We start from the raw sequence: 144179 nt of genomic DNA on the forward strand, positions 1-144179 counted from the left end.
GATGGAAGCTTTTCATCGTATATTCCGATCGTGTGTAGGCCTCATCGGACTTTTTTTTTTTTGGAAAATTCTGAGGGACCTAGAAATGGAACATGTTCTAAATATTTCTGATGGAACCAACTCCTAACGGGAAAACCGATCGTCTGTATGCTGTTCCAACGGACCAAAAATGACGCATGCTCTGAAGTACGAGACGGAAGCTATTGGCTACTGGCTATTGAACTTCCTTTTTCTAGTCCCGTTGTAAGTGTTCTATGTCACTGTGTTGTTGACGGTCGGACTTTGGTCGGACTTTGGTTTGACCGTGTGTAGGCAAGACCGTTTGAATGGAATTTCGTCAGAATTTCGTCGGAGAAACCTTCGGAGTTTATTCCGACGGCAAAACCGCTCGTGTGTACGTGGCATAATAAGCTGTATAGAGATATATATTGTCAGAATGGTATGTGAAAACTAGGGCGGTGATGTATGAAGGATCCAGGTAAGAGGAAGACTTGTATATTAAAGTTGGAATTTTGAACAATATTTTCCTCCCTGGAATTTTGTGGATTTTCATAAGACAACCCTGAAACCTGAAGGACTTTCTTATCTGGAATATTCAGAGTTAACAAGGTGAGAGAAATACTGACACAGTTAACAGAGGATGTCATATGATCGCTAGTGACAGGAGAGCTGACACACCTTCTAGGCTCTAAAGTCACTATCATCTCTACAGGGAAGTCACTCCTTCGGGATCCCAACCTGCTACTCTATTACCATTGTCTTATATCCTATAATGGCGAGACACTGGAAGGTCCTCCTCATCCTGAGCACCGGGATGGCATGTTACCTCTTGTACCAGAATCTTCAGACCCAGCATGGAGCTGGACACCACCGGTTAGTCTCTGCAGTTACAATGCTGAGGATGGGAGGAAATAAGAGGGGAACGAATGAAGAATTGAAGGAAGGAAGAATAGAAGGAAGGGTGGAAAGGTGAGAAGAGAAGTGGATAGAAGCGATACAATAAGACAAGAGAAGAGAAAAAAGGTGAGGGAAGGATTGGGGAGATAAGAGAAGAGGACAAAAGGGAAGAAGGCAGAAGAGGCAAGGAGAGTAGAAAGGAAAAGGAAGAACAAAGGAGACAAGAGAAGAAAGAAAGTATGGAAGAGTGGAAAGAGGAGGAGAAGTGTGGAAAAGACATGAGAGAAGAAAGAGGGAGGAGAGGGGAGAGAAGAGGAGAGAAGTAAGAATACAAAGGATAAGAGTCAAAGGGAGGACGGGGGGGAACAGTGGAGAGAGGAAAGAAGAGTAGAGGAGAAAGGAAAGTGAGAAGTGCAAAAGCAGAGTGTTAATTAACAGGAGAGGTGAGAGGAGAGGAGAGGAGAGAAGAATGGAAAGGTGGAGGGTGAGAGGATGGTTGAGGACAAAATAAAAGGAAGGAGAGAGAGAGAGAAGGAGAGGAGAAAGAGCGGAGAGGAGATGTGCAAAGAGGAGAGAAAGGAATGGAGAACTTCATTTTATTAACACGTTTTTAATACTCCTTATTAAAGGTCAAACAAACCAAAACCTATTCTGCCACCAGAAGAATGTTCCCATCTAAAGTCTCTAATATTGAATTCTGTAATGAAAATGTAAGTAATATATGTATTATACTTGTCATATACTGTAGTAAAGTGTAAATTAGAAATTGATAAGGTTGTACAGAGCTGAAAACATGGTCAGGGGATACTCTTACTATACAGTAATGTGTGATTATTTTTAGCAGGATTTGAACTTTACTGAACCATGATCACACCATCTCCAATGTATGTTTCTGAGCAATGCTTTTTTTGTGAAATGGTAAGGGTACAATGTACCCATTACCATTTCACATGGGGGGAGGCCAGGATCTGGGGGTCCCCTTGTTAAAGGGGGCTTCCAGATTCCGATAAGCCCCCCACCCGCAGACCCCCACAACCACCGGGCAAGGGTTGTGAGGTGAGGCCCTTGTCCTAATCAACATGGGGACAAGGTGCTTTGGGGGGACACAGGAAAACTGCGCCACTTTACATGCATACTATAGACACCCCACAGGCACGATATTTAAAGGAATATATTTCATTTTTATTGTTTCACTTTAAGCATTAAAAAAATCACTGCTCCCGAAAAAACTGCAGTTTTTAAAAAAAAAATTTGCATTGATACATGTCCCCTGGGGCAGGACCCAGGTCCTCAAACATTTTTTATGACAATAACTTGCATATAAGCCTTTAAAATGAGCACTTTCTTTATTGTACATCACGGGACACAGAGCACCATAATAATGACTATGTGGGTTATACGCTTACCTTTAGGTGATTGGACACTGGCAAGTAAGACGGTTCCTCCCATATAACCCCTCCTATACTGGAAGTACCTCCGTTTTTTCGCCAGTGTCTTGAAGGTGATGGTCATGGCTGCTGAAGCTCTTCAAATTTCTTCAAAAAATGTCCCACTGAGGACGTTATAATCGGATCCATTCGGATGGCATAACAAAGCTAAAGTGGATGGTACACGAACCTTGGTTCAAGAACGAGGTATTGCTTGTAATGTGTCCTATATAGGCGCTGGACCCTTGTTAAGTTGGTATTCCTGGTCAATCTTGCCCAAGGTAAACCAGAAAGGGTGCTTTACAGGTCCAATATATGGGGGACCCGGTCCCTGAAGGTCCTTAGAGACGCTAGCCGCCGTGATAGGGAAAATTGGGCCTGGTAAGACAGGCCCTGCTGCTTGAGATGGTGAGTACTCCCTTTGGGATTTATAATATATATATATATATATATATATATATATATATATATATATATATATATATATATGTATTTCCCTTTGAAACTGCTGGTAAGCCTTAAGCCTGTGTCTGAGGTTACAGATGACCGTTTTTGGCGTGCATTTTTGAATACTGGCGTGCGTGAGTGTGCGTATGCGCGCACGCCGCGTGCCCGCCGCATGCGCGTCGTCGGCATGTGTGTGCGCCCCTGGTGTGTGCCGTGTGCAGAACTTTTTGCCTGTTCGGTATGTTCTGGTGCGAACCGAACCGGGGGGGGGTGTTCGGCCCATCCCTAATTGTCAGTGCAAATACAAGCTAGAGGAACTGAGACATTATATAGGGAGTAGGAATGCACTGAACAGGTTTGGTTTGAGGAAGGTTCAGAGAACTTTACCGAAAGTCTGGGTGCTGAGTCCAAATCCCACTGAAGTCAACGGGCTGAGTTAAAAATATTTTTTTTTCTAGGCCATTTTCTAATATAACAGGCAAGGGATTTTCAAGCAAATGGCAAAAAAAGTTTTTAAAAATAAAATTTGGTGGAGAGTAGGGATGACCTCATGCTTATGTCTGGACTGAACTTTGCTTGTTCCGGTGTTTGTCTGAAAGCCAGACATCTAGCCCCTTCAGCGGAAGGCGAACATCATATACAGTAACTATATTTCTACCGTTATTATCTTTGAGGGCCGGGTCACACAAGAACATGGTGCCAGAAAGGTACACTCCATGAACTCTTCCTGCACCACATTCAAAACGCACTGCCTTTGTGATCTGTGCCAATACATTGTTAACGGCACCCCAAATGCAGAGATTCCTTTGCCTTCATTCTCTATCCTTGTCCTAGATGGGCATCTGGTATTGACTGGGATGTGTTATGAAATCAGTGGGCCTGTGTGCAAGATCATATGTTGGGCAACATTGTTTAAAAAAAAAAATTGGTGTGCTTAGCATACCATGGTGAAGAGTGGGCTTGGTTTTCATTTTGCCAGGGGTGTTGCTAGGATTGTAAAAGACCTGGGGCACACAAAATAGAAGAGTAATGCAGCCTGCTATGCACACCAGGACAAACAGTGGGTGTGGCCAATTGCGTTACACATTGGGAGGGGCTTAAGGGGCGTAGTAAAATAAAACAATCCCTCAGGTCAGTCCTTCCCTCAGGATAATCCTTTCCCCCTCCAGATCAATCTGTCCTCCAGTATAATTTTACCCCCTCTCCCCAGGTCAATCTGTCCCCAATATAATTTCCCCAAGGTCAGTCTGTCCCCCAATACAATTATCCCAGGTAAGTCAGACTGACCTAGGGGGGATTGTACAGGACTGACAGTCTTCCCCCCCCAAGGTCAATATGGCAGTACAATCCCACCCCAAGGTCAATCTGTATCCCAGTATAATCCACCCCCAGGTCAATCTGTCTATTAGTAGTCTGTCTGTCCCCAGAATAATTCTTCCCCCCTAGGTCAACTTGTCCTCCAATATAACCGACCCCCCCCCCCCGGTTCAGTCTGTACCCCACTATAATCTCCCTCCAGGTCAGTCTGTCCCCCAGTATAATCCAGTATAATCCCCCCAGGTCAATGTATCCCCCAGTATAATCCCCCCAGGTCAATCTGTCTCCCAGTATACAGTGGGGACGGAAAGTATTCAGACCCCCTTAAATTTTTCACTCTTTGTTATATTGCAGCCATTTGTTAAAATCATTTCAGTTCATTTTTTTCCTCATTAATGTACACACAGCACCCCATATTGACAGAAAAACACAGAATTGTTGACATTTTTGCAGATTTATTAAAAAAGAAAAACTGAAATATCACATGGTCCTAAGTATTTAGACCCTTTGCTCAGTATTTAGTAGAAGCACCCTTTTGATCTAACACAGCCATGAGTCTTTTTGGGAAAGATGCAACAAGTTTTTCAAACCTGGATTTGGGGATCCTCTGCCATTCCTCCTTGCAGATCCTCTCCAGTTCTGTCAGGTTGGATGGTAAACGTTGGTGGACAGCCATTTTTAGGTCTCTCCAGAGATGCTCAATTGGGTTTAAGTCAGGGCTCTGGCTGGGCCATTCAAGAATAGTCACGGAGTTGTTGTGAAGCCACTCCTTCGTTATTTTAGCTGTGTGCTTAGGGTCATTGTCTTGTTGGAAGGTAAACCTTCTGCCCAGTCTGAGGTCCTCAGCACTCTGGAGAAGGTTTTCATCAAGGATATCCCTGTACTTGGCCGCATTCATCTTTCCCTCGATTGCAACCAGTCATCCTGTCCCTGCAGCTGAAAAACACCCCCACAGCATGATGCTGCCACCACCATGCTTCACTGTTGGGACTGTATTGGACAGGTGATGAGCAGTGCCTGGTTTTCTCCACACATACTGCTTAGAATTAAGGCCAAAAAGTTCTATCTTGGTCTCATCAGACCAGAGAATCTTATTTCTCACCATCTTGGAGTCCTTCAGGTGTTTTTTAGCAAACTCCATGCAGGCTTTCATGTGTCTTGCACTGAGGAGAGGCTTCCGTCGGGCCATTCTGCCATAAAACCCCGACTGGTGGAGGGCTGCAGTGATGGTTGACTTTCTACAACATTCTCCCATCTCCCGACTGCATCTCTGGAGCTCAGCCACAGTGATCTTTGGGCTTTTCTTTACCTCTCTCACCAAGACTCTTCTCCCCCGATATCTCAGTTTTGCCGGACTGCCAGCTCTAGGAAGGGTTCTGGTGGTCCCAAACAGCTTCCATTTAAGGATTATGGAGGCCACTGTGCTCTTAAGAACCTTAAGTGCAGCGGAAATTTTTTAGTAACCTTGGCCAGATCTGTGCCTTGCCACAATTCTGTCTCTGAGCTCTTCAGGCAGTTCCTTTGACCTCATGATTCTCATTTGCTCTGACATGCACTGTGAGCTGTAAGGTCTTATATAGACAGGTTTGTGGCTTTTCTAATCAAGTCCAATCAGTATAATCAAACACAGCTGGACTCAAATGAAGGTGTAGAACCATCTCAAGGATGAACAGAAGAAATGGACAGCACCTGAGTTAAATATATGAGTGTCACTGCAAAGGGTCTGAATAGTTAGGACCATGTGATATTTCAGTTTTTCTTTTTTAATAAATCTGCAAAAATGTCAACAATTCTGTGTTTTTCTGTCAATATGGGGTGCTTTGTGTACATTAATGAGGAAAAAAATGAACTTAAATGAATTTAGCAAATGGCTGCAATATAACAAAGAGTGAAAAATTTTAGGGGGTCTGAATACTTTCCATCCCAACTGTATTCTCCCCCAGGTTAAATTTTCCCCTAGTATGATTCCCCCAAAGTACATATGTCCTACAGTATAATCCCCCCTAAGGTCAGTCTGCCCCCAGTATAATCCTCCCCTCCAGGTCATTCTCCTCCCCAGTATAATCTTACCCCCCTCCCCCAGATCAATCTGTCCCCCAGTATAATTCCCCCAAGGTCATTCTGATCCTCAATAAAATTCTCCTGGATAAGTCAGACTGACCTAGGGGGGCTTGTAAGGGGGGGACAAACTGACAGTCTCCTCCCCAAGGTCAATATGACAGTACAATCCCACCCCAAGGTCCATCTGTACCCCAGTATAATCCACCCCCAGGTCAATCTGTCTACTGGTATAATAAGTCTGTCCCCCAGTATAATTCTTCCCTCCAGGTCAGCTTGTCCCCCAATATACCCCCCCCCCCGCCGGGTCAGTCTGTCCCCCAGTATAATCCTCCCAGGTCAATGTGTCCCCCAGTATAATCCCCCCCCCCAGGTCAATCTGTCTCCCAGTATATTCTCCCCCAGGTCAATTTTTCCCTCAGTATAATTCCCCAAAGGTCAGTCTGTCCCCCAGTACAATTCTTCCAGGTAAGTTAGACTAACCTTGGGGAGATTGTACTGGGGGACAGACTGACAGCCCCCCCCCAAATCAATATGACAGAACAATCCCCCCCCCAGATCAATCTGTCTCCCAGTATAATCCACCCAGGTCAGTCTGTCCCCCAGTATAATCCCCCCAGGTCAATCTGTCTCCCAGTATAATCTCCCCCTAGTTCAGTATGTCCTCCAGTATAATTTCCCCCAGGTAAAACTGACCTCTAGTGCAATTCCCGCAATAGTTTGTTTCTTAGACCCTGCAAAAGTTGTGCCAATGTTTATGAAATCACAGTTTTCACAAAAAATACACTAAAATCTTTATTAGCACACTGTGGCAGTAGGACCCTGTGCTACCTGGAAGATTGCTGGTTTACGCCAGATTTTGGAGAGAAAGGCACGCTGATTGCACAGCTGTGTGCTGGGCTATTTAATTGTGACCTGGCTATGGCTCAGGGTTCCACCCAACAGACAGGAAGTCTGTGCATGGGAGTCAGGTGGACTCCCATTCCTCAGAGAAGTCAGAGGCTGCAGGAGGCAGCCAGGGTATGCATGTCTGCAGGAGGCAGACGTACTTGGTGACAGAGCAGCAAGTAGAAAGCAGCAGGAGTAAGCTAGGAGAGAGCTTCACTCTAGGAAACTCTTTTGGGTCTGAGGAGCAGACCTAAGGCCTAGGCTAAAGGTCGGAATCAGCCATATGGCAAGAATGTACGCTAGAAGGCTAAAGTATTGAGTGTGCAAGATACAGTAATGGTGGAACCCCCTGCGAGGGCTACTGATGTCTCTGTGAACTTTTCTGTGCTTTTAAATAAAAGTGGGCTACCAGGCCCTTAAAAATACAGTTTTGTACTGGAGTACTCACTGATAATGCACCTACCATTTGAGTCTGATACCCCAATCTTACACGTGGTGGAGATATTGCTCTGGGCAGATTTGGAAGAGTTCCAGATCCTTGCATACCAAAAACAGTGAGTAGCAAGAAACTGTGTTTTGCAGCAATGCTGTGAGGAGCAGCTCATGTGAACCAGTGGAGTCTGCATGTGAAAGTATGCTGTTTGCAAGTCTTAAAGAGACAGTACGCAAAATTTTCCTGTGTTAAAAGGAACTGTGTTAAAAAGCGCTGTGTGCCTGACTGCAGAGATGGGGCGGTCAAAGCGCAAAAAGGAAACAATGTTTGCTGAGATGAGAGAAAGAACCTTGTGGCTGGAGGGTTTGTTACCGACAGAACAAGCCCCAGACTGGTGCAAGATGCATTTGGCCGCATTGGAGCAAAGGAAAAAGGAAAGCAAGCCGTCCTTTAGTGCAAAGAGTGAGCAGATAGGTGTGGTTGTCCATGGCAACAAAGCAGAAATCCATACAGCTGACTTCATACGGCCTATGCTGCCTTCTGAACATGTTATAGACTTTTTGGATGATTTTGCAATGATTGCTTCGTACAGAGGATGGCCTAAAAGTCGCTGGGTTGAGTTGGTGCAACCTTTTTTGATGGAGGAGAGAGAAGAGGTGTACCGCGGGATGTATCATAACCGAGATGACTACGACAATTTCCTAGGAGCAATCCAATCTAGAGAGCGCTGGAAAAGATCAACAGGGAGAAAGTGGTCTCCCATGGCAACCGGAGAAAGTCTGTTTGCAGAAAGGAGGAGCTACAGCAGAGATGTGGCTCAAATTCTAAATGAAGAGGTTTGTGCAAAAGTGTTTGTTGTCACCCCTGGCAACTGTGAAGGAAATTTTGTTCAGCCTGCAGGGGGTGATGGAGAACACAAGAAATCAGTGGTTTCAAGTTATGGCTGCTTGTGTGAAGTGGTCAGCCCAGAGAAGAGGGCACAGTATCCAGCATTGTGCAAGGGGTATGACCATGTGTGTAAGTCTGCTGTTACCCCTGGCAACAGGAAACCTGTTTAGCCTGCAGGGGATGTTGGAAAATCCAAGAAGGATGCAATGTTGCCCTGTGTCCATGTGGAGGCATTAGCTTGTGAGAGCACAGCAAAGAAGGGACAACGCCCTCAATTGAAGCTTTCCACACCTGTCAACTGGAATGGTAAGACTGTTACAAATGTGGGAGAGACTGGTTATGGGACTATTCCCTGTGAAGTGGGGATAAGTCCAGTGAGAAAAATTGCTTTCAGAGACTTGCAAGTGAATACCCTGTGTAGTAACAAAGCCCAGTTTGAAGCTGAACCTGCAGCAAGCTTGAGGACTGGTAAGGACTTGTCTTCAGGCAGTGTATTGTTTAGCAGGAAGACACGTGGTAAAAATGAAGATATGTTGCTTGCTAATGCGATTAAAAATGTGATATTGCATCCAGAAATGTCAGGGGTGACCACTGAGAAATGTGCCGTTGCCCCTAGCAACCATGGCAGGTGTAGCAGAGGTGTCCCTGGAGACCGCCCAGGAGCTCATGGTGTCTGAGCTCAGAGTTTCCCAGGACAACTGTGTCGCCGCACCGACTGACAAGTGTGTTTCACATGAGGTGAAAAGCAATGTACTAAATATCCTACAATCTCAAACTGCTAATGTGCTAACGCAGCCTATACAAGGCAGGAAGGTGGATAATGATGTTGAAAAGTGTAGTATTGACAATTTTGATGATTTGGTGTCTCCCATGGTAACCACAGGTAGTCCAGCAGAGTTGTCCCTGGAAATCTCACGAGGACTCCCTGTGTCGGAGTCGGCGGGGCTCCAGGACAGCTCTGATACTGCTCAGGTGGAAAACAATGGGAAAACAGCTGAAAAGAAAGGACCGGAACACAGCATGTAATGCATAGGTGGAGGGAGTACATGACTGTGGCAGCAGTGGAGTTAACACAGAGGGGGAGTGTATATTAGTTAACCGAGGGGGAGGCACTAGGAGGGTCTTTATAAGTTCATCCCGCCCTGGGGGGAGTAACAGTTTTCCTGAAGAAAGTTCCCTGAAGAGCAGCATGGCTGACCTGGAGCGCCTGATGGAGCAGATGAGAGTAGAAGCAATGGTGAGAGGGGCAGCCTGGCTCCAGGACACCTTAGAGGAAGCAGTGAGGGGAACAGAGCCTGCATCTAGCAGGGGGGTAACGAGCGACACTAGGACTCGGCGGTCGCGGCCCCCAGAGGAGTTTTTTTTCCCATGAACAGCGGCAGCCTGGGACTAACTCCGGTCCCTCAGCGGGCCCGCCGCCAAATAGAGTGGCAAGCGAACGGTAGGGACGGGGGAGAACCGAAGGTGGACCGAATGGCGGTCAGCGGGATGTAGCGGGAGCGGCGCAGCGGCCTAGTACAGCCAGAGTGGAGAGAAGCGTTAGCCCCGCCCCCAGAGTCAGGGAGTCGGATGTGCGCAGCGGTGCACAAGGAGAGATCCCTGGGCCTTCTGGTTCCACGGCAGGGGGTCGCAGTAGAAGCGAGAGAGGACGGCCGGGTAGAGCAGCGATAGTACCTGACGGCAGGACTGTGGTTCCCAACACCGGTCCGGGCAAGGTACAGCAAAAAACGACAGGCAGATGGGATACGGGGAGGCGGGGGTGTACGGCCGCGGTTTCCACGGCAACCTTGGTGTCCAGGCCGGGTGGGCATTCATCGGCTGAGGAGGAAGAAGGAGAGTGCATTGGGGAGGATGAGCGGTCCGGGTCAGAGGAAGAGGCGGCCCCCCCCCCCTCCAGGAGGACAACAGCGGTGGAGAACAGAAGTCCGGCTGATGAGGCTACGCCTGTGCAGCCTGGTGAGTCTAATGTCATGATTTCTGTTGCAGGTCTGCCGAGTAGTGGGGGGCTGGGGGTTGCAGGTGTGAGTGAAGCTGGCAGAGTGAATGACACAAACGGGGGGCCTCTGGCTTAGGGGGTTTTCTTGGCAGGCATAAATGAGCTCTTACAGCGTTTTGAAGCGGCAGAAAAGGGTCGCACGGGCCCGGCGGCGGCATGGGTTCCGACGGGGGTTGCAGGTGGAGCAGAAAAAAGTGGAGGGCCGGTGGTGCAGGCCGCAGTCGCATTGCCCAGCCCAGCGGTGACAGGGAGTGGGGGCCGCGGAAGGGACGGAAAAATCAGCGGAGGCAGCTGGCAGGCAGGACATAACAAGGTTGGCTGACGCGGCAAAAGGCGAGGTCTATGTTTGCTATGAGGGACCGTTAGGGTCGCACTTAAAACAAGTAGTGCATGAAAAACTGTGGAAAGGTGAGTATGTGGAAATTTTTTCACTGCTACCATTGAAAAAATTTAATCTTGATAGAGTTAAGCCACATGGCTCTAAGAAGGAGGATGAGGAGAAGAGGAGATATCGTTTGATCCCTAGAACGTTTGCTAACTGGTTGCAAGCGTTTGCGATTATGGCAAGTGTGATAGGGGAAAAACAACCCGAGCATTGTTCGGCACTGTTTTGTTATCAAGATGCTATTTGGTGAGGCGTACAGAGTTTGTGGGGGAACAGCATGGTTGAGGTATGACGAACAATTCTGACAACGGAGGGTGGTCAGGCCGGCTCTGCGTTGGGATCACAAGGACATCAGCCTCTGGATGAAATTGATGACGACGGTGAGGGCCCCCAATCAGTTTTTTCAGGGGGGGGGCGGTGGACCTTCGTCCCAGGGACATTCGGTCGGAAATAGAAAAGGGGTTTGTTGGCTATACAACACCGGGACATGCAGGTTGGAGTCGCATGTAAGGAAAAACACGAGTGTTCAGGGCGGGGGGATCTCACCCCGGGTCCAGAGGTTCCAAGCAGGGAAAATGCACGTACAGGAGAGACTGCAAACAAAAGGGAGGACCCCAGTGAAGGTGGAAAGGATGCGACCGTTTCTAGGTAGGTATCCGGACAGGGCAGCAGCTCAATTGTTGGAGGTAGGTTTTTTCGGTTGGCTTTAAGATCCCATGCGAGTTGACGGTAATTCCACCGGTTCCACGCAATTTGCGGTCAGCAATGCAATATCCGGATGTGTTTTGGAGAAGCTAAGGAAGGAAGTTGCATTGGGGCGGATGGGTGGCCCATTTCCAGCGGCGCCGTTTGACGATCTGGTGGTCTCGCCGCTGGGAGTGGTACCAAAAAAAAAAAAAAAAAAGGAACCAGGTAAATTTAGGCTAATTCATCACCTATCTTTCCCAAAAAGGGGGGTCAGTGAACGATGCTATAGATCAGGGGGCGTGCTCCGTGACCTATACTTCATTCGACGCGGCAGTGGGATGGGGCCGTCGTTACGGTTAGGGGGCCCTGATGGCGAAAGCGGATGTGGAATCTGCTTTCAGACTACTGCCGGTGCACCAGGATAGTTTTAGGCTACTAGGTTGTCATTGGAACAATGAATTCTACGTGGACAATTGCTTACCCATGGGCTGCTCAATATCGTGCGCAATATTTGAACACTTTAGCTTCTTCGTGGAATGGGTTGTGCGGGATGTGTCGGGGGTGAATTCTGTTATTCAACACCCAGAAGATTTTTCTTTGTATAGGTCCGGCGGCCTCCAGGATTTGTGTGGTGCTGTTAGCCACGCTGGAGCACATCGCAGATAGATTTGGCATTCCATTGGCTGCTGATAAGACGGAGGGACCGTGAACGGTCATCCAGTTTTTTGGGCATTGTCATAGATTCGGACGCAATGGAATGGAGGCTGCCGGACGATAAGCGGGAAGATCTGAAGAGAGAAATTGCAGGGCTTTTGGGTTTAAAGAAAGTGCAGTTAAGGACACTACAGTCAGTATTGGGCAAGCTGAAGTTTGCACGCCGCATATTACCGATGGGGAGGGTGTTTAGTCGCAGGCTTGCGTCTAGCACGAGTGGAATAGAATCACCGTGACATTTCGTGCGATTAAGAGAAACGCACAGGGCAGATTTGAGAGTGTGGTATATGTTTTGGAAGCTTTTAACGGTAGGGCACTGTGGATATCTGGTCCAGTCAGCAAATTTGACCTGGAACTATTCACGGATGCCGCAGGTTCCACAGGTTTTGGGGCATTTTTTTTTTTCAGGGACAATGGAGTGCAGGACCATGGCTCCAAGCATGGGTGGAGGCAGGATTCACGAAGAATCTGGTGCTGCTGGAGTTGTTTCCGGTAGTGCTGGCAGTGGAGCTGTGGGGAACATCATTCAGGGATCTGAAGGTGCGTTTCCATGGGGACAATTTGGGGGTGGTGCAAGTTATCAATGGGATTACGGCATCATCCATGCCAGTGATCAGGTTATTGCAACACTTAGTATTGCGCTGTCTGCAGTTGAATGTTTTCATTCATGCGGTACACTTACCAGGGGTGGAAAATGTGATAGCTGATGCGTTGTATCACTTTCAGTGGGACAGGTTTCGGGAGTTGGCGCCGGAGGCGGAGCAGCAAGGAGTACCTTGTTCCGAATGGCTGTGGGGGATAACATTGGCCTCATCGCGGGATGGATAAGGAAGTCGGTGAGTGGGTCTACATGGGCAGCGTACTCTAAAGACTGGTGCAAGTTTACCCAGTGAAGGGATCACAATTATGCCCGGTAGAAGCAGTTCGGGAATTTTTTAAAAGTTCGTTCAGAACGACCGGGCCCCTTTTTTGGTACATTTAAGTGGTGAATTTTTTATCTAGATTTCAATTTGCGGCAGTCTTTACAAAATGCATACGGGGTTTGGGCCTGGATGAGAATGATTTCTCGTCCTATTCGTTTAGGATAGGAGCAGCTACGGAAGCAGTCAGAAACGGTATGCATGCACCGTTATGGGATCTCTGTTATGGGATCACTGTTATGGTATCTCTGTTATTGTATCTCTGTTATTGTATCTCTGTTATGGGATCACTGTTCTGGGATCTCTGTTCTGGGATCTCTGTTCTGGGATCTCTGTTATGGGATCTCTGTTATGGGATCTCTGTTATGGGATCTCTGTTATGGGATCTCTGTTATGGGATCTCTGTTATGGGATCTCTGTTATGGGATCTCTGTTATGGGATCTCTGTTATGGGATCTCTGTTATGGGATCTCTGTTATGGGATCTCTGTTATGGGATCTCTGTTATGGGATCTCTGTTATGGGATCTCGGTTATGGGATCTCGGTTATGGGATCACTGTGATGGGGATGTGGTAAAGAAGGGGGAATATAGGAGTTTTTTATTGTTCGGTTGTTTTTCTTTTCTTCTGTTTCAGATTCGTTGCTGAGGATGGTCTGGATCATGGGCCATTCTTACGTGTCCTGGGGGGCACGGAGAGGTGATGCACGTTTTTGAGGGTAGGCAATTGGGTTTCAGCAAACGGGAGGCATGTATCAAGTGGTTGGGGTTCCCCGGCATGTTGTGGGGAAGGTTGGTTGCTGAGGTTCATCGGTATGCACAACGAGATAGGCCGCCGGACGTATTAGTTATTCATTTAGGCGGCAATGACTTGTGCGTTAGGGCCATGGTAGACATTAAACGGGACATAAAGTAGGACGTTTGGCAGTTGAAGGAAGCTTTTCCTCAGATGGTGATTGTCTGGTCCGACATGGTGGCGCAGACATCATGGAGGATGGCTAGGTCGGTAGAAGGTGTGAACAGGGCACGGAGAAAAATAAACAGAGAAGTGAGCAAGTTTGTGATTAATAATGGTGGTTTAACGGTGAGACACCTTGAACTTGAGTTTGAAACCTGGAGGTATTTAAGGTCTGATGGGGTTCACTTGAACGAAGTGGGTATAGACTTGTGGGCCTTAGGTTTACAAGAGGGCATACAGCGAGCACTTCGGGTGTGGAGGGGCACACAAGAATAAGGTTTTATTCTCGTGTGCTGTGGCGGGCGTTGGTCTGGGCAAGAGAAAAAAGATGGCAAAAAGTAAGAGTTTTTTTGGGAGCCAGCGTTGATATGGCTCATGATGGTGGTTCCCGGTTAATGGAGGTTAACCGGGAAGTGATAAAGGGGCTCTGCGGTCATTGGTAGTCTCTGAGCCAGCTTGTCGGCTTGAGGCCTATGTGACAAATTTGATGGGACCGCAGGGTAAGTTTTTGTTATTGGACACTGATGATTATGAAGATATTGCTCAGACCAACGCTTGAGAAATTAGACAGGTTGTTTAACAGATGTTGTTGTTTTGCTGTTTTATGTTGGATATGTTTTATATCCATAGTGTTGATATTCTAAGGTATATTTGTTTAAATAAAATAGGCTGCTACGGCCTTTTATACTCCAATATCGGTGTGGTCTGAATTATTGGGGTAAGGGTTTTTAGTGGTGGCAGAAGGGCATGTTAATTACATCTGTTATCCTACAGTCATGATGGAGCATGTATTATCACAATCTGATGTGGTTGACAATGACTGGTGCAGGATGCCTGCTGCTAAACCACTCTGTTCACCTGTGTCTCCATGGGCAGAGGGAGCAGTACTACTGAGTGCTGATGACTGGAGCACAGACAGGTTAGACTGGGATAGTCTCGCCATAAAGATGTTAGCCTGGTGGAAAGAAATTTCTGAAGGTAATAGTAAGGTGGACACTATTGCTGCTGTGACAAATGGAGAGGCTGCAGGGCCAGCAGACACAGGTGCGTTGGCTTTTGCGGAAGTTAACCCTCTCCAGTTGGAAGGATCTGAAAAGGGCGCATGCATAGCAGAGGTTTTGTCCACAGCAAAAGAGATGAGTAATGTTGAGTGTCAGGATGGTGGGATAATGGATAAAGACTTGGAAGGGCTCCGTGTTGCTGAAAATGAGAGGATGAGTGTGACACATGCGATTTGCAGTGCTCATGGGGAGCCACAAGTTTTGTCAGTTGCCTCTGAGGTGGAGGTCTCTTTGAGTGTCTCGGCCTCTTAAGCCTTAGCAAATGAGCCCCTCCACGTCGTTAGTAAGGGAAAAGTCCCTAGAGTTCTGTGTCTAGATGTGACATGTCTAGAAATAACTGAGATGTTGTTGGAAATGGTGAAAATCTTTCCGCTGTACACCTGCATGTATCCACCGCAGATGGGTGACCTGGTACTGCGTAGTACCAATCAGTGGAGACACGTGGTACAGGCAATGTTGATAAAAATTGGTTACTGCAATGTTGGTTACTTTTGCGGAAAGTGGTCTCGCAGTTCTCTGCGAGAGTACTTCCAGCGGCAATTGTGTGTGGAAGGTGCTCAGGGGAACTGCTAGAGGAATCAGAAATGATAGACATAGTGGAAGTCTCTCCGTATGCTGGTGTGATGAGGTGCATTCCTGCTGGTGCAGTCCGAGGTGCGGCTGAGCAGTGGTTGGTACATGGCGCGTGTACTGTCTCACCCGCTGGACCTCATGTAAAGGAAGGGCCCGGAAAAGACGCGGCAGTAGTGGGAATTTAATCCATCACTCGCAGGGAGGTGCAGTTTGAGGTACCCGGAGACACTTTGACAGGAAATGACAGTGTTGGTAACTGTAATGAAAAAGGGTATGAGAAGCACTGTTGGACAGCTCAGAGGTATTGGTTGAGGTACCAATGGACACAGAAATGGTTAAAGAGATTGGTGTGGAAAAATGTGGCGAAAAATGTGCATTGGTAGGACAGTCGCTATTGGAGTGTTGGACAACAGAGAGCGATGTGAAACTGTGGGAATGTCCCATAGGGAGTAACTGCTTGCCTGTAGATGGTCCCTCCCTAGACACTGTCCTAGCAAACAAGGTGACAAGAGGTCTTGATGATAATAATATTGAGTTGAATAACCCCTTGTGGAACATTGCTATTGAGGTTAAACAGAAGTATGTGGTGTTGATCTCAGATTTGGTTGCCAAGGGTAACCACACAGGGGTTAGTGAACCTGATAAACGGATGTTGTTGGTTAGTGTTGCATCAGGTAGTGAGAGGGGTCAGTCCCTGACAGATTTCATGGAAGTGGGTCCCCAACAGTCCTAGGAGAGTAGGTCTGTGGGAGGAAAAAGGAGGATCCCGTGGCCAGAAGGTGGAGGGGATAGAGAGATTAGTGGGAGCCCACGGTTCAGGAAGAAGTGCTGGTGGAAGCACACCCGGAAGATGTGGGTGGAGTGCCCCTTTAGAGAAAAGGTTGGGCAGAATAGGACTCCTGCTGCTAATAGTTGGCACAGAGGTGCCAAGGTGAAGTGCTGGTAGAAACATAACCGGAAAAAGAAATGGGCCTACGCAGCTAATGGCTGGCACAGAGGTGTCCCATTCTTAGTGACGGGTTTATGTGTTCCTCCCTCCGGTTCGAAACAAGGGGGGAGGATATGTGGCAGTAGGACCCTGTGCTACCTGGAAGATTGCTGGTTTACGCCAGATTTTGGAGAGAAAGGCACGCTGATTGCACAGCTGTGTGCTGGGCTATTTAATTGTGACCTGGCTATGACTCAGGGTTCCACCCAACAGACAGGAAGTCTGTGCATGGGAGTCAGGTGGACTCCCATTCCTCTGAGAGGAGTCAGAGGCTGCAGGAGGCAGCCAGGGTATGCATGTCTGCAGGAGGCAGATGTACTTGGTGACAGAGCAGCAAGTAGTAAGCAGGAGTAAGCTAGGAGAGAGCTTCACTCTAGGAAACTCTTTTGGGTCTGAGGAGCAGACCTAAGGCCTAAGCTAAAGGCCTGAATCAGCCATATGGCAAGAATGTACGCCTGGAGGCTAAAGTATTGAGTGTGCAAGATACAGTAATGGTGGAACCCCCTGCGAGGGCTACTGATGTCTCTGTGAACTTTTCTGTGCTTTTAAATAAAAGTGGGCTACCAGGCCCTTAAAAATACAGTTTTGTACTGGAGTACTCACTGATAATGCACCTACCATTTGAGTCTGATACCCCAATCTTACAGCACTTAAACCCAACATAACTTATAAAGTTCCTGTAAAATTCCTAACAAGGCCTCTTAATATGGGGTCTACTATAGTGTATGCCCGTGGAGAGCCATGTTTACCCACCTAGGGATCCACAGGTGTTCTGTGCAGGCAGTCCCATTGATGTGAGAAAATATAGGAACAGGAGGTTCAAAACCTGCTCAAACCAGTAACCAAAAAACAAACAAACCACAATAAAGAGCTGCATGTTGTAAAGTGTAAAAAAATACCTATAGCGTGAAAAATAAACAAAATGAATCACTCTTATACCATAAATTACATATCATAAATCACCATAGTGAATAAACAACTAAATCTTCATTTAAATTATACAAATTGTGAAGTCCATGTATAGATCCCACACATGAATAACATCAGTGAGCATAGGAAATGTTCCTCTCCACCCATCTGCAGACACACAATGCACTCACCAGACTTAATTGACCCGTATTACAGGGAGTCAAATTACGCATATGGGAAAATCCAAGATGTCATACATGAGGTCACAAGAATGAATCCAAACTACTGCGGTCATCCATTCAATATATATATGTAGATAGTGTATTCAAAGCTCCAGTTTTGCCATATAGGGAGGGAAAGGAAAGAACACTCTCATGGTGCAGTATTTCGAATCATTTATTAACCACTTCCCGCCCGGCCCATAGCAGATGACGGCCGGGCGGTGGTTTAGTTATCCTGACTGGGCGTCATATGACGTCCAGCAGGATAACATGCCGCCGCACGCCCGCAGGGGCACGCATTGCGGCGATCGGTGGAGCGGTGTGTCAGTCTGACACACCGTTCCACCGATCTCGGTAAAGAGCCTTCGGCGGAGGCTCTTTACCACGTGATCAGCCGTGTCCAATCACGGCTGATCACGATGTCAATAGGAAGAGCCGTTGATCGGCTTTTCCTTACTCGCGTCTGACAGACGCGAGTAGAGGAGAGCCGATCAGCGGCTCTCCTGACAGGGGGTATCTGCGCTGATTGTTTGTTTATCAGAGCAGCCCGCCTTCAGATGACCACACTGGACCACCAGGGATCGCCTCTAGGACCACCAGAGAAGGGGGCAACATGTGGATGGCCAGGTATGTACCCCATGGCCATCCACATGTGCGCAATGTGCCCAGTCAGTGCCCAATCTGTGCCATTCAGTGCCCACAAATGAGCACTGATTGGCACCATTATATTGCAGTGATGCCCAGCAATGCCACGCTTAGGGGCATCAGTGCCACCCATCAGTGTCCATCGGTGCCACCTGTCAGTGCCCATCCATGCCATCTATCAGTGCCACCTATGAGTGTCCGTCAGTGCCGCATACCAGTGCCAACTATCAGTGCCCATCAGTGCCACCTTTCAGTGCCACCTCATCAGCGCCACCTCATTCGTGCCCATCAGTGCCGCCGTATCAGTGCCCGTCATTGAAGAAGAAAACATACTTATTTACAAAAAATTTTAACAGAAACAAAGAAATTTGTTTTTTTTCAAAATTTTCGGTCTTTTTTTATTTGTTGCACAAAAAAAAAATACTGCAGAGGTGATCAAATACCACCAAAAGAAAGCTCTATTTGTGGGAACAAAATGATAAAAAAATAGTTTGAGTACAGTGTAGCATGACCGCAATTGTCATTCAAATTGCGACAACGCTGAAAGCTGAAAATTGGCCTGGGCGGGAAGGTGTCTAAGTGCCTGGTATTGAAGTGGTTAAAAAAGAAGGTTGTATTGCGGTTACATCAAAGAAGACAGGGATCAGCATGTATTGTATAGGAATTGCTGGTTAGCGCTCCATCTGTGTTCCAGCTGACCGGGAATGACGTGTTTGAGATATGTCATTTCCGGTCAGCTGGAACGCAGGTGGAGTGCTAACCGGCGATTCCTATACAATACATGCTGATCCTTGTCTTCTTTGATGTAAGTGCAATACAACCTTCTTTTTAAATAGGTGGAGGTTTGAATACGCTATCTATATAAATATTGAATGGATGACCGCAGTAGTTTGGATTCATTCTTGTGACCTCATGTATGACATCTTTGATTTTCCCATATGCGCAATTTGACTCCCTGTAATAGGGGTCAATTAAGTCTGGTGAGTGCGTTGTGTGTCTGCAGACGGGTGGAGAGGAACATTTTTCTATGCTTACTGATGATGTTATTCACGTGTGGAATTTATACATGGACTTCACAATTTGTATGTATTTTTATCATTTAAATGAAGATTTTTTTGTTCACTATGGTGATTTATGATGTAGTTACATAGTAGGTGAGGTTGAAAAAAGACACAAGTCCATCAAGTCCAACCTATGTGTGTGTTTATATGTCAGTATTACATTGTATATCCCTGTATGTTGCGGTCATTCAGGTGCTTATCTAATAGTTTCTTAAAGCTATCAATGCTCCCCGCTGAGACCACCGCTTGTGCAAGGGAATTACACATCCTTGCCGCTCTTACAGTAAAGAACCCTCTACGTAGTTTAAGGTTAAACCTCTTTTCTTCTAATTTTAATGAGTGGCCACGAGTCTTGTTAAACTCTCTTCTGCGAAAAAGTTTTATTCCTATTGTGGGGTCACTAGTACGGTATTTGTATATTGAAATCATATCCCCTCTCAAGCGTCTCTTCTCCAGAGAGAATAAGTTCAGTGCTCGCAACCTTTCCTCATAACTAAGATCCTCCAGACCCTTTATTAGCTTTGTTGCCCTTCTTTGTACTCCATTTCCAGTACATCCTTCCTGAGGACTGGTGCCCAGAACTGGACAGCATACTCTAGGTGCGGCCGGACCAGAGTCTTGTAGAGTGGGATAATTATCGTTTTATCTCTGGAGTTGATCCCCTTTTTTAATGCATGCCAATATTCTGTTTGCTTTGTTAGCAGCAGCTTGGCATTGCATGCCATTGCTGAGCCTATCATCTACTAGGACCCCCAGGTCCTTTTCCATCCTAGATTCCCCCAGAGGTTCTTCCCCCAGTGTATAGATTGCATTCATATTTTTGCCACCCAAATGCATTATATTACATTTTTCTACATTGAACCTCATTTGCCATGTAGTTGCCCATCCCATTAATTTGTTCAGATCTTTTTGCAAGGTTTCCACATCCTGCGGAGAAGTTATTGCCCTGCTTAGCTTAGTATCGTCTGCAAATACAGAGATTGAACTGTTTACCCCATCCTCCAGGTCATTTATGAACAAATTATACAGGATTAGTTCCAGCACAGAACCCTGGGGAACCCACTACCCACCCCTGACCATTCCGCGTCCTCCCCATTTATCACCACCCTCTGAACTCGCCCTTGTATCCAGTGTAATTTATGTTAGAGCGTGGTTGATTTTGTTTCTTTTTCAAGTCCCATTGATGTCAATTGGGACACAGTGGCTGTACAGACACAGTCGCTGCTCCCAATCTGATGTCCTTGTGGATGCCGGTGCACAGTCCGAATGCAGACAGTGTGAGTTCAGGAACATGCACCTTCACCCACACGCATGTCAAATTGTGATCAGCGGCTGTGTCCGTGCAGCTTCTTCCCAATTGGCATCAATGGGACTACCTGAATGGGGATGCATGGAACACCTTTACATCCTTGTGTGGGTAAACACAGCCTTGCACGGGGGTACACTGTAGTATGCCCCGTGTGAACAAAGCCTACTATGTTTGTTTTTTGTTTAATTTTTTTTTTCTTTTTTTACAGTGTTAAAAAAAGCGGGGGGAGGGGCTTTGGTGAAACCTTAGGGATCTAAACATACCCCTGATGTCTCTTTTTTGAGAAAGGAAAAAGGAACAAAGGACATAGAGCCATCACTACCTTTCTCTGCAGCCTGAGCTGCATTGCATATGAATGAATAGAAGTCTCAGTACAGAGATTCCTATTCATTCGCAAACTAGTAACACAGTGATGAATTAACACAGTGAGCGAGCAGTACTGCTCGCTCACTGTGTTCACTCAGGCAGGGGCTGATAAACATGACATGTTTACCAGCCCTCCCCACTCTCCATCTTGACATCAATTTCCATCTCCTGCAGCAGCTGGAGCCAGCAGGAGGAGGGGAGGGGGAGCCGGCCAGCAGAGCTGCAAGGCGGGGCCCAGAGGATCAGTGCTGCAGTAAGGGGGCAGTACAGGAGGGAGGTTGGAGCTGAAGGGGGAATATATTTTGACAGTTTGATTCCCCCTAAGGCTCCCCTGTAGTAGCTGAAACCGGTGGGAGGGGTGGAGGGATGCTGGCCAGCAATGCTGGGGATTGGAGAGGGAAGACCCAGTACTGGGGGAGTTGATGCAGTGGGGGGATCATTTTGTGAAGTTAAATGCCCCTGTGGCTCCCCTGCAGCACCCAAAGCTGGGATATTAGGTGAGGAGGGGAAGCCAGCAGCTACAGGGGAGCCACAGGGGATTGGTAATATGGGGGGTGGGGGGCATGTAAGAAAAGAGGGAAGGTGGAACAGTAGCAGCTCCTCTATGGGTGCAGTGCATGGGGACACAGAGGGCCCCATCCCCCTTAGGGCCCCATGTGCACCATACACATTGCACACATGGATGATACACCACTGGGTATAGATGTTAATGGGAGGACAAAAAAAGAGGTTTCCCTTAAAAATACATTATTTCTCCTTGATGAGGGCCTGGTATGGATGTCAAAGGGGACCCCTTGTAAAAAAAAACAATTGGTGTGTGGACCCCCCCCTAATTCTTTAACAAATCCTTTGTGTCTGGTATGTTTTAAGGGGAAACCCAACACAAAAAAGTTTATGGTTTTGACATAAACTATAATCTCAGCTTGATAAACTATGGGCTGTCCAAATGATCTATAACTATCTATAGGCTGTAAAAAAAAATGACCCATAATTATGAGCTGTAAAAAAATGACCCATAACTATGAGCTGTAAAAGAGATTTTTTTATGACTATGGCCTGTAAAGAGGAACAAAAAAAGGTTTCAAACTGTGGGTAAAAGACAAGTCAAGGCCTTAAATGTATAATAGAATGTAAATTGTTTTACTTACAACAAATTAGACTTTTATAAGAGATTAGAAATGTACGATGGAACTTTAGATTAGTAGGAACACTTCGGGGCTCCATTTCCAGAAAATACCATGTTATGGCCACTTGATGGGGGTGATGATCCTAGAAAATCTGTAAAACATTACAGGAATTATTTACACAACAAAATATTTATATACATAAACCCATTTATTATATTATTGTCAGAAAACATTAAATCAGACCAAGACAGAAATACAGTTAAATCACACTTGTTTAATAAAAAAGTAAAAAGAACAAACATAGTCAGAACCTGGCCAAAGTTCAGTAACCGTAACAGATAGTCAGCCAAGCCAGAAGTCAGGGATCAATGTAGTGGAACAGCAAGCAGGATATGGAGCCAGAAGGGATGTCAGCAAAGCCAGTCTTTAAACAGTAACACAGGAGATAGTCTCTTGTGATGTTGACCAAGGCGAAGGCAGAGCTCCTCTGGACTGGACGGCTTAAGTAGGCTGGACTGACGAGCAGGATATCATCAACAGCTGAGTAACTGTGGAGAGAGATGGGAGCTGGCAATATATGCTGTGTCTGGTGGACAGTTACATTGTTCAATTGCATGCACTCCTACCCAAGATGAAGTTATGGTGGTAGGGTGGTTGTTTGAATGTGGCAAGAGGGGTCCTATGGAAACCCCCATTAACAGGGGTCTAATCACAGCTGGGACAACTGTTCCTATACCATTACCTGCGCTACCCAAAGTTTGCTTCTATTAGTAAGATCTATGTGCTCTGTTCCCTGGCCTATACACCTGCTGTGCCAATTATGAGTGGCTCCCATCATCCCTGTGCTGAGTTCCTGGGTCTGTACACCTGCTGGGCCCATTATGAGGTGTTCCCACCATCCCTGTGCTGAGTTCCCGGGTCTGTACACCTGCTGTGCCCATTATGAGGGGTTCCCACATCCCTGTGCTGAGCTCCTGGGTTTGTAGACCTGTGCCCATTATGAGGAGTTCCCACCATCCCTGTGCTGAGTTCCCGGGTCTGTACTGTTGTAATATGTTGGCCGATTTATGTATAATGTTGTATTGGAGTGCCATGTTGACCAGAAATTCAGTTGAATTGTCCAAGTCAACTGAATTTTAACATAGCAAGGGGACAGCTGAAGACCCTTTGATGTGTTAAACCTAATTTAACATTTCAAAGGGTGTTCAGGTGGTATCTGTTAATATAATCTAATTACACATATCTAAGGGGACTTGTTGATGTTGATATGCGGGAGTGCAAATTGGGGCGGTTTATGACTGCAGCTGTTCACGGGTGGGGGTTGTTGTCTGTCTGAAAGACTAAAGCATATCAAAGGCCTGAATGGAGACGGCCAATCAAATTGCTCAGCCATTCAGTGTCTAGTGAATATAACATGGCGTTCAGTCTATAGTATAGTCTTGTCTGTGTATGACTATGAAGGCGCAAATCTAGAGAAAATGGGACTCTGAATTATATACTCTGTCTGAGTTTTTTAATTTATGCAAGACAATTTCACCAAAAGCAAGCCTTGTATTCCATTAAAAAAATGTTATATGTATTTCTTTGTTGTCTTAAGTAATGAAAAAATTGACAATTAAATTGGCCCTATACCGGAAATGTAAAGTTACATCCCAGCTAAAACTTGTTTTTCTTCTGCGTAAAAAAGGAGAAATGTTCTGTTGGATTTTATTGCTATCATGTGCTCATTGCCAAGTTTTTCCCATCATGAGATTATTCATTTTTAACTTGTTTTAGGGTGATATTCAATTTGCTTTCTTCCCTTTTTGCTTTAGATTTCAAAGGAAACATTTTTTTGAGACGGTGAAGGCACTTCAAGGTTGTCTATGGAGAGAGGACCTGACAGAACGCAACCTGCTAAAGTGAGTAAAAAAAAATAGAATAAAAAATAAATGAATATAGGTGTGTTGTAAGTGAATGTTCTCCAATCACATTCACCCTATTTACAAAAGGCAAGCGAATGTGACAGCTGGTGAATGGTTGGCAAATATCACATTGCAGTAAACTTTTAAAACTGCCTTTAAAGTAAATGTAATCTCAATCCCCAAATTCTTTGCTCAGCTTGGAAATGTTAATGTCATTGCAAAGATGTTTTTAACTTAAAAGCCTGTTTTCTTTTAAGACTGTTTGTTTTTTATTTAATTTTGAAATATTATAAAAGGCACAAGGTAGTTAAATTTGTACAATAGCAGAAAGAACCAAAAAAAATATAACAGAGGAAACGATAAAATATTAAAAAAATAAAAAAATAAAAATAAAATAAAGGCAGACTGAACAAAGTCCAGAATCAGGTTGAATCGTACAGACATTGCACACTACTAACCTTGAAAGTTCTGAATAGGGAGTCATACAATGTCATAAACGGAAGGGAAACTGGATCCATACAAATACCCACCTCAGATCCGGAATGTTTTACCCCCTTCATGACCAGGCCATTTTTTGCTATTTAGCACTTTAACTGGCAATTACACAATCACGCAAAGCTGTACCAAAATGAAATGTATACCATTTTTTTCACACAGATAGAGCTTTCTGTTGGTGGTATTTAATCACCACTGAAATTTTTTTTTTTTTTTTTTTTTTTTTTTATACAAATGAAAAAAGACTGAACATTAAAAATATATATATATATTTATTACTTTCTTCTATAAAACATATCCAATAAAAAAAAATGTAAGAAAAACCTAATTTCTTTATAAATGTAGGACAAAATGTATTCTGCTACATGTCTTTGGTAAAAAAAAAAAATCACAATAAGTGTATTAAGTGCAATATTCCTCCCAATAATACCAATGATGGGGCATTATTCCTCCCAATAAAACCAATGATGGGGCACTATTCCTCCAAATAATACCAATAATGGGGCACTATTTCTCCAAATAATACCAATAATGGGGCACTATTCCTCCCAATAATACCAATATTTTTGCCAACTGTGTCCCATTGCGGAGATTTCCCTTCACTTCCTGTCCCATAGCCAAACAGGAAATGAGAGGAAATCCCTGTCAATTAAGGGAATTTCTTGGGGGACCCCCCAGGTCACCAGAACTAGTGTTCCCATTGGATGATTTCCCCTCTATTACTTTTTTGGGGACAACCCAAAATTTGGGACTTTCTTTTACTTTCAATGATAATGGTAAACAGGAAATATAGAGAGGAGAAGAGAGAGCGGATGAATCTCCCTAACAAGGGCACAGACAGCAATAAAAACTGACAGGTGTAATCCATCTCAACTCTGTCTAAAACAAAAAAGTTTTGATTTTAGTTATACTTTAGAGTACAACAATAAAAATGAAAAATCCCTTTATATATAGTGCCTGGGGGGGGGGGGGGGGTGGGTCCCCTTAGTCTGCCTGCAAAGTGGCACACCTGTAGCACACATAAAACATGCTATAGCAAAAAATTAAATTTCTAAAGAAAAAAATATCCCATTTAAAGTGACTCGTGGTTACAATTTCCGGGACCCAGGAAGTGAAAAAAAAAATTAATAAAAAACGGCAAGGGGAGTGGTGCCACTGGGTGACGTAGCCAGGTGGCCCCGCCCCTTGCCTATATAAGAAATGTCAAAGCGCAGAGTGGGCATATGGCAGAAGGCCTCCCAGGAGACTGGATAGTTTTTCATTTTTTTTTTTTTCATTTTTCGGGTCGGGCGGGCGGCGACGATGGATTTACATCGAGGGACACTATTTTTTTTTTATTTTTTAATAAAGGAATTGTCTAAAACTGTCTCTTGTCTTTATTACATTTTTACATATTTTTTGGTGAATGGGTAGGGGTACTATGTCCCCGATACCCATCCACATGGGGGGGCAGGATCTGATGGCCCCCTTGTTAAAGGGGACTTTCAGATTATAATAAGCCCCCCACCTGCAGACCCTTGACAACCACTGCCCAGGGTTGTTGGGAAGAGGCCCTTGTCCCCATCAATATGGGGACAAGGTGCTTTGGGGTGGGGGGGATAGAGCCCCCCAACCCCGAAGCACCCATCCCCCCATGTTGAGGGCTTGGGGCCTGGTATGTTTCAGGAAGGCGGGTGCTTGCTCGCCCCCTTTTTCCTGACCTGCCAAGCTGCATGACTTTATAAAGGCCTGGTATGGATTTTGGGGGGAGACCCCATGTTGTTTTTTTTTTTTCTTATTTTGGCATGGGGTTCCCCTCCAAATCCATATCAGACCCCAAGGGCCTGGTATGGACTAGGGGGGGTCCCCACACCGTTTTTTTTCTTTCTTTTTTTTTTTTTTTTTTTTTTTTTTTTTTTTTTTTACTGCCATTTTTTTTTTATCGTTCAGCTGTCAGCGGGGAAACCCACTGACAGCTGATGACTCATCGGTTGTTAAGATCGCTACTTAACAACCAGCTCACACTGCACCCTGATTGGGCATAGATTTGCCCAATCAGGGCGCAGAATGCACTGTGCAGAGCTCAGTGCATTGCAGGGTGTTCGTCGGGGAAAACACCCTGCAAATTCAGGTGTTCGGCGAACAGCTGAACAGATGAATGTTTGGCCTGAACTCATGCTCGGGCCAAAACATTCACCCATCCTTAACAGTGAGATTGTTCCCTCTGTACAGAGCTCTGTGTTGATTGTCAGCACAGGGCGCTGGAATATTGATTGGACACATTGATTGCTGACAGACAGACTTCCTCTGTGTACAATCATGCTCGCGCCCTAAACCCGGACACAGGCAGCGACGTACCAGTGCAACTGAGATTTGTCCTGGGAGGCAGGGGAATTTTTTGTTTGGGGAGAATTTTGGCTTGCAAAGGGACTTTATACTTAAGGCTAAGCATGCCAATTGGTGCTCTATTTATTTTTTTTGGGGGGGGGGATTTTTGCTGACACACGATCCTCATACATCTGGGGGGGGGGGGGGGGGGCAGTTTGGCATCTTCGCCGTGGGTGCTAGATGACCTTGTCCAGGCACTGTCCCAAGTCATAAAACCATCATAAAGTTAGCCTTTCTCAAACAGTTGATGACGTCTGGAGATGCGTAAGTTCAGCACGGGATGTAAAACAAATTCATTCTCCCAGGAGTGGCTGAACCTACGTCTGCAGAGTTTTTCCTTTCCCATCTTGTTTGTCAATGATAAGAAACCTTCATAAACCCCCCCCTGTTATTGATCCTTTATGGTCCACCCTATAGCTGCCAGTGAACACAGACTCACACACTACCTGACAGTTCTGTGTAATATATTGCCTGTGTTTACAACTTAATCGTTCTCCCAGCACGATAGCCATCAGGGATCGGTAGGCTCCCAATGCACACTTGCAATCGGGAGCTTTTTTCGATCATGTGACCACTGTGACAGCCAATCACACCAGTGGCATGACAGGAATACCCGCCTTCCGCCTCCCTGCTTTTAGAACTCTTTAGGAGTCAGGAGGCGGTATGTGGGAAGGGGTTAAAATGCACATTTTAGGCCTGAAGATTAGTTAACCCCCCCCCAAACAGCAGACATCTTCTAAAAGCAGGGACCCTGGAGAAAACGATGGTGTCAGTTGTTAACCGGTTCCCACCCAGCCACTGGGAGAATGAAGCCGAGGTTGGCCTCTCCTCTAACCAGATTGATGTCATATGACGTCCTGCCAGATCACGGGGGCTGTGCAGCGGCGAGATCTGTCACCGGCTGCGTCCACCGGACACAGCTGGTGACTAACCATTGTACCGGCCTGCTGCCAGTACCATGTGACCACTTTAACCAATCACAGCAGGTCACATGACTGCACTCCAGGAAAGTTTTTGCCTTTTATTCAAAAAATTTCATCAAAAATACATGCCACAGCAGAACGGATAAAAGAGCTTACGCGTTTCACACTACAAACAGTGCTTAATCAATGAGCTATGATTAAGCACCGTTTGTAGTGTGAAATGCATAAGCTCTTTTGTCCATTCTGGCATGTATTTTTGATGACATTTTTTGAATAAAAGGCAAAAACCTTCCTGGAGTGCGGCTGTCCAGAACTTCTTCCGATTTCAATACGTAAGTACTTGACATGAACCGTAGAGTAGTGAAGTCACGGTCCTCTGAGTGTTCCCCAGACATCGACTAATGTCATGGACCGTAGTAGTTCTTTAAGTCATTTAAGTGTGTTATATTTGATACTTGAGTGTCCATTTGAGATGTCTGCAGAGGGGTTCAGGGGTACGTTAAAGTCACTTCTTAGGATGATACATCCTGTAGCGAACCATTTGAGATCTTCTATAATATGTTTACAGAAAGAAATCTGTGAAGTATTAGGGAAGTAAACATTGGCATATGTAAATGGTCTGCCTGCTAGTGTACCTTTGAGAAAAAGGTATCTGCCTTTTGGATCAGATAGGTCAATAAAGACTAGGATGAGCGAGTTTGGGGTGGAGGAACCTGACTGGCCTGCACAAAGTCCTGACCTCAACTTGATAGAAAACCTTTGGGATGAATTAGAGAGGAGACTGCGAGCCAGGCCTTCTCGTCCAACATCAGTGCCTGACCTCACAAATGTGCTTCTGGAAGAATGGTCAAACATTCCCATAGACACACTCCTAAACCTTGTGGACAGCCTTCCCAGAAGAGTTGAAGCTGTTATAGCTGCAAAGGGTAGGCCAACTCAATATTGAACCCTATGGACTAAAACTGGGATGCCTTAAAAGTTCATGTGTGGGGGGCAGAGCCAGCAGCCAGAGCTCATGGACGTGTGAGAGGAGAGCTCTGACACACCGGGTTATTTCAGCGGCTCACAGCGCACCAAAAACAGCAACAAAGCATATAACTTAAGAGAGGAGAGCGAGGGGCACACAGCGGGCACGATGTTTAAGCGTAAGGAGAGAGAGGCACCCCGAAAATTAACAGAATTCTTCCGCCCTGCTGAGGGCCGAAAAATCCAAGATGGCGCCGGGAGCCGTTCGTCCAGCTCCACAGCACAGTCACACAGCAATCCGACGCCATCCTCGGGTGAGTCACATTTAAATGACAATCCCTTGTCATCCTCCCCATTCTGCAGCCCTGTTAAACAAAAAAGGAGGCTTGGGAAAATGAGGATGAGGCAGGAGCAGCAGGGAATGAAATGGATGAATCATCCACACAGGCAGAGCAGCTAGATGCATTCCCTACCTCAGGTCAGCCTATTATTGACACTACAATGAAGGAGATGCTGCAGACACTGAGGGGAGCTCTTCAATCTGATATGGCAGTGTTTATGAACAACACAAAAAGGGAAATCTCAGCTGTCAGCAACAGAGTGGAATATGTAGAGAATAAAATGGAGGAGTTCACTCTAGCACACAATGAACTGGTAGATGGCCACTTTGAGGTAGAAGATGAAATCAGGGCTATGCGCCTCAAAATGGCAGATATGGAAGATCGGGCCAGACGGAACAATATCAAATTTAGGGGGATCCCTGAGACGGTCAAACCCGCAGAGATCACTACCTACCTGCAGAAGCTCATGATGACTGTCCTCCCTTCTCTAAGCCCAGCAGACATCACTATTGACAGGGCACACAGACTGCCAAAACCATCCTTCCTACCTGAACAAATACCTAGGGATGTGATAGCAAGAATTCATTTCTACCACATCAAGGACCAACTCATGCGATTTGCAAGACAGCATCCCTCTCTTCCTGACCCTTATGCTGGTATCGCACTCTATGCAGACCTGTCGCAAGCCACCCTGTCAGCCAGGCACAACTTAGTACCCATCACTAAGATTTTGCGCAAAAATAAGATCCTCTACAAATGGGGTTTCCCTGCTAAACTTCTGGTTGAAATGAACAATGAATCTCATGCGATAACATCGCTTGAAAAGGGCCTGGACCTCCTCCGAAAATGGCGCCTACTCCCAGCAGACGCAGTACCTGAGGACCCTAAATCACACTATCCCAGACGCAACAACCAACGTACAGCTAAAAAAAATTTAGCAGCAACCTGCCTAAAGCTATACTAATAGATGCTATTTCCTTTCAGTGAGTACTCTCCCCTCACAACTGTCATCTGGCTAGTTATGGTGCTTTGCAGCTTTCTAGGAAGTTGCTCTTTACAATCAACCACCCGATGTTCGGCTGATTAAGGGTTTACCTTACTGAACCCCCTACGTTAGTTACGAGATGATTCCCGTGACCTACTACCCGCAATACCTGCGGCCTACGTCTCATTATTTGTCAAAAGTTCAAGTTTGTTCAGTTAAACTGTTCACTTACAAGGCTATGAGGACATTGCTTTCTCAAATTCCATGCATTTTGACCATGCCGAACATCTCCACTCCAATCCCTGGAATTACCACTAGATGTCACTGCTGCGCAACTTTCCACAAGAATGAATCTTAAACTGATGTCATACAATGTGAGAGGTTTGAATAGCCCCTACAAGAGAAGAGCCCTCTGGAAGTCTGCATTGGAAGAGAAATGTGACATTCTATGCGTACAAGAAACTCATTTCACCAGTGATAACTCCCCGAAATGTACACATCCCAAATTTCCACACGTATATATGGCCAAGAATACGACAAAGAAGAACGGAGTGATGATTGCTTTCAAGGACACACTAACCTTCTCTCTCTTACAGGAACATGTTGATCCCCAAGGTCGATTTCTGATTGTAGTCGCAGAACTGACGTATACTATAGTCAACTTGTATGCACCTAATGTTAGAACTCTCAGGTTTGTTCGCAAAGTGGTAGGTAAGGCAAAAAAGGTGCAAAAAGGCAACTTAATAATATGTGGTGATTTTAATTTGATTATGAACACAGAATTAGATGTGTCCTCGATGGCCTCTAAGAAGCGGCCCTCTCTAGACTCGCTGTGCCACGAAGAGAGACTTTACGACCCTTGGCGCTGCCTTAGAACCACCGAGAGAGACTACACATTTTATTCAGCTGTACATAAGAGCTATTCTAGAATAGATTTCTTCCTCACCGACCTGTATACTCTGCAAAATGTAATGAAAGCTGACATCCACAATATCACATGGTCTGACCACGCTCCAGTGACTATTGAGATTGTGGATGCCAACAAACACTCCCACAAACCATTGTGGCGTAACAACACATTTCTTTTACCACACCCCAAACTTAGGGACGAAATTGCAACAAAACTTACAGAATTCTTTCATTTCAATAACAATGGAGATTGCTCGCCTATGACTATCTGGTGTGCGCACAAAGCATTCGCTAGAGGCGCCCTTATACGGGTAGCCTCTAGGGAAAAGAAAAAGAAACCGCAGCGCATGACAAAACTACTTGAGAAGATAGCAGATTTAGAAGCACAACACAAGAATCCTGCTACCTCCTCAAGTGAGATACTCAAAAATCTCAATGAATGTCGAGAAGAAGTAAGACAGGAAATTAGAGCGGACTATGATACTTTTTTTAAAAAACTCAAACTCTCCTACTACTCCTAAAACAACAGAGCAGGTAAAATCCTAGCCTCCCAGCTTAAAAAGAAACAGGCAAGGTCTAATCTCAAAAATATCAGACACCACAGTACCAAAATAACATACCAAAATCCCAAAGATATCGCCAACGCCTTTAAGGATTATTATGAATCCTTATACAATCTCAAGACTGACCCAAACACTTACCAACCCTCGGACACAGAGATTGAACAATTCTTACAGAATGTTCATCTCCCCTCGGTAGACAAAACTTCCCTACAAAAAATTAATGTGCCCATCACACTCACAGAGGTTGAATCTGTTATTCAATCTCTACCCATGCACAAATCACCAGGAGCAGACGGGTTCTCCGCTGAATATTACAAGGCTTTCTCTGCCATCCTTGCCCCTGAACTGGTAAAAATTTTCAATATAGCAGCCTCCGATGGTGCCTTCCCGAAAGAAATGCTCCAAGCTATCATTATCACTATCCCTAAACCTGGTAAAGATATTTCAGACCCACAAAACTTCAGGCCTATTTCCCTACTAAATTCCGACTTAAAGATATACGCAAAAATCTTGGCAAACAGACTTATGGAAATAACCCCCTCCCTTATAGGACTCGACCAGGTAGGCTTTGTGAAGGGCAGACAGGCACCAGATGGAACAAGAAGGATGCTTGACCTCCTGCGTATATCAGAACTAAGCAAGCAGCCCAGCATCTTTTTAGCACTAGACGCAGAAAAAGCCTTCGACAGGGTCCATTGGGGATACCTGTCCAGGACACTACTCAAATTTGGCCTATCAGGACTAATACATTCAGCAATTATGTCTTTGTACTCAGATCCATCTGCAAGAGTCTTCACCTCTAGCTTGCTATCTGATCCCTTTGCACTAACCAACGGTACCCGACAAGGGTGCCCATTGTCCCCAATTATCTTTTCTCTGGTCATAGAACCGCTAGCAGAGTCTATCAGAGCAAACGACAAATTAGAAGGCATTAAAGTCGGTTCTGTCAGCCATAAAATAGGTCTGTTTGCTGACGACATAATCCTTTCTCTATCAAACCCAGCAACTTCTTTACCCATTGTCAAAACACTGTTACATACATTTGGGAAAGTCTCCTTTTACAAAGTTAATACAACCAAAAGCTATGCACTTTCTTTCCATATACCAAATAATACCAAAACAAGTTTAAAAAGTATTTTTCCCTGCAATTGGGACCCCCCTTCCATCACTTATCTTGGTGTGCAGCTAACTTCCACTTCCTCCAAAATATATTCACAAAACTTCCCTCCATTACTAATCAAAATAGAAGAGGAATTACTTCAAATTAACAAACTACATCTTTCCTGGTTGGGGAGGATAGCTGCATACCAAATGCAAATATTACCAAAACTACTATACTATTTTAGATCATTACCCATACCAATCCCCCAGAAATTTTTTACACAATTGGAGAAATGCCTGAAAACGTACATATGGGGGGGGAAAAAACCCAGAATAGCACTGGCCCACCTATATAAACCTAAACATCTAGGGGGGGTAGGACTACCTAATGCACAGACATACTATAAAGCTGCAATACTGGATCAAATGAAATGCTGGTTCTCCTGCCAAACAGATAACCGCTGGTCAGATATTGAACGCACAGTAACACCAGGCCATGACCTCCCAGCGTTGGCTACAGCAGCATGTATACACTACAGACCAAAAACCCCACCTTACTTAACTATACAAGCAACAATAGATGCCTGGTCCTCCTTAGTGCATAATCACCTTACAGACACCCCAATTAAAAAAATAAATATACCACTAGCATCCTACGAACACCTAATCCCAAACTTCTCAGTCCAAACATGGAAATCCTCGGGATACAACTTCACCACACCTTCTCCACCACATCAAAATGCGATAGATAGATATAGAACATATCAAATACAGCACTACAAAGGCAAAAACACACCACGACAGATAACTATACCACAGATTCTGTGGGACTTCCTTTTAAGCAAAACCTCCAATACTAGGAAGGGAATATCGCTCTTTTACAAATTCACCACCCCCCTCTACTTGCAATCCAAAACCCCCAGTATGGTAAAATGGGAATTTGAGTTACAAAAAGAATTCTCTTTGTCCCAATGGCATGAAGCGATAAAATACAATCATAACTCTTCAGCATGTGTAGATCACTGGGACAATGCACAAAAACTCTTACATAGATGGTACATAACTCCGTATAGACTAAACAAAATGAATCCTAGTAACACACCTCTTTGTTGGAGAAACTGTCAAGCTATTGGCAATATCCTCCATATATTCTGGAACTGTGCAATTATAAAACCTTTCTGGCAAAAAATACAGAAACTACTTATAATTATCACCAGCTCTGACTGTGACATTAGCCCTGCTCTTGCTCTTCTGAGCCTAGGTATCGAAAACTATCCTCCCTTGATGAGAAGAGTTGTAACACATGTTTTATTTGCCGCACGTATAGCGATAGCCAAAGTATGACGTTCTTCAGCACCTCCCGAGCTTGCAGAAATCGTTTCTAGAGTGAACGCTCAATTCACTATGGAAAAAATGCTAGCATATACAGAAAGGAGAACCCCGAGTTTCCACAAACATTGGGAAGCTTGGAGTTCCTCTAAATATGCCTCCTCACATGGATGACAGTTATTCCAGCTTCTCCACTACTGAAACATAACCACCTAATGTCTAGTGGTACAATACAATGTTGAGTATGGTCAAATAGGAAATGGTATTATGGTTAGCACACACCATAGCAATAAAACACGGTTTACCTCATATTGAGAAACTGAGAAAGTCTAACAAATGTATATTAGTCAATCTAAGTCTATTAGTACTATTGGTTAACAACAAGCTTACAAGGAACTTATATGCTAATATGTTTGAGTGGACCCTCAGTAGGGTCCTCTCAGGGCTAACTTTGAAAATCTATGCAGAAAGTCTGTTTACAGTATGTACCCACAAGGGGTGACAGACTCGAGAATTGCACAATGATCCAATGAGAATATTTCTTAGTACCCTTACCAGTTAAGCTGTTTTACGCTTTTAAAGTAATAAGTTCCTGAATGTCGAACAAGTTGTACATGTGTGAAATGTGTAATCTACTTGCATTCTGAATTTTGTATATTTTGCAAATATACCAATAAAAATCTATTGTTTAAAAAAAAAAAAAAAAAAAAGTTCATGTGTGTGTAAAGCCAGGCGTCCCAATACTTTTGGTAATTATGTCTATGAAGGTAAGGGGTGGAGCTTTAAATTGATTTAACAGTTTTCAGGAAGGTCAGGAAAGGGGGTAAATCTTCCGGAGGGCAAGTAGTTAATGAATGAAGCTAATAAAGCAGAGATCGTGCTGCATTAGCCGCTTCCCCGACCACAGCAATGGGGTAAGGACAGCCCTGAGCCTGGAAGTGAAGTAATACACGTTGTTTCTGGGTTTGTTCCTTGGAGGCAGGATCAATGCATTTTCCTTGACCTTCCTCTGTTCCAACCAACAAAAGACACCCACCATGCATAGCAGAGATTTTCCCCAGAGTTGCACTTTCCATAAACCTGGTGATCCTGCCACAAAGGGACTTCCTGGTATGTATGGGGTGACAATGATTTGCCCTGGTCTCCTGCATTGTCACTCAGTAACATAGGCTTTTAGGACAAGAGGTGGCCAAGTCAATACCCATTAAGCGGGCAAGGCGGCAAAGCGGCAGCAGGGGATCAGCAGCACAGAAATGCAACAAAGGATGAAAAAAAAAGGTAAAAACAAATATTTCATTCTATTTTAAATAGTTAGAATTTTATATTTATTTTTTTTTTAAATTGCAAAAGTGAATGTCATCAATCAAGGGGTTAGATAATGACTTTTATGAATTCATGTTCATTGCTCAGGGAGAAGTTTCAGAAATGCTGCAATGCCTCCTATTCGATGATCGTGACGCAGGAGAACACTCCTATTGGACATACAATTCACTATGATGGAGATAAAGGAAGCAAAAACGTCACAGCGAGCCTTTACAGCTTGTTTCCAAAGGTGAGCTCCAGCCAAAAACCTACATTTTGTGCAGATGTGGCACCATTCCACCCACTGATACCAACAATGTGCCACCATTCCACCCACTGGTACCAACAATGTGCCACCATTCCACCCACTGGTACCAACAATGTGCCACCATTCCACCCACTGGTACCAACAATGTGACACCATTCCACCCACTGGTACCAACAATGTGCCACCATTCCACCCACTGGTACCAACAATGTGCCACCATTCCACCCACTGGTACCAACAATGTGCCACCATTCCACCCACTGGTACCAACAATGTGCCACCATTCCACCCACTGGTACCAACAATGTGCCACCATTCCACCCACTGGTACCAACAATGTGACATCATTACACCCACTGATGCCAACAATGTGACATCATTCCAACCACTGATACAAATAATGGGGAACTATTGCTTCCACTAATACCAATAATGGAGAACTATTTCTTCCAATGACACCAAAATTGGGCACTATTCTTCCCACTGGTACCAATGATGGGGCACTATTCCTTCCACTGATACCAATGATGTGGCACTATTCCTCCCACTGACACCAATAATGTGGCACCATTCCTTCCACTGACACCAATAATGGGGCACTATTCCTTCCACTGACACCAAAATTGGGCACTATTCCTCCCACTGACATCAACAATGGGGCCCTATTCTGATACCAATAACGGGGAACTATTCTTCCCACTGACACCAATGATGGGGTACTATTCCTTCCACTGATACCAATGATGGGGCACCATTCTTCCCACTGACCCCAACAATGGGGCACTATCCCTTCCACTAATACTAGTGAGGGGGCACTAATCCTTCCACTGATACAAACAATGAGGCACTATTCCTTAAATGACGCCAATTATGGGGTATTGCTTACTCCCATTGATGGCAGGGCATTTTCTAATCCCACCAGCCACAGTTTCCCCCTCCCTCTAAAGTGTGAAGGACGGTAAACTGGCCCTTTGTTTAGAAAGTTTGGAGACCCCTCTAATAGAGTAATGTAGAACACTGTACCATGTTGGTTATTGGCTGATGCAGAAAGTGTGGGGTTTAGGGGTCTATTTATATAAAAAAAAAAAAAAAATAGGCATAGCCATTCTCCCAGCGAATCATTACAAATGTTCCTTTTGTGGACATTATGCAAAAACAAACACTCTTTGGGCTTTTTTTTTTTCTCTCTTTTTAAACATTTTGTTTTTATTATAGGCAGAAGGATAATACTCTATTATGGCCACTAGATGGAGCTGCAAAACCTAGATATTATGTCTTTGTAACAAGAGATACAGTTTAGCAATTTCTAAACAATATTAGAGGAAATGAGTACATGTAAAAAATGTAACCAATAGTTACATTTATTTGCTAATTCCCTCTACAGAACTGTTAAAGCGGAGCTTCAGTCATTGTTTCATCTTTCCATCTATTAAATCTTCTGCTTTTGTTGTTTTAACTTTGGATAGTAAAACCTTTTCTTTTCTGCCAGTAAATACCTTTATACAGCCCACTTCCTGTTTCTTGTTTGGACATTAGCCTAGGATTATGACATCATGCACAGCTCTCTCTCTCACTCTCGTGAGAGTTTGCCAGGAAGGGAGAGGAATGAGTCATACGAGGGTCAATGAGAGCTGCAGAGCTGGAGGTGTGCATCTGTGTGTCTGTGTAAATCCAGGAAGTGAACAGGCAGCAGCTCCAGATGCCCACAGTTAAAATGAATGCAGCCAAACTCAGTGGAGGGAGATTTCTGCAGCATGTTTGGCAAGTACAGAATCACAGTATATATAAAATAATATGCAAAGTGGTTGGAGGGAAGCTTCAGAATGGCAAAGATGTTTTTATAACAAATTATGTGAGCAGACTGCAGTTCGTATTTAAATAGTAATATTACAAAGGCATATGTGTTCCTTATGTTCCTCAGCTCCATCTAATGACCAGTGATTCTCGGGCTTACCGTTCTTACCGGCGAGTCCTTCAAATGATCAGGCAGCTCACACAGCTGGTCGAAGAGGTGAAAATTTCAAAAAGAATTCGTATCACCACAAAGTGGCGCTGTGGATATGATGCCTAGTCAAGTGCCACGTCCCGATATCGGAATTTATTAGAAGGTGGTAGGAATGATGGACTTTATAGGCATAACACAAAAAAATGAAAAAAGAGAATTGGGATATTTATTACAAAAGTTGTTAAAAACATGTACATTGACTTACATAGATTCACATAAATTATATACCTGAGAGCAATTTACATACACTCTCTACATATTATATATATCTCTAGACAGGGTATTCGATCATTTTACTTGTTCAATTGTAACAGGTTTCAAAGAGGACAGTGTAAAAAAATTGCTCAAGTTGCTCTACATGTTACGCGTTTAGTAACACTTCCTCAGGAGCTTTGGCATATTCTATAAACGAAAGAATAAACATTAGACCCCTTTCACACTCGGGCGTTTTTCAGGCGTTTTTCAGGCGCTTTAGCGTAAAAAGCCTGTAAAGCGCCTGAAAGAAGCCTCATCTGCAATTCCAATGTGAAAGCCCGAGTGCTTTCACACTGGGGCGCTGTACTGGCAGGGCATCAAAAAAAGTCCTGCCAGCAGCTTCTTTGCAGCACTTTCGTGTTTTTGCCACTGGGCTGGGTGCGCCGATGGCCCGAGCCCTTTCACACTGCCAGCGCCCGAAAAACGCCTGAAAAACGCCCCAAAAACGCCCCAGTGTGAAAAGGGTCTTAAGCGGTGCTTTACCAGCGTTTTTCGGGCGTTGGCAGTGTGAAAGGGCTCGGGCTTTCACATTGGGATTGCAGATGAGGCTTCTTTCAAGCGCTTTTTTAAATGGTAAAGCGCCTGAAAAACACCCCAGTGTGAAAGGGGTCTAAGTACAATGCACTTTACATTAAAACATTTTTTTACATCTATATCTATATGAAAAATATGATATTACCACCCCTGTGAAGTGCCATAATTGAAAAACATGTCTCCATGCCATAGCTAAGGACCTCTAGTAGAAAGCAGAAGTATAGAGGGGAGAGTTGATGGAAAGAGAGAGTATGGAAGAAGGGAAAAGAAAAAGACAATAAGGAGGAAAGACAAGGGAAGAGGGTAAAGACAAGAAAAAGGGAAGAAAAAAAGGAAAAGAGAAAGGAGAAGAGGAAAAAAAAGAGAGCATTGGAAAGAGGAAAGGGTGAAGGAAAAAGGGGGGGGGGGGGGGGGAGTGGGAAAAAAAAAGGAGGGGGGGGGGGGAGAGAGAGAGACAGAAATGTGCAATATGGGGGCTGTGGGGGCAGATATATATTTGAATGGTTGAACCGATGAAAGTCGGTTTGTCAGTATATAGTTGTCAGAAATTAATAATAAACAAGATAGCCAAATCTTTACTTTTCCCACAAGGAAAAGACAAAAAAAGAAAAAAGATAAAGTAATAAAATAAATTAGGTGGGCTGTGCTGTTCTCAACTTCAATGTACGTCCATAAAAGAGGGTCCCCAGATTTGAATGGTACGAGATATAGAAATATATATATATATATATATATATATATATATATATATACATTCATAGCCATATGATTAAAGTGGAGTTCCACCCACTTTTACAACTCTTCAGCATCCCTCACTAAACTGTGCACTGTAAACAAATTGGATATTTTTAAATTTTTTTTCTCAGCACCTACTGTATATCTGCTGTATTCATTTTTCACTTCCTCCTCCCTGGCCATGGCCCATCGCATCATTTCCTGTTTGCAATGCCTTCTGGGAAGGGGCGGCAACTTCCTCTGACACTGCTGTTGCTATGGAAACCTGACCTGAAACCTATTACACTGCTTGTGCTGCACTGGGCATGTGCGAGATCTGCAAGGATGAGATCCAGGAAGAAATACAGTCTGGCTTCAGATGCCCAGACTTAAGATGGCCACGGCCTGCTGTAAGTTTATAAAATAACAAACTACTGCTATAAACTAACAAAACAGACCTTAGTTTACAGACTCACTTTACTAGAATACATTAAGCTTGTGTATATAAAAGTATCATTTCCGCCGGAACACCACTTTAAGTTCAAAAAAGGAAGGGAATGTGGAAAAGCAAATTAAATAAGTATAATGGTATTTATCTCACCCAACAAGCAGCCAAATCCGGCAAAAAAAAAAAACAGCAATAAGTTTGTGACAGGGGTAAAAATCTCATCGGATATGGCCAGGTGTAAGCTGGATCAGTCTAGGGCATCCCAGATAGAACGTTAATGCTGGTGTATTTCCTGACAGGTGCCTGTAGGAAGGATAATAATGAGCATGCTCCTGCATGTTATAGGCAGAATCAGAGGATATCTCTGATCAGTGTACATGCAGTAATAGGCTGTAGAATGTAGGCATACATGGATAGAATAGTTACCTTGAACGTGTTGGATCAAAGGATTTAGTGGCGGCACACGCCGAGTATAGCTAGCTATAAGAGAAGCCAGAACATAGCGTCTCTTAAATGTATAAGTTCCGGTAGTGATGTCAGTCCATATCTTGGGACTGACGTTCACATGGCGGGCAGACTTGGGTGCGCATGCGTTTAGCCTAGGGGACGCTAGCTCGTCTCCAGGGAAACGGGGAGCGAGCCCTATAATACACAGGCTTGTGACACATTAATAGGAAAAGTTATCCCGCCGCTGACTGTTAAAAGTTATATCACAGCGGCGCCCAGTGGCCAAATGGTGCACCAAAGCGCTAGACCAGCCAAGAGGGGGAAAGCAGAATAAATAATAAGGGACAAGCGATTAAAAAGTAGGATCAAAGGGAAAACAAGCTGGGCAGCAATGAAGGCGAGGCAGCTGTATAAAAAGCATGAGAGAAAAGTGGATCAATTCAAGGCCATTCACAAGGGACAAAATAGCGACATCATCAACAAAATTTGTATCTATAAACATCTATAAACATGTACCTATAATTACAGATATAATAACATGATTCAAGGTTAGCACTTCCCTACCAGGCCAATTCTGACATTTCTCTCCTACATGTAAAAATCATCATTTTTTTGCTAGAAAATTACATAGAACCCCCAAACATTATATATATATATTTTTTTTAGCAAAGACCCTAGAGAATGCAATGGCAGTTGTTGCAACTTTTCATCTCACACAGTATTTGCGCAGGAATTTTTTCGAACGCGTTTTTTTGGGGCAAAAAAATAGTTTTTTGTTTTAAAAAAAAAACAAAAAACAGTAAAGTTAGCCCAATGTTTTTACATATTGTGAAAGATGAAGTTACGCCGAGTACATAGATACCTAACATGTCACGCTTCAAAATTGCACACGCTCGTGGAATGGCGCCAATGTTCGGTACTTAAAAATCCCCATAGGCGACGCTTGAAATTTTTTTTACTGGTTACATGTTTTGAGTTACAGAGGAGGTCTAGGGACAGAATTATTGCTCTTGCTCCAACGTTTGCGGCGATACCTCAAATGTATGGTTTGAACAACGTTTTCATATGTGGGCGGGACTTACGTATGCGTTTGCTTCTGCGTGCGAGCACACGGGGACAGCGGCACTTTAATTTTTTTTTTTTTTTTTTTTTATTGTTAATTTTATTTCATTTTTTTTATTTTGACACTTTTTTGAAAAAAAAAAAAAAATGTGATCACTTTTATTCCTAATACAAGGAATCTAAACATCCCTTGTAATAGGAATATGACATGACAGGTCCTCTTAATAGTGAGATATGGGGTCAATAAGACCCCATATCTCACCACTAGGCTGGGAAGCCTAGCCGAGGCGGTGCCGTTTTTTTGAATGGGGAGGCCGGGAGTGACGTCATAACACCGCGCCCGGCCTCCGATGATCATAGAGACTCCGGCGACCATCTGGTCCTCCGGAAATCTCTATGATCTACATCCGTCGCCGGCCGCTATGATCGTTCCTATGGTGTAGAGATTCGCCGGCTGAAACTGGCAATATCTGAATGATGTCTGTAACTACAGGCATCATTCAGATATACTCGCTCAAAGCCCACAACATCATATGACGTGGGCGGGAAGTGGTTAAATCAAAGAGGTGAAGAGAAACCCGATCAGCTCTGATAACCTCTATGATCCACCGGAGCAACGTCATAACGTCATTTCCAGTCTAGGGCGGAAAAACATTTTTTTTTTTTATTTATCAAATTATCAAATCTTTTTTCTTTTTTTATCTTTTGCTTTCAAAGGTAGAGGACAGATATGGGGTCTTATAGACCCCAGATCTCTCTGTAAAGAGGACCGGTCATCCTTATTTCTAGTACAAGGGATGTTTACATTCCTTGTAATAGGAGCAAAAGTGATAAAAAAAAAAAAAAAAAATTAAAGGGACAGCATAAAAATAAATAAAATAAATAAGAAAAAGTTTAAAGCCCCCCCCCCATCCCTCCGTGCCCATGTGCAGAAGTTAACACATACGTAAGTTGCGCACGCATATGTAAACACATCGTGCATGTGAGGTATTGCAGTGAATGTTAAATCGAGAGCAATAATTCTAGTGCTAGACTTCTTTTGTAACTCTAAACATGTAACATGTACACATTTTTAAAGCATCGCCTATGGAGATTTTTAAGTATCGTAGTGTGTCGCCATTCCCATTTTAAAGCGTGACATGTTAGGTTTCTGTTTACTTGGCGTAATATCATCTTTTATATTTTACCCATAAATTGGGTTATGTATTGTGTTGTTTTTTTCGCATTAAAAGTGTATTTTTCCCCAAAAAATTGCATTTAAAAAAAATGCTGCGCAAATACCGTGTGGGTCTCTGCTAAAATATACAGTATCTCACAAAAATTAGTACACTCCTCACATTTTTGTAAATATTTTATTCTTTTCTTTAATCTTTTCATGTGACAACACTGAAGAAATGACACTTTGCTACAATGTAAAGTAGTGAGTGTACAGCTTGTATAACAGTGTAAATTTGCTGTCCCCTCAAAATAACTCAACACACAGCCATTAATGTCTAAACCGCTGGCAACAAAAGTGAGTACACCCCTAAGTGAAAATGTCCAAATTGGGCCCAATTAGCCATTTTCCCTCCCCGGTGTCATGTGACTTGTTAGTGTTACAGGGTCTCAGGTGTGAATGGGGAGCAGATGTGTTAAATTTGGTGTTATCGTTCTCACTCTCTCATACTGGTCACTAGAAGTTCAACATGGCACCTCATGGCAAAGAACTCTCTGAGGATCCAAAAAAAAGAATTGTTGCTCTACATGAAGATGGCCTAGGCTATAAGAAGATTGCCAAGACCCTGAAACTGAGCTGCAGCACGGTGGCCAAGACCATACAGCGGTTTAACAGGACAGGTTCCACTCAGAACAGGCGGCCTCACCATGGTTGACCAAAGAAGTTGAGTGCACATGCTCAGCGTCATATCCAGAAGTTGTCTTTGGGAAATAGACATATGAGTGCTGCCAGCATTGCTGCAGAGGTTGAAGGGGTGGGGGGTCAGCCAGTCAGTGCTCAGACCATACTCCGCACACTGCATCAAATTGGTCTGCATGGCTGTCATCCCAGAAGGAGGCCTCTTCTAAAGATCATGCACAGGAAAGCCCGCAGCCAGTTTGCTGAAAACTGGAATACTGGAACCATGTCCTGTGGTCTGATGAGACCAAGATAAACGTATTTGGTTCAGATGGTGTCAAGCGTGTGTGGTGGCAACTAGGTGAGGAGTACAAAGACAAGTGTGTCTTGCCTACAGTCAAGCATGGTGGTGGGAGTGTCATGGTCTGGGGCTGCATGAGTGCTTCTGGCACTGGGGAACTACAGTTCATTGAGGGAACCATGAATGCCAACATGTACTGTGACATACTGAAGCAGAGCATGATCCCCTCCCTTCGGAGACTGGGCCGCAGGGCAGTATTCCATAATGATAATGACCCCAAACACACCTCCAAGATGACCACTGCCTTGCTAAAGAAGTTGAGGGTAAAGGTGATGGACTGGCCAAGCATGTCTCCAGACCTAAACCCTATTGATCATCTGTGGAGCATCCTCAAAACGGAAGGTAGAGGAGCGCAAGGTCTCTAACATCCACCAGCTTTGTGATGTCATCATGGAGGAGTGGAAGAGGACTCCAGTGGCAACCTGTGAAGCTCTGGTGAACTCCATGCCCACAAGGGTTAAGGCAGTGCTGGAAAATAATGGTGGCCACACAAAATATTCACACTTTGGGCCCAATTTGGACATTTTCACTTAGGGGTGTACTCGCTTTTGTTGCCAGTGATTTAGACATTAATGGCTGTGTGTTGAGTTATTTTGAGGGGACAGCAAATTTACACTGTTATACAAGCTGTACACTCACTACTTTACATTGTAGCAAAGTGTCATTTCTTCAATGTTGTCACATGAAAAGATAGAATAATATATTTACAAAAATGTGAGGGGTGTACTCAGTTTTGTGAGATACTGTATATAATGTTTCGGGGTTCTAAGTAATTTGCTAGCAAAAAATACGGATTTTTACTTGTGAACGAAAAGTGTCAGAAAAGGCCTGGTCGTTAACATGTACCAATGCAAAAAAAAAATAAAAATAATAATAATAAAAAATACCCTATTAGCAAAGAGAAGGTCTTTTCATGAGGCAAACATTGAAAGTACACAACTACCCTAACCACTTAATAAAGAATCAAAGAGAATAGTATAAGAAATGGGCATTTAAGCTGTGGTTACCATGGATATGTCAAGACATATAACATAGATACATATATTACATGGAATAAAAAGTTTTTTATTAACACTTAGAGAATCAAAAAATAAGGGCAAATATAAGCCCACACATATAAAAAAAAACACATGCCTACATGTTTTGTGGCGTAAGCCGCTTCTTCAGGGCTTCATTATCTGTGTCTGATTCAGAACATCTGATATATATATATATCTCTATCTCTATAACAAGACATAATTGGCGACTGTTTAAAATGTTTACAAATTAATATATATCTTTGCATACACTACCCTATTGTCAGGGAGCTTACTTGATTGGGCGCGTTGGTGCGCGCATTCCTGCGGGTGCTCGGGCGCCTGCTTCTATGGGCACTGGTGTTGGCATGCCGGCTGGCTGTGGCGGATGCGGTGGTGCCCGGGCGCGTTAGCGCGCGTTCGCCTATGGGCGCTGCTATGCGTCTGCCTGGTGGCGCTGGTGTGCGCGCCTCTGTCCGGGGGCGCGTTCGTGCGGGTGCCAAACCCAGCCTGTGCATTAACCTGTCTCCAGCTTCTGTTGCCTGTACCGCTGACTATCATCTGCTGTTTGAAGACTGCTAGCCTCCGGATCACGGACTCCTGCACAGGCTCTCATACCACTCCGCACTCATGGGCCTCCTGTCTGCTCTACCAGGGGCCGCGAGTCGGATACGTAAGGGAGCCCTACCCTCTGCCCAAGTGGACTCTCCGGTCTGGTAAGTGAGAGACCTGACAGTATCAGGCAGCCATGACCGAGTCCGGGCAGGGGGCCTCCCCCATGGATGAACTTTGTAGGCACCTTGCGGGCCTTACCCAAGCAGTCAAGAGCCTACAAGAAGGCTACACCAGATTAGAGGGTCAGGTCCAAGCCCTCTCAGGAGCACCTCCCCCCCCAGGGGGCGCCATCTGCCGGACTCTCCTCGGCACCCTCCGTAGTAATGCTCCCTCCGGAACCCAGGGTACCCACGCCTGAAAAATTTACTGGAGATCGTCGCAAATACCGGGCCTTCCGTAACGCCTGCAAGCTCTATTTTGCGCTACAGCCTCGCACGTTCTCTCTGGACGCCACTAAAGTGGGATTTGTCATTTCACTGCTGTCCGGCGAGCCCCAGACTTGGGCTCATCATCTACTGGAGCAGAAGTCCAGATCCTTGGATACCCTGGATGCTTTTTTCCTGGCAATGTCCCAGTTGTACGAGGACCCTCAACTTACTACTATTGCTGAGGCAGCCCTGCATTTCCTGCAGCAAGGCCGCAGAGTGGCCGAGGACTACGCAGTTGAGTTTCATCGTTGGAGCTCTGATACAGAGTGGAACGACGCTGCCTTGCGTCATCAATTTCGGATGAGGTTATCTGATCCCCTTTAAGGATGAACTGGCACGTGTTGGGATACCCCAGACTCTGGATGAACTCCTTAACCACTTGCCGACCGCCGCACGACTATATACGTCGACAGAGCGGCACGGGCAGGCAAAAGGACGTATATGTACGTCCTTGCCTGCCCGCGGGTGGGGGGTCCGATCGGACCCCCCCCCGGTGCCTGCGGCGGTCGGCAAATCTCCCCCGGCGATCGGAGGTGAGGGGGAGGCCATCCATTCGTGGCCCCCCCCTCGCGATCGCTCTCAGCCAATGGGATCATTTCCCTGCCTCTGTATTGTACACAGAGGCAGAGGAAATGATGTCATCTCTCCTCGGCTCGGTATTTTCCGTTCCGGGCCGAGGAGAGAAGACTGCAATGTAAGTGCACCAACACTACACACACAGTAGAACATGCCAGGCACACTAAACACCCCGATTCCCCCCCCCCCGATCGCCCCCCGATCCCCCCCCCCCCCCCTGTCACAAACTGACACCAGCAGTTGTTTTTTTTTTTTTTTTTTTTTTTTTTTTCTGATTACTGTATTGGTGTCAGTTTGTGACAGTTACAGTGTCAGGGCAGTGAGTGTTAGGCCCCCTGTAGGTCTAGGGTACCCCCCTAACCCCCCCTAATAAAGTTTTAACCCCTTGATCACCCCCTGTCACCAGTGTCGCTAAGCGATCATTTTTCTGATCTTTGTATTAGTGTCGCTGGTGATGCTAGTTAGGGACGTAAATATTTAGGTTCGCCGTCAGAGTTTTATAGCGACAGGGACCCCCATATACTACCTAATAAATGTTTTAACCCCTTGATTGCCCCCTAGTTAACCCTTTCACCACTGATCACTGTATAACCGTTACGGGTGACGCTGGTTAGTTTGTTTATTTTTTATAGTGTCAGGGAACCCGCCGTTTATTACCGAATAAAGATTTAGCCCCCTGATCGCCCGGCGGTGATATGCGTCGCCCCAGGCAGCGTCAGATTAGCGCCAGTACCGCTAACACCCACGCACGCAGCATACGCCTCCCTTAGTGGTATAGTATCTGATCGCATCAATATCTGATCCGATCAGATCTATACTGGCGTCCCCAGCAGTTTAGGGTTCCCAAAAACACAGTGTTAGCGGGATCAGCCCAGATACCTGCTAGCACCTGCGTTTTGCCCCTCCGCCCAGCTCGGCCCAGCCCACCCAAGTGCAGTATCGATCGATCACTGTCACTTACAAAACACTAAACGCATAACTGCAGCGTTCGCAGAGTCAGGCCTGATCCCTGCGATCGCTAACAGTTTTTTTGGTAGCATTTTGGTGAAATGGCAAGCACCAGCCCCAGGCAGCGTCAGGTTAGTGCCAGTACCGCTAACACCCACGCACCGTACGCCTCCCTTAGTGGTATAGTATCTGAACGCATCAATATCTGATCCGATCAGATCTATACTAGCGTCCCCAGCAGTTTAGGGTTCCCAAAAACGCAGTGTTAGCGGGATCAACCCAGATACCTGCTAGCAACTGCGTTTTGCCCCTCCGCCCAGCCCAGCCCAGTCCACCCAAGTGCAGTATCGATCGATCACTGTCACTTACAAAACACTAAACGCATAACTGCAGCGTTCGCAGAGTCAGGCCTGATCCCTGCGATCGCTAACAGTTTTTTTTTGTAGCGTTTTGGTGAACTGGCAAGCACCAGCCCCAGGCAGCGTCAGGTTAGTGCCAGTAGCGCTAACACCCACGCACGCACTGTACACCTCCCTTAGTGGTATAGTATCTGAACTGATCAATATCTGATCCGATCAGATCTATACTGGCGTCCCCAGCAGTTTAGGGTTCCCAAAAACGCAGTGTTAGCGGGATCAGCCCAGATACCTGCTAGCACCTGCGTTTTGCCCCTCCGCCCGGCCCAGCCCAGCCCACCCAAGTGCAGTATCGATCGATCACTGTCACTTACAAAACACTAAATGCATAACTGCAGCGTTCGCAGAGTCAGGCCTGATCCCTGCGATCGTTAACAGTTTTTTTGGTAGCGTTTTGGTGAACTGGCAAGCGCCAGCGGCCTAATACACCCCGGTCGTAGTCAAACCAGCACTGCAGTAACACTTGGTGACGTGGCGAGTCCCATAAGTGCAGTTCAAGCTGGTGAGGTGGCAAGCACAAATAGTGTCCCGCTGCCACCAAGAAGACAAACACAGGCCCGTCATGCCCATAGTGCCCTTCCTGCTGCATTCCCCAATCCTAATTGGGAACCCACCACTTCTGCAGCGCCCGTACTTCCCCCATTCACATCCCCAACCAAATGCAGTCGGCTGCATGAGAGGCATTTTTATGTCCTCCCGAGTACCCCTACCCAACGAACCCCCCCCAAAAAGATGTTGTGTCTGCAGCAAGCGCGGATATAGGCGTGACACCCACTATTATTGTCCCTCCTGTCCTGACAATCCTGGTCTTTGCATTGGTGAATGTTTTGAACGCTACCATTCACTAGCTGAGTATTAGCGTAGGGTACAGCATTGCACAGACTAGGACACACTTTCACAGGGTCTCCCAAGATGCCATCGCATTTTGAGAGACCCGAACCTGGAACCGGTTACAGTTATAAAAGTTACAGTTACAAAAAAAGTGTAAAAAAAAAAAAAAAAAAAAAACACAAACAAAAATATAAAATAAAAAATAATAGTTGTCGTTTTATTGTTCTCTCTCTATTCTCTCTCTCTCTCTATTCTCTCTATTGTTCTGCTCTTTTTTACTGTATTCTATTCTGCAATGTTTTATTGTTATTATGTTTTATCATGTTTGCTTTTCAGGTCTGCAATTTTTTATACTTTACCGTTTACTGTGCTTTATTGTTAACCATATTTTTGTCTGAGTACAGCATTCACGACTTTGAGTGGTTATACCAGAATGATGCTTGCAGGTTTAGGTATCATCTTGGTATCATTCTTTTCAGCCAGCGGTCGGCTTTCATGTAGAAGCAATCCTAGTGGCTAATTAGCCTCTAGACTGCTTTTACAAGCAGTGGGAGAGAATGCCCCCCCCCACCGTCTTCCGTGTTTTTCTCTGGCTCTCCTGTCTCAACAGGGAACCTGAGAATGCAGCCGGTGATTCAGCCAGCTGACCATAGACCTGATCAGAGACCAGAGTGGCTCCAAACATCTCTATGGCCTAAGAAACCGGAAGCTACGAGCATTTTATGACTTAGATTTCGCCGGATGTAAATAGCGCCATTGGGAAATTGGGGAAGCATTTTATCACACCGATCTTGGTGTGGTCAGATGCTTTGAGGGCAGAGGAGAAATCTAGGGTCTAATAGACCCCAATTTTTTCAAAAAAGAGTACCTGTCACTACCTATTGCTATCATAGGGGATATTTACATTCCCTGAGATAACAATAAAAATGATTAAAAAAAAAAAAAATGAAAGGAACAGTTTTAAAATAAGATAAAAAAGCAAAAAAATAATAAAGAAAAAAAAAAAAAAAAAGCACCCCTGTCCCCCCTGCTCTCGCGCTAAGGCGAACGCAAGCGTCGGTCTGGCGTCAAATGTAAACAGCAATTGCACCATGCATGTGAGGTATCACCACGACGGTCAGATCGAGGGCAGTAATTTTAGCAGTAGACCTCCTCTGTAAATCTAAAGTGGTAACCTGTAAAGGCTTTTAAAGGCTTTTAAAAATGTATTTATTTTGTTGTCACTGCACGTTTGTGCGCAGTTGTAAAGCATGTCATGTTTGGTATCCATGTACTCGGCCTAAGATCATCTTTTTTATTTCATCAAACATTTGGGCAATATAGTGTGTTTTAGTGCATTAAAATGTAAAAAAGTGTGTTTTTTCCCCAAAAAATGCGTTTGAAAAATCTCTGCGCAAATACTGTGTGAAAAAAAAAAATTAAACACCCACCATTTTAATCTGTAGGGCATTTGCTTTAAAAAAATATATAATGTGTGGGGGTTCAAAGTAATTTTCTTGCAAAAAAAAATAATTTTTTCATGTAATCAAAAAGTGTCAGAAAGGGCTTTGTCTTCAAGTGGTTAGAAGAGTGGGTGATGTGTGACATAAGCTTCTAAACGTTGTGCATAAAATGCCAGGACAGTTCAAACCCCCCCAAATGACCCCATTTTGGAAAGTAGACACCCCAAGCTATTTGCTGAGAGGCATGTCGAGTCCATGGAATATTTTATATTGTGACACAAGTTGCGGGAAAGAGACAAATTATTATTATTTTTTTTTTTTTTTGCACAAAGTTGTCACTAAATGATATATTGCTCAAACATGCCATGGGAATATGTGAAATTACACCCCAAAATACATTCTGTTGCTTCTCCTGAGTACGGGGATACCACATGTGTGAGACTTTTTGGGAGCCTAGCCACGTATGGGACCCCGAAAACCAAGCACCGCCTTCAGGCTTTCTAAGGGCGTAAATTTTTGATTTCACTCTTCACTGCCTATCACAGTCTCGGAGGCCATGGAATGCCCAGGTGGCACAAACCCCCCCCCCAAATGACCCCATTTTGGAAAGTAGACACCCCAAGCTATTTGCTGAGAGGTATAGTGAGTATTTTGCAGACCTCACTTTTTGTCACAAAGTTTTGAAAATTAAAAAAAGAAAAAAAAAATTTTTTTTTTTGTCTTTCTTCATTTTCAAAAACAAATGAGAGCTGCAAAATACTCACCATGCCTCTCAGCAAATAGCTTGGGGTGTCTACTTTCCAAAATGGGGTCATTTGGGGGGGTTTTGTGCCACCTGGGCATTCCATGGCCTCCGAAACTGTGATAGGCAGTGAAGAGTGAAATCAAAAATGTACACCCTTAGAAATCCTGAAGGCGGTGATTGGTTTTCGGGGTCCCGTACGCGGCTAGGCTCCTAAAAAGTCCCACACATGTGGTATCCCCGTACTCAAGAGAAGCAGCAGAATGTATTTTGGGGTGCAATTCCACATATGCCCATGACCTGTGTGAGCAATATATCATTTAGTGACAACTTTGTGCAAAAAAAAAAAAAAAAATAAATTGTCACTTTCCCGCAACTTGTGTCAAAATATAAAATATTCCATGGACTCAACATGCCTCTCAGCAAATAGCTTGGGGTGTCTACTTTCCAAAATGGGGTCATTTGGGGGGGGTTTGTGCCATCTGGGCATTTTATGGCCTTCAAAACTGTGATAGGTAGTGAGGAGTAAAATCAAAAATGTACGCCCTTAGAAATCCTGAAGGCAGTGATTGGTTTTCGGGGCCCCGTATGCGGCTAGGCTCCCAAAAAGTCCCACACATGTGGTATCCCCATACTCAGGAGAAGCAGATAAATGTATTTTGGGGTGCAATTCCACATAGGCCCATGGCCTGTGTGAGCAATATATCATTTAGTGACAACTTTTTGTAATATTTTTTTTTTTTTTTTTTCATTATTCAATCACTTGGGACAAAAAAAATGAATATTCAATGGGCTCAACATGCCTCTCAGCAATTTCCTTGGGGTGTCTACTTTCCAAAATGGGGTCATTTGTGGGGGTTTTGTACTGCCCTGTCATTTTAGCACCTCAAGAAATGACATAGGCAGTCATAAATTAAAGACTGTGTAAATTCCAGAAAATGTACCCTAGTTTGTAGGCGCTATAACTTTTGCGCAAACCAATAAATATACACTTATTGACATTTTTTTTACCAAAGACATGTGGCCAAATACATTTTGGCCTAAATGTATGACTAAAATTGAGTTTATTGGATTTTTTTTTAGAACAAAAAGTAGAAAATATCATTTTTTTTCAAAATTTTCGGTCTTTTTCCGTGTATAGCGCAAAAAATAAAAACGGCAGAGGTGATCAAATACCATCAAAAGAAAGCTCTATTTGTGGGAAGAAAAGGACGCAAATTTCGTTTGGTTACAGCATTGCATGACCGCGCAATTAGCAGTTAAAGCGACGCAGTGCCAAATTGTAAAAAGTGCTCTGGTCAGGAAGGGGGTAAATCCTTCCGGGGCTGAAGTGGTTAATCTATCTATTCAAACCGTCGTATGAGAGAAAGATGCTCTGAGAGGTCCTCTGGTCACCCTCGTCCTATTTGGATGCTCCCTAGATTTCCTAGTCATCCCAACCAATTGCCTCTCTCCTCTACTTCAGCCACGGAAGCACCCGAACCCATGCAACTTGGTCTGCTCCGGCCATCCCTTACCCCGGAAGAGAATATGCACAGACATACTCACAACTTATGCCTGTACTGCGGGGAACAAGGACATTTTGTGAGGACCTGCCCTAACAAGATACGTAAGTGTCTGATGTCTTCTTCCACGTGTGCATCTGTTTAGCCTAAACCTGGTAACCATTTGACTATCTCTATTGTATTACAGCTTCCCGGAAAGAACATCCCGGTGTCGGTCATTATTGACTCTGGAGCATGCAGTGGCTTCATCGATCAAACCTTTGTCAATAATCATGGCATTCCTCTTCAACCTAAGACCCAGGGTCTTGCAGTATTCCTAGCTGATGGCTCTACCCTTAGTTCTGGTCCAGTCACCTGTGAGACTGTTCCACTACTGGCCACCATAGGCCCGAAACATCAGGAACTTTTACATTTGGATGTCATCTCCTCCCCTCTCTTCCCAATCATTCTCGGAATGCCCTGGCTATAGGCACATAACCCCAACATTGACTGGTCCACAGGAAAAATCCAATTCTTATCTGATTACTGCAGGCAACATTGCTTATGTGGGACCTCCGTGACACCGACTCAATGTCTTTGTTTGGAATCAGATACCAAGCCTTGCCAATCCCTTCCCAGGCCTATCGGGACTTTCAGGATGTCTTCAATAAAAAGGGGGCAGAGACTCTTCCAGTTCACAGGCCTTATGACTGCCCAATAGAACTTTTACCTGGAACCGAAGTTCCCTTTGGGAGGATTTTCCCACTAACTGAGCAGGAGCTGGGCACCTTAAAAAATTATATTGATGAGAACTTAAAAAAAGGGTTTATCCGCCCTTCCACGTCTCCAGCTGGTGCAGGCATCTTCTTCGTGGAGAAGAAGGACCACACCCTACGTCCCTGTATCGACTACGGGAATTAAACAAAATCACTGTAAAGAACAGATACCCGTTACCTTTAGTACCCGAGTTATTCCAAAGACTGGGAACTGCAAGAGTTTTCACCAGCTGGATCTCCGCGGGGCGTACAACTTAATCCGCATAGGAGAAGGGGATGAGTGGAAAACAGCTTTTCGTACTCCTTTTGGGCACTACGAGGTATCTTGTCATGCCCTTTGGCCTGTGTAACGCGCCAGCCACCTTCCAACACTTTGTCAACGACGTATTCCGTGACTGCCTAGACCTCTATGTCATAGTCTATCTAGATGATATTCTGATTTTCTCCGCTTCTCTGACCGACCACCGCAGGCATGTGCGACATGTTCTCACTCGACTCGGGCAACATGGGCTCTATGCAAAACTTGAGAAATGTGAATTTGAGCTCCAATGCATTCAGTTTCTGGGCCTGATCATCTCCCCTGAGGGCATCAAGATGGATCCCCAAAAGGTATCTGCTATCCTGGACTGGCCTGCACCTATTGATAAGAAAGGGGTACAACATTTTATTGGCTTTGCCAACTTCTATAGAAAATTCATAAAAGGGTTCTCCTTGATAATCACTCCCCTTACTGAACTTACCAGACAAGGAAGTCATTTTTGCTGGACTCCTAAGGCGCAGTCGGCCTTCAAGGAACTCCAAGGCTTTCTTTACCTCAGCCACCATTTTAAAACACCCCAACCCAGCTCTACCATTTGTGTTAAAAGTTGACGCTTCAGAAATTGCGGTAGGGGCTGTACTCTCACAGCGATAAGGCACCAAAGCTCTTCTGTACACTGTGGGGTTCTTTTCACGAAAACTCTCACCTTCCGAGAGGAACTACGATGTGGGTGACCGTGAACTCCTAGCTATTAAGGCGGCTTTAGAGGAATGGCATTACCTTCTGGAGGGTGCTGCTTATCCCATACTGGTCTACACGGACCATAAAAACCTGGAATACCTGAGAACGGCTAAGAGGCTAAGACCCCGGCAGGCCAGATGGGCACTTTTTTTTTTTTCTCGATTCCAGTTCCATGTCACCTTCAGACCCGGATCCAAAAATATTAAATCTGACGCACTCTCATGAATGTTCCATGATTCGGAAAAAAACGCACCTACCAGATACCATCCTTCCCCCTGGAAATTTCTTGCTTCTACAAGATCTAATCTCCCAAATCAGACAGGCGTCTATGGGGGCGAAGCCACCTGCTGGGGCCTGTATCAAGGATGGCCTATTTTGGCACGAAAACAGGATTGTGGTCCCCGAAGAACTAAGGGTACAGGTATTGGAACTGTGTCACGATCACAAATTAGCTGGACATTTCGGCTCACGAAAAACGAGTGATCTGGTACTACGCACCTTCTGGCGGCCTCATCTCATCAGGGATTGTAGGAGGTTCATTGATTCCTGCAATACTTGCGCTAGAAGCAAAACCAGCCGGGCCAGAGCTTGGGGACTGTTAAAACCTCTACCAGTCCCAGAGAGACCATGGAGCATGATCTCAATGGATTTTGTCGTTGAACTCCCCCCATCAAAAGGCTTTTCCTCCATCTTTGTCGTGGTAGACAGATTGTCTAAAATGGCTCATTTTCTCTCAATGAAGGGTACCCCATCGGCCACGGAGACAGCTGATATTTTTATTAAAGAAATTGTCAGGCTACATGGAGTTCCGAAGAATATCGTTTCTGACCGTGGTGTCCAATTCACCTCCAGATTCTGGAAGGCCCTCTGTGGCTCCTTGGAAATTGAATTGGCATTCTCCTCGGCCTACCATCCCCAGTCCAATGGACAAACTGAGGACGAATCAGATGTTGGAGCAGTATCTCCGCTGCTTTTCCGCATTCTCCCAGGATGATCTTGCCCCCCTACTCCCTATTGCGGAGTTCTCCTACAATAATTCCTTGCATTCAGCCACCAACCAGACTCCATTCTATGCCAACTATGGCTTTCATCCGACCTTTCTACCTGGATCGATACCTGAGTGTTCTGTTTCTGCAGTGTCTGAGACCCTGAATTTCTTCTTGGTGAACAATAAGCTATTACAGGATACCATGGCCAAGGCCCAAGAAGGATATAAGAAGGTGTTTGACAAAAAGAGGCGTGGAGAACTTGTGTTGGAACCTGGCAACCCAGTATGGTTATCTACCACCAATCTGAAACTGGCATGTCCATCCAAAAAACTAGGCCCTAAGTTCCTGGGTCCCTTCCTGGTAAGGAAGAAGATTAATGATGTCGCCTACGAGCTTGATCTGCCGAATTCCCTGAAGGTGCACCCGGTCTTCCATGTATCTCTCTTAAAGCCGGTTATCCCCAATTCTTTTGTTGGCCGTACTGTCGGTCCACCCAAACCCATCCTTGTAAACAACGAGGAGGAATTTGAATTAGAGGCAATATTAGACTGCAGAAAAAGACGAAATCAAACCCAATACCTCATAAAGTGGAAGGGATATGGCCCTGAGGACAATTCATGGGAACCTGAAGATAATTTGCATGCCGGGGAACTCCTGCAAGCTTTCAAAGGACTCACATGCCTCCAAGTTGGCCCAGTTGGGCATCCGGTGTCTGCCCTTGAGGAGGGGGCACTCTCAGAGAGCTTACTTGATTGGGCGTCATCGCGCGCCGGGGCGCGTTGGTGCACGCGTTCCTGTGGGTGCTCGGGCGCCTGCTTCTATGGGCACTAGTGTTGGCATGCCGGCTGGCCGTGGTGGACGCGGTGGTGCCCGGGCGTGTACGCGTTAGCGCGTGTTCGCCTATGGGCGCTGCTATGCATCTGCTGTCCGGGGGCGCGCTCTGGGACGTGCGGGTGCGCGGGCGCCTGTGCATAACGGCGCACGCACGAACGCGGCATTTGGCGCCAATCAGCCTATTTTAGGCTTGCTTCTCCCTCTGACCAGTGCTGCCTGATCAACAGCTCCGTGCCTAGTTCCTGTTTCCTGTTCCTAGTTCCTGTGATTCCTGTGTTCCTGATCTGTTGATGACCCGGCTTGCCTTCTGGATTCTCCTGACCTCCGCCTGTATTTGACCCCAGCCTGTTTTTGACCTCACTTCTGCCTGCTCCTTCTGTACCTCTGCTGCCCGCCTGTTGCCAAACCCAGCCTGTGCATTAACCTGTCTCCAGCTTCTGCTCAGCATCTGTTGCCTGTACCGCTGACTATCATCTGCTGTTTGAAGACTGCTAGTCTCCGGATCACGGACTCCTGCACAGGCTCTCATACCACTCCGCACTCGTGGGCCTCCTGTCTGCTCTACCAGGGTCCGCGAGTCGGATACGTAAGGGAGCCTACCCTCTGCCCAAGTGGACTCTCCGGTCAGGAAAGTGGGAGACCTGACACCTATACTTTAACCACTTCAGCTCCAGAAGGTTTTACCCCTTTCCTGACTAGGCCATTTTTTGTGATACCATGCGATGGTGTACATAAATTAAAATTAATGTCCTTGTTTTCCCCACATATTGAACTTTCTTTTGGTGGTATTTGTTCACCTCCTGCGGTTTTTATTTTTTGCACTATGAACAAAAAAAGACCGACAATTTTGAAAACAAAAATTATAGCATCTACAAACTATGGGATAGTTTTATGGACTTTTTAAAATTGTTTTTACTAGTAATGGCGGCGATCAGCGCTTTTTAGCGAGACTGCGGCATTGCGGCGGACAAATCAAACACCTAACATTTTTGACACTTTTTGGGGACCAGTGACACCAATATAGTGATCAGTGCTAAAAATAATGCACTGTCACTGTAATAATGACACTGGCAGGGAAGGGGTTAACATCTGGGGCAATCAAAGGATTAAGCGTGTCTCTAGGGAGTGTTTTCTAACTGTGTGTGTGTGGGGGGGGCGCTTTGACTGGGGGAAGACAGAGATCCCCGTTTCTTAGCAGACTCACAAGATCTTACATAATGGCAATCTGCCTTGTTTACATAGGCAGACCGCCATTCTGCCTCTCCTCAGAACAATCGGTGGGCCCCAGCGGACATCGCATCCACCAGACCCGCTGATTGGTTCCTGCTGTGTCCAACCACCCAGACCATGTGCACGAAATCATGTACAGGCATGTGATTTGCGCAGGAGGGCTGCCCTGCCGCAGTAAGTCTACATGGGGTGGTCCAGAACCGGTTAAATAACATGCTTGAGGAATGCTTAATAGCTGTATGTGAAGTTACAGAACAGTACTATCAGTGGCGGCCCATCCATACAGGGAACAGGGGTGCCTTCCCCCTAATCCATGCATACGGCCCTTAATCTACATGCAGGGCGCCGGACGCATGGATTCCAATGGGTTTTTTTTTTTTTTTTTTTTAAAGCACATGTTTAGAGCCTGAGGCTCTAATTGGCTTCAAAAAAGAGTGGGCTTGGGGCACAGAACACTGCGCCCTGAGCCCACCCAATTGTGTGACAATAGCTAATTAATATTCACTATTGTCTTCCTGATTCTCCTCCCGGCCAATCAGGAAGCGGGTCCTGAGACCCGATTGGCCAGGGAGTCTTAGGACTTAGCAATGGCCCCGGCTCTTCCCCTGGCATGCTGGAGCGAGGAGCAGCATCGGCCTCCTAAAGCAAGGCCACTGATCACCACCATCCGTCTCCCAAGGGGGGCCGTCCTCCCTAAAATATTGAGCACCAGCCGCCACTAAAATCCACCTTACCGAATAATGGAAGTGGAAGGAAGTGGGTCCTGAGACCCGTCACCCGACTGGCCGAGAGGAGAAGTGATCCTATTGGCCGCCGAGGAGGAGGAGGGAGGAGACGCAGGGGAAGCCGTCGTGAAGCACAGGGGGAGGAAATGCTGGGCAGCTAGGTAAGTGCGGGGTTAGTGACTGACCGAGCAACTGACTGACCGACTGGGAGGGTTTTCTGGCAAGTGGATTGTTTGCCACCCCCCCCAAACAAAAATATACCACCAGCCACCATTGAGTATGATGTAGCCCTTTAAAAGCGACATTTAAACAAACAGGGTTTCCCCTAACGTTCAAACCAGACCCTTATCCAGGTATGCAGCCTGGTTGAACAAGATAGGGAGGGTAGCAAGCGTGCCCCCCCCCCCCCCCCCCGAACCATACCAGGCCACGTGCCTTTCAATATTGGGAGGTACGTTGCAAGGGTGTGTGGCCATACTTGGGTGGGGTGGCACTGATGAGGAGGCACTAATATGCAGCACTGATGGGCACTGATAGGTGGCACTGATGGGCACTGCTGGGTGGCACTGATGAGCAGGTACTGATGGGCACTGAAAGGCAGCACTGATTGACATCACTGATGAGCACAGATTGGCATTACAGATAGGCACAGAATGGCATTACTACTACTGGTCACTGTTGGAGCTGCACTGTAATCAGGGCGCTGATGATCAGTGCCCTGATTGCCTATACAAGTCTCCCCTGTGAGGAGATGCCCCTGCGAGGAGAGACGATAAATGGCATCTCCTTGTTTACATGTGATTGGCTGTGATTGGACACAGCCGATCACATGGCCATGGCTCTTTACCGAGATCAGGGTTGCGCCATGTCCCAGGGACATGGCACACCTGCAATCGCCATGCTGCATGCTCCCTGGGGGGCACGCTGTCAAGACGAAACTGGGTGCCGTCATATGACTGGGCCCAAGAATGAGAGCCGTCGGAAAATCCGATCGTGTGTATGGGGCATTAAACAATAGTTTTTTTTTTTTTTTTTTTTGTTTTTTTTTTAATAGTTTGATATGGTTGCCTGTCTGTGTCAATGCTGGGGAAAATTCATCCTCTATGATTGTCCTGTTCACTACATTTATGGGAAATACACAATTTTGTAGTTTGTCACAGGAACAGAAGGGGAAATCTTTCACTGGGGACACCTCTTTTGGTGACAACTGCCTAAGAGGCAGTTTTGCTTATTTTTGATTTCCTTTCTCATTAACTTGGGGTAAGAAGGACTTTATTCTAAAGGGGAAGTGTCACCAATTGAAACAGAGCCAATAACAACACAAGAAAAAAATTCCACATATCCCATGGGTTCCACATATTTTTAGTTTAAGTCTGCATTTATTTTTATGTGCACAAAATGGCGCTGTCCATTGGGGCTGTTTATCCTTCATTGGATTTTTCTACTTTTTCTGTTGTTCTCATTGAGCAATCTGTATATAGGCAAGGCGTATCTATTGCTGTGTTGTTCTGAATTGTGGAACATGCGCACTCACTCCCTCTTTTAATCCCGGCCATTAAAAATAAGTTTGGTGGCGTGGCTTGGACGGGATCGGAGATGGCCGCTTGAGAGGAGAGCTCCGGCACACTGAGGACGATTTTAGCTTCTTCTAACATCACCGCCAGCCAGATTAAGCCATGGGTAAGCCGAATAGAAGCACCTCGGCACCCCGCTCCACCAAGGAGACAGAGAAACAATCCGGGACACAGCTAAGTAACAACATCCCGGACATATTTCGCACAAAGGCCGCAACCCTCCACGAGGAGACACAGGCATCCAAGGCCTCATCCCTGGCCTCGCTTAGCTGCTCCGCGATCGCGACGGCGGACATTCACAGCGCAACATCCGCAATCCCATCCCTACTGGATCTGCAAAGAGACCTGCAGAGGGTCGCTCTGGACATAAAACATACCCTAACAACTGCCATATCAGATCTGAAAATGGACATCCAGTCAATGCATAATCGCCTATCTGAAGTGGAGGAATCATCTCAAATACAGGCAGCTGCAATCAGGCAAGTACAAAAAGCACATGATATGCATCTCCCACATATCTTTGAACTCCACAGACAAGTGGAAGACCTCGACAACAGAGGACGCAGACATAATATCAGAGTAAGGGGGGTCCCTGAAGGCATAGATCCATCTGCACTGACGCAGACAGTTTGCACTATATTCAATGAACTCCTTGAATGGCCTGCAGATACCCTCATTGATATGGAGAGAATCCATCGTGCACTAAGACCACCTCCCCAGGACACAGAACCCCCTCGGGGCATAGTGTGCTGTCTAGTAAACTTTCCGCTTAAAGAGGAGATTCTTAGAAAGGCGAGAGATAGAGGCCGCATTTTATACAATGGTGCAGACATTAAATTGTTCCAAGACCTATCTCAGATAACATTACAAAACAGACGCACACTACGCCCCCTGCTGGAAACACTACGGGCACGCAACATACAATACAGGTGGCAGTTTCCATTTTGCCTCGCAGCCACCACCAGAAGTTGCACCGCACTCCTCAGAACACCAGAAGACCTCCCCATGTTCTGTGAACAACTCGACATCCCAGCAATTGAATTACCGGAATGGTACTCCTTCTACTTCCCATCGGAACCTTGGAAGGCAGTATCCTACAATACTTCACCAAAAGCACAACGCCACAGATCCAGACGCCGAAGACTGGACCCCACATCCCCGGGAGAACGCTTTTCACATCGAGATGTACCACCGCATGCCATGAACCGCGTTGACACCCCGCGCAGGAATTACAGAGATGACTAATTTAGTGCTCAACATACCCCAGTGTCATATACTGTGTATGCCTTTTCTATATGTAAGATGACGGAATCTCTTCAGAATCAAACTATCAACTGAGATACTGTGTTCTATCCAGAAAAGTACCCTATTGTGTTACGAATACAAACACATCTCTTCAACTCCATTGGACTGAATCTCCAAAGACATACAGAGGCTAAATACCACATAATTTTCCCAAAACCCTTTTGCCACAAGTTATTGGGAAAGGTAAAAGTTCTAATTTTTGATTGACTCAACAGTTAACCGACCCCCTACAGTGGTAAGAAATACATACCCCAAGTATAACAAGGAAGGGGATTTTTATTAACTGCCTCGATGGAAGTGGTCCTATATAATCTCTTGTTTTTGCCGTTTTTATCTTTTTGCAATTTCTTTTTTTTTTTGTTTTTCAAATGTTTTCTCTCATGTGTCTTGCTGTAACAGATAATATACAGTCCTAGGCTGCACAATAGTGGAGGGGGAACCAGTCCATTTGTTGCAGACTGATCCTCCCCCCACTATGCTATGCTAGCCGCTCGTGGATCCGTGGGACCCGCTTCCCTACTCTGGGGGGGCGGAGCCCGGGAACCGTATCGAGGGGTAAACAGACACAGGGAATTCCCAATAGACATGGGGAGTCTCCTTATGCTAATATTCAATACAATTTACTCACAGACACCCCTATGCAACTTACTCAGACTGAACCCTCATAGTAATGAAGAGACTACATCTTGCGCAATTACTCAAAAATTCTATCACCACAAATTAATGGGGATAGGTAAAAGGTTTAGTTTTTGAAAGCCTTAACAAATAACCTATTCCTTAAAGCGAAAATAGTTATATGATCAATTCATAGCAAAAATTTAAATCCACTCCTTGAGTAGATATGTTTTTTCTTGTATGTGTTTCTTTTTTTGTTTATTTAAAACTCTCGATGCAATGTAACAGAAAACGATTAGTACTAGGATGCAAAATAGTGGTGGAAGGGACGACCCCTTGATTTGGGCTGATCCCTCACCACTATGAAAGGACAGCCCTTCTTGGCTTCGAGGGACTTTCTCCCCTAATGTGGGGGGCGGGACCCGAGAGCTAAAAACAGGAAGTAATTAGACAAGGGGAACTCCCATCTAACATGGGGTATACCCTAAGGTTATAGTTAGCACTGTTGGCTATGTTTATTTGTTTTATTTGTTTTAGTAAGATTTGAATGAGTAGAAATACATACACTTAAAGAAGTCTTGATCATAGACTCAGAATCTTAAAATTCACCTAAGTAACATTTGATCTGGATAGATTAATCATTAATCAGTGGGCTTACCAATTCCATGACTAAAGAAAGAAGGGGGAAAAAAAGGGGGGTTTGTATACAAATATCCCCCTTACAACCACGGCTTACACCACATAGTTAACTCTTAACTTTATCTCTTTATCACCCCATCGCAACACACTTGAAGACACATTATTGTACCTTACTAGTCCTTATGTGTGCCGACACCTCTGATCACCTTCCAGGTTTATTGTCCCACCACAGTAGTCCTATTGGACCCTAACTGACACTCCGGAACCCCTTGTAACTAGGTGGTTAGGTTTTCCGGTAAAAATCATACACAGAGCGTGGATTATTCACGACTGTGCAAGCTAATACTTTCTCATACCCCAGGCTACAATTCGTGGCGAAGTAACGGATAAACGTACGATCTGAAACCCCTTTACCCCCTCCCCCTCTGGTCATCTACCTCCTCTATAGCTCTACCTATTATTCTTACTACCCTAGTGCCTTGTGAGGGCTGCTCTTCCAAACCACACATATACCCCTCCCCTCTCCCTCTAGACTCTTAAAATGCTTTCGAAGCAGAAAACCAGTAAGATGCAAATCTCACTAAAATGCTTATCCGTTAACGTTAAAGGCCTAAACCTACCAGAAAAGAGGTCACAAGTCCTTGCAGCTCTGACAAAACACAAAGCACACTTTATCCTACTTCAGGAGACACATTTCAGAACTAACGCCATACCCAAATTGACAAACCACAGCTATAAACAAGTCTTTCACTCCACCAACCAGGAATCCAAAACAAAAGGAGTCTCAATCCTCATTTCCAAACAAGCTGACTTCCAAGTGACACACATTAGTTGACCTGGACGCAGATTTATATTCATAAAAGGAACATACGCAGCCAAACCCATCACCATAGCCAACATTTACTGCCCAAACGAACACCAAGTGTCCTTTGTCAAAAAAATATGTGAATTTCTACAAAATTTCCAAACCGGTTTACTGCTATTAGGAGGCGACTTTAATGTACCATTAAATCCCAGCCTCGACACTTCCACAGGTACATCCACACTTACATACCGGGCCTTACGCCAAATGAAACTTCAATTACAAAACCTTACCCTTCATGATACCTGGCGCACCATGTACCTATCTGATAAGGACTATACATTCTATTCAGCCCCACACCAAAAATATTCTAGGATAGACTATCTATTCCTATCGCAAAATGATTTACCCTTACTCACGCAGGCGACTATTGAACCAATGTTTCTATCAGACCACCACCCTATCTCAGTAACACTCACCTTCCCCGAAAAAAGAGAAATTACCAAAATATGGTGACTGAACCCCGCACTACTTAAGGACCCTGACAATTTGACCCAGTTACACTCTCGCATACAAAACTACTTCAGAGAAAACACCCCAGACATCGCACCAATCACTATATGGGAAGCACATAAGTGTGTACTAAGGGGGGAAATCATTACACTCACATCCACAATCAAAAGGAGACGTCAGGAACAAATTAGATCTTTGATCCAGACCATAAACCGACTAGAGGCTACACACAAGCAAACAACATCACTAAACACACTACAGGAACTACTACAAGCCCGCTCTGCATTACTAGACATATTAGGAAAGCGTACCAGAAGGAGATATATCCTTCAACAGAAAGTGTTCTATGAACACAGCAACAAGAGCGGGAGACTGCTCGCTCGGGCAGTCCAAGCAACCAAAGCACCCTCTAGAATCCACATGATTCGAGATAAACATAACACTCTTCTCTCCAAAAATGCAGATATAGCCAAACACTTCGAAGAATATTACTCTAAACTGTATAACATAAACCAACATATCGACCCTAAACCAAAACAGGACGACCGAAAGTCCCAACTAAAAGAATTTTTAACACAGTTCTGCCCCAAACTGATCACCTCTCAACAAGCAGAATCCATGGAAAGCCCCCTGTCCTCAGAGGAACTCCAACTAGCAATCAAACAGATGAGCGTAGGCAAGAGCCCAGGCCCAGACAGTTTTCCATTAATATATTACAAAAGCTTCCAAGATATTTTGATTCCAGAAATGCTTAAATCCTTTAACTCCCTCGCAGACTCGCACACATCAACAAGCAGATTACTAGAAGCACACATAACCCTCATACCAAAGGAAGGCAAGGATCACACACAAGCCCCGAACTATAGACCGATTTCTCTACTGAATGTAGATATCAAACTATACGCCAAAATGCTGGCAAATAGGCTACTACCATTTATCCCTGGTCTCATATCCCCCGATCAAGTTGGGTTTATCCTGGGAAGAGAGGCAAGGGATAACACTATCCGTACCCTAAATATACAACATTGGCTAGCCACTTCTGGAACCAAGGGCTTTCCCCTATCCCTGGATGCTGAGAAGGTGTTTGACAGGGTGGCCTGGGACTACATGCAGGAGGTCCTCAAGGGCATAGGCCTCAAGTCCCGCATGTATACACATATCAACGCACTATATACTAACCCCTCAGCCAGGGTAAGAGTCAATGGCCTCCTGTCAAACGCCTTCTCGATAAGCAACGATACCCGCCAGGGATGCCCACTCTCCCCACCGATCTATGTCCTGACATTAGAACCCCTACTGAACAAAATGCGCAACAACTCAGATATTAAAGGAATACCCATTGCACATAAAGAGTTTAAAGTAGCCGCTTTCGCGGATGACATTTTACTTACCCTCCAAGAACCTCGAATCTCCCTACCCAACTTACTGAGAGATTTAAAACATTTCGGAGAATTATCTAACCTAAAAATTAACTATGCCAAATCCAATGCCTTGAATGTATCTCTTACCCCGCAAGAAGTAACCCATGCCCAATTACACTTCCCATTTCATTGGGAAAAAGAAGCCATTACGTATCTAGGAATACGGATTACTGAACGAACATCAGACCTGTATAATCATAATCGCGCAAAAGCACTAACTAAACTTCAAACAAACTTTAAAGAATGGGCCAACTTAAACATTTCCTGGTTCGGCCGCGCAGCCTTAAAAAAAAATGATTGCTCTCCCCCGCCTCTTATACCTCATGCAAGCAATCCCTATACACTTACCCCCCTCCTTTTTTGCCAAATACAAAAGCCTTTCTTTGGAACAAAAAATCTCCACGCATAAAATATACCCGATTAACCCTCCCGAAACTTAGAGGGGGAATCGGCCTTCCTGACTTATACAAATACCACATGGCATGCCATCTGGTCAGGATTGTGGACTGGAAGATACACAATATAGAAAAAGAATGGGTGACAATAGAACACCTTTATACTCGCACCCCCACTCATATTCTCCCCTGGCTTCATCCAAGACTATGGCCTCAGACTCTCAAGACACACCCCTTTTATATATCCCACTCTAATGGCCTTTAATAAGGCCATAACAGTGCATAAATTATCCACACATATAGGACCTCTTACCTCCATACGAGGAAACCCAGAATTTCCACCTGGTGAAACCTTGAAATTCCTACAAACTGAATGGCCACATAAAGAGATAAAGGCCCACAAATTTTTTGACAAGGGCACTATACGTTCATATCAAGACCTGAAATCTGAATTTCATCCAAATACGTTCCCTTTCTGGTCCTACAGACAAATAAGACATTATTTAACATCTAAAAGCTCAACTGCAATATGGACTAGAAAATTAACATTTGAACACCTCTGCTCAAGCGACTCCCCTTAGAGACATATCATCTCTCAAATCTACTCAATGCTCCATGACGACGACCCAACAAAACCTTCTGAAATCCCACGATACTCATGGGACACAAACCTACAACTCACACTGACAGAAGGAGACTGGGAAACCATATACTCTTACGCACACAAAGGGTCAATGAATGTAGCGATACAAGAAAATGGTTACAAAATCATAACTAAATGGTATAGGACCCCATCGCGATTGCACAAATTCTCTCCATCTATACCTGATGTATGTTGGAGATGTAAAAAAGCAGTAGGTTCCATGATACACATTTGGTGGGAGTGCGACTCCATCCAGATTTTCTGGAGGGAGGTCCACTCCATCATAGAACAAGTCTCCACATACACCTTAAACTTCACCCCTGCTCAATATCTATTGCATCATACTACACTTCCCAAATATGAGTACTTTAAATCCCTGGCCATGCATATGGTCAATGCTGCAAGACTATGCATTCCAACCCACTGGAGAACAACAGACATACCCACAATTAGGGAATGGTTACAGAAAATATCCAAGATAGCAGAAATGGAAGAACTGATCTCTATAGCTCAAGAGCGCATACAAAAATTCACAACCACTTGGGCCTGTTGGAACCACTTCAAAACGAAGGATTATTATAAATCTTTATTCCCAACATAAAGTGCAATAATTCAGATCCCTCCCCATTACTGGATTCCACAGTTTTCCCTCCTCCCATTGTGCGGGAGGGAAGATAAAGCATATAATAGAAGAGCAGCCCTCACCCCCCCTTCCTCCCCGCCTACCCCACTATCCCCTTTTCTAAAATTACACTTAATCATATTCTCCCGTTTCTTAATATTTAAGCCCCCTCTTTAAACACCACACACGGGAAGTTTTCTTTGATCAAAATGTCATAAGCTGACTAAAAGGGAAGATCATACAAACACCATAACTAACCATTCGGTACCAAATAAGCCTTTAGAGACACGCTATCTTGAACAAAGCTAAACTAAGTCAAATGCTCTAAATGATATTTAAAGGAGCATCTCTATCTCAAAATCCAACTATACCGAATATAAATACAAGACTCTAAGGGACAAAAATTTAAAACATATTGTTCGATTTTCCATGACTTAAGATGTAAAATTATGCTTGTTTTATTTACTTGTGTGAAACACGGAAGCCTCTTCTCTTGTACTTTATACATATGTAACACAGGTTGTAAAAGTTGTATGTATAATTGCTTGAATAAAAATCTTTTATGGAAAAAAAATAAAATAAGTTTGGTGCGTGATGCTGCCTCATGGCCACTCCCTCTGATGACGTCCACTGTGACAAAACTCATTGGGTGGGGCCAGGGATGGTGACGCCAGCCAGGACACGGAAGTGGATGGATGGGCAACATGTGGAACACGTTCCAATGCTTGTATTTAATTGCATGACCATGCTTGTTTTACTGTTGGCTTTGTGAGTATTTTAAATCTCGTCGTTTTACCTACCATACCAGACCTTTTTTGGAGGACAGTTTTGAGCATAATGAGGAAGGTCTGTTGGAGTTCCAGTGATTCCCTTGCCACAGTGATTATACACAGAGCATTTTCTGACCATACGTTATAGGTGGTCCCATTATTCAGTAAGGTGGATTTTAGTGGCGGCTGGTGCTCAATATTTTAGGGAGGGCGGCCCCCCTTGGGAGATGGACGGTGGCGATCAGTGGCCTTACCTTAGGAGGCCGATGATGTTCCTCACTCCAGCTTGCCAAGTCAAGAGCCGGGGCCATTGCGAAGTCCTAAGATTCCCTGGCCAATCGGGTCTTAGGACCCGCTTCCTGACTGGCCGGGAGGAGAAGCAGTAAGACATTAGCAAAAATTAAATTGCTAATGTCACACTAATGGGTGGGCTCAGGGCCTCTGCGCCCCAAGCCCACCCTTATTGGAAGCCAATTAGAGCCTCATATGCTTAAAAGTTCCCTATTGAAATCCATGCGTCCGGCACCCTGCATGTAGATCAGGGTCCGGGTACATGGATAAGGGGGGCGGCACCCCTGCACCCCTTATGGAGCGGTCGCCACTGGTGGATTTATATACACGAGTGCTGTTTTGGTGGAGGCTTTTTCTGCTACCACTTCTGTTAAGGGGGAACCCATCTTCTTCAGAAGATTCATCACCGATTTCATTTTGGTACATTTTATTTGAATCTTTACACATTAGTTGTGTTGGCCTTTTCTACACAGTATATGGACTTCTTTTTGATGGTCACTCTCTTTTGTTACATTATAGTATTTGTATATGTTGCATTTATATGTGTATGTATTTGCTTATGATTGCTTTCCCACGAGCGTTGCACTTATTCTAATGCCCCGTACACACAATCGAAAATTCCGCCAGCAAAAGTCCGATGCTTTTGGTCGGAAAATGCAATCGTGTGTATGCTCCATCGTACTTTTGAGCATGTTCTCAATTTTTCGGTCAGAAAAAGTTCCGATCGGAAATTCCGATCGTCTGTACAAATTCCAACGCGCAAAATTACTATGCATGCTCGGAAACAATTCGACACATGCTCGGAAGCATTGAACTTCATTTTCTCGGCTCGTTGTAGTGTTGTACGTCACTGTGTTCTTGACGGTCAAAAGTTCAGAGAACATTTGTGTGACTGTGTATATGCAAGGCAAGCTTGAGCGGAATTCCGTTGGAAAAACCATCCAAGTTTTTTCCGACGGAAATTCCGCTCTTAAGTACAGGGCATAAGTTTACAAAAAAATAAAAATTACAATAATATTATAACAGTGAGGAAGGACTAGAACAAAACTCGTTGTGTATTTTTTTTTATGATGCTTCTGGGGTCCTGGTGACCCCATTCTGTTCATTCCTTGCCCTGGTGTCACAAAGGGGCCTGTTTATATATTTAAATAAAAATTGTATTGTGTTTAATATGTTTATTTCCTGTGATCATCAGCTCCATTCAGTGGCCATAATGTGGCATTTTTCTGAAATACTGAAATCAGGAAAATATATTGTTATGGCCACTAGAAGGAGATGACAATCATAGTAAATACACATTGCAAGGATTCACACATTAATTGTTTTTATTTTATAAATAGACCCCTTTGAGAATCATCAAAAATCTGTCCAAAAGAGTGGCAGTTGCTCTACAAAGGGCCCCCCTTATACTCACCTTGCCAGCACTTCCTCTCCGCTCCTTTTTCAACAACAGCCTGCCCTAGAATAAGCAGTGTTGGTGAGCCAGGGGAGCTGTGATGTCACTGCCCCAGTCATGTGAAAGTATTCATGGCTACCGATTGGCAGTTAGACCCAAGCACTGTCATAGGGGATAAAAGAGGAAGGACTCCCTAGTGCCGCACATCCATGAAGTTTAGTAGTAGTGATAAGAGTGGCAACCTCAACCTGGGATCCCACCAGGCCATGCACCCAACGCATTTCAGTTCTCCCCTGGAGCTTAAGCTCTGGCGGCAGAGAGGGGGCATGGTCTGGCGGGAGCCCAGGCTGAGGTTGTCACTCTTATCACTATCACTAGACTTCATAGATGTGCGGCACTAAGGAGTCCTTCCTCTTTTACCTCCAGTGAATACATGAGCTGGGATGAGCTCCTTCTCTTTCTGGCACTCCTGATTTGAATGCAGAATCATCTAGATCGGGGATCTCCAAATTACAGCCCTCCAGCTGTTGCGGAACTACATGTCCTACGAGGCATTGTAAAACCTCACATTCACAGACATGACTAGGCATGATGGGAACTGTAGTTCCTGAACAACTGGAGGGCCATAGTTTGGAGACCCCTGATCTAGATTACTCCCCATACTGACGGAGCCTGAGCGGCACACTAATCTATTGTGGGTCACTGTCAGAGGGAAGGGGGTCACATAAGCCAAAGAAGCCATATCAGTCCAAGTTGAAGTAGACATCTGTTGCAATTGATTTGGCCACCTCTCTTTGATAGATGAGGTTGACCATGTTGATAGATTCATTGTTAATGATGAGGGCTGTGACTTCTGAAGGATTAGATGTGGGGACATTGATTTTTTTACTGCTTTGGTTGGCGTTTCAGACCAATGAAGAATAGAGGTCTCTGGGTAACACTTAATCCTGTCATCGATTGCCTTGGTATTCAAGTCATGAATAGAGCTCCAATAAGGTTGGAATATGAACAGATCTCTCTTTTATTCCAGAAGTCCCCATTCCATAAGCCAATCAAAAGATGTGCAGTGGTTGGCAATGGAGGAATTTTAAACAACAGCTTTTGTGGAACTGAAATTGACCGGGCTGACTTTGTGTTTAGGTAAGAGTAAAATAAGATAATACCCAATGAAGCAATCTAAATTGACTATGGGCCTCTCCCACCTTTAGCTATACCGTGTTCTAAATGAAATTAATTCAAATTGAAAACTGTCTGAATTTTAAAGGAATTATTCATTATTACTATGTACTGTACACTTTAGTGTTCAGCCTTGAAGTGATTGTAAAGACTATTTTTTCCCTATAAAAAATAACACACATGTTATGCTTACCTGCTCTGTGTAATGGTTTTGCACAGAGCAACCCGAATCCTCCTCTTCTTGGGTCCCTCTTCTGTGCTCCAAGCTCCTCCCATTGGTTGAGTGCCCCCACAGCAAGCAGCTTGCTATGGGGGCACCCGAGCCGAGTCACAGCTCCCTGTGTCCATTCAGAAACAGAGCCATGACCTGGCCCTACCCCTCTCTCCCCTGATTGGCTAGTTAACTTTGATTAAAATCAGTGGCAGCCAATGGCGTCACTGCTGTGTCTCAGCCAATCAGGAGGGAGAATCTCAGACAGCTGAGACACTCGTGGACATCGCTGGACAGAAAGGGACCTCAGGTAAGTGTTAGGGGGGCTACTGCACACAGAAGGCTTATTATCTTAATGCAAAGAATGCATTAAGATGAAAAAAAACCTTCTACCTTTACAACCACTTTAAGACTTTGGCATCTGCTGGTTATAACTCAACATTGCAGCTCAAGTCTCTGCAGTGCACACCTGACCTAATCAAAAGTGCTTAAGTTGACTGCTGGACATTTAGCCTGAGCCCGACTGACAGATTAATCTGTCTGCTCATGCATGGAAATGTATTGCAAAAGAGCTCTCACATTTCAACCTCACATTACATAATCGGGTTCTGCTAAGTAGTGCCACACAATGGATTTGCTTTGCTTCTGCTATAGGGCTAGGAGCCTATTCTGGCCAGTGGCAGCTTGTGGTCCCCCCCCCACACCCCCCCCTCGCTGTCTGCCGGTCAACCGGCACTTACCCCAACTAGGCGGCAGGCACATCGGGCAGCGGCAGGTGGGGATAGGACATCGGCGGGCACATCAGGCAGCGGCAGGGTTCGGGGCATCAATGGACGTCAGGCTGTGGCGGGCATCGAGCAGCGGCTCCTGTGTCTTCTCATCCTCGCTTGCACCGTGCGTCTCCTCCCCTCCTCCTAGGCATCCACCCCTGCTACTGGCTCATTAAAAACAATGCACTCCCTGTGTGGTTAATGTCATATCTCAGCAGAAATGGCATATCTTAGCAGAAACACAGGATCTCTGTCTTCTCTACTAACAGAACAGATGTCTGTTGGGCCCGCTGATTGGCTCCCGCTTTGTCCAATCACAGTGGGAGCTGGCCGCCGGCGTGCCACAAACCAAGAAGTAAAAATCATGTACAGGTATGTGATGTTTGCCTGTAGTTGCTGCCGTGCATATACTGTACATGGGGTGGTCGGCAAGCGGTTAAGTAACACTTACAGGTCTTGTCTCTCCCCAAGACGGTAATTGGGTAGTGAAAGGAGAAGCAGCAAATTGATAAGCTCATCTTTTTGCTCACTCCTCCTATCCACAAGTTCCTTGCTATCATATAAACACTGCAACACAGCTGACTGTGCTGCTTTACACTCTTCCAGTCTGAGCTCTGCTGTACAGGGATTGCAGTATGGTGATACCAGGTCAGATCCAGGTATTTTACGCAGCTTACATTTTAAAAAAAAATGTTTTATTAATTGTATTATTGGATACGGTACTGAACTAACTTTTGTAAAGTTCCGCTTTAAGATTAAAAAAAAATATACAAAAATTACTAAAAATATGCACTTAATGATAATGCACTGCACTTTAATTTATTGCAGGTTGAATTTACCTCCGCTGAACTGGACCAATGACGTGGGGACAAAAACCGATGTCGTCACTGCAAACCCAAGCATCCTAGTGAATAAGTGAGAGCAGTGTCTTCCTAACCACTTCAGCTCCGGAAGGTTTTACCCCCCCCCCCCCCCCCTTCATGAATAGGCCATCTTTTGCTATTCGGCACTGCGCTATTTTAACTGGCAATTGTGCGGTCATGCAACACTGTACACAAATTAAATTTTATATTATTTTTTCAGACAAAAAACACTTTTTCTGGTTGTATTTAATCACCTCTGGATTTTTATTTTTTAATATTTAAACGAAAAAAAAAAAATTATAAAAAAAAAAAAATATTTTTAACTTTCTGTTATAAAACATATTCCATAAAAAAAAATTCAAAAATCAGATCTCTTAACCACTTCAGCCCCGGAAGATTTGGCTGCTGAATGACCGGGCCATTTTTTGCGATTCGGCACTGCGTCGCTTTACCTGATAATTGCACAGTCATGCGACGCTGCACCCAAACAAAATTGATGTCCTTTTTTTTCCCCACAAGTAGAGCTTTCTTTTGGTGGTATTTGATTGCCTCTGTGGTTTTTATTTTTTGCGCTATAAACAAAAAAAAGCGACAATTTTGAAAAAAAAAAGCAATATTTTTTACTTTTTGCTATAATAAATATGCCCCAAAAATATATAAAACCACATTTTTTTTCCTCAGTTTAGCCGGTATGTATTCTTCTACATATTTTTGGTAAAAACAAAAAAAATGCAATAAGCGTATATTGATTGGTTTGTGCAAAAGTTATAGGGTCTACAACATAGGGGATAGTTTTATGGTATTTTTTTTTTTTTGATAATTTTCTTTTTAGTAGTAATGGCGGCGATCTGCAATTTTTATCATGACTGCGACATTATAGTGGACACGGACACTTTTGACACTATTTTGGGACCATTGTCATTTATACAGCGATCAGTGCTAAAAAAAATACACTGATTACTGTGTAAATGACACTGGCAGGGCAGGGGTTAAACACTAGGGGGCGATGAAGGGGTTAACTGTGTCCTAGGGAGTGATTCTAACAGTGAGGGGGAGGGGCTACCTCGGACATGACAGCGATCACTGCTCCCGATCACAGGGAGCAGTAGATCTGTCATTACACAAAGCAGAACAGGGAAATGTTGTTTACATAGGCACTTCCCCATTCTACCTCTCCACACCGCAATCGTGGGCCGCCGGAGAACACCGAGTTCCCGGGACCCGCGTGCACACTCCCGCGGCGTGCAGCAGGTGCGCGCACGCCCGAAAGGCAGCAAATTTAAAGGAACGTACCTGTATGCCAATTTGCCTGCCTGTTCCATTCTGCCGACGTACATCTGTGTGCAGCGGTCGGCAAGCGGTTAATAAATTTTGGCCAAAATGTATTCTGCTACATGTTTCTGGTAAAAAAGAAATCCCAATAAGTATATATTGATTTGTTTGTGTAAAAGTTATAGTCTACAAACTATGGTATATGTCCTGGAATTTTTATTTTTCAGTTTATTTAATACTAGTGATGGCAGCAATCAGGGACTTATAGCAGGGTGGTGGGCAATCTGACGCTAACTGACAATTCGTGGGAACTAACTGCCACTGACATTACTAGTGACATTATTACAGTGACCAGTGCTAAAAATATGTACTGTCACTGTACTAATGACACCGGGCAGCAAGGGGTTAACGTCTAGGGCGATCAAGGGGTTAAATATGTGCCTAACCAGTGTTTATGTGTGAACTGTGTGCTACTTTTACTGGGGATCTAGCAATGAAATCCCCTGTCACTGAACACAGCTGTGTTGTTTACAATCACAGAGGTGTGTTCGGGAAAGATCAGAGCCGATTATTTGGATCCTGTGATCAATTACTGGCCAGGACCCGGTGATCGGCATTTGCTGTGAGGAATCACAGCATGGGCGGGCGTATGCGTACCCCCTATCCGGAAAATATACATGATTCTGCGCAGCCAGCCTGCACTGTCACGGTAAATGTACAGTGTGCGGTCGGCAAATGGCTAATATGAAATAGAATTACTTCTAGATTATTTATATTTGCCATCAATATTTAGGTGTTGTGAGAGTGCTGTACTCTGCTACTGTGTGAAAAGGGTATTCTATCACACAGGATTCTCATTTAGCCAGGTTGAGGGTCTCCAGGGTGCTTGTGGCCTTCAGAGGGAACTGGTTTTTCAGTGGTTGGTGGCACCCAGGTTGGGACCTGGAGCCTAGAGATTTTGTAGACTTTGGTGGGATAAAATCTCCAATCCTGGTTTCAGGAACCACCAGCACAGTATTTGGGCAGATGTGTGCTGGGCTTTTAGAAGAATCATGTCTGTGGTTTTGGGCTCCACCCCAGCAGACAGAGGAACTCTCAAATTACAGTCATTCTGAAGGACCATTCCTGGTTTCCTTTGCCCTTTTACCCTGCAGAATTAACTTTCTTTTCTGTATATCTATAGATAGAAGGTTTGGGGTTTCCCATTCAGCCAGGTTGAAGGACTCCAGGGTGCTTGTGGCCTTCAGAAGGAAAGTGTTTTTTCAGTGGTTGGTAGACCAGGATGGGACCTGGAGCCTAGAGATTTTGTAGAAACTTTGGTGGGATAAAATCTCTAATCCTGATTCCTGGTTTCAGGAACCCCCAGCACACTAAATAGGCAGGTGTGTGCTGAGGTTTTAGAAGAATCATGACTGTGGTTTTGGGCAACACCCCAGTAGACAGGGGAACTCACAAATTACAGTGACTTTAAAGGACCATTCTCGTTTTCCTTTGCCTCTTTACCCCGCAGAAATAACTTTCTTTTTTGTATATCTATAGATGGAAGGTTGGAGGTTTCCCATCCAGCCAGGTTGAAGGACTCCAGGGTGCTGGTGAGGAGGGTGATGTAGAGAAAACAAATCTTCAAACTCTTCCTATATGGGCAGTATGGTGTCTAGTAGTCTGCATCGCCATCAAGTTGTTTAGTGCTTTAACATCCAGCAGATTCTCAGATACTGGTCCAAATCATTTGGTGGAGGGGGGATTATGGTGTGGGGATGTCTTTGAGGGGTTGGGCTTGGCCCCTTAGTTCCAGTGAAGGGAACTCTTAAGGAGTCAGCATACCAAGACATTTTGGACAATTTAATGCTCTCAACTTTGTGGGAACAGTTTGGGGATGGCTCCTTCCTGTTCCAACATGACTGTGCACCAGTGCATAAATTAAGGTCCATAAAGACATGGCTGAGCGAGTTTGGGGTGGGGGAACTTGACTGGCCTTCACAGAGTTCTGACCTCAACCCAATAGAACACCTTTGGGATGAATTAAAGCGGAGACTGTGAGCCAAGCCTTCCCGTTCAACATCAGGGCCTGACCTCACAAATGCGCTTCTGGAAGAATGGTCAAACATTCCCAGAGACACACTCCTAAACCTTGTGGACAGCCTTCCCAGAAGAGTTGAAGCTGTTATAGCTGAAAAGGGTGGGCCAACTCAATATTGAACCCTACGGACTAATGCCCCGTACACACAGAAGATGCAGTCTCTCGTATGACCACAGCCTGGGGACACAGATGTCATCTGCTGCTTTCCGGATCTCTGGGACTTCTGGACCAGACTGCCCTCCCTTAGATAAGGACTCCTCAGGCCACCAATTTTGCTTTTAAATAATTCGCCCACTTCTGCAGTTTCTCTAGCGTTGCCTCCCTCTTTGTTTTTTTTATAGTTGTGACCCCTTGATAACATTTTTTTTAGGTAAATTCTACTCTCCTGTGTGTGTTTTCATCCAAAAAGGACAGTTTGTTGGTGACGATTCAGGTACATTTCTAAAGTACAATGTGAAATTAACAAGGGACAACAACACCAAACAATCTCCTACAGATTAAATAGAACAACATATCAACATATCAATTGTGTTGTGGGAACTTGTCACAAAAAACACACAAACATTTTCGGGAGTACAAATCAAAATCACCAACAAAAAAAAAAAAAAAAAAAGAAGAGAAACACAAAAAAAGATTCTACATTAAAGTAAAAAAAAAAAAAAATTATGTTGTCAGATGTGAGAAATCAAAATTGAGGGAATCCCGATAAATAGTAAAGAAAGAAGTTTGTGAGAAGTGTGTGTGAATATGAGCATCAAAACTACTTCATTCTTCTCACATTATAAAGAAGAAGAGAGTGCGCTGTATTAAACCATTTTGAACATTGCAGCGTGACAAAAGTGCTGTATCCATTACGAACGCTAAGTTTACCAGAACGAGCTGTCCTGTGTCGGAATTTCTTCTGAGCATGCGTGGCACTTTGTGTGTCAGAACAGGCCACGCACGGTCGGAATTGACGCGATCGGATTTTGTTGTCGGAAAATTTTATCTCCTGCTGTCCAACTTTGTGTGTCGGAAAATCCGATGGAAAACGTCCGATGGCGCCCACACACGGTCGGAATTTCCGACAACACGCTCCGATCGGACATTGTCCATCGGAAAATCCGACCGTGTGTACGGGGCATTAGACTGGGAATGCTATTAAAGTTCATGTGCGTGTAAAGGCAGGCGTCTTAATACTTTTGGTAATAGTAATATAGTGTACATATTATACAACATAGCATATTGGGTGCAGAATTTAGGACTACGTAACATATAGAGTTCAGGGCTCAGGAGTATTTAATGTAGAATATAGTGTGCAGAGTATAACAGTCATGACTATATAGATCAGGGGTAGGCAACCTTTCGGAGGTTAAGATCTACCTGGACAACATGGAGGAAAGCAAAGATCCTCCATGTTACTTAAAAAACCCAAAAAGGATCAGGATCAAGCTTCTGATAAAAAGATGTAGACATAGTCTTCTGTACCCCCCAATTCAGTGTTATCTGCCCCCAACAAACTGTCCGATGCCCCTCTGCTCCCTGAAAGCAGTGTCCTCTGCCTCCCCATCTGGCAATGTCCTCTGTCCATCTCACATTACACCCCCCTCCCCCCCACTGTAGTGTCCTTTGTCTCCCCTCTAACAGTGTCTCCTCTGTCTGCTTCACATCTTCCAAACATACACTCAGCGCTGTGTAGGTAGCACTTTCTATCTGCCAGGAGATCAGGAGACAGCATAGTGCTGGGTGGAAGGCGGGAGCAGGAGTTGCCAGAGTTAACATTTCATAACAAGCTAGTGATTGGTTGCTAGGCCCGCCTAGCAACCAATCACTGAGGCAGCTCCCAACGCCACCCTCCATCCAGCACCATGCTTTCTCCTGCTCTCCGTTCTGCAGTAAACGAGAGCGGCAGAGGCTGGGGTGGAGGCATAGGCGTGGGCATGATCCACCTGTCGCTTCCCCTGCGGTTGACCGGTTGATGGGGATCGATGGCTTGCCGACCCCCTGATATAGAGTATACAGCGCATATGTAATGCACAAGGTATAGAGTGCAGTGGTCAGAGTAAAGAGGTCACAACTGTAATTACACAGCAAAACTTAAAGATTGAATTGGTTAGGAGTAAATAACATCTTATGTAAGTGGGCAGTGGCGGATGCCTCTTTAACTGTTTGTTTTTGGTGGTTTGTGTGCCCCCTACATTGGTGTTCCATGTGGCCCATTACATTGGTGTTCCATGTGGCCCCTTACATTGGTGTTCCATATGGCCCATTACATTGGTGTTCCATATGGCCCATTACATTGGTGTTCCATATGGCCCCTTACATTGGTGTTCCATATGGCCCCTTACATTGGTGTTCCATATGGCCCCTTACATTGGTGTTCCATATGGCCCCTTACATTGGTGTTCCATATGGCCCCTTACATTGGTGTTCCATATGGCCCCTTACATTGGTGTTCCATATGGCCCCTTACATTGGTGTTCCATATGGCCCCTTACATTGGTGTTCCATATGGCCCCCTACATTGGTTTTCAGTGTGGCCCCTTACATTGGTGTTTCATGTGGCCCCCTGCATTGGTGTTCCGTGTGGCCCACTACATTGGTGTTCCATTTGGCCCCCTACATTGGTGTACCATATAGCTCTTTACATTGGTGTTCCATATGTCCCCCTACATTGGTATTCCGTGTGGCTCCCTACATTGGTGTTTCATGTGGCCCCCTGCATTTGTGTTCCATGTGGCTCCCTACATTGTTGTGCCATGTGGCCCCTTACATTGTTGTGCCATGTGGCCCCTTAGATTGTTGTGCCATGTGGCCCCTTACATTGTTGTGCCATGTGGCCCCTTACATTGTTGTGCCATGTGGCCCCTTACATTGTTGTGCCATGTGGCCCCTTACATTGTTGTGCCATGTGGCCCCTTACATTGTTGTGCCATGTGGCCCCTTACATTGGTGTTTAGTGTGTATCCTTATTTTGGTGGTGAGTTTGCCATTGTCCCGTGTTGTTATCATCTCCCTTCATTGGTGGTCAGTGGAAGCTTTATTGTTTACTAAAGTGGAAAACCCTGCAGAGGTCACTCACCGCTTTCTCTCCACTCCCAGGTCTCTGCTCCATGAGGTCTGGCCACAATTAAGTAGGCTTCATTATTCTAATTCCCCCACACACACACACACACACACACTAGGCAATGCCTGCATACAACAGGGCAAGTTACTAGGTCTTTCTAGACACAAGGTCATGAGGCTCTGGGCAGTGCCCCATGGTCCATGGTCTAGATATGCCTATAAGTGGTACACTTACACAATACTGAAGATACGTATGTGTACTTAGGATGAACAATATAACTGATGCCAGGTTCTTTATATATTGCATATGTGCTTTGGATGGTGGGAGGGACCTAGACTATCCCTAGGAGTCCTGCAAAAAAAAAAAATATTGTGCAAACTCCTTGCAGATATAGCCCTGATGGAGTTTCACCTTAAAAACCCAGTGATGCAGGGCCCTGATTTTGACCACTGGCCATCATGATCTTATCTGCTGAGCGGTCACTTGTGTACTCCTTTATATTGCTAATAAGCAAGCTTTAAGTTCGCCTTATCAAATTTTCTAGCCAACCACAATACGTACTGTATATATACATTGTGGCTTTGAAGTGGTTTACCAGGGTTATGGCTGAAACTATCAGTCATAACCCATGGTTGTTTTGTTTTTCAGCCGGCAATTCTTTTTTTCATAAAAGCAATCCAAGGGGCTGATTAGCCACTGGATCTATTTTAGAAGCAGCAACTGCTCACCGGTGTTTCCCGGGCTTAGCGTTCTTCTCGACAAGCCCGTGAAATGATCCGTCGGTTCGCACGGCTGATCACAGAGGTGAGGAGAGACCAGATCGTCTCTGATATCCTCTATAATCCAGGAGGACCGGAGCGAAGTCACAACGTCACTTCTGGTCCAGCGCAGATGTAAACAATTTTTATTTTTTTTTAAAGTAAAAGATCAAATTTTTTTTTTTTTTGATCTTATGCTTTCAAAGGTAGAGGAGAAATTTGGGGTCTTATGGACTTCAGAACTCTCCATAAAAAGGACCTGTCATCCCATATTTCTATTACAATGGAACCTCGGATTGCGAATAACGCAGTTAACGAGCGTTTCTCAAGTCGTCTTCCAGGACGGCACCCTGAAAGATGACTGTGTTTCCTGTCAGGAGGACCAATCAAGGTAGAGGTTAAAAACCCCGCCCCTCCATGCGCTCCTCAGTTTTTTGATTGTGTTTCCCCACAGAGAAACAGTTTGTTTTTTTCTGATAGACCTAAGGCCGTAGGCTGGAAGTCTCCCCCTGGGTGTCAGACTGCAGGCTTGAGAAGCCTCTGGGTCTGGTAGGGCTTGCCCTTCCTGGGGGGTGCTTTTCCCTATTTCTCAGGAGGGCGGTGAAGAGCCCTCCGTGAGAACTGGAGGATCCTGGGCACTGTGAGTCTCCAGAACTCCAGGGACCATGTTCCTGCTTCCCCTCTCCTTACCTGACTGAGTCTGGAGGTCGAGCTTGCCATCCAATCTGCCTCTTAGTTCCCCCTGTGGGTATAGAGCGGTCTCTGTGTGCAGGGATCTGCTGGGCTCTCCTCGCCGCCTCGGCGCTGGCAGCTGTGCTGTTCGTCGGCGCCATTTTGCGGTGGATCTTTCCGGTAAATGACGTCAGGGCGCGCCTGTCACTAGAGCGGTTCTGGCCCTGCAGGCCTCGGCAAGATGGCGGCGGCGTCTGGAACGACATGAGGAGGCAGCCCGCTGTGCAAGGACTACAGGTACCAGCTTTAAAAGGAGGTAGATTCCTGGCAGCAGAGGCAGCATTGCTGGGCAAGGAGCAGGCGTCCACTACTCGCTTGCTTGAAAATGGAGCAAAAGGAGTCTACAGCCGTTTTGGAGGCCACTGGGGGTGAGTCTACCAGGCTGGAAGGTGTAAGGGAGGGGGTGGGTCCCCTAGCCTTACCTTCACTAGGAGTCTTTTGGTCAATTATTTTCTACTGGCTAAACGGGTTTCTTTTCTTGCAGAGACAGAGACCCAGAGTGTTGCCAGTAGACCTAAATCCAAAAATCCTTCCTGATCCAAGAGGTGTGGGTACTGCAATGACAAATTGGCAGCAGAACACACAAAGCCGTTTTGTTTCAAGTGCATACACAAGCTGTCTGGGAAGAAGACTTCAGAAGTTATGAGAGATTTTCTCTCAGTTCAATCTGAAATGCTGTCCACCCTTAAAGCTTTTCAGGCTAGCCTTAATGCTAGGCAGGATAGCAGAGAGGGCTCATCCTCCCAAGAAAGTGCCTCTACAAATAATAGGAGGGTAGGCACCGTACCACATAGACCGCCATCTTCTCAGGGCTCTGATGAGGAGGCGGAAGAGGTGGAAGACCCCGGTCGTAGACTCCTTGAGGAAGGGGAGGACGCTGAGGATAGCCAGGAGGAAGAGGCACACTCCACACCAGGCAGACATATCTTCTCTACAGATGATATAGAGGGCCTCCTAGGGGCAATTTATGCTTCTGAGGAGATCCAGGAGCCAGAGGCACAGATTTCTGCACAGGATAAGATGTATCAAGGGTTGTCTAAAGCTCAGTCCAGGGTGTTGCCTATCCACCAGTCTCTCAAAGACATTGTTTTAAGAGAATGGAAGGAGCCAGAAAATAAACTTCTAAAGTTTAAGACCTGAAAACGCAGGTGCCCTTTCAAGGAGGAGGAGGAGGAGGAGAAGTTTTTTAAATACCCAAACTTGACGCGTCTTTGGCTCAGGTGTCTAAACAATCAGACCTGTCTTTTGAAGACGCAGGTAACATTCGGGACCAAATGGCCCGCAGGTCCGAGACCCTTTTACGCAGAGCCTGGGAGGCCAATGCGGCGACATTAAGTCCAGCTTTAGCTTCAGCCTGTATAGCTAGAAATACGAATGTGGCTTAATAAGCTGACCGATCATGTGACAAATACTTCCAAATCCAGAGATCTTTTGGATTCCCTTGAAGTAATTGGTAAGGCGGTAGTCTTTCTTGCGGACGCTGCAGTTGAGTCCGTGCGTACTTCGGCAAAAACGGCAGCACTTGTTAATTCAGCCAGAAGAGCCATATGGGTTAAGACTCGGGATGGAGACCACACGTCTAAAACAAGGTTATGTGGCCTTCCTTTTGAGGGGTCACTCCTGTTTGGTGCAGGGTTGGACCAGACCCTCTCCAGATCAACGGAAAAAGGAAAGAAATTTCCTGTAAAGCCTAAAAAGGGTAAAAAAAATGTTCGAGGCCCCCAGGTCAACAACCCATTTAAGGACCATAAGGAGCGCAAGAAATGGGGCGTTGGGAAAGGTAAACAGAAAGGAGCTCTCCTTTTCTCCACCCCAAAAGCCGCAGACAAGGACTCCAAGTGACGCCAGCACCAAGGTAGGGGGGAGGCTGGCACAATTTGTCTTACAGTGGGAGCAGGTAGCCCGGAGTCCTCTGGTCCTTCAATGGATAAGAGAGGGCTACAGACTAGAGTTTGCTTCCAGGCCTCCGCAGTCATTTCTACTGACTTTCCTACCCAAAGAAAGGCCAAAGGCTATAGGTCTCATAGAGAGTGTCGGGCAGCTGGCAAATCAGAGTGTCATTATCCCGGTACCGATGGATCAATAAGGACAGGGTTTTTATTCCCACGTCTTTGTAGCTCCCAAACCGTCCGGAAAATTCCGGTTAATCTTGAATCTAAAAAAGATTAAACACTTTCCTGCGATACAAGAAGTTTCGCATGGAATCAGTGTACACGATCAGAAAGCATTTGTTGAGGGAGGTTTTCATGGCCACCATAGACCTGAAGGATGCATATCTGCATATTCCCATTCTGACGGAACACCAGGCATTCCTTCGGTTTGCTATTCGCACAGATCAGGGTACCCAGCACTGGCAGTTTCAGGCCCTACCCTTTGGGCTGGGGGCCAGCCCAAGAGTCTTTACAAAGAGCCTTGCAGAGGTCGTCCTGCACCTTCAGGGGATCTCTCTGATCCCTTATCTAGACTACCTGTTGGTCTACAACCTTTCCAGGGAGTCCCTTCTCCTGGATCTGGACAAGGTGATATCTACCTTGGAGTCCCTGGGATGGTTGATAAGTCACGAGAAGTCCTCCCTGACTCCTTCTCAGATCAAGCTCTACCTGGGCCTGTGGGTGGACTCAGTGGGGCAAAAGCTGATCCTTCCACAGGAGAGAATAGAAGCACTGATCTCTTCAGTGTCTTCAATACTGGGTCAGGGGGTAGTGCCCCAAAGAGTAATCATGAGGATTCTAGGGCTCATGACTTCATGTATTCCGGCAGTATCTTAGGCTCAGCTCCACTCCAGACCCCTGCAGAGCTTCCTGCTATCCTCATGGGATGGAAAGAGGGAATCATTAGATATTCCGGTTTCCATTCCTCAAGAGGTAAGGAAGTCTCTGCTTTGGTGGCTCAACCCTAAAAAGGTTGGGGGCAGGTCATCTATGGTCCCAGTTTCAGCCTGTCAGATTAACGACTGATGCGAGCACATGGGGATGGGGGGCCCATCTAGAAGAGCTACAAGCTCAGGAGGTGTGGGACAGACTACAGAGGACTGCTTCATCCAATTTCAGGGAATTGCTAGCTGTCAGGGAGGCTCTAATAGCATTCGAGAGCAGAGTCAGGGGGAGAGAGGTTCAGATCCTCTCCGACAGGAGATTCTGGAATGGGCAGAACAAAGAATACTCTCGATCTCTGCGGTGCACGTAAGGGGAGTTTTCAACATAAAAGCGGATTTCCACAGCCGACAGACAGTCCAACAGGGGGAATGGAAATTAAATCCCGAAGTGTTCTCCCTGGTCTGTCAACAGCTAGGCACACCGGAGATAGATCTCTTTGCTCGCAGGGCAAACAGGAGAGTCAAAAGATACTTTTCCCTCTGCAGAGAACAGGGGTCCGAGGGGGTGGACGCTTTAACTCAGGAATGGGATTTCAGTCTAGCCTATGCCTTTCCTCCCTTAGCCCTGATTCTGAGAATCCTTCAAAGACTGAGTTGGGCCAGGGGCAATCTAATCTTGATTGCCCCCTGGTGGCCCAAGAGGACCTGGTTTCCCACGTTGTGGAACTGGATGGTAGCCCCTCCGCTTCAGCTTCCAGAACGTCAGGATCTTCTGCTGCAGGGCCCTCTTTGCCATCCGAATCCCGGTTTCTTCAGGTTAACAGCCTGGCTGTTGAGAGGGAGAGCTTGCGCAACAAGGGGTGTTCAGAGAGAGTGATTGACACCCTGTTGCTGAGTAGAAAGCCTGTAACTAGACGTATTTATGCTAGGGTCTGGGGGGTCTTCTCCCGTTGGTGTGAAGCGAGAGGGGCTCGCCAGAAAGATAATCCAGTAATGTTAGACTTCCTGCAGGAGGGAGTAGATCGAGGTTTAGCAACCAAGACCCTTAGGGTTCAGGTGGCAGCTTTGTATAGCTTTCTGGATATTAAATTAGCTCTAGATCCTTTTGGTAAAGAGATTTTTGACGGCTAGAGAGAGACTTTCCCCGGTGCAAATGAAGGAATTTCCACCGTGGGATTTATCTTTAGTCTTGGAAGCCCTGACCAGGGCACCTTTTGAGCCATTGGCTCAATCTTCAGTTAGATTGATTTCTTTTAAAACTGCCTTCCTTCTGGCGGTTACCACGCCAGAAGGGTGGGCGACTTGCATGCTCTTTCTATGAAGGAGCCTTTTTTTCGCCTATTGGACGACAGAGTCATTCTCAGGCAGGACCCTTTGTACCTTCCTAAGGTGGCTTCGTGCTTCCATAGGTCTCAATCCACAGAACGAGAAGGAGAGGACCTTTCATACTTTAGATGTCAGGAGATGTCTGTTGCTTTACCTAGAGAGGGTAAGGGAGTTTAGAAAGTCTCAGCATCTGTTAGTCAGTTTTTGTGGCACGCGTAGAGGAGTACAGGCCTCTAGGACGACTATTGCTAGATGGATTAGACAGGCTATTACCATAGCTTACGAGCAATAAGATCAGACAGTCCCTGCTAATCTTAAAGCTCACTCTACACGGTCTCTGGCAGATCAAATTTGTAAAGCAGCAACTTGGTCAAGTCAGAACACGTTCCTGAAACATTACAGAGTGGAACTTCTGTCACCCCAGGACCTGACTTTCAGCAGAAAGGTCCTGCAGGCTGTTGTCCCGCCCTAAGGTAGGCCTGAGCTACTTGCTCTTCTATCGGGGTGCAGTCCTGGAAGACGACTTGAGAAAATGACCAGTTGCACTTACCGGTAATGGTGTTTCTGGGAAGTCTTCCAGGACGGCAGGCCTACTTATTATATAGCTGTACATTGGAGGTGTTTTTGTTTCACTTTCGTGCACTGGTGTGGGTCAATACTTTTGCACAACTGAGGAGCGCGGGGAGGGGCAGGGTTTTTAACCTCTATCTTGATTGTGTTTCCTGTCAGGAGGACCAGTCATCTCTTAGGGTGCCGTTCTGGAAGACTTCCCGGTAAGTGTAACTGGTCATTTTTTGCAATATGAGCAATTATCTTTTAAAAATCCTGACTCGGTTTGCGAGTGTTGTCTCTCAAAACGAGCAGGATTCAAGCCTCTGCGGTGTGCAGTACCGCAATTGGCCAGAGGTGCAGGGGTGCCTGTGACACTTGGAGCCGTTCGGAAATACTCGGAAATACTCAGAAACACTTGGAAATACTCCATTCCCGAGCCTTTCCAAGGGTTTCTGAGTGCAGCCGAGTGGTCTTCGAGTATTTCCGAGTCTCTCCGGCGCCCCCCCAACCTCTGGCCACATGCGGTATTGCATGCAAAAGAAGTCAATATGGAACAAATTATCTTCGTTTCCATTGACTTCAATGTGGAAACTCGCTTTGATATGCGAGTGCTTTGGATTACAAGCATTCTCCTGGAAGGATTATGCTCGTATTGCAAGGTTCCACTGTACAGGGGGTGCTTTACATTCCTTGTAAAAGGAAAAAAAGTGATTAAAAAAATAAATAAAGGGACAGTGTAAAAAAATACAGTAAATAAAAACAAAATAAAATATATAAGATAAAAAAAAGTGCCCCCATCCCTCTGTGTTTGCAGAAGCATAAGTCGTGCACGCATATGTAAATGGTGTTCGCACCACATATGTGAGGTATCGCCACGAACGGTGTGAGAGCAATAAATTCTAGCACTAGATCTCCTCTGTAAAGCTTGCCATACATTATACAATTCTCTTGTTCAATTTTCCTTTAGATTTACCAAAACCATATAATATGAGGTCAAAACTAATCACTTTCAATTTGTATGCAGTCAGGCTGGCTCTTGCACTACATAGATGAAGGTAAATCTAAAGGAAATTGAACAAGAAAATTGTATAATGTATGGGCAGCTTTACTCTAAACAGGTAACCTGTAAAAAAAATGTTAAAGCGTCGCCTATGGAGATTTTTAAGTATCTTAGCTTCTCGCCATTCCACAAACCTGCACAATTTTAAAGCATGACGTTGGGTATCTATTTACTCGGCGTAACATCGTCTTTTATATTTTACCAAAAACTGTGTTATAAATTGTGTTTTATTTCAAAAGAATTGCATTTAAAAAACCACTGCGCTTAATACGGTGTGGCATATAAAATTGCAATGATCGCCATTTTATTCTCTAGGGTCTCTGCAAAAAAAATATATAATGTTTCAGGGTTCTAAGTAATTTTCCACTTATTTTTACTTGTAAACAAAAAGCGGCAGAAAAGGCCTGGTCCTTCCGGACCGCCGCACGCCAATATACGTCCTTACTTTGACGGGGATATCGTTGTTGTGGCAGCAGCTAGCTGCCATAACCCCGGTATCCTCTTGTTCGGCCGGTGGTCCGCTTTCCGTTAAGAGTGGTCTCTGCGGCAGGTTCACGGCGAGATCACTTTTATCGGCGGTGGGAGTGGGGCCTCCCGTCGCACTCCGATGCCCTCCGCCACTTACCGGAGTTGTCGACAGCGGTGGAGGCGATCGGATCTTCACCCTTGCTGGGCATGGAGACGAGCGAGGGGGAAGATGACCCCCACCCGTCTACATAACAATGCAGGGCAGAAGCGACGTCAAAATGTCACTTCTGCCCATAGCTCTTAAAGGGACATTTTTTTTTTTATTTTTTTTTTTTAAATGACATTTTTTTTTAAAATTGCATTTTAGTTTAAATATGAGATCTGAAGTCTTTTTAACCCCAGATCTCATTTGTAAGAGGTCCTGTCATGCTTTTTTTCTATTACAAGGGATGTGTACATTCCCTGTAATAGGAATAAAACTGACAATTTTTTTTTTTTTTAAAAAAACAGTGTAAAAGTAAAAAATAAAGGGTAAAATAAATAAGAAAAAAAAATTAAACGCGCCCCGTCCCACCGAGCTCGCGCGCAGAAGCAAAAGCACACGTGAGTAGCGCCCGCATATGAAAATGGTGTTCAAACCACACATGTGAGGTACCCTGTTTCCCCGAAAATAAGACCTAGCGTGATTGTCAGTGAAGGCTGCAATATAAGCCCTACCCCCCAAATAAGCCCCACCCTGTTTCCCCCGAAAATAAGCCCTACCCTGAAAAGAAGACCTACAAGGACTTTAACTAGAGCTTATTTGGGGGGTAGGGCTTATATTGCAGCCATCGCCAACAATCACGCTAGGTCTTATTTTCAGGGAAACAGGGTATCGCCACGATCGTTAGAGTGAGAGCAATAATTCTAGCCCTAGACCTCCTCTGTAACTTAAAATATTCAACCTGTAGAATTTTTTTAAACATCGCCTATAGAGATTTTTTTTTTTTCCAAGAAAAAGTTTATTGAAGGATATATATAATAAAACAAGCTTATTAAAAAAAAAAAAAAAATTACCTCAAGTTACAATGCATGGATAGCAAAGACATGAAGTAATAACTAATAAGCAAGATCAAAGAAATAAAATGTTAGATAAAAACTTTAAGATAAAATAAAGAACATTAGATAATATCCATAAAGCCATGGAAAATTTAATTATATTGAAAGGTTGGCTTTCCACATGAAAATCAGTTCTAATCTGTAATAAATTTAGAATATTTCTAGTATATTCTTTATAAGGGTTTATAATCACGTCTTTCTCTATATGTGTGTAAAAATTTACTATGTAAAGGAATTGTTATAGGGATACAAGTAGTTATTTAATAGAGAAGTCGGGTATATTCGGAAGTTGTTTGAAATTGTTGCCAGCAAGCCCATGTGTTTCTAAATTTTGTAGAGGAGTCATGAGCTTGGTGTACGAATTCTTCCATTAAAGCTATTTTGTTTACTCTGGCAATCCAGTTGGCAATCGTAGGTGGATTGGTAGATTTCCAGAGAGTCGGAATGCAAAGTTTTGCTGCATTAATGAGATGTTGAGCCAATGATCTGTGATAAATTTTCATCGGTAAATTGGAATGATGAAGCAGAGCTTGGGCTGGGGAGAATTCTAAGTGTATAGTTGTAATTTGGGTGATATATCGGAATACATCAGTCCAGAATTTCCTAATCAGGGGACAATCCCACCAAATGTGAAGAAGCGAACCTTCCTCCTTATTGCATCTCCAGCAGGTGGATGGAACCCCTGGATTAATTTTATTTAATTTGAGTGGTGTGTTATACCATCTGGAAAACAATTTAAAACCATTCTCTTGTACATTCACATTAATTGAACCTTTATGTATTATTGTGTATATCTTTCCCCATTCTATGTCGGAGAGATTGATAGAGAGATCTCTTTCCCATTTTGAACTTGCAAGATTCGATTTAGGCTTTTGGTCAGCAAAAAGAATTGAGTAGATAATAGATATGAGATGACGTTGTGGTTCTAATTTAGAACAAATGGATTCGAAATGTGTTCGTTCTCTGGAGAAGTCTGATCGTGATTGTGGGGTAGTTAGATAATTTTTGAGATGCATATATGACCATAAAGAAATCTGGTTGTCTGTCCTTCGTGTATTCAATGTAGATAAAAGGAAGGAAAGTGTTTCGATCAAAGAAGTCTTCCGTGCCTATGGAGATTTTTAAGGGTACAAGTTTGTCGCCATTCCACAAGCGGGCGCAATTTTGAAGCGTGACATGTTGGGTATCAATTTACTCTTTGTAACATTATCTTTCACAATATAAAAAAAAATTGGGCTAACTTTACTGTTGTCTTATTTTTTAATTAGAAGAAGTGTATTTTTTTTTTCCAAAAAAAGTGCGCTTGTAAGACCGCTGCGCAAATACGGTGTGACAGAAAGTATTGCAATGACCGCCATTTTATTCTCTAGGGTGTTAGAAAAAAAATGTATAATGTTTGGGGGTTCTAAGTAATTTTCTAGCAAAAAAAAAAACTGTTTTTAACTTGTAAACACCACATCTCAAAAGAGGCTTGATCCTTAAGTGATTAAGGACCAGAAAAGGCCTGGTCCTTAAGTGGTTAAGTAATTGTATGATCATGTATTACTCAACTATAGAGCTGTAGACAGGTAGTCTCACTTTAAATACACATAATTACCTCTCTTCCATTAGGTTCAGCAAACTGATGGAAAGGAGGAAACCATTCAGCACTAGGATAAAGGAATATGGCCCTGCTTTAATCATCCTACCAGCATTCTCTTACTTGCAGGACACAGAGATCTCCCTACGGACACTGTACACCATCAATGACTTTGACTTGAACAGCAGAGCTGTCTTCTTCAACCCAGACTACCTCAAGAACCTGGCGGTTTACTGGAAACATATAGGAATCAAGGCTCCTCGGCTGTCTTCCGGACTTATGTTGGTGAGTGCTGCCATTGAAATTTGCGATGAGGTGACAGTCTATGGCTTCTGGCCCTTTTCCCAAGACTTGGATGGAGTTCCAATTTCTCACCACTATTATGACAATGCTCTACCAACTCCTAAATTTCACGATATGCCCGAGGAATTTTATCAATACCTAAAAATGCACATTCAAGGGTCTCTACACCTGAACCTGGGACAATGTTGAATGTACTGTACAGCACACAAAAACGAATAAAGGTGGGCCCATTTATTGAACAATAGAAGTACAGGAAGTTCATAGTACTGGACTGTTATTTTCACATGGTGACACAATTTAAAATTTTAAGATTTCAATTCTATACATGTTAAAGTGTTACTAAACCCAGTAATATCCTAGATTGTAAGCTCTAACGAGCAGGACCCTCTGATTCCTCCTGTACTGAATTGTATTGTACTTGTATTGTCTGCCCTAATGTTGTAAAGTGCTGCATAAACTGTCTGCGCTATATAAATCCTGTATAATAATAATAATAATAATAATAATAATAATATGAAAATAGTTCCTCTGCCCCTCCACAGTGCCCACAGCTTATAAACCTTCTTTTTACAATTAAAATATTGTCACTATATACCTTTTTCGCTGATCTGTATACCACGGTCACATGATAAACTGCACAGTTTGTCCAGAGTTTTCAGGTAGGAGGAGATTTCCACTACAGCCTGTATACATGCCCACATGTGTGATGTCAACATCATGGGACCTGAACAGTTCAACTTCAACAGGAAATGTTCTCTCCAGCAATGGAGACTAAACTGAGCATGTGCAGGATCGCTATCCTCACTGTATTTTTTGGCCTTGCCAAGATAGACAGTGCAGGAGGGAAGGATCTGTCCATATAGGATCAAAGAGCCTTTGTACACAATGTAGAGGATTAACCCCTTAAGTTCCACAGTGAGTATAACAAGCATGCTATGCTGCATATACAGTACAGACAGATTTTACAGTTGTAGGTTTAGTAACACTTTAAGCTATAGACTTTGGCTGTAAGTGGAGCTGTGCAAAAAACTTGAACGATGTTTTATTTGGACCCAGTTTCATAGATTCTGAGGTCTTGAGCCAAATTATTTTTGGTAGCTTGGTTTTCTGAAAGGTTTATGGGAGCCATGTGACCTCCAAGGGACCAATGAAAGACGCACATGAAAAGTTCTCTGGTATAAAAAGTGTTAATTCCCTTGACAACGTCTGTTCAGACGAAACGTACATTGGGGTAAGGTGGAGCATGTGCTGACGTCATCCTCGCCAAGCTGGAGCTGGCTCTAGCAGCGTTTGTGCTTGGATTTTTTGCATGTTAACAAGAGATTCAATTTGTAAGTAGCTTTTCGTCCTTTAATCAATACATTTTTAGCAATGACACACTATCGGAGGTCTCTCCTATTCCTTGATTGAGCCTTAAAGATCCACAGGATGAGGATTCCATAGTTCCAGTTTGATGTGGAGTACGGCTGACACCCTCGGATGATCCATTGTTACACTACTGTGCTTTGCCAGACCTCCTATAATTTGGGGTTGGCATTTCTGGTAAGCAGCTTGATTTACCTAGGTGGTGGGTTCACTGCTCATATTTAGTTACATACTGCAGCAGCTCGTGGACATTATTGTTTGAGCACACTGACTGGACTGGATATATTTTGAATACACCTATGAATTCATATATTGTTTCATTTTGTATTTATTTATTTTTGTTCCTGAATTTCTTCACACACACATTAGGGCTCTTTCACACGGGGCGGATCAGTGATGATCCGCCCCGTGAACACCCGCTTGCTCAGCGGGGATCGTTCCGCCGATCCCCGCTGAGCAGGAAAATGACAGGTCCGTCGCTGCACACTGTGCAGCGACGGACCTGTCAGAGCGCCGCTCTCCCCTATGGGGGATCGGATGATGACGGACTGTAGAGTCCGTCGTCACCCGATCCGATAACGGATGGAAAAGTAGGGTTTTCCTCCGTTACACTTTTCGGATCGGAGCGGGTCGGATGTCAGCGGACATGTCACCGCTGACATCCGACACTCCATAGGGATACATGTATGTCCGTTTTTCATCCAAAAACTGAAGGATGAAAAATGGACATACGGATCCCCCGCGTGAAAGAGCCCTTACTGTGCATTTTCAATAACACACGGTGACATTTTGGAGTGGATGCACTCTGAACACATCTGTGGTCTTGATATATTGGTTTACATCTGTGGATTGGATTATTGTTTTACCTTGGGCTTATTTTTATTTTTCCCTATACTTGTTTTTGGTTGTTTATGAATTTTTCACATAGCGCAACTATTCTTTAGACAAGTGGTCTCCAAACTGCGGCAGGGGCCAGATGCGGCCCTTTGCTTTCTTTTATCCAGCCATTGTTTCATCCACTTAAACCCACAATGGGACATAATTCCCCCACCGACCCCAATGAAGGGACACAATTCCTCCTAAAGACACCAAAAATTGGGCCCAATGACACCAGCCAAGGGGCACAATGCCTCCCAATGACACCAACAATTGAGCCCAATGACAACCAATATTGGTGCACAATTTCTCTTAGTGACACCAACAGTAGGGCACCATTTCTCCTACTGACACCAAAGATGGAACATTGTTTTTTTCCCGCTGACCACAGTCCGGCCCCCCTAAAGTTTGACGGACAGTAAACTGGCCCTTTGTTTAGAAAGTTTGGAGACCCCTGCTTTAGACAATAAAAAGTGGACACCTCTCAGAAATCCTTACTCTTCAGTGTGACTGAGGGAGTTCAGTGTAGGTAGAGGTTGTCGGTAATGGTTGGTAGTTTAAGGGTAGCAGGATAAGTGGAGACCAGAGCATCTGCATTTTATGGAAGAGGGTTATTGTGAGCAGTAGTGCAGTTTGCTGTTACCATTTGTGGATCAGTGGGTGTCAGTGGTCATCCATTGGCCAGCACCTGCTGATCGGCTTGTGCTACGTCTAATCACAGCACAGTGGACGTGCTGGCTGGATCATGTTCTAGGTACATGATCCGGCACAGGACAGCCACTCTGCCACTGTTCTCCTACATGAGGCGGTCTATGGTGGTTAACAAGCTATTGTTTTGAAAAAAAAAAAAAAAAGCCGTACACTGCTATAAATAACACATACCAAAGTAAAAATAAAAAAATACCATATCAGCAAAGAGAGGGTCTTTTAATGAGCCCTAAAGGACAACATTGAAAATGCACAACTACTTTAACCAGCTGAAGACCAGGCATTTTCTGCCACTGTTTGTTTATGTGGGAAAATCTGTTTTTTTTTTTTCTAGAAACTTTGTTAGAACCCCCCAAACATTATACACACACTTTGCCTGGTCCGTGTTGTTAGCAAGTAAGAGCAGCCTCATCTCAATTAAAGCAGGTCCATGTTTTAGCCCTGGTGCTCGGCAAAATGTGTTGGAGTGTGGCTTTAAAGAACTGAGCTGAGGCTGCTCTTACTTGCTATTGCTAGGTAACAACATAGGGACCCTGGGACATAGGAGGTGGGAGAATCATGACCCCAGCCTGCATGTTAATATCTCCCCAGCCAATCCCTGTTCAATATGTCAGGTAACCAGAAGGGAGCTGAGGAGGTTATACATAGGCTGGAACCGAGCAGAGGTCGCTTGTTCCTGGGGGAGTAAGACTCAGCCTGAGGGCTGTGGATCCCTGGGAAATTTGCCTGGAACTGCAAGTACCTTTTGTGGGGTCCCAGCTAATGGTTGGCTGGGGAACCTCTGTTCTATTCTCCTGAAGCATTTACAGAAAGCCTCCTAAGGATCCAGGACACGGGCAACTGGAGTAGAGAAGTTGGCTGATCTTGCACATGGTTTCACGGTGATCAGAAAACAGTGAGAACCAGTCTTTTGGACCTAAAGACTTTCTTTGGCTTTTCTGGGAGATCAGTGGTTCTCATTTGTACACTCAGGACTGTATGCCTGTTGACGAGCCCGTGCTTTGTACTGTTCAACTATCCACTTCAAAGGGGGTGCCTTCACCCTGAAGTCTTAGAACAGAGTTAGTGGCCTCATTTTTAGGGATGAGTCGAACACCCCCCGGTTCAGTTCGCATCCAGAACATGCGAACAGGCAAAAAATTTGTTCGAACACACAAACACTGTTAAAGTCTATGGGACACGAACATGAATAATCAAAAGTTCTTATTTTAACCAGTTGCCGACCGCCTCACAACGATATACGTCGGCAGAATGGCACGGGCAGGCAGAATCACGTACCTGTACGTGATCTGCCTCCCGCGGGTGGGGGGGTCCAATTGGACCCCCCCCCCGGTGCCCGAGGCAGTCGGCATTTCTCCCCCGGTGATCGGAGGTGAGGGGGAGGCCATCCATTTGTGGCCACTCCCTCCCGATCGCTCCCAGCCAATGGAATCATTCCTCTGCTGCTGTATAGTAAACAGCAGCAGAGGAAATGATGACATCTCTCCTCGGCTCGGTATTTTGCGTTCCGGCGCCGAGGAGAGAAGACATCCGAGTGAGTGCACAACACAAACAAACACACACAGTAGAACATGCCAGGCACACATTACACCCACCATCACCCCCCGATCACCCCTCGATCACCCCCTAATTCCCCCCCCCCGTCACACTGACACCAAGCAGTTTATTTTTTTTTTTTCTGATTACTGCATTGGTGTAAGTTTGTGACAGTTAGTGTGGTAGGGCAATTAGTGTTAGCCCCCTTTAGGTCTAGGGTACCCCCTAACCCCCCCTAATAAAGTTTTAACCCCTTAATCACCCCCCGTCGCCAGTGTCACTAAGCGATCATTTTTCTGATCGCTGTATTAGTGTCACTGGTGACGCTAGTTAGGGAGGTAAATATTTAGGTTCGCCATCAGCGTTTTATAGCGTCAGGGACCCCCATATACTACCTAATAAAGGTTCTAACCCCTTGATTGCCCCCTAGTTAACCCTTTCACCAGCGATCACCGTATAACTGTTACGGGTGTCGCTGGTTAGTTCGTTTATTTTTTATAGTGTCAGGGCACCCGCCATTTTTTACCGAATAAAGGTTTAGCCCCCTGATCGCCCGGCAGTGATATAACTTAGGTTTTAGGGTCAGATAAGGTCTGCGTCACCCCAGGCAGTGTCAGATTAGCGCCAGTACAACACCCATGCACGCAGCATACGCCTCCCTTAGTGGTATAGTATCTGAACGGATCAATATCTGATCCAATCAGATCTATACTAGCGTCCCCCAGCATTTTAGGGTTCCCAAAAACGCAATGTTAGGGGGATCAGCCCAGATACCTGCTAGCACCTGCGTTTTGCCCCTCCGCCCTGCCCAGCCCAGCCCACCCAAGTGCAGTATCGATCGATCACTGTCACTTACAAAACACTAAACGCATAACTGCATCGTTCGCAGAGTCAGGCCTGATCCCTGCAATCGCTAACAGTTTTTTTTGTAGCCTTTTGGTGAACTGGCAAGCACCAGTGGCCTAGTACACCCCGTCGTAGTCAAACCAGCACTGCAGTAACACTTGGTGACGTGGCGAGTCCCATAAGTGCAGTTCGAGCTAGTGAGGTGGCAAGCACAAGTAATGTCCCGCTGCCACCAAGAAGAAGACAAACACAGGCCCATCATGCCCATAGTGCCCTTCCTGCTGCATTCGCCAATCCTAATAATTGGGAACCCACCACTTCTGCAGCGCCCGTACTTCCCCCATTTACATCCCCAACCAAATGCAGTCAGCTGCATGAGAGGCATTTTCTTTATGTCCTCCCGAGTACCCCTACCCAACGAACCTCCCCCAAAAAAGATGTGTCTGCAGCAAGCACGGATATAGGCGTGACATCCGCTATTATTGTCCCTCCTGTCCTGACAATCCTGGTCTTTGCATTGGTGAATGTTTTGAACGCTACCATACACTAGTTGCGTATGAGCTTAGGGTACAGCATTGCACAGACTAGGCACACTTTCACAGGGTTTCCCAAGATGCCATCACATTTTGAGAGACCCGAACCTGGAACCGGTTACAGTTATAAAAGTTACAAATACAAAAAAAAGTGTAAAAAAAAAAAAAAAAAAAAAAACACAAAAAAATATATAAAATAAAAATAGTTGTCGTTCTATTGTTCTCTCTCTCTCTCTATTCTCTCTATTGTTCTGCTCTTTTTTACTGTATTTTATTCTGCAATGTTTTATTGTTATTATGTTTTATCATGTTTGCTTTTCAGGTATGCAATTTTTTATACTTTACCGTTTACTGTGTTTTATTGTTAACCATTTTTTCGTTTTCAGGTACGCCATTCACGACTTTGAGTGGTTATACCAGAATAATGCCTGCAGGTTTAGGTATCATCTTGGTATCATTCTTTGCAGCCAGCAGTCGGCTTTCATGTAAAAGCAATCCTAGCGGCTAATTGGCCTCTAGACTGCTTTTACAACAGGGAACCTGAGAATGCAGCCGGTGATTCAGCCAGCTGACCATGGAGCTGATCAGAGACCAGAGTGGCTTCAAACATCTCTCTGGCCTAAGAAACTGGAAGCTACGAGCTACGAGCTACGAGCATTTCATGACTTAGATTTCGCCGGATGTAAACAGCGCCATTGGGAAATTGGGAAGGCATTTTATCACACCGATCTTGGTGTGGTCAGATGCTTTGAGGGCAGAGGAGAGATCTAGAGTCTAATAGACCCCAATTTTTTCAAAAAAGAGTACCTGTCACTACCTATTGCTATCATAGTGGATATTTACATTCATTGAGATAACAATAAAAAATGATTAAAAAAAGAAAAATGAAAGGAACAGTTTAAAAATAAGAAAATAAGATAAAAAAGCAAAAAAATAAGGGAAAAAAAAAAAAAAAAAAAAAAAAAGCACCCCTGTCCCCCCCTGCTCTTGCAAGCGTCCATCTGGCGTCAAATGTAAACAGCAATTGCACCATGCATGTGACGTATCACTGCGAAGGTCAGATCGAGGGCAGTAATTTTAGCAGTAGACCTCCTCTGTAAATCTAAAGTGGTAACCTGTAAAGGCTTTTAAAAATGTATTTAGTTTGTCGCCACTGCACGTTTGTGCGCAATTTTAAAGCATGTCATGTTTGGTATCCATGTACTCGGCCTAAAATCATCTTTTTATTTCATCAAACATTTGGGCAATATAGTGTGTTTTAGTGCATTAAAATTTAAAAAAGTGTGTTTTTTCCCAAAAAAATGCGTTTGAAAAATCGCTGTGCAAATACTGTGTGAAAAAAAATGAAACACCCACCATTTTAATCTGTAGGGCATTTGCTTTAAAAAAATATATAATGTTTGGGGGTTCAAAGTAATTTTCTTGCAAAAAAAAAAATTTTTTCATGTAAACAAAAAGTGTAAGAAAGGGCTTTGTCTTCAAGTGGTTAGAAGAGTGGGTGATGTGTGACATAAGCTTCTAAATGTTGTGCATAAAATGCCAGGACAGTTCAAAACCCCCCCAAATGACCCCATTTTGGAAAGTAGACACCCCAAGCTATTTGCTGAGAGGCATGTCGAGTCCATGGAATATTTTATATTGTGGGAAAAAAGGCAAGAAGCGCCAATCTAAGTGCAGTATCATTAAAAACTTTAATTTAGATTTTATAATCTAAATTAAAGTTTTTAATGATACTGCACTTAGATTGGCGCTTCTTGCCTTTTTTCCCACATTATCTTTCAGAGTTGCTTGCTTCCACTCTCAAGTGAGCTGCCGCTGGTGCACAGTATCAGATTCCTTTGAACTATATATTTCATTTGACTTTTATATATTTTTTTTTTTTCATTGACCATTATCTTTACTCTCTGGACGTTTGTGGCAGAGTCTACATATATTTTTATATTTTTGATTTTGCATATCCAGGGTTATTAGTCACACTGCCCGTCTTATCCCGGACTTGTTTTATGTTTATGTGTATCATGTTCATTCATGTTTGATGTGTGTTCTTGCGCCATTTATCTTTTTTGTTTAATATTTTATATTGTGACACAAGTTGCGGGAAAAAGACAATTTTTTTTTTTTTTTTTTGCACAAAGTTGTCACTAAATGATATATTGCTCAAACATGCCATGGGAATATGTAAAATTACACCCCAAAATACATTATTTTGCTTCTGAGTACGGGGATACCACATGTGTAAGACTTTTTGGGAGCCTAGCCGTGTACGGGACCCCGAAAACCAAGCACCGCCTTCAGGCTTTCTAAGGGCGTACATTTTTTATTTCACTCTTCACTGCCTATCACAGTTTTGGAGGCCATGGAATGCCCAGGTGGCACAACCCCCTCCAAATGACCCTATTTTGGAAAGTAGACACCCCAAGCTATTTGCTGAGAGGTATAGTGAGTATTTTGCAGACCTCACTTTTTGTCACAAAGTTTTGAAAATTGAAAAAAAAAATTGTTTTTTATTGTCTTTCTTCATTTTCAAAAACAAATGAGAGCTGCAAAATACTCACCATGCCTCTCAACAAATAGCTTGGGGTGTCTACTTTCCAAAATGGGTTCATTTGGGGGGGGTTTGTGCCACCTGGGCATTCCATGGCCTCCGAAACTGTGATAGGCAGTGAAGAGTGAAATCAAAAATGTACGCCCTTAGAAGGCGGTGATTGGTTTTCGGGGCCCCGTACGCGGCTAGGCTCCCAAAAAGTCCCACACATGTGGTATCCCCGTACTCAGGAGAAGCAGCTGAATGTATTTTGGGGTGCAATTCCACATATGCCAATGGCCTGTGTGAGCAATATATCATTTAGTGACAACTTTTTGTAATTTTTTTTTTTTTTGTCATTATTTAATCACTTGGGACAAAAAAATTAATATTCAATGGGCTCAACATGCTTCTCAGCAATTTCCTTGGGGTGTCTATTTTCCAAAATGGGGTCATTTGGGGGGGTTTTGTACTGCCCTGCCATTTTAGCACCTCAAGAAATTACATAGGCAGTCATAAACTAAAATTCCAGAAAATGTACCCTAGTTTGTAGACGCTATAACTTTTGCACAAACCAATAAATATACGCTTATTGACATTTATTTGTCAAAGACATGTGGCCGAATACATTTTGGCATAAATGTATGACTAAAATTGAGTTTATTGGATTTTTTTTATAACAAATAGTAGAAAATATCATTTTTTTTTTTTTTTCAAAATTTTCGGCCTTTTTCCATTTATAGCGCAAAAAATAAAAACCGCAGAGGTGATCAAATACCATCAAAAGAAAGCTCTATTTGTGGGAAGAAAAGAACGCAAATTTCGTTTGGGTACAGCATTGCATGACCGCGCAATTAGCAGTTAAAGCGACGCAGTGCCAAATTGTAAAAAGTGCTCTGGTCAGGAAGGGGGTAAATCCTTCTGGGGCTGAAGTGGTTAAATGCCCCAGGGGACATGTATCAATGCAAAAAGAAGTTTAAAAATGGCTGTTTTTTCGGGAGCAGTGATTTTAATAATGCTTAAAGTGAAACAATAAAAGTGTAATATTCCTTTAAATTTCGTACCTGGGGGGTGTCTATATTATGCCTGTAAAGGGGCGCATGTTTCCCATGGTTAGAACAGTCTGACAGCAAAATGACATTTATAAAGGAAAAAAAGTCATGTAAAACTATTATCGCTAGCGCCGGCTATAATGAATTGTCGGTCCGGCAATACACATAAAAGTTCATTGATAAAAACAGCATGAAATTTCCCCACAGGGGAACCCCGAACCAACATTTTTAAAAAAATGTGTGGGGGTCCCCCTAAATTCCATACCAGGCCCTTCAGGTCTGGTATGGATTTTAAGGGGAACCCCGCGCCAAAATTTAAAAAAAAATGGCTTGGGTCCCCCCAAAAATCCATACCAGACCCTTATCTGAGCACGCATCCTGGAAGGCCGGAGGAAAAGAGGGGGGGACGAGAGAGAGCCCCCCCCTTCTGACCTGTACCAGGCCACATGCCCCCAACACTGGGAGGGTGCTTTGGGGTAGCCCCCCAAAGCACCTTGTCCCCATGTTGATGGAGAGAAGGGCCTAATTCCCACCCTTGCTTGGTGGTTGTGGGTGGTTATTAATTTCTTCTTCTTTCGATTTCTTCCATCTTCTTTCTTCTGGTCTTCCTTCGGTGTTCTTCTTCTTCCTCCATCTTCTTCTCCATCTTCTTCTTCCTCCACTCTTCTCGTCCTTCTTCTTCTCCGCTCTGTCCGCACGATCCGCCTCAGTAGGAGTCTTCTGCCATGTGACACTTCAGTTCTTCTGACACTTCTTATATAAACGGAGGGCGGGCCACCCGGTAACCCCGCCCTCCTCTGACAAATGGGGACTTCCCTATGGCTTTCACCGTGTTGTCAGAGGGGGCGGGGTCATCCGGTTACGTAAGAAGTGTCAGAAGAACCGAAGCGTCACACGGCAGAAGACTCCCACTGAGGCGGATCGTGCGGACGGAGCGTAGAAGAAGCCGGAGGAAGATGAGGGACAAGAAGAGCGGAGGCAGAAGAAGATGGCGAAGAAGAAGATGAAGAAGAAGAACACCGAAGGAAGACCAGAAGAAAGAAGATGGAAGAAGAAGCGGAAAGAAGAAGAAATTAATAAAGGACTTGTCAAAAACGGTCTCTTGTGTTTAACCTTTGACATGTTTTTGTGAAATGGTAGGGGTACATTTGTACCCCATTACCTATTCACACAGGGGGGCGGGATCTGGGGGTCCCCTTGTTAAAGAGGGAGTCTTGCGAAAATTTTTTTTTTTTTTTATAAAAGTCAGCAGCTACAAATACTGCAGCTGCTGACTTTTAAAATATGGACACTCACCTGTCACAGGGCCGAACCGTCCTCGGTCTTCGGATGCTGCCGCCACCATCTTCGGTATGGGAATCAGGAAATGAAGCCTTGCAGCTTCACTTCCTGGTTCCCTACTGTGCATGCGCGAGTCACGCAGAGCAGTCTGAATGGTCCGTGCTGTCTCTGGGATCCGTGTGTGTCTCAGCAGACAGCACGGTAGGACAGGAAGAGGCATAGACTCCCGTGGGGGTGCAAATACCTGTCTTAGGTATCTGCACCCCCCTCCCCCCGAAAGGTGCCAAATGTGACACCAGAGGGGGGTAGGGTTCCGAAAAGCGAAGGTTCAATTTTTGTGTGAACCTCCGCTTTAAAGGGTGCTTTCAGATTCCGATAAGCCCCCCACCCGCAGACCCCCACAACTACCGGGCAAGGGTTGTGGAGAAGAGGCCCTTCTTCCCATCAACATGGGGACAAGGTGCTTCGGGGGGCTACCCCAAAGCACCCTCCCAATGTTGAGGGCATGTGGCCTGGTACGGTTCAGGAGGGGGGGCGCTCTCTCTCGTCCCCCCCTCTTTTCCTGCGGCCTACCAGGCTGCATGCTCGGATAAGGGTCTGGTATGGATTTTTGGGTGGACCCCACGCCATTTTTTTTTTAATTTTGGTGCGGAGTTCTCCTTAATATCCATACCAAACCTGAAGGGTCTGGTATGGATTTTGAGGGGGACCCCCACACCATTTTTTTATCAATTTTGGCGCAGGGTTCCCCTTAATATCCATACCAGACCTGAAGGGCCTGGTATGGAATTTAGGGGGACTCCTACGCATTTTTTTAAAAATGTTGGTTCAGGGTTCCCCTGTGGGGAAATTCCATGCCATTTTTATCAATGAACTTTTATATGTATTGCCGGACCGACAATTCATTATAGCCGGCAGCAGCGATAGTAGTTTTACATTACTTTTTTTCCTTTAGAAATGTCATTTTGCTGTCAGACTGTTCTAAACACGGGAAACATGCGCCCCTTTACAGGCATACTAAGGAAACCCCCCAGGTACGAAATTTAAAGGAATATTACACTTTTATTGTTTCACTTTAAGCATTATTAAAATCACTGCTCCTGAAAAAACGTCAGTTTTTAAAACTTTTTTTTGCATTGATCCATGTCCCCTGGGGGAGGACCCGGGTCCCCAAACACTTTTTATGACAATACCATGCATATAAGCCTTTAAAATTAGCACTTTTGATTTCTCCCATAGACTTTAAGGGTGTTCCGCAACTTTCGGATTTGCCGCCAACACCCCAAATTGTTCGCTGTTCGGCGAACAACCAATGCTCGAGTCGAACTCATGTTCGAAACAAACATAAAGCCCATCCCTACTCATTTTCAAGTTTACAAATACTGGAGTATCCCTAAGCTTACACTATCCAAGTTCTACCCCCCCCACCCCAAAAAAAAAAAAAAATGCTGCACAGCCTATTTACTGTGTGTGGGAAATGTTGTGTGCCTGGCTGTCTTGTGTCTCTCAGGAAGTGGAACACAGGATAAAACCACCAGACGAATCCCATCTGTGCACTACGATCGTATGAGTTATCTTAAAGAATTGCAGCCATTTTTGTGGGGGTTAATTTTGGGTACGAGTAAGTTCTATTTCAGCATGAAATATCAAAATGAAAGTTTATTTTTAAATATCATCATTATTATATAGGATTTATATAGCTCCAACAGTTTACACAGCGCTTTACAATGTAGAGGGGGGACAGTACAATTACAATACAGGTCAATGCAGAAGGAACAGGAGGGCCCTGCTTATGGAGCTTACAATCTAAAGGGAGAGGGAGGTGGTACAAAAGGTAATAGCTGCGGGGGATGATATGATGGAGGTGGAGGATGATTTGGGTACGGTACTTAGGTGGAGGTGGGGTATGCTTCCCTGAATAAGTGAGTTTTTAGGGATTGCCTAAAGGTGGAAAGGGTAGGGGTTGACCAGACACACTGGAGCAGGGAGTTCCAGAGGATGGGAGAGGCTCTAGAGAAGTCCTGGAGGGGAGCATGGGAGAAGATAACAGGGGAACTAGAGAACAGGAGGTCCTGGAAGGAGTGGAGAAGATGATTTGGGCGATATCTGCAGATGAGGTTGGTGATGTAGCTGGGGGAGATGTTGTAGATGGCCTTGTATGTTGTGGTTAGTATTTTGAATTTTATACGGTGGGGGTAGGGGAAGCCAGTGAAGAGATTGGCAGAGAGGAGCAGAAGTCATGGATCGGTTAGTAAGGTGTATTAGTCTAGCAGCAGCATTCATATTAGACTGAAGGGGGATCGCCTGTGTAAAGGTAGGCCAGTGAGGAGGGAGCTGCAGCAGTCAAGGCGGGAAATAACCAAGGAGTAGGGGTGAGCTGAACACCCCCGGTTCAGTTCGTGACAGAACATGCGAACAGACGAAAAATGTATGCGAACAACATTAAAGTCTATGGGATTCGAACGTGAAAAATCAAAAGTGCTAATTTTAAAAGCTAATATGCAAGTTATTGTCATAAAAAGTGTTTGGGGACCTGGGTCCTGCCCCAGGGGACATGAATCAATGCAAAAAAAAAGTTTTAAAAATGGCCATTTTTTCAGGAGCAGTGATTTTAATAATGCTTAAAGTGAAACAATATAAGTGAAATATTCCTTTAAATATCATGCCTGGGGGGTGTCTATCGTAGGCCTGTAAAGTGCACAACGGGCGCATTTTCCCCGTGTTTAGAACGGTCCCTTCACAAAATGACATTTCTAAAGGAATAAAAGTCATTTAAAACTGCTTGCAGCTTTAATGTAATGTAAGGCAGGATGTCCTCTAGGGGGCAGCTTAAGGGCAGCCATCCTACTGCATCACACCACAGAGCTCTGCAGGCGCAGGGCGCTGCTGACTCCCCGCTGATTTTGAAAAGTTCCTTGGTGTGGGCCTTTTTGGACATGTGTGCAGCAGATCGCACCGTTGCTGTTTGCAACCTATGTCTGAAGCGGATCAAGCGTGGCCACAACAGCAGCCGCTTGGGCACCACATGCTTGACCAGACATATGACGACCTCCCATGCAGTCTTTTTCCCGCATACTATATTTGAGATTTAATATCTCTCAGATATGATTTGGGTTAAATGACCATGAGTGAAAGCTTTAACACAATAACAACATTTATTGGTGAGTAGTTGAAAGTCTATCTAATACACAACCATCTATCTTTAGTCTACACCAAGGAAGAAAATATTAGGTTAAAATAAGAGAATTACATGAAGGAATACAGAGTATATTCCTGAAAACATTAATCTACAAACAAATTTAGTTACAAGTAAAATGCAGACCTTTCCCATAATTACCCTTTGCACCAAGGTTCCATTCTGATGGTTGCTCTCCCATAAAAGTGTGTGTTTCCTTCCCATCTAGTCTGTGTATATCATTACATGCTGATGCCTCATTGGTTGGCATAGCGTGGTTCTGATTGGTGAGCTTTCCTATTCCTGGTTAAGGACTAGCAGTGGCTACATCTGCAATCCCTATACTTTGCATAAGTCAGCCCCCTTTAATGCAAATCCTTGTGACTATTCTGAGCAGGAGCTTAACTTTAATTTTCCCGGGAAGTTAAATATTGATTATGGGTTGGCCTCCCTTCATTGTATATCCCAGCATGGGATCCTTTGAAGTGAGTATGTGTGAAACAATGAGGTTTGGATCCCACTGTTTGTATACACAAGCCTAGGCACCAACTTGTCTGGTCTACCAGAGATTTCTGTGAAGATAATATGTTCCGCCCTACATAGATAAAAGCTAAGTTAAATTTATTCATAATTCCAATATTTTGCAGCTATTAATGTAGATTTCAAATAAACTCATAAGGCAACAAGTCAGTTGGCAACAGCACTTGAAAGACCCACATCAAAGAAAAAGGCTGACTTCTCCTTGCTCCTCATCTGGGATCTCCAACCCTACTATACCTCCAGTCCTCTCGAAAACCTGCACTGAGAGGAATGAAGGTATAGAAATAGGTGTCCCAAGTACTTGCAGCCAATCTGCTAGCAGTACACCACCATCTGATTTTAGCAGGTAAATTTCCCTACCCCAGTTGCTAAACCGTAAAAAGAAATTCGGTCCCATCTATCCACATGCTCAGCGTCTGAATGCTAGCTTGGCCAAATTGCTAGCACTGCAACTACTGCCTTTTCAGCTGGTAGTCTCTGCCCCCTTTAGTGAATTTGTGGAATGTGCTGTACCTCAGTTGCAGGTTCCAAAACACCATTTCACGGAAGGCCATTCCAGCTCTCTACTGACATGTTGAAGGCAATGTTTTTGTCTTGTTGGACAGGGCGGTCAGCAGTAAGGTGTATATTACCGCAGACTCATGGTCTAGCAGGCATGGGCAGGGATGTTACCTTTCCTTCACGGCGCACTGGGTAACTCTGCTGGCAGCTGGGAAGGATGCAGGACAGGGTTCAGTATTGTTGAAGCTTGTTCTTCCACCACGCCTCCAAAATGCTAGCAGTGATTCTGCCACAGCTCTCTCCGCCACCCCCTCCTCTTCTTCCTCTATGTCCTCTTCTGCAGATTTGTTCTCTGAACCAGCAGTGCTCTGTAAGCGTTCAAGGGGCTACACAAGCACTCAGGCAAAAAGATGCCATGCGGTGCATGAGTTACATAGTAGGTGAGGTTGAAAAAAGGCAAAAGTCCATCAAGTCCAACCTATGTGTGTGATTATATTTCAGGATTACATTGTATATATGTTGCGGTCGTTCAAGTGCTTATCTAATAGTTTCTTGAAACTATTGATGTCTACCGCTGAGACCACTGCCTGTGGAAGGGAATTCCACATCCTTGCCGCTCTTACAGTAAAGAACCCTCTACGTAGTTTAAGGTTAAACCACTGCTTAGGGGACAGGAGCCACACTGTGGCAGAGATTCTGTCAGCTCTGCAGGGGCATGCTCAGAGGTGGTTGATGCCACGCCAGCTTCAGCCAGGAATGGTTGTATGTGACAGTGGCACCAACCTGCTCTCCGCCCTCCGACAGGGACACTTGACCCATGTTCCATGTTTGGCACACATCCTGAATTTGGTGGTGCAGCAGTTCTTGAGCAGGTACCCAGGCTTACAAGATCTCCTGAGGCAGGCCATAAAAGTATGTGGTCATTTCCAACGGTCATACAATGCCAGTGCTCGGCTGGCTGACATTGAAAGGGAATGCAACCTGCCCACCAACCGCCTCATTTGTGACATGTTCACCAGGTGGAACTCAACGTTGGCAATGCTGCAGCGGCTGCACACGCAGCAGAGGGCCATCAATGAGTACCTGTGTGAGTATGGCACCAGGACAGGGTCAGGGGAGCTTGGCTTCTTTTTCCCACGCCAGTGGCTACTGATCAAGGATGCATGCACTGTCCTGTCACCATTTGATGAGGCCACGAGGATGGTGAGCAGCGACAATGCATGCATCAGTGATACTGTCCCTCTTGTCTTCCTGTTGGAGCACACGCTTCATGGAATAATGGACACGGCACTTGAGGCAGAACAGCAGGAGGAAGAGGAGGACTTCCTTTACCTCTCAAGGCCCCCTTTATCCAGATATTATTCCTGCAGGCCCACCAAACACACAGGAAGAAGAGGAGGAGGATTGTGTCAGCATGGACGTGGAGGATAACACTTAGCAGCAGTCTTCAAGGGATGGTTTTCAGTCCCTAGAAACCCAAGGAGTTTTACGTAGCTGGGAGGAGGTTGTTACAGATCATGTGATCCTTAGTGACCCAGAGGACTCAGAATCGAATGCCTCTGCAAACTTTTGCAGACTTTGCAGAATCAGGGAGGCCATGCAGCGTAAGGACCCTAGGATTCGTGGTATCAAAAAGAGGGACCATTACTGGCTGGCAACCCTTCTTGATCTACATTACAAGGGTAAGGTTGCAGAACTCATCCTGCCTTGGCAGAGGTAGCAGAGGATGAAACATCTTCAGGAGGCCTTGAAGAAAGGTTTGTGCAATGCATTTCCAGACCCTGTGAGGTTACAATTTCCTGGTGAGGGACAACATGTTGCTGAGGCTTCGTTCAATCAGAGGAAGAGCAGTGGAGAAGGTGATCGGCTGACCGATGCCTTTAGACAATTTTTCAGTCCTCAGCGCCAAGGTCTGATTGATTCAAGCAACCATCGCCAGCATCTGCATTACATGGTGCAGGAATATCTAGGGGCAAGAGCAGACTTGGAGACCTTTCCAACAGATCATCCACAGGGTCTTGAGGATGGACCACTGGTCAGAACTAGCTCAATATGAAATTGAGCTACTGGCCTGTCCTGCACCCAGCGCTCTTTCTGAACGCACATTCAGTGCTGCTGGAGGGTTTGTAACGGATCATAGAGTGCGCCTGTCCACAGACTCTGTTGATAGGCTCACATTCATAAAAATCAATCAGTCTTGGATCAGCAGCAGCTATCAAGTACCTGATTGATTTTTCTATGGATGTGGGATCCCTTGATAACTGCCTATGCTGAGTGACTATCCTATTCCTCCTCAATCTTGATGATGCTAGCTTCCAACAATATTTTTGGTTTAGGGCACCACCACCACTGCCTAAGGCCCAATTTTTCTGTCCCTGTTTAACAGGGGCATGTAATTGCATTTTTTGATCTAATATTTCACAGCAGGGCCCCTTCCTGCGCCCAACAAGAGTATCTGTCAGGGGTTACAGTGTTGTGGCACCACCACCACCAAAGGCCCAATTTGTCTGCCCCTGTCCCAGCAGCAGAAAAAAAAAGGACAAGCGTGCCCCACGGCCACCTGCAGAAGATGCACCATGTCCATGACCAGCACTGTTAACTGTAGACACAGAGCCTGCTTGTCCTTTTAGTGGCCTGTGAGCGTCTGCCTCTCCTTGGTGGCCTTCCGGACATGATGGGGATTTTGTTTTGCAACACCACACTACACTGTATTGTGTACTGTGTACACCACCAGAAAAGTAGTAACAACTGCGCTATGGGTGCATGGTACTGTGTGCACCAACAAAAGTGTAATAACAACTATGGGTGTACTGTATTGTGTACACCACCATAAAAAGTAGTAGCTTCTGCACGGTACTGTGTATATTAGAAAAAGTACACCAGGAGCGGCCTGCAGTCAGATATAGCTAAACTGTATGCAGTGGATGTATATAAATATGAGACTGTGTATATGTGTGTATATATATATGTGTGTGTATATATATATATATATATATATATATACACACACACACACACGAGACTGTCTGTATATATATATATATTAATTAAACTGCAGCTAACTGAATAACCTGCCTGCTCAATCTAAATGACACTCTCTCTCTGTCCACGCCAATAAGACACTACACGGGGCCAACATGCAGGCAGCCTTATATAGTGTGGGGCGTGGACTTAGTCCCCCTGAGCCATGATTGGCTAAAGGCACCCTGCCTTTGGCCAATTATGGCTCTCTTAGCTGAGGGCGCTGGGATTGGCCAAAGCATGCAGATCATGGTGCATGCTTTGGCCAATCATCATACAGCAATGCACTGCGCTCCTGCAGTGCATTATGGGCCATTACACGCCGCTCAAATTTGGCGCGAATGGCCCATAATGTTCGGTTTTTGACGAACAGGCGAATAGCCAATGTTCGACCCGAACAGAAGGCTCATCCCTACCAAGGAGTGAATTAGTTGTTTTGCGGTGTTGTTAGTCAGAAAGGGGCGAATTCTGGAAATGTTGCGGAGGTTAAGGCGGCAAGATGTAGTCAGTGATTGGATGTGGGGGCTGAAGGAGAGGTTAGAGTCTAGGATTACACCCAGCACCCTGGCATGTGTGGAGGAACCAATGGTTGTGCCATTGATCTCAATGGCAAAATAATGGGGGGTTGATCGGGGATGAGGAAATACTACAAGATCAGTTTTAGAAAGTAATTTTAATAAATATTATTAAAATTATTTCATATAATGCCTGGAAGCCTGCCCCATGACCTCCTCCTGAATGCCACCATGGTAACCATACTCTTCATGCTACTCCTGTAACTACTTAGGGCCCCACAGAAATGATATCTGGATATATTAGACCCCCAGATACTAGGAAGTCATCTTCTAGGAAGCCATCTTCTTCCTCCTGATTCTGTGCCTCTAGAGCCTTGTCTATGAAGCTATGCAGTGTCTGCCCTAGCAGGAAGACCACAGGAATTGTGCTGATGTCCACATTGTCACGGCTCACCATTCTGGTTGCCTCCCCAAATGGTGATAATACAGTGCATGTGTTGTGTATGAGGGGCCGCTTATGTGGAGGGAAGAACCCCAGCTGTGATGTGTGCAATGGGTGGCATGTGCAGCATGGCCAAGGTAGACTTTCATGTCACCTATATCAGGTGGTGTGTGGAAAGATTGAGTTTCTTGCTTCATTTCACCCAATGGAACGCTGGTTGGGTATGAATACCTAAAATGGCTACAAACTCTATTGGTCTGTCTCTGAAGATCCATAAAGCCAGGGTACACATCTAGGAAGCGCTGCACCACCAGGCCGAGATGTGTGCCAGGCAAGGCACTTGTGTGAACTTTGCCTGCCAAGGTTGGTGCAACATATGATCTTTCCTGGCACATGATGGCTTGGGTTTAACCACCTCTGGACCTGTCCCTGCAGATATGATAGAATCTGTGTCTCAGTGTGGCTCCTATTCCTTTGGCATACCAGCTGCAGCATTGCATCAAATCATTTAGCATGAGCCATTGCATAACCTCTTGAATGCCATCAGTGCATTGGTGGTTAAGAGAACAACTCACCCAAGAGAGCATTTAGGGAGGATAAGGAGATGGAAGTGGCTGCACTGCCCCCAGCTTTAAAAAACTTGGATGGCATAACTAGCTCCAATGTGTGGCCTGTTCTGCATCCTGTCTACTAGCAGAGTTACCCAGTGGGCCGTCACCAATATATAAAGTCTCTGCTAATACTTGTTGGATTACATCTGTGGTGGATTCTCCTGCTCCCCATGTGGTCCAGTGACATGGAAATATTACCATCCTCATGATGTTGGAAGGCAAGGATGGTCTTATGGGAGAAGATATGGTGGCCCGGAACCTGCAACTGAAGTACAAGCTGAACAGAAGCTGAAAATTATAAAAGGGGATAAATGCACCAACTGGAAAGGCAGGTACTGTAAAGCCAGCCATTTGGCATGGAGGTGACTGGGGGGTACTTCATTCAATGTTCTAGCAGCTTCGGAAGTGAACTTTGCCTGCTGAATGCAACAGCTGGAGACGGCAGTATGGGGTTGCCAGAATCGGAGCATGGTTGCCCCCACACTGCGCGGCCCCATGCTGACCCTATTCCATGCTGGGAGAGCCAAAACCTTAAAAAGAATGTAATCCATATCCAGCAGAAGTGTAGTCGAATGGTTAAAGGTTGGAATCAAGTAGAAGCATAGTTGAGGAACAAGCCAAGGGTCAGTAACGACTGGTTGCAAGTAGGGTGTGACGGGAGTCACTTTTGGGCGCAGGGTGACCAAGAAAATAATGAACCCTGACAATATGATTGGATTACTTCAAACGGGGCAGTAATATTCATTAACAATATCTCTCAAGAAATAGGAAGATTTTATCCCCTGTACACTGTGAGGTCTATGACCAGGAAGTATAACTCCTGATATGGACAGTCCAGGAAGTTTAATGTAAGAAACCGACCGTCTATTGCAGTGGTTCTCAACTCCAGTCCTCAGGACCCATCAACAGGCCAGGTTTGCAAGATAGCTGAAATACATCACAGGTGATATCACTTGCTGCTCAGTGATTGCAGTATTCTAGTCTGCAACTCCCCAAGGTAATACTTAAAATCTGGCCTGTTGGTGGGTCCCGAGGACTGGAGTTGAGAACCACTGGTCTATTGCTTAACGATGTTGCTTTTGTCTGGATAAGTAAATCGTGTTAATCTTGTCTGAGGCAGCTTTCCCTTCACCCATTATTAAATGTGCTAATGAACTCACCTATTGTCTGCTAGGGGAGGTATTGACACTCAGAATAATGTGCATTGGGGGCTCGTTATGTAACCATTGTGTGATGTTATAGGTGGATCCGGGTCATTGTTCATGTGGCGCCTGCAGTATTCTCAAGTGTATAAAAAGAGCCTGCATGTTTTTTAATAAAGAGTCTGATTCCTGTTTGACCCTCAATACAGAACTTTGTCTCGTACTTGGGGGGAGAATTATTTGTATGGGTTTCTTGTTCGGCTGATTGGAGTGTTCGGTAGCTGCCTTTGTGTTCTGAAATGGAATTTCCTAAACGGCTTTAACCCCTTTCATACTTGGGGTGTCGTTACAACTGGTGGCAAGCAGCAGGATCATTCCCACAGCCCAGAAGGACAGCTATAAGAGGACACGGGCCAATGGAAGCACAGCATGAACGGCTAAAGCGCTCTACCCTTAAGGACTTACTGGAGAACCGTGGCTGACTGGCCAACAACCATAAGAAGAGGGACATTATCGCAGAACTAGTCGAAATGGATAGAGCCAAAAGACCCAACATAACCGAAAGGCCCAGCGTAACAGACAGGACACCCGAAGAGGCAAGTTTTGATCGGGCTGTTAACATAAGACTGGCACATTATGGCCCTAACCCTACAGTTGAGATTATAGACCGAGTTAAAGCGGCTGGGGAGGCAAATTGGCTACAGCAAAGAGGTGCTGCAGCAGCAGGAGTCACAGCAGCATCAACTGAAAGGAGAAAGGTACATTTTGCTGCTTTTAAAAATGTCATTGAAACCGAAGGGGAGATTGATGGGTACCTTGCCGATTTTGAACGGCAATGTGGCCTACACCGGGTGCCCACAGAGGAATGGGTTACCATTTTGTCTGGGAAATTGTCCGGCTGGGACAGTGAAGCATCCAGGACCATCCCAGATGAGGATATTATGAACTAGACATGTGCACACTGAAATATTTTGTTTCGTTTTCGTCCGAAAAATACATTTAGTTACTCCCGAAATTCATTTTTATTTATTTTGTTTCGTTAAAAAATGCATTAGTCCGAAAATCCAAAATAATTAAGGTCAAATCTGTCATTGAAGGCTTATGGTGTCTGTCGAATGTTCTAAGAAGATTCGACGGAGCAGCGAAACTGTACGACGCCGCAATCGTACATTTCCGGTCGAATGTTCCGCCTACAAGCTTTAGTAGAATTCTAATGTTGTATGACACTAGTAATAATTATATTTATTAATTTTTACTACTAGTCAACCAACATTAGAATTCTTCTATAGCCTATGGGCAGAGTATTTGATCATAAATGTCTGCTCGCGGCGACTGCTTCGTCGAATCTTCATGTCGAATCTTTTCTCTCTATGTTGAATAATCTTGGACTAATAGTTAGGTTAGGCACATTCAACCTTTTTTGCTATTGTCTCTATAATGTTGAATCTTTCCTCTCTATGTTGAATCTTTTCTCTCTATGTATAATAATCTTGGACTAATAGAGCTAAGTTAGGCACATTCGACCACAGGTTCGATGGACACAGATCACTATTGTCAGCGTCATGTCGAATCTTCTATTTATATCGAACTGTTGTCGCATCAGAAACGAAAATAAAGCCTTTGTTTATGTCGGATCTTTTGGTTTTCGGATTCTGCACGTTCGTTATCGTTTGTTAAAACGATAACGAAAATACCTGAAATTCGGACGAAAATGCATTCAGACAAAAACGAATGCACATGTCTATTATGAACTATGGGCTGGTTAATGAAGCACTTTTGGCCAGGTATGCCGTCACACCGGAGGCATACCAGAGGCAGTTCCGAGAGACGAACAAGCAGACTGGAGACTCGTATACCGAGTGGGCATGCCGCCTACACCCCCTGACATCCCACTAGGTCGCTGGATGCCAAGCAGTATCCGGGGAAGAGGTGCTGCAGCTGTTCCTGCTGGGGCACTTCTTTGACAAGCTGTCCCCGGAAGTCAGAGAGTGGGTCCGGGACTGAAAACCTTTCACCTGGCCTGAAGCAGCTCGCCTGGAGGATAAATACACAGATGTCTGCAAACTGGATAACCCTGTGGTCAAGACAACAGTTCGGGTGGATTATCGCTCAGCGGCACCCCCTCCAGCTTACGAGCCTTCCAACCATAGTCGTACCGCCCTACAGCACCACCTCCAGTGGCCACTTATTCTCAGCAGACCAGGTTCAGCTCCCAGGACTACTCACAACCCATCAGGTGCTTCGGGTGTAAACAGCTAGGGCACAAAAGCCAGACTGTCCATTGAATCCAGCCAGGCAGTCCCAGTCATGGAGAAAGCCAGCAGGGGGGAATCCCCGCACATCCATGCCTGCGGCTCACTGCGTTGAGGAGGAAGAACATTGGGGCATCCTGCACAAGGCTGATCCAGTACAAGCAGCTAACCAGAACAACAGGCAGCAACACAGGCAATGGCCTACGTGATACTGGCACCACCATGACCCTACTACAGAAGAACCTCATCCCAGAGAGCCAACACACTGGAGACACTGTAGCCGTAAGGGTAGCAGGAGGCACCATTTTCCGACTACCCGTTGCCCGTGTTCACCTGGATTGGAGGGTTGGTTCAGGACACATGAATGTGGGAGTGATGAAGGATTTGCCTGCGGATATACTTCTGGGGAATGATTTGGCCCCCCTTGTTTCTGCTTAGGGCCCGATGGGCCCCGCTGAAGCCAACCCAGTGACTACCCGTGCCCAGACTCGTACTGTTGGAACCAGCCCGCTTGCTGCTGAGACTCAGGTAAGACTGTCTTCCCCGACATGTACCTTAGATCAGGCTCCCCTGGGCTGGGATACCCCAGAGGCATTTGGGAGGGAGACCCGGGAGGACCCGGCCTTACACAAGTATAGGGCTAAGGCAGATACTCAGGAAAGGGGAATAGATAGGGAGCTTTATGAATGGGTGGGGGATAGACTGTATAGGATCCCTAAGCCATCCACGAGAAGTAAAGCCCCTTCGCAGAAACGACAGCTGGTGGTACCTAAGAAATACCAGCTGGAGATTCTGCGAATCGGGCATGATGTCGAGACATACAACAGGCAGCAACTTAGCAGGACGGAGCACTCCCAGACCTCTCTTCTATTTCTATTGTGGGAATTGTAGCACATACAAGCTCTCCCTACCTACAACTACCTGATGTGATATACCTGGGAGGCCCCGGTGTCTGTTTGCTGCTTGCCTGATTTTTACCAATATTCCTACCTCGATCGCTTTTTGCGACTTACTGATTAAACTCATCTGTGTGAATAATCTTTCTCTTTATACATTTACTTGAATCTCTAGCTCCTGAAGAAGCGTTCCTTGTCAACATGAAACATGTAGAGCAATTGGAGAATACACCATCCTGGGAATACCAGACCTGCAGTGCTCCCCCAATTCCAACTCTTTTAGGGGAAGTTTACATATATTTTCCTCTTTTCCTTTATTTGGATTGTGTTTGAATTCGATACTATATAGGGATACATATAAAACTGCAGGATAGGATCCTCAATATGGTGTTACAATATGCGTTGTATGTCCAGATCTGATGTGTTTTTAATGATGTTCCGCTTATTCTTTTTGTTTTTTTGTATACTACTAATAAAATTCGATCTTTTTATATACGCTGTGTAGCTCACTACAGTTGTGCCTTTAAAGTCCCATTAAGGTTTATAGTCTTTTGATATTTCCAATTCAGTATCCGGGACGTTGGCACAAGTGAATTCTAAGTACCTACAGAGTCACCCTGTATATTAGGTACTTTAATACTAGGACCCTCCCTTTTGTCATGATGTACCACTAGCAGAACATCTAGGGTCCTGTCGCACAGTCCATAGAATTACACAGAATTTCTTCTGGCCCAATTTTAACCAGGATGTGCGACAGTACTGCAAAATGTGTGACACATGTCAACGGGTAGGTAAGAGGGGGGACCACCCTAGGGCCAGACTTATGTCCATGCCTACTATTGGGGAGCCCTTTTACCACATAGCCGTTGATGTTGTGGGTCCCTTGGCCAGGCCTAGTCCATCCTGGAAGAAGTATATTCCCACCGTGGTGGACTACACCACCCGTTACCCAGAGGCAGTAGCTATGTCCAACATTGAAGAAGAGACAGTAGCTGATGCCCTGGTTAAGATATTTACTAGTGTGGGGTTTCCTAAGGAGATTCTCTCTGACCAGGGAACCCAGTTTACTGCTGTGCTCACCCAGCAGTTGTGGAAGGTGTGCAATATTAAGCCCTTTCTGAGCTCACCTTACCACCCCCAGACTAATGGTCTCTGCGAGTGCTTTAACGGGACCCTCAAGCAGATGCTGAGGACCTTTTTGGACACTTGCAGAGACTGGGAGAGATTCCTGCCTCACCTGTTATTAGCGTACAAAGAGGTACCCCCGGAATCTACTGGGTTCTCTCCCTTCGAGTTACTCTATGGGAGAAGGGTCCGCGGACCCCTCGATCTCATTAGAGGACACTGGGAGGGAGAGACAGAGCAGGAGGGGACCCCCATATTGCCCTATGTTCTGGAACTCAGGGACCGCATGGAGAAACTGTCTCTGATGGTAAGGGAGAATATCCAGGCAGCCCAGGGGAGACAGAAGAGATGGTACGATCAGGGGGCCCGACAGCGTATCTTCCAGGTTGGGCAGAAGGTCTTAGAGCTCAAGCCTGTGAAGACCAACAAGATGCAGGCATCTTGGCAGGGCCCGTATAAAGTAGTAGCCCAGGTATGTGATACTACCTATCTTATTGCCAGCTGTGCAGATGAAACAATCCAGCGAACCTTTCATGTGAACATGCTAAAGGAGTATCAGGAACAGCAGGAGGATGTTGCTGCAGTATGTGCCCTGCTGCGGACAACTCCGAAAGTTTACCCCTCCCTGACTTAGTAGAGAGAGACCTCCAGACTGACCTCATTAGCCTCATACAGCTAGGGGACTGGTTAAGCCCCACAAAGAAGGAACAGGCTGAGAGGCTTCTGTGGGAAAAACAGGTGACTTTCTCCCAAAAAATGGGCTACACAACCCTGGCTGTGCATAAGGTAGAGACCCCTGGACAAGCACACCTTCCGCAGCCCCCCTACTGTATCCCTGAAGCAGTTTAAGAAGGAATGCGGAAGGAGATAGAGGAGATGCCTCAGTTAGGAGTCATTGAGCCCTCTGACAGCCCTTGGGCCACGCCGGTAGTTCTGGTGCCTAAGAAAGACGGAAGTACCCGGTTCTGAATGGACTACAGGTGACTCAATGAGAAGACCACCACTGACGCCTACCCGATGCCCAGGGTAGACGAACTGCTAGATCGTATAGCCAGGGGACGTTATTTAACTACAATAGACCTGTGTAAGGGCTATTGGCAGATTCCCCTGGCCGAGGATGCTATCCCCAAGTCGGCATTTGTTACCCCGTTTGGCCTTTTCCAGTCTAAGGTCATGCCATTCGGGATGAAAAATGCCCCGGCTACCTTCCAACGTATGGTGGATAGGCTCCTCAATGGCTTTCAGGATTTTGCATGTGCATACCTGGATGACATTGCGATCTACAGTGGGTCTTGGGAGGAGCACCTGGTTCACGTAGGGGTGGTTCTGGACAAGATTCGGGCCTGACCTTGAAACCAGACAAGTGCCATCTAGGGATGGTGGAGGTGCAGTATCTGGGACACCGAGTAGGCTGTGGGAACCAGAGACTAGAGCTAGCCAAGGTGGAGGCAGTAGCTAACTGGCCCACACCCCGTACTAAGACCCAGGTATTATCCTTCTTGGGGACTGCAGGGTACTACCGACATTTTGTCCCTGATTATAGTGCTATTGCCAAGCCTCTGACTGACCTAAAGGAGAAAGAATTTACCTAGGCAGGTCCTGTGGTCTCCAGCTTGTGAAGCCGCGTTTCTAGCCCTCAAGCAAGCACTTGTAAATGCATCTGTCTTGGCTGCCCCAGTACCTAAAAAACATTTCCTGATCCACACAGACGCTTCCATGTTTGGACTGGGGGCTGTGCTGAGCCAAGTCAGGGAGGATGGAGGAGAACACCCTGTCGCATACCTGATCAGAAAGCTATTACCCTGGGTGAGCTATGCGGCAGTGGAGAAGGAGTGCTTGGCCCTGGTCTGGACCCTTAAAAAGTTGAACCCATATTTGTACGGACAGGAATTTTCATTAGTCACCGACCACAACCCCTTGGTATGGCTTAACCGGGTCTCAGAAGACAATGGCAGGTTGTTGTGGTGGAGCTTAGCCCTGCAACCTTACAACTTCACCATCAGCTACCGACCCGGTAAGCAAAATGGCAATGCTTATGGGTTGTCCCGGCAAACAGACGTCACTCCGGCCTCCTAGTTTTGGACATTCCCAAGTTGACCCGAGAAGGATCAAGCCGGGTCTGCCGGAGTGTCCCATAAGGAGGGAGCCATGTGACGGGAGTCACTTTTGGGCGCAGGGTGACCAAGAAAATAATGAACCCTGAGAATATGATTGGACTACTTCAAATGGGACAGTAATATTCATTACCAATATCTCTCAAGAAATATGAAGATTTTATCCCCTGTACACTGTAAGGTCTATGAGCAGGAAGTATAACTCCTAATATGGGCATTCCAGGAAGTTCAATGTAAGAGACCGAACGTCGATTGCTTAACGATGTTGCTTTTGTCTGGATAAGTAAATCGTGTTAATCTTGTCTGAGGCAGCTTTCCCTTCGCCTATTATTAAGTGTGCTAATGAACTCACCTGTGTCTGCTATAATGTAAATTAGTCTAGTATGACTTGTCACAGCTTCTAAGAGTCTTTCACCTAGTCACCTAGGCTGTCTAAAGGATTAGATAATTAGCTCAGGTTAATTAGGTTTCTGGTTACAGGTTGTATTTTTATCCTGCTGTATATATTTGTGTGAGATCTCAAAATAAAGTCTGATTCCTGTTTGACCCCCAATACAGAGCCTCGTCTCGTACTTTGGGGGGAATTATTCGTATGGGTCTCTTGTTCAGCTAATTGGAGTGTTCGGTGGCTGCCTTTGTGTTCAGAAATGGAATGTCCTAAACGGCTTTAACCCCTTTCATACTCAGAGTGTCGTTACAAGTAGTAATCGAAGAATCCTGTTTAACAGACTCATCCATTGCACCACGTGCCGATTGTGACACCGCTCCCCTAATAGGTGTCACCTCAGCAGATAAGATTGCCTCACACTCGCATGCTCGGCATGCTCAAAAAGCGTTAAATAGTTCACATCAATCTCCAATCCTCAGTAGTGGTTCCACAGACAATCCACATACAGTAGGTGCCGCCGATATTGTGCTTCCAGCGCGATGGGATCGCGCTGGAAATCACCGCTGCGAGGCTGTGCTTCTCGCGCTCGCCCCCCCCTGAGATGCAGCATATCCATAGGAATTTTTTGGGGGGCGGCGAGCGTGGGGAGCGACATAGCTCGGCGCGGGTGTCAATCTCGCCACAATATCGGCGGCACCTACTGTATGTCAAACAAAAAGTGCTCCAATAGTGCAGTGATGTTTGATCAAATTTATTAAAAAAAGCTAAAAACCTCCAAACATTGTACTCACGTTACATAGGTTAGTAAGGTTGAATAAAGACACCAGTCCATCCAGTTCAACCTGAGCGAGTGTGTGTCTACAACCCTGACCCTTGTCCCTAACCCTGTACATCGCACACTCACATCAGTCCCTACCCTCAATCCAAGGTCCCCATTTTTATATACTAGGGCCAATTTTGGACAGAAGCCAATTAACCTACCAGCATGTCTTTTGAGTGTGGGAGGAAACCGGAGTACCCGGAGGAAACCCACACAGGCACAGGTAGAACATGCAAACTCCAGGCAGGTAGTGTCGTGGTTGGGATTTGAACCAGTGACCCTTTTTACTGCTAGGTGAGAGTGCTAACCACTACACCACTGTGCCGCCCGTTGTGTTCAGTATAAACATGTATGTATCGGAATCTCATGCAGCAGCATTAGACTGTCATGTCGCGGTCACAGCAGACCCAGCGTGTATTAGGCAGTATCTCACCCACACCAAAATCATCTCTGCCGGAATGTCACTTTCAGTGTTACTAGTGTCACTCTTGGTTGCATACAGCCACGTCCTGATGCGTTTCGTCATTACAACTTAATCCTGGGATTGGCTGTATGGCAAGGCAACCTCCCCTTTATGATCTCCCATATGCTAGTGAGTGACCATCAGCACATGCACTAACTCTGTGCCCCCCACAACCGAAAATATGCACAGTCTTTACTCCGCACATATTCAGGGTGCAAGATAACCATCCTAGCCACAAATAATTATATATATATATACACACACACACACATATATACACACACACACACACACATATACACAGTGGCTTGCGAAAGTATTCGGCCCCCTTGAACTTTTTAACCTTTTGCCACATTTCAGGCTTCAAACATAAAGATATAAAATTTTAATTTTTTGTGAAGAATCACCAACAAGTGGGACACAATTGTGAAGTGGAACGAAATCTATTGGATATTTTAAACTTTTTTAGCAATTAAAAAACTGAAAAGTGGTACGTGCAAAATTATTCGGCCCCTTTACTTTCAGTGCAGCAAACTCACTCCAGAAGTTCAGCGAGGATCTCTGAATGATCCAATGTTGTCCTAAATGACTGATGGTGATAAATAGAATCCACCTGTGTGTAATCAAGTCTCTGTATAAATGCACCTGCTCTGTGATAGTCTCAGGGTTCTGTTGAAAGCGCAAAGAGCATCATGAAGACCAAGGAACACACCAGGCAGGTCCGTAATACTGTTGTGGAGAAGTTTAAAGCCAGGATTTGGATACTAAAAGATTTCCCAAGCTTTAAACATCCCAAGGAGCACTGTGCAAGCGGAGTATCAGACCACTGCAAATCTACCAAGACCTGGCTGTCCCTCTAAACTTTCAGCTCAGACAAGGAGAAGACTGATCAGAGATGCAGCCAAGAGGCCCATGATCACTCTGGATGAACTGCAGAGAACTACAGCTGAGGTGGGAGAGTCTGTCCATAGGACAACAATCAGTCGTACACTGCACAAATCTGGCCTTTATAGAAGAGTGGCAAGAAGAAAGCCATTTCTCAAAGATATCCATAAAAAGTCTCGTCTAAAGTTTGCCACAAGCCACCTGGGAGACACACCAAACATGTGGAAGAAGGTGCTCTGGTCCGATATGTTTGGCGTAAAAGCAACACAGCTCATCACACTTAACACACCATCCCCACTGTCAAACATGGTGGTGGCAGCATCATGGTTTGGGCCTGCTTTTCTTCAGCAGGGACAGGGAAGATGGTTAAAATTGAGGGGAAGATGGATGCAGTAAAATACAGGACCATTCTGGATGAAAACCTGTTGGAGTCTGCAAAAGACCTGAAACTGGGACGGAGATTTATCTTCCAACAAGACAATGATCCCAAACATACAGCAAAATCTACAAAGGAATGGTTCACAAATAAACGCATCCAGGTGTTAGAATGGCCAAGTCAAAGTCCAGACCTGAATCCAATCGAGAATCTGTGGAAAGAGCTGAAAACTGCTGTTCACAAACGCTCTCCATCCAACCTCACTGAGCTCGAGCTGTTTCGCAAGGAAGAATGGGCAAGAATTTCAGTCTCTCGATGTGAAAAACTGATAGAGACATACCCCAAGCGACTTGCAGCTGTAATCGCAGCAAATGGTGGCTCTACAAAGTATTAACGCAAGGGGGCCGAATAATTTTGCACGCCCCACTTTTCATTTTTTTATTAGTTAAAAAAGTTTCAAAAATCCAAAAGATTTCGTTCCACTTCACAATTGTGTCCCACTTGTTGGTGATTCTTCACAAAAAATAAAAATTTTATATCTTTATGTTTGAAGCCTGAGATGTGGCAAAAGGTTGAAAAGTTCAAGGGGACCGAATACTTTCGCAAGCCACTTAAGAACAAGCTTATAAGAAACTATTATTATATAAAGAATCATAGGCTTTTCTCCTAGCAAGGCTTCAGAAAACATAGTATGTCCCCTCATTTTAGAGAGAAGCACAATTGAGATCCCACATTATTACAGTTTTGTGGGATAGATTGTGTGGGCACCCTAGTGGTCTTAAAGCGGCTGACGTACAGCTATGGCGATTTGCCCAGGGGAGCCATCCTCCCGCAGTATACGTGTATATATGGTAATCATACTGTAAGTATAGTCATTAACAAAATGGATTTAATGAAATGGACCTTGTGTGAAAACAAAAGGTTCATGTTGCTGACAGATGCTCAGCCCTCCACAAAAGTAAAATCTGAAAAAAAATATATAATAATAATAATAATAATAATAGGTAGAAGTCATCTACTTATAAAGACCTTGTTATCATTTAAAAAAAAATGAAGGTAAAAGCTCAGGAAAATCCTGTATTTTAAACACCTACAGTACTTTTACAATGTTTTTCCTTTTCAAAAATTAATTTGTTTTGACTTCATAAGTGTGCACACAGAGTGTGCCAGGTGTGCCTGGGCACACCCTAATTACCCTGTACATCGGGGCTGGGACAAGGCTGACAGGAGTAGTGACAGTGACATTACTACTCCTGTCAGCCAAACACTGTGGAGAGGAGGAGGAGGAGCTAGGAGGAGCTGGGAGGAGCTGGGAGGTGGTGCGGGCTGTGTTCTCTCTCCCCTTCTCCTTCCTACTAGCGCAGTTCCTGTATTATCAAGGTGGCAGTGCGGGGAGTGGAGAATGCAAAGCCTGCACAGCCAAGTGTTAGAAATGTTCAAGAGGGCCAGGAGTGGAGAAGAGAGCCAGGAGTGGAGAAGAGAGCCAGGGGTGGAGAAGAGAGCCAGGGGTGGAGAACAGAGCCAGGAGTGGAGAGGAGAGCCAGGAGTGGCGAAGAGGGCCAGGAGTGGAGAAGAGGGCCACAAGTGAAGAGAGCCAGGAGTGGAGAAGAGTGCCAGGAAGAGGCGGGGCTGTGCTCTCTCTTTCTCCCTTCTGCATACAGTTGCACTGACAGCTCAGGAGTTTGCAGGGTGTGTTTACCCGTCTTCCCACCCACATATTTCTTCTGTTATCTGACCCCCCGGCCACCTCCTCCCCACACTGGTAGCAGAAACTGCAAGTAGGGGGGCTGGTAAGCAAACCCTGAAAAATGCTAATCAGTACAACTGTATATAAAAGCCGGCTCTCCCCAGTGCTGACCAGATCTGACAGCAGGCTCTGAGGGTATAGCCGGGTACACACGTTTTTTTGGGAGATTGTTGGGAGACATTGGACCCATCTGTATGTCAGTCTGTCCAACAGAAGCTGGCCATTCGGAAAGTCTGGAGAAGCAGCAGATGACTCCCGATCAGCCAATGGCAGAGATCGCTGATCGGAGTGTTCTGATGGGGGAAGGGGCGTCCCCCTGTCAGAACACAGCAGCTCAGCGGAGGCGATCACTGTACTAACTTTGCCTAGTTAGTACAGCAGCTCTGACCGCGAGCTGTCAGGTTTTTTTTTTTCGCTCAACACGCTGGGTTGAATAAAAAAAAAAAAAAACGTGTAGTGTGCATCCGGCTTATGAATGTCTTTGAATACATTCACACCCATTTATTATATAGAAATGGGTTTGAAGGTAAATAAAGCCATTCATATACCGTAAATGGAGATTATCGGGTTTATGTCCTTGGGTGTAACTTTCATTTTTTACATTAAAAAAAAAAAAATTTTTTTATTACATAGGGGACAAAAAGTATGTGATGATTTTTTGGTGACAGGTCTTCTTTATGGAGACATGCCGTCTCCCCTGTGCTCCATTTAATGGAATGCCAGGCAGATTGTACATCCCGCCATTGATGGGCAGGAAATCTGTTACTGGGGACCCAGAAGTGACATCATACTAGAAGGGGAGGAGAGCGGACGTGTAGCCACCTTCCTCCCTCCCCTCTACCTGGCGGCATCCACTATGCCGGCCCCAGGCACGCAGATAGGTAAGCAGAGCCCAGGATACATAGTGGGGAGTGAGCATGCACGGGGGGGCGGGCGGGCACTTTAGCGGGATGTGTGAAAGCAAGCAAAGCCCCCCAAATGCTTCCACCTGACAAGCCCCGCTGCATAAATGTTAAAAAAAAAGATGACCTGCCCAGCGGCCAGAACTGCAAGTCCTGGGTGTCAGGCGATAGGAATTGCACATCCCTGTAGAGGTAAATGTCCTCTTCTGTTTGTTTACATCAGACTACCTCTGATCCATCACATTGCTTAGTAAAAGTAGCACACAGTTTACACAAAAACACCGGCTAGGCACACATGTAACCCTTTGATTACCCCTGATGTTTAACTCCTTCCTAGCCAGTGTCATTAGTACAGTGACAGTGTATATTTTTAGCACTGATCACTGTATTAGTGTCACTGGTACCCACAAAAGTGGGTACCAGTGACTCTAATCTCAAAAGTGTCAGTTAGGTGTCCGATTCTCCGCCCCAATATCAAAGTCCGTCTATAAGTCGGTGATCTCTGCCATTACTAGTATAAAAAAACAGAAATAAATATTCCACTATACTGTATATCCCGAGGTTTTTTAGACACGATAACTTTTGCGTAAACCAATCAATATGCTCTTCTTGGGTTTTGGTTTTTTTTTACCGAAAATATGTAGCAGAAAACATATTGGCCTAAATTGATAAAGACATTTTATTTTTTTTACATTCTTTAATTGAATATGTTTTATAGCAGAAAATAAAAAATATATATATTTTTTTCAAAATTGTCTTTTTTTGTTTGTTTATAGCGCAAAAAAAAAAAAAAGCAGAGGTGATCAAATACCACCAAAAGAAAGTTATATGAAAACGGTAAACCCCCCCTAGTGGGGCTTTAAAGCAGCCAGTGGTGTACGTTTACACAATACAAGAGGAGTGGGTAATAAATTATTTATTGATACAAAAAATTATATATGATGAATACTGACATCAAAAAGTCAGGACATGAGCTGGAATACAAAAGTAAACAAATGAAAAAACAATACCAATAGCAAAGGGCAGTGTGCGATAGGTTACACCATAAGCAACAGAAATACAATAACACAAAGATGTTGGTTGTGTGAGATGCTGACGCGTTTCGACCCCAATGGGTCTTCTTCAGAGGATAAATATATAAAAAAACTGTAAAGATGTAAACATGTGTCAGATGATTTAAAACCAAGAGAAAAAGAATATATGAACAAGTCCATAGAATGCGTCTTTACCAGTCACGATGTACTCAATGGTTACAGGTGGCCATGGTATGGAGGAGTTTTCCTCTTATTGTATCCCCGATCTCCTGGCGGATAGGCCAATAACAGAGGGAGCAAATGCCAAAGTTATATTTGTTAGAAAAAAAGGACGTCAATTTTATTTGTGTTCATTGTTGCCTGACCGTGCAATTGTCAGTTAAAGTAGCAGAGTGCCATATCGCAAAAAATGGCCTGGTCATGAATTGGGGGGGTAAATCTTCTGGGGATGAATTGGTTAAACCCAAAAGCAAATGTAGCGGTGTAGTTGCCACTAGTAACAAACATCCACCATATCACCCCGCTGCCAGACTCCCATATATCACTTCAGAGACAATGAACAGTCATTTGCTTTGTTTTTGTTTATTGGGGGGTATAACTTGGTTGGGGAAAGGGGTATATGGGTTGCCCATAGATCAGATCACTTTGCCATCATATTTATATATTTTATAGATTAGGACACAGTTTGAGCATGAAGAAATAATGCACATGTTTAACAGCTACAGTCTTTTCCCTGCATCACCATGCAGACCATTGCTCCTCCTCTGTGTAACTCCTGCAGACTATTGCTTCCAGAACTTCCTCATCAATTGACTGTGTAAAGATGAGGACATCACCCTTGACCGTGTAAGGGTGATGTTCCCAGAAATCCTCTCCTCCTGCACAAACTTATACTGTAGCACATTCATTTATTGTCACATCTTCTTCTGTAAGCAAAAGAACCCACTCTGAATAGTTTCTCAAGCTGACTCTGGTTGCTTGCTGCTACTAGGCCAGAGGCCTGCAGTACCTCTTCCCGGAGGCCTAGTAGTTTAAACGCATGTGTTGAACGGTGGACTACTGTTCCCAGCTAGCCCAGCTTGCAAATCCTGTGCCCTCAGGCCACATTGATTTGAGACACTACTACACACAGTCTCTCCTCTGATCCAGGACTCCTCAGCAATGACCGTGTAAAGATGAGGACTTCACTAATGACCGTGTAAAGGTGTAGTTCCCTCACAGGCTTCCTGGCACATCCAGCCCTCCACTGTGGTACACTCACCGACCTTTCTCTGCCCCGAGTCCTTGATGGAGAACTTAAAGTGGAGTTCCACCCACTTGTACAACTGTTCAGCATCCCTCACTAAACTGTGCACTGTAAACGAAATGGATATTTAAAAAAAAAAAAATTCTCTCAGCACTTACTGTATATCTGCTGTATTCATTTTTCACTTCCTCCTTCCTGGCCGCGGCCCATCGCATCATTTCCTGTTTGCAATGCCTTCTGGGATGGGTCGGCAACTTCCTCTGACACTGCCGTTGCTATGGAAACCTGACCTGAAACCTATTACACTGCTTGTGCTGCACTGAGCATGTGCGAGATCTGCAAGGATGAGATCCAGGAAGAAATACAGTCTGGCTTCAGATGCCCACACTTAAGATGGCCACGGCCAGCTGTAAGTTTATAAAATAGCAAACTACTGCTATAAACTAACAAAACAGACCTTACTTTACAGACCATCTTTACTAGAATACATAAAGCTTGTGTATTATAGGGGTATTTTTATTTAAAAAGTATAATTTCAGCTGGAACACCACTTTAACCGGACCGTGCGTTCCAACAGCTTCACCTGCTTCTTCACCTGTGTTCGTCCAGAACACCAGTGTGAGCGTAGGGCAGCTCATCCAGCCTGGCAGTGCTGGGGGGAGGGGCGCTCCTCTTCCTGACATGAGGGTTCTAGTAAGTGGCTGCTGAGTGCTGATGTGCGGGAATGAATTCCTCACACTGGGATCCCGCACTGTCTCCACCAACTCCAGTTGGAATGCCTCCCCCTGCCATCTCTATCTCGGGCTGCAAGGAGAGAGAACCTTTATATGTGCTCTGGGCTGCCCCTATTAGGAGCTGTTTTATAGCATGATAGATTACATAGGATACACGGCCCCTGTCCCTTCCTGCACCTCAGTAGTCCATCTACAGATGTGATATATAATGAGATGTACTAAGACAGGGCTCGACAAACCCCGGGCGCCAGGTCGCATTTGCGACTAGAATTAGCGACCTGGCGCCTGGGGCGGCACAGCTGGGGTATCCTGTGTCCGTTCGACACCCCCCCCCCCCTCCCGCCGCGATCGCGCTGGGCCGCGCCGGTAATTGAGGCCCCGGCTTTGCGGCCTACTGCAGTCCTATGGTTCCTGGTTCCTTCTGCAATCGGGCGCCCTCTGGTGGTGGCCGTTGGTATGACAAGACATCCACCAATGCTAATGGAGCTTTCTCTACCTGTTTTCACTGCCTGCTCATCTCCTTCCCTTTACTTAGAACCCCCAAACATTATATATATTTTTTATTCTAACACCCTAGAGAATAAAATGGCGGTCATTGCAATACTTTTCTGTCACACCCTATTTGCGCAGCGGACTTACAAGCGCACTTTTTTGGGAAAAAAATACTTTTTTTAATTAAAAAATAAGAAAACAGTAAAGTTAGCCCAATTTTTTTTATATTGTGAAAGATAATGTTGTTACGCCGAGTAAATTGATTCCCAACATGTCACGCTTCAAAATTTCATCCGCTCGTAGAATGGCGACAAACTTTTACCCTTTAAAATCTCCATAGGCGTCGTTTAAAAAATTCTACGTGTTGCATGTTTTGAGTTACAGTGGAGGTCTAGGACTAGAATTATTGCTCTCGCTCCAACGATCGTGGCGATACCTCACGTGTGGTTTGAACACCGCTTTCATATGCGGGTGCTACTCACATATGCGTTCGCTTCTGCAAGCGAGCTCGGCGGGACGGGGCGCATTTAAAAAAATTATTATTTTTTCTTATATATTTTACTTTTTATTTTTTATTTTTACACTGTTTTTAAAAAAAAATAAAAATTGTGTCACTTTTATTTCTATTACAAGGGATGGGGCACATTTAAATGTTTTTTTTTTCTTATTTATTTTAACTTTTATTTTTTCACTGTTCTTTTAAAAAAAAAAAAAAAAAAAAGTCACTTTTATTCCTATTACAAGGAATGTAAAAATCCCTTGTAATAGAAAAAAAGCATGACAGGTCCTCTTAAATATGACATCTGGGGTCAAAAAGACCTCAGATCTCATATTTACACTAAAATGCATTAAAAAAAAAAATTGTCATTTGAAAAAAAAAAAAAAAAATGTCCCTTCAAGAGCTTTGGGTGGAAGTGACGATTTGACGTTGCTTCCGCGCCTGCAATGACTTGGAGATGGGCGGGGGGGCCATCTTCCTCTCACTTGTCTCCATGTCAGGCCAGGGACAGATCCGGAGAGCGGCGGTAGGGGGGGGCCCTCTCCTGCCGCCGATAAAAGTGATCTCGCTGCTAATCTTCTGCAGAGACCACTTTTATCTGAAAGAGAACCGCCGGCTCTTGAAGAAGATACTGGGGTTATGGTAGCTAGCTGCTACCATAACAACGGTATTTCTCTTCAAAGACAGGACGTATATAGTCGTCCTGCGGGAAGGAAGTGGTTAATTAAAATGAATTTATTATTTGTCATCTCCCTGCTTTGCACCTTTCACACGGGCTGTCTGATCAGGTTCGCCTGTCAGTTTTTCAGGCGGACCTGATTGGATCCTTAGCGAGAATATGGTGGTCTTGTGTCCCTGCATGGCAGGAAATAAAAGCAGTCACATTAGTTCTAGTCGTCTCTGTGTAAATTTAAGATTGGTTAATTTTTATATTGAAAATAAAGCTTTGTCGGTCGTTTAAAAAAAAAAAAAAAAAACCTGGCTCCTAACTTTTTTAGCTGGCTCCTAGATTTCAAGCAAATTTGTCAAGCCCTGTACTAAGAGCCCTTTCACACTGACAGTGCGGGGGCGTCGGCGGTAATGCGCCGCTACTTTTAGTGGCGCTTTACTGACGCTTTGCAGGCACTGCCTATTGATTTCAATGGGCAAGGGTGCTTTAGGAGCGGTGCACGTGCAGCTTGCGAACACACTGGAGCTCATCCTTAGTCTGCAGTCTGCAGTCTTGGACCATCTCCTGTAGTATGTCTGCAGTCTCTGATCATCTCCTGTATTATGTCTGCAGTCTCTAACCGTCTTCTATATCATGTCTGCAGTCTCTGACCGTCTCCTGTACCATGTCTGCGGTCTCTGACCGTCTCCTGTACTATGTCTGTGGTCTCTGACCGTCTCCTGTACTATGTCTGCGGTCTCTGACCGTCTCCTGTACCATGTCTGCGGTCTCTGACCGTCTCCTGTACTATGTCTGCGGTCTCTGACCGTCTCCTGTACTATGTCTGCAGTCTCTGACCGTCTCCTGTACTATGTCTGCAGTCTCTGACCGTCTCCTGTACTATGTCTGCAGTCTCTGACCGTCTCCTGCACCATGTCTGCAGTCTCTGACCGTCTCCTATACTATGTCTGCAGTCTCTGACCGTCTCCTGTACTATGTCTGCAGTCTCTGACCGTCTCCTGTACTATGTCTGCAGTCTCTGACCGTCTCCTGTACTATGTCTGCCGTCTCTGATCATCTCCTGTATTATGTCTGCAGTCTCTAACCGTCTTCTATATCATGTCTGCAGTCTCTGACCGTCTCCTGTACCATGTCTGCGGTCTCTGACCGTCTCCTGTACTATGTCTGTGGTCTCTGACCGTCTCCTGTACTATGTCTGCGGTCTCTGACCGTCTCCTGTACCATGTCTGCGGTCTCTGACCGTCTCCTGTACTATGTCTGCGGTCTCTGACCGTCTCCTGTACTATGTCTGCAGTCTCTGACCGTCTCCTGTACTATGTCTGCAGTCTCTGACCGTCTCCTGTACTATGTCTGCAGTCTCTGACCGTCTCCTGCACCATGTCTGCAGTCTCTGACCGTCTCCTGTACTATGTCTGCAGTCTCTGACCGTCTCCTGTACTATGTCTGCAGTCTCTGACCGTCTCCTGTACTATGTCTGCCGTCTCTGACCATCTCCTGTACTATGTCTGCGGTCTCTGACCATCTCCTGTACTATGTTTAGAATGAAAATTATATATGGGTATGTTTGGCGCTACCTGAAAACCTAAATAATCTAGCCGGGATAGCCTTATGAGGTACTTAAGCCGTACCACTGTTATATATACCTATATGGCATGGCATTCGACATCAAGGAGAACATCCCCCATACAATGAGAGTGGTAAAGATGAAGTAAATTATATAGGTGTATCCACAATGGTATAATAGAAGGTGTACAGTCTAGAAACAATATAGTAAATCTAACTAGATGTCCCACAGTGAGAGGTTGTAATACAGCATCTAATAATGGAGCCAGAGGCTGTACCACAATATGTGCACTAGTCAAAAACATGTTCCATGTACTACAAAACACCCCTATATATACTTAATGCATACATAAACATTTGGATAACCGCACATACAGTATAGTGTGCATCACGGGGTGGATGTTATTCACAGACCAATTCACATACAGTGCACCTAGGACAAACCACCTTAATCATAACTGATATGTACAACAGTTTATGGAATGGAATCGCATACGCGCATAACAGTTCATATTGTCAAAAATTGCAGCAGATAAATCTCAATAGAGTATGACAGTCCCATATATTAACACTATGTTGAGTTTAGGAAATTCCCAAGGGTGACTTTAGTGCTGAGACAGTTGCCTGGTGACTTTGGTGCTCCCCCTTGTGGTTGCCTACTCACCAGCTCCCGGAACCCCTGCAGGGGTAGTGCGCCTGTAGTATGTTAGAATGGGATTCTCTGCTTACTGCTTACTGCGGTGGGTGCCTTCGATGTGACCAGCTCCCCAAACTCCATACGGGGGTAATGCGCCTGCAATGGAATGTAGATGGGACACTGTGCATGCTGTTTTCTGTGATGGATGTCTCCTGTGCGTCCCAATCGGTGGAGGTGTTGCAATCCCTCGTGTATCAAGACATAATAAAAACAGCTTCCATGGCGTAATAAAGTAAAGTCACTATATTTAAAAAACATATATAAACAAAAATAAAATTAAAAAAATAAAAAATAAAAAATTCCAAAAACTAATATTTTCCTACCCAGTGGATAACTGGGATAGGATACCAATAGTTCCTGACGGGTAGACAAGATTTAAAAGTCCCTCCTGCAGAGCATAGAACGAGGTGGGGGGATAAAAACCACCAGACGCTGAGCAGCATTCCACTCTCTCGTGTGCCCTGGAGGTGACGTACAGAGCGTGGTGCCGTCGTGCGCGCTTTGTCACATGACGTCCTCAGCAACGGTACCACACTCCTGCATCTAAAGGAATTCATAAGGAGAGAGCGTCCATGCTAAGCCCGCCCCTCGGAATACGAGCAGAGATTTTGTATGTGTATCTGTTAGAGGGCTATTACTCAATTAGTGTAATCCAGAGTGGTTTCCCATCGGCCACATTAAGAGATCTATGTAGCAAATCTGCATTCCCATTTTGACAAAAATAAGGATCATGGAAGCGCTCTCCATTGAGACAGAGAAAGATTCCTTCATAGTGTATACTTGATTTGATTGTAGCCGTATTAGTGCAATTGTGACAGAGAAAATTGAGTACTGTCCGTGATACTTTTTTTATTTGCACTAACATACAATTTTTCAGGACAAGCTTTCGGGGTATGTCCCCTTCTTCAAGGTCCAAGCAGTCCCCTTGAAGAAGGGGACATACCCCGAAAGCTTGTCCTGAAAAATTGTATGTTAGTGCAAATAAAAAAAGTATCACGGACAGTACTCAATTTTCATAGTGTATGCAATTAAACGAGCTCCCCCTGCTGGTCCTCTGATGGGAACAACATGTGAGTCAGTCCGATATAATCCCAGTGTTATAAGGGGTGCTCATGCAATACACCTAGGATAATATACAATACAATTAAGCACAAACTATAAAGTACAATTTCATGCCCAAAAAATAGCATATTAATACCAGCAATACTGAGTATTTACTGAATACTCAATACTCAATACTGAATTCAGAGTTATTACTACCCAGGGGGTGGTTGGCCATGAAGGGGAACATGAGAGATCTGAAAAGGGAAGGAGAATGATGAAATCTAAAACGTATATGACCAACCAAATCTCCATTTATCCCACAGAAATGATGTCATATATAGAAATAAAAATTATATACATAAAATAAAATAAATACAAAAATAAAATAAATAAAAAATAAAAAATGTGAATGCAAGTGCTTAAATAGTGGATGCCTAATTTCAAACCACCGCACATGTTATTAAAAGTGAAAGGAATATGAGTCTCCCATTCCTGCACAGGGTCTACTTAAGTGCCCTGCGTAGTGAAAGCTGGACTCATTTATATTGTGATGGTGGGATCACCCTTAATATGCTATTGGGTATTACTATACGTGACGTAATATTTGTATATGTGTATAGTGCTGTGTGCGCTAATTACATAAGTAACGACCAACTAAAGTGCATTGATAAATATCATTATATATAATACCCTAATTGGTGTGGGGTGTGTGCCAGTGAATATATACTGGTATTGCAAAGACCTAAAAGGGAAGCCTGTGGTTATTATAGGTATGTAACATATACCCTAAGTGAGCATCATTTGCGATTGATCACGGTGATAAATCAATTATATATATGTATGTGTAAGGGCTGGGTTACCCCATGGAAAAGGGGAGGAAAAGAGGAACGTAGGGGAGCAAGCAGGGGACCAAGATAGGTAAACCCCCCAAAAACTGGTCAAGGTATCCTAGCCTGTACTATATGCCATGCATACTGCCCCACCTTCAACTAACCGGTGCACAGATATTGCACCACTACCAAATGCACTTATGTCCCCAGATATTGCACCACTACCAAGTGCACTTATGTCCCCAGGTGGCACAAGTGTATATGATTGGTGTACCGAAAGCAGGTTGCCCACAAGTACTTGGCTGTGACACACCTAATTCTACACCTTCATTCCTCACAGTGCAGGTCTCAGAGAGGACTGAAGGTATAGTGGGGTTGGAGATCTCAGCTGATGAGGAGCAAGGAGAGGTCCTCTTTGTTCTTTGGTGTGGGTCTTTTAGATATGCTTGCCAACGAACTGCATGGCAGGTCAACATATGTCTGGTCAAGCATGTGGTGCCCAAGCGGGAGATGTTTTGGCCACGCGAGATACGCTTGAGACATATGTTGCAAATAGCAGCGGTCCGATCTGATGCACTCGTCTCAAAAAAGGCCCACAGCAAAGAACCTTTTGAATAACGCGCCAGACAGCAGCGCCCTGCACATGCGGAGCTTTGAGGTGTGATGCAGTCAGTGTGCTGCCCTTAGGTGGGCCCCTGGAGGGCATCCTGCCTCGTTGGTGATGTGCCTCCTCCTCCTCCTCCTCTCTCCTATCAGGCACCCACGTTGAGTCAGTGACCTCATCATCCCCTCCCTCCTCATCACTGGAGCAAACCTGGCAGTATGCTGCAGCAGGGGGAGCATGACTGCCAGATTGCTGTCCTTCTTGGGCACCCCCTCTGTCCGTGCTCATGTTACTGCCTTCATCTAGCTCAGTATCATCATCAGAGCCTTCCAAACGCTGGGCATCCTCCTGGAGCATGTACCCAACACTGTGGTCAAACAGTTCAAGAGACTCCTCAGGAGGACATGGTGGGGCTAGGGAAGGAGTCACTGATGCCATTGAGCCGAGGGAAGAGGCCGCGTTGGCAGCTGCTTTGCCAGACAAAGTACCCTGAGCATGGGTGAGAGAGGATGAGGAGGATGAGCACGACATGGTCATCCACTCGACCAAGTCTTCCGCATGTTGCGGCTCAACACGGCCAGCTGCCGAAAAAAAGGCCAAGCGTGTCCCACAGCCACGTGCTGATGAGGATGCACCGTATCCACGACCAGCACTGTTGCCTCTAAACACAGAGCCTGCTTGCCCTCTTTTATTGGCTTGTGACTGTCTGCCTCTCCTTGTTGGCCTTCCAGACATACTAATGGCCAGTAGCTGCACTAAGCTGGGATATATATATATATATATATATATATATATATATATATATATATATATGTACTGATACTGCAGATAGCAAAATCAACTGCCTGCCTGTAGTATGAGAACACCACCAACTTTCTACAGGTAGATTTAGCTGAACACTCTGCAGAGCTCGCAAAAAACTAACTTGTAGCTTATTTAGCTGCCTGCGGTAGTGATAGGATCAGGAAAACACCACCAAACTTCTACAGGTAGCTTTAGCTGAACACTGTGCAGAGCTCGCAAAAACTTAACTTGTAGCTTATTTAGCTGCCTGCGGTAGTGATAGGATCAGGAAAACACCACCAACCTTCTACAGGTAGCTTTAGCTGAACACTGTGCAGAGCTCGCACTACACTAACTTGTAGTTTTAGCTGAACACTGTGCAGAGCTCGCAAAAAACTAACTTGTAGTTTTAGCTGAACACTGTGAGGGGGACGCACTACACTAACTTGTAGCTTTAGCTGAACACTGTTTACAGGACGCACTACACTAACTTGTAGCTTTAGCTGAACACTGTGCAGAGGTCGCACTACACTAACTTGTAGTTTTATCTGAACACTGTGAGGAGGACGCACTACACCAACTTGTAGCTTTAGCTGAACACTGTGAGGAGGACGCACTACCCTAACTTGTAGCTTTAGCTGAACACTGTGCAGAGGTCACACTAAACTAACTTGTAGCTTTAGCTGAACACTGTGAGGAGGACGCACTACACTAACTTGTAGTTTTAGCTGAACACTGTGAGGAGGACGCACTACACTAACTTGTAGCTTTAGCTGAACACTGTGCAGAGGTTGCACTACACTAACTTGTAGTTTTAGCTGAACACTGTGAGGAGGACGCACTACACTAACTTGTAGCTTTAGCTGAACACTGTACAGAGGTCGCACTACACTAACGTGTAGTTTTAGCTGAACACTGTGAGGAGGACGCACTACACCAACTTGTAGCTTTAGCTGAACACTGTGAGGAGGACGCACTACCCTAACTTGTAGTTTTAGCTGAACACTGTGAGGAGGACGCACTACACTAACTTGTAGCTTTAGCTGAACCCTGTGCAGAGGTCACACTAAACTAACTTGTAGTTTTAACTGAACACTGTGAGGAGGACGCACTACACTAACTCTAAATAGTCTAGCTGCCTGACTGTGGTACTAATAGGATCAAAAGAACACCAGCAATTTTCTTCAGGTAGCTGTAAATACTGTAACAAGACAAGCCTGCCTGTCAGTAGGAAGATAACAGGAACGAATCTAGCTAAACTGAATACAGTGTGTATATATATATATATATATATATATATATATATATATATATATATATACAACACCTGGGATGCATATATATACACAATACACTGTAAGTGCAGCTAACTCACTCACTGTCCTGCCTAATCTAGCTAACTCAAATGAAATGACACTGTCTCTCTCTCTAAGCACGCCGGAACACACTACACAGGGTCGCCGTGCAGGCGGCCTTATATAGTGTGGGGCGTGTTCTAAACCCCCTGAGCTATAATTGGCCAAAGCCACCCTGGCTTTGGCCAATTACAGCTCTCTCTACTGACGGCGCTGTGATTGGCCAAGCATGCGGGTCATAGTGCATGCTTGGCCAATCATCAGCCAGCAATGCACTGCGATGCCGCAGTGAATTATGGGCCATGACGCGCCACACGAATTTGGCGTGAACAGCCCATATCGTTCGCAATTCGGCGAACGGACGAACAGACGATATTCGAGTCGAACACGGGTTCGACTCGAACACGAAGCTCATCCCTACTGGTGATTGGTTATTCGGACCGCCTAGCAACCAATCACCAGCTTGATTATAGGAAAAGTTAACTTTGGCAGCTCCCACTCCCCTTTCCAGTGCTGTGTAAGTCTCTCTGCATCACAAATCAGTGAAAGTGTCATTCATTGGTTTTAATTTTTTTAGTGCAATATTTAATATAGCATTAAAATATTTACTTAACCACTTCAGCCCCGGAAGATTTTAGCCCCTTCCTGGCCAGAGCACTTTTTACAATTTGGCATTGCGTCGCTTTAACTGACAGTTGCGCGGTCGTGCGACGTGACTCGCAAACAAAATTTATGTCCTTTTTTTCCCCACAAATAGAGCTTTCTTTTGGTGGTAATTGATCACTTCTACAGTTTTTATTTCTTGCGCTATAAACAAAAAAGACTGACAATTTTGAAAAAAAAGCAATATTTTTTACTTTTGGCTATAATAAATATCCCCCAAAAATATATAAAAAAAACAAATTTCTTTCGCAGTTTAGGCCGATATGAATTCTTCTACATATTTTTGGTAAAAAAAAAAATCGCAATAAGCGTATATTGAATGGTTTGCGCAAAATTTATAGCGTCTACAAAATAGGAGATAGATTTATGGCATTTTTATTATTATTTTTTTATTAGTAATGGCGGTGATCTGCGATTTTTATCGGGACTGCGACATTGCGGCGGACAGATGGGACACGTTTGACACTATTTTGGGACCATTGACATTTATACAGCAAACAGAGCTAAAAATAGCCACTGATTACTGTGTAAATGTCACTGGTAGGGAAGGGGTTAAACACTAGGGGGCGATCAAGGGGTTAAGTGTGTTCCCTCAGTGTGTTCTAACTGTGGGGGGATGGGCTACCACTGACATGACAGATGCTCCGGATGACAGGGAGCAGTACATCTCTGTCATGTCACTAGGCAGAACAGGGAAATGCCTTGTTTACATAGGCATCTCCCGTTCTGCCTCTCCTCGTCGCAATCACGGGCCACCGGCGGATATCGAGTCCGTGGGACCTGCGGACATGCTCCCGTGGTGATGGCAGCATGCGTGCGCCCACTAGCCTGGGATTACGAAGGGACATACGGGTACGCCTTTTTGCGCACCCGTGCCATTCTGCCAACGTACAATGGCTTGCAACGGTCGGGAAGCAGTTAGCAAGGCAGTAATGATGTGTGCAGTGCCTATAGTAGCCAATCAGATTGTATCCTTATTTTATTTATCACAGTCAGATCAATGAAATACGCTTTATGTTAACCACTTGTTAACTGGGCACTTTCCCCCCTTCCTGCCCAGGCCAATTTTCAGCTTTCAGCGCTCTCACACTTTGAATGACAATTGCGCGGTCATGCAACACTGTACCCAAATGAATTTTTTTATTTTCTTCACACAAATAGAGCTTTCCTTTGGTGGTATTTAATCACCACTGGGGTTTTTATTTTTTGCTAAACAAACAGAAAAAGACCAAATTTTTTTTTCTTAGTGCGTTATTCAATTTTTCACCTTCATTGATAGGCACTAATAAGGGAGCACTGATGGGCACTGATAGGCTGCACTGACGGGCACTGAGAGGTGGCACTGGTGGGCACTGATAGGCTGCACTGATGGGCACTGATAGGTGACACTAGTGGGCACTGATAGGTGGCACTGATCAGGAGGCACTAATGAGGCTGCACTGATAGGTGGCACTGATGAGCACTGATAGGCAGCACTGATAGGTGGCATTGATGGGCACTGATAGGTAGCAATAATAGGTGGCACTGATATGCAGCACTGATAGGTGGCACTGATGGGCACTGATAGGCATCACTGATAGGCAGCATTGATAGACAGCACTGATAGGGGGCACTGATAGGCAGTCCTAATAGTCGGCACTGATGGGTGGCACTGGTAGATGGCACTGATAGAGAGCACTGATATGTGGCACTGATGATTAGGCACTGGGCACTGCTTAACAGTACTGATGGGCACTAGTAGGTGGCATTTGTAGGTAGCACTGGAGGGCAACGCTCAGAAGCAGTGGCTGTCGGTGTGTGGAACCGATGTCCCTTTTACATGAGCCGAGAATCGGCTTGTTTTTTCTCCTCACGCTGTCAGCCGATTGCCGGCTTCTGTTTACATCACGTGATCAGGTGTCATTGGGGGCTGGGATCGGCCCTTTGCTCCGATTTGTGATCAGCTGAGTCCCAAGGACTCGGAGATCACAGAGTGCACCGCTTGTGTGGGCACTGGGGGACATCCATGTATGCCCTCCCGGGAAATTAAGCCCACACTGTAGCCATCTTTGTGCTATAACGCGGGCTTCAAGTGGTTAATATTGTTAAAGTCGTTGTTTTTAATATTTATTTTTGGTTTTGTTCTGTTAAAACCAAACCACGGTCAGGTAGACCAACTAAAATTTCAGCCACAACTGCCAGGAAAATTGTTTAGGATGCAAAGAAAAACCCACAAATAACTGCAGGTGAAAAACAGGATTCTCTGAAAACATGTGGTGTGGCTGTTTAAAGATGACAAATAAGGAGGCACTTGAAGAAAGATGGGCTGCATGGTCGAGTCGCCAGAAGAAAGCCATTACTATGCTACAAAGTATCCCGCTTACAATACGCCAAACAGCACAGAGACAAGCCTCAAACCTTCTGGCACAAAGTAATTTCGAGTGATGAGACCAAAATTGAGCTTTTTTGCCACAGCCATAAACGCTACAGTTGGAGAGTCGAGGCCTATGATGAAAGGTACACCATTCCTACTGTGAAACACGGAGGTGGATCGCTGATGTTTTGGGGATGTGTGAGCTACAAAGGCACAGGAAATTTGGTCAAAATTGATGGCAAGATGAATGCAGTATGTTATCAAAAAATATTGAAGGAACATTTGCATTCATCAGCCAGGAAGCTGCGCATGAGACGTATTTGGACATTCCAACATGACAATAATCCAAAACACAAGGCCAAGTCGGTCTGTCATTGGCTGCAGCAGAATAAAGTGAAGGTTCTGGAGTGGCCATCTCAGTCTCCTGATCTCAATATCATTGAGCCACTCTGGGGAGATCTTAAACGTGCATTTCATGCAAGACAGCCCAAGAATTCACAGGAACTGGAGGCTTTTTGCCAAGAGGAATGGGCAGCTTCACCATTTGAGAAGATAAAGAGCCTCATCCACAAATACCACAAAAGACGTCAAGCTGTCATTGATGTTTAAGGGGGCAATACACGGTATTAAGAACTGGGGTATGTAAACTTTTGATCAAGGTCATTTGGGTAGTTTCTGTTGTCATGATTTAAAAAGAGTAAACACAGTTGATTGATAATAAATGGCTTCAGCCAAACAATAACCATGAGTGAAAGAAACGTTTTTGTGTTATCATTCATATTCTCTGAAAAATGGCCAAGAAATCATAAATTCTGCCAGGGTATGTATACTTATGAGCACAACTGTATATACCTTATACCAATGCAATTTTTTTTTTTTATTCAGTTTGAGGAGCAATAATTTTAGTAATTAAAGTAAAAAAAAAATGCAGAACTCCATTGAATACCATGCTGGGGGGTGGATGGTCAGCAGCTACAGTATTTGTAGTTGCTGACTTTTAATTTATTTTTTCCCATGCAGAACTCCTCTTTAAGGACTTGGTGGTGGTTACACCCACTGGCACCCTTAACAATAGTGATGGGCCAAACACCCCCCGGTTCGGTTCGCACCAGAACTCCCAAACATGGAAAAAGTTCGGACCAGAGCTGCAAACCTTATTAAAGTCTATGCGACCCGAGCTTGAAAAATCAAAAGTCCCCATTTTCAATCCTGCACTGAAAATGAGAAAATTCGGAAATCCAGAAATTCGAAAAGTCAAAAATTTGGAAAATTTGAAAATCTGCCAATTTGGAAATTCGAAAATTCGAAAATCCGAAAATAAGAAAGAAAATCTGAAAATCCGAAAGAACGAAAATTCGAAAACAAGAACGAAAATCTAAAATCCGAAAATTCTAAAATCAGAAAGAATAACTAACTAACTAATAGAAGACACATAATCAAACAATCATACAGTATGGTGAAAGAAAGGATGTTCAAGAGAATGAACAATCGGCGTAAGTTTAACGGAGGTAGGGTGAAGGGTTTTGGCACCGCTAAGTTCAGTGAAGATGGGCGTGAGGATGGTAGATCCGTAGCTGGTAGGACCCTTGCAATATATTCGTCCCACTTATTGTGAAAGCTGGCAGTAAGATTGTTTTGAGAAAGGGCTTGAGAATGGCTCTTCTAGCAGACATGAAGCATGTTGCGAGCCAGGCTTTGTGGCGTGAAATGATCAACGTTTTTACGTTTGTGGATCTAGAAAGAATGTTGTGGTATAGATTTTAAGAGGAACCCCACACCAAAATTTAGAAAAAAAACAGAATGGGGTCCCCCCCAAAATCCATACTAGACCCTTATGCGAGCATGCAGCCTGGCAGGTCAGGAAAGGGGGGGGCGAATGCCACCCTTAACCATACCAGGACACATGCTCTCAACATGGGGGTTGCTATTGGGTGGGGGGCTCTGCTGTTTATGGGGACAAGGGCCTCTTCCCAACAACCCTGGGCAGTGGTTGTGGGGGTCTGTGGTCAGGGGGCTTATCAGAATCTGGAAGCCCACTTCTCTTAGGTGGACATCATATGACCCTCTGGACTTTAAGTGGTTAAATCTGAATGATGCCTGCAGCTGCAGACATCATTCAGATATTATTATGTTCTGCCGGCGATTCCCTGTCATGTAAAAAGAATCATAGCGGCTGTTTAGCCTGTTGATTGTTTTTACAGGCACCGGGAGGGGATGTCACCCCCCTTCCGCTACCCTCCGTTGCTTCAACTGGCTTGTCTGTGTGATCGGCGAGCTGGAGAATTTATCTGCTGGTGGTGGCCATTTACCATAGAGAATACCACGGACCAGATGGTCCCCGGCAATCTCTATCACCTTCGGAGGCTGGGCGTGGCGTTATGTTGTCACGTCCGGCCTAGGCAGATGTAAAAGCTGCTGTTTTTTTTACCGGAATACGCTGAGATTACTTTTTTTTTATCTCAGACTTTCCAGGCTAGAGAAGAGATCTGGGCTCTTATAGACCTCAGATCTCTCTGTAAAGAGGACCTGTCATGTCATAGTTACATAGTAGGTGAGGTTGAAAAAAGACACAAGTCCATCAAGTCCAACCTATGTGTGTGATTATGTGTCAGTATTACGTTACATATCCCTGTATATTGCGGTCATTCAGGTGATTATCTAATAGTTTCTTGAAGCTATCAATGCTCCCCGCTGAGACCACCGCCTGTGGAAGGGAATTCCACATCCTTGCCGCTCTTACAGTAAAGAACCCTCTACGTAGTTTAAGGTTAAACCTCTTTTCTTCTAATTGTAATGAGTGGCCACGAGTCTTATTAAACTCTCTTCTGCGAAAAAGTTTTATCCCTATTGTGGGGTCACCAGTACAGTATTTGTAAATTGAAATCATATCCCCTCTCAAGCGTCTCTTCTCCAGAGAGAATAAGTTCAGTGCTCGCAACCTTTCCTCATAACTAAGATCCTCCAGACCCTTTATTAGCTTTGTTGCCCTTCTTTGTACTCGCTCCATTTCCAGTACGTCCCTCCTGAGGACTGGTGCCCAGAACTGGACAGCATACTCCAGGTGCGGGCGGACCAGAGTCTTGTAGAGCGGGAGAATTATCGTTTTATCTCTGCAGTTGATCCCCCTTTTAATGCATGCCAATATTCTGTTTGCTTTATTAGCAGCAGCTTGGCATTGCATGCCATTGCTGAGCCTATCATCCACTAGGACCCCCAAGTCCTTTTCCATCCTAGATTCCCCCAGAGGTTCTCCCCCCAGTGTATAGATTGCATTCATATTTTTGCCACCCAAATGCATTATTTTACATTTTTCTACATTGAACCTCATTTGCCATGTAGTCGCCCACCCCATTAATTTGTTCAGGTCTTTTTGTAAGATTTCCACATCATGCGGAGAAGTTATTGCCCTGCTTAGCTTAGTATTGTCTGCAAATACAGAGATTGAACTGTTTATCCCATCCTCCAAGTCGTTAATGAACAAATTAAATAGGATTGGTTCCAGCACAGAACCCTGGGGGACCCCACTACCCACCCCTGACCATTCTGAGTACTCCCCATTTATCACCACCCTCTGAACACGCCCTTTTAGCCAGTTTTCAATCCATGTACTCACCCTATGGTCCATGCCAACGCACCTTTTTTTGTACAGTAAACGTTTATGGGGAACTGTGTCAAATGCTTTTGCAAAATCCAGATACACCACGTCTACGGGCCTTCCTTTATCTAGATGGCAACTCACCTCCTCATAGAAGGTTAATAGATTGGTTTGGCAAGAACGATTCTTCATGAATCCATGCTGATTACTGCTAATGATATCATTCTTATTACTAAAATCTTGTATATAGTCCCTTATCATCCCCTCCAAGAGTTTACATACTATTGATGTTAGGCTAATTGGTCTATAATTCCCAGGGATGTTTTTTGGGCCCTTTTTAAATATTGGTGCTACATTGGCTTTTCTCCAATCAGCTGGTACCATTCCAGTCAATAGACTGTCTGTAAAAATTAGGAACAACGGTCTGGCAATCACCTGACTGAGTTCCCTAAGTACCCTCGGATGCAAGCCATCTGGTCCCGGTGATTTATTAATGTTAAGTTTCTCAAGTCTAATTTTAATTCCGTCCTCTGTTAACCATGTAGGTGCTTCCTGTGTTGTGTCATGAGGATAAACACTGCAGTTTTGGTTACTGAAGCCCCCCGATTCACTCGTGAAGACTGAGGAGAAGAATAAATTCAATACCTCTGCCATCTCCCCATCCTTTGTAACCAGATGTCCTTCCTCATTCTTTATAGGGCCAATATGGTCTGTCCTCCCTTTTTTACTGTTTACATACTTAAAGAATTTCTTGGGATTTTTTTTGCTCTCCTCCTCTATGTGTCTTTCATGTTCTATCTTAGCCATCCTAATTGCACCCTTACATTTCTTATTGCATTCTTTATAAATTCTGAATGCTGTGGATGATCCCTCAACCTTGTATTTTTTGAAGGCCTTCTCCTTTGCTTTTATATGCATTTTTACATTGGAGTTAAGCCATCCAGGATGTTTGTTCGCTCTTTTAAATTTATTACCCAATGGGCTAATGCCCTTATTTAATATGCTCTTAAAGCAAACCCATCTCTCCTCCGTATTCTTTGTTCCTAATATTTTATCCCAATTTATGTCTTTTAGCAAGGTTTGTAGTTTAGGGAAGTTGGCTCTTTTGAAATTCAGTGTCTTTGTGTTCCCTTCATGTCTCCTATTTGTGTGATTTATACTGAAACTAATTGACCTGTGATCGCTGTTACCTAAATTGCCCCGTATTTCCACATCTGTTATCAGGTCTGTATTGTTGGTAATCAGTAGATCTAGTAATGTTTTATTTCTAGTTGGTGCATCTACCATCTGACCCATAAAATTGTCCTGCAAGACACTAAGGAACTGGCGAGCCTTAAATGAATGCGCGGTTCCCTCCGCCCAGTCTATGTCTGGATAATTAAAATCCCCCATTATGATAACACTTCCCATCCTTGCTGCTAATCCAATTTGTGATAGGAGATCCGTCTCCACTTCCTCCCTCAGGTTAGGGGGCCTATAGCATACTCCCAGTATTATTTTCCCCTTAGCTTCATCCCTTTGGAGCTCTACCCATAAAGATTCCGCCTCCTCCCTAGCCCCCTCAGTGATGTTATCTCTCACATTCACTTGTACATTATTCTTGATATATAGGCATACCCCTCCCCCTTTTTTACCCTCTCTATCCTTGCGGTATAGGGTATACCCTTGAATGTTTGCCAGCCAATCATGAGAGCTGTTGAACCAGGTCTCTGAAATTCCCACAAAATCCAAATCCTCCTTGTACAACAGTATCTCTAGTTCACCCATCTTGTCCACCAGGCTCCTGGCATTGGTGAACATGCCACATAGTTTAGACCGGTCGCATATTGTCCTCGTATTGGGTTTCAAGATTGCAACTTGGACTTGCTACTATACTCACCTTGTGTTTTTGTGCTTTGGTTAACCTACCACTAATGCCCCCAATACTACCCTCTGGAATATCTTCCGCGCTGGCTATCACTGTCTCTGGACCCTCCCCCCCATCGCCTAGTTTAAAAACCCCTCTAACTTTTTGGCCATCTTCATTCCCAGCAGATGTCCTATTCCTATTACAAGGGATGTTTACATTTCTTGTAAAAGGAATGAAAGTGGTGAAAAAAAATGTAAAGGGAAGTGTAAAAAAAAATGAAAAAAATAAACAATAAGAAAAAATTAAAGCGCCCCCGTCCCCTTGTGCTTGCGCGCAGAAGCGATCACATACGTATGTTGGGCCCACATATGTAAACGGTGTCCAATGTACCCCATACTCATTTACATGGGTGTAGTGACAGGATCCAGATTCCGACAAGCCCCCTGCCCGCAAACCCCCACAACCACCAACCATCAACATGGGGACAAGGTGCCTAGGAGTAGGGAGGGAAAGCCCCCCTGTCCCAAAGCACCCCCCATGTTAAGGGCATGTGGTCTGGTATGATTCAGGAGGGGGGGGCACTCCCTCTTCTCCCTCTTTCCTGATCTGCCAGGCTGCATGCTCGGATAAGGGTCTGGTATAGTTTGACAGCTGATGACTTATCCGTTGTTAAGGATACAGCAGATGGCTTCCTGGCCCGCTCCTTAACAACCAGCTATGCACTACACAGTGCATTTTGGGGTGCTCGGCGGGCGAACATCCCACCGAGTGCCCCGCAAATTCGGGTGTTCGGCAAACAGGCAATGTTCGGACCAAACTTTTGCTCTGCTCGAACTGTTCACCCAACTCTAATAAACTGTATAGAGATATATATTGTCAGGATAGTATGTGAAAGCTAGGGGGGCAATGTATGAAGGATCCAGGTAAGAGGAAGACTTGTATATTAAAGTTGGAATTTTGAACAATATTTTCCTACCTGGAAGCCCACTTGTGGATTTTCATAAGACAACCCTGAAACCTGAAGGACTTTCTTATCTGGAATATTAACAAGGTGAGAGAAATAACTGACACAGTTTACAGAGGATGTTGTATGATCACTTGTGACAGGAGAGCTGACACACCTTCTAGGCTCTAAAGTCACTATCATCTCTACAGGAAAGTCACTCCACTGGGATCCCAACCTGCTACTCTATCACCGTTGTCTTATATGCTATAATGGTGAGACACTGGAAGGTCCTCCTCATCCTGAGCACCGGGCTGGCATGTTACCTCTTGTACCAGAATCTTCAGACCCAGCATGCAGCTGGACACCACCGGTTAGTCTCTGCAGTTACAACGCTGAGGATGGGAGAAAATAAGAGGGGAAGGAATGAAGAATGTAAGGAAGGAAGAATAGAAGGAAGGGTGGAAAGGTGAGGAGAGAAGAGAAGTGGATAGAAGAGATGCAATGAGACAAGAGAAGAGAAGAGAAAAAAGGTGAGGGAAGGATCGGGGAAATAAGAGAAGAAGACACAAGAGGGAGGAGAGAGCAAGAGAAGAAAAGGGAAGAAGGTAGGAGAGGCAAGGAGAGTAGAAAGGAAAGGGAAGAACAAAGGAGACAAGAGAAGAAAAAAGTATGGAAGAGTGGAAAGAGGAGGAGAAGTGTGGAAAAGACATGAGAGAAGAAAGAGGGAGGAGAGGGGAGAGAAGAGGAGAGAAGTAAGAATACAAAAGATAAGAGGCAAAGGGAGGGCAGGGGTAACGGTGGAGAGAGGAAAGAAGAGCAGAGGAGAAAGGAAAGTGAGAAGGGCAAAAGCAGAGTGTCAATAAACAGGAGAGGTGAGAGGAGAGAAGGAGAGGAGAGTGGAAGGGAGGAGGGAGAGAGGAGGGTTAAGGAGAAAAGAAAAGGAATGGAAGGAGAGAGAGAAGAGGAGAAAGAGAGGAGAGGAGATCTGCAAAGAAGAGAGAAAGGAATGGAGAACATCATTTTATTGACACGTTTTTAATATTCGTTATTAAAGGTCAAAGAAGACAAAACCTATTCTGCCACCAGAAGAATGTGCCCATCTAAAGTCTCTCATATTGAATTCTGTAATGAAAATGTAAGTAATATATTTATTATACTTGTCATATACTGTAGTAAAGTGTAAATTTGAAAAAAAATAAGGTTGTACAGAGCTGAAAACATGGCCAGGGCATAATCTTACTATATATATATATATATATATATATATATATATATATATATATATAAATTTTAACTTTTCTAAACAATGATCACACCATCTCCAATGTGTGTTAAAACTGTGTTATATAGGTAAATAATTAATGAACACATAAGTGATCTTCCATTCTTTTACCGAGTATAGATATTGTCAATGCAAATACAAGCTAGAGGAGCTGAGACATGATATAGGGAGCAGGAATGCACTGAACAGGATTGGTTTAAGGAAGGTTCAGTGAACTTTGCTGAAGTTTGGGTGCTGAGTAGGGATGGGCCGAACACTCCCCTGTTCGGTTCGCAGCAGAACATGCGAACAGGCAAAAAATTTGTTCGAACACGCAAACACCGTTAAAGTCCATGGGACACGAACACGAAAAATCAAAAGTGCTAATTTTAAGGGTTAATATACAAGTTATTGTCATAAAAAGTGTTTGAGGACCCGGGTCCTGCCCCAGGGGACATGTATCAATGCAAAAAAAGTTTTAAAAACGGACGTTTTTCGGGAGCAGTGACTTTAATAACGCTTAAAGTGAAACAATAAAAGTGAAATATTCCTTTAAATTTCGTACCTGGGGGGGGGTGTCTATAGTATGCCTGTAAAGTGGTGCATGTTTCCCGTGTTTACAACAGTCCGGAGCAAAATGACATTTCTAAAGGGAAAAAAAGTCATTTAAAAGTACAATCGATCTTCCTTCTTTCAGGACTACTAGGGATGAAGGAAATCCCCAACTGTACTTTATGTTGGACTTTCTTAGTTGATCAAGCAGCGGTCTTAACTGTTCTTCTCCCCGCCAGA

At 44.8% G+C, this 144179-nt stretch overlaps 1 protein-coding gene across 1 annotated transcript; it reads left to right on the forward strand.

The window, feature by feature from the left end:
* Nucleotides 1–696: 696 nt before the first annotated feature.
* On the forward strand, nucleotides 697–89125 carry LOC141133606 (alpha-2,8-sialyltransferase 8E-like). Its single transcript, XM_073623083.1, has 7 exons — nucleotides 697–873; nucleotides 1527–1607; nucleotides 24088–24174; nucleotides 35567–35708; nucleotides 69455–69564; nucleotides 71410–71496; nucleotides 88263–89125. Exons 1-7 carry the CDS (start codon nucleotides 773–775, stop codon nucleotides 88720–88722), a joined length of 1068 nt encoding a protein of 355 aa, XP_073479184.1. The 5' UTR covers nucleotides 697–772; the 3' UTR covers nucleotides 88723–89125.
* The last annotated feature ends 55054 nt before the right edge of the window (nucleotides 89126–144179 follow it).

The sequence above is a fragment of the Aquarana catesbeiana genome, linkage group LG03, assembly GCF_042186555.1.
Source record: "Aquarana catesbeiana isolate 2022-GZ linkage group LG03, ASM4218655v1, whole genome shotgun sequence".
Classification (NCBI taxonomy): domain Eukaryota; kingdom Metazoa; phylum Chordata; class Amphibia; order Anura; family Ranidae; genus Aquarana; species Aquarana catesbeiana.

Coding starts and splice junctions, on each gene's coding strand:
- LOC141133606 (XM_073623083.1), top strand. CDS start 773: ATGGCGAGACACTGGAAGGTCCTCCTCATCCTGAGCACCGGGATGGCA. Junction 1,608..24,087: donor TTGAATTCTGTAATGAAAAT/GTAAGTAATATA, acceptor TTTTTGCTTTAG/ATTTCAAAGGAAACATTTTT. Junction 69,565..71,409: donor CGGGCTGACTTTGTGTTTAG/GTAAGAGTAAAA, acceptor AATTTATTGCAG/GTTGAATTTACCTCCGCTGA.